Here is a 144,179-nt window from a genome sequence, read left to right on the forward strand (position 1 = left end):
CAGGGGACCGTGAAGAGACTGATGACTCCTTTTCCGAGGGATCAAGTGGGGAAGGGCCTTCTTCAGCTTCACAAGCTGAGAAATTGCTGGTGCATTCTCTTACTGAAATGGTCTGCTCCTCATTTAAGCTACCCTTAACTTAGTCGGTTGAAAAGCCTGCTTCTTGTTTGGGTTCACTAAAACCTCCTCAGTAGGGATGAGCTTCGAGTTCGAGTCGAACTCATGTTCGACTCGAACATCGGCTGTTTGCCAGTTCGCCGAACAGTGAACAATTTGGGGTGTTCGCGGCAAATCCTGCCCCAGGGGACATGGATCAAGGCAAAAAAAGTTTTAAAAACAGCCATTTTTTCAGGAGCAGTGATTTTAATAATGCTTAAATTGAAACAATATACGTGTAATATCCCTTTAAATTTTGTACCTGGGGGTTTCTATAGAATGCCTGTAAAGGGGCGAATTTTTCCCGTGTTTAGAACAGTCTGACAGCAAAATGACATTTCAAAGGAAAAAAAAGTAATTTAAAACTACTCGCTATTAATGAATTGCCGGTCCGACAATACACATAAAAGTTCATTGATAAAAATGGCATGGGAATTCCCCACAGGGGAACCCTGAACGTGAACCAAAATTTTTTAAAAAAATGACATGGGGGTCCCCCTAAATTCCATACCAGGCCCTTCAGGTCTGGTATGGATATTAAGGGGAACCCTGGCCAAAATTTAAAAAAAAAATAGCGTGGGGTCCCCCCTCAAAATATGGATTTTAAGGGGAACCCTGTGCCAAAATTAAAAAAAAAAGGCGTGGGGTCCCCCCAAAAAATCCATACCAGACCCTTATCCGAGCACGCAACCTGTCAGGCCGCAGGAAAAGTGGGGGGGACGAGAGACAGTTTTTGACTATTCCTTTATTTAAATACTTCTTCTTTCTTCTATCTTCTTTCTTCTATCTTCCTTCGGTTTCTTCCTCCATCTTCTTCTTCTTCTGGTTCTTCTGGTTCTTCCTCCAGTGTTCTCATCCGGCATCTTCCTCCGTGGCATCTTCTTCCCTTCTTCTCCTCAGGCCGCTCTGCATCCATGATGGCATGGAGGGAGGCCCCCGCTGTGTGACGCTTCTCTCTTCATCTTTTTCTCTTCATCTTCTTGTCATCTTCTTGTCTGGCATGGAGGGAGGCTCCCGCTGTGTGACGCTTCTCCTCTTCTGACGGTTCTTAAATAACGGGGGGCGGAGCCACCCGGTGACCCCACCTCCTCTGACGCACGGGGACTTGACAGGGACTTCCCTGTGGCATTCCCCGTGAGATCAGAAGGGGGCAGGGTTACGTAACGGGTGACCCCGCCCCCTCTGACATCACGGGGAATGCCACAGGGAAGAACCGTCAGAAGAGAACTGTCAGAAGAGGAGAAACGTCACACAGCAGGATCCTCCCTCCATGCCATCATGGATGCGGAGCGGCCCGAGGAGAAGAAGGGAAGAAGACGCCGACGGCGCGGAGGAAGATGCCGGACGAGAACACCGGAGGAAGAACCAGAAGAACCAGAAGAAGAAGAAGATGGAGGAAGAAACTGAAGGAAGATAGAAGAAAGAAGAAAGAAGAAAGAATAAAGAAGATAGAATAAAGAAGAAGCATTTAAATAAAGGAATTGTCAAAAATTGTCTCTTGTCATTTTTAACATTTTTGACAGTTTTTTGTGAAATGGTAGGGGTACTTTTGTACCCCCTTACCATTTCACACAGGGGGGAGGGCCGGGATCTGAGGGGTCCCCTTGTTAAAGGGGGCTTCCAGATTCTGATAAGCCCCTCACCCGCAGACCCCCACAACCACCGGCCAAGGGTTGTGGGGATGAGGCCCTTGTCCTCATCAACATGAGGACAAGGTGTTTTGGGGGCTACCCCAAAGCACCCTCCCAATGTTGAGGGCATGTGGCCTGGTACGGTTCAGGAGGGGGTGCGCTCTCTCATCCTCCCCTCTTTTCCTGTGGCCTGCCAGGCTGCGTGCTTGGATAAGGGTCTGGTATGGATTTTTAGGGGGACCCCATGCCATTTTTAAAAAAATTTTGGCACGGGGTTCCCCTTAAAATCCATACCAGACCTGGAGGGTCTGGTATAGATTTTGAGGGGGACCCCACGCCTTTTTTTTTTTTTTAATTTTGGCCGGGGTTCCCCTTAATATCCATACCAGACCTGAAGGGCCTGGTATGGAATTTAGGGGGACCCCCACGTCATTTTTTTAAAAATTTTGGTTCGGGGTTCCACTGTGGGGAATTCCCATGCCGTTTTTATAAATGAACTTTTATGTGTATTGTCGGAATTATCATTAATAGCCGCGAGTAGTTTTAAATGACTTTTTTTCCTTTGAAATGTCATTTTGCTGTCAGACTGTTCTAAACATGGGAAACATGCGCCCCTTTACAGGCATACTATAGACACCCCCCAGGTACAAAATTTAAAGGGATATTACACTTTTATTGTTTCACTTTAAGCATTATTAAAATCACTGCTCCCGAAAAAACGTCCGTTTTTAAAACTTTTTATTGCATTGATCCATGTCCCCTGGGGCAGGACCCAGGTCCCCAAACACTTTTTATGACAATAACTTGCATATAAGCCTTTAAAATTAGCACTTTTGATTATTCATGTTTGTGTCGTGTAGACTTTAACGGTGTTCGCGTGTTTGAACAAATTTTTTGCCTGTTCGCAAGTTCTGGTGCGAACAGAACAGGGGGGTGTTCGGCTCATCCCTACTCCTCAGGCTTTGCGTGCCTTTCCTGTACATTCTTTGCTGGAAAAGCTTATGTATTCTGAGTGGGATCACCCAGATAAAAAATTTTTCCCCCCTAAAAAGTTTTCAACACTTTATCCTATAGAGGAAAAATTTACTAAGATGTGGAGTATACCAACAATTGACGCTGCTATGTCCTCCGTGAATAAAAGTTTGACTTGTCCAGTTAACAATGCACAAGTGCTTAGGGATCCAATCTGATAAAAAATTGGAATTCCTGTTAAAAAACATTTTTTCCTTGGCAGGTTCAGTGGCTCAACCTGCAGTGGCGGCAATTGGGGTATGTCAATCCTTGAGAGACCATTTGAAACAGATGCTCAAGGTTTTTCCTGAACAGCAGGCCCAGGATTTAGCCAAGCTGCCAGCGGCTTTGTGTTTTGCAATTGATGCAAAAAGAGATTCTAATCTTCAAACCTCTCACCTTACACTTGGGTTGGTACATATGCGTAAAATCTTATGGTTGAAAAGTTGGTCAGTCGAAGCGCCATGCAAAAAGCTCCTGGCTGGTTTTCCTTTCCACGTTGAAAAGCTGTTTGGGGATGATTTGGACAAATATATCCAAAAGATATCAAGTGGGAAAAGTACCCTTTTGCCAGTTAAGAATTAGAATAAAAGTCACTCCAGTGCCAGGGGTATCAGCCTCCAGGCAGTCGCGACAGTCTCCACCATCAGGTTCAAGAGGTAAACCTCAGGGTCAACCCCAGGGACAAAAGAAGTTCTGGGGGAGGAAACCTACAAGACAGAATGCTAAAGCCTCTTTATGAAGGGGCGCCCCTGCTCGTTCGAGTGAGGGGAAGACTTCTGCAGTTCTCAAGGGTCTGGCAAAAGGAATTTCAAGACAGATGGGTGGTCTCTACAATAGCTCTAGATTACAAACTAGAGTTCCGAGAATTCCTGTCTCCTCGTTTCCTCAGGTCAAATGTCCCCAAAGATCCAGAGAGAAAGAAGTCTCTCTTTCAAGCGTTAGACTGAGTTTTGTCACAAAAAGTGATCATGGTGGTCCCCATGGAAGAGCAGGGGTTGGGGTTTTAGTCAAACCTTTTCACGGTGCCAAAACCAAATGGAGATGTCAGACCCATTCTAGATCTCAAAGATCTAAATCAGTATCTGCTCTTTTGGCATGGAATCAATCCGATCAGTAGCCCCAATCTTACAAGGAGGAGAACTTCTGGCATCAATCGACATCAAAGATGCATACCTGCATGTAACTATTTTCCCCGCCCACCAGAAATATCTGCGTTTCGAAGTACAAAAACTTCATTTTCAGTTTGTAGCCTTGTCTTTCGGTCTAGCTACTGCACCTCGGGTGTTTACAAAACTTCTGGCCCTTCCTCTGGCCAGATTAAGGACTCAAAGTATAACAATAATAGCATACCTAGATGACCTGCTGTTGATAGACCGGTCGGTAGCCCGCTTGGACCAAAACATGGAAGGGGAAATCCTTCTTACCAGTTGCCTGGAAGGTGGTAATAACAGATGCCAGCTTTTCGGGTTGAGGAGCAGTCCTGGAAGAAGCGTCCATCCAAGGGAAATGGTCCAGAACCGAAAGGACCTTGCCCATCAACATTCTAGAGATTCGGGCAGCGCACCTAGCTCTAAAGGCCTGGAGATTCAGGAATTCTCCTGTCAGGATTCAATCCGACAATGCCACAGCAGTGGCTTATATCAATCACCAAGGGGGCACCAAAAGTCAGGCAGCCCAGGGAGAGGTAAACCATATCCTAACCTGGGCAGAAAAGCATGTGCCGTGCATATCAGCAACCTTCATTCCAGGGGTAGAGAACTGGTAGGCAGACTACTTAAGTCGCCAGCAGATGTTCCCAGGGGAATGGTCCCTTCACCCCGACATCTTCCTGGTTATATGCCAAAGATGGAGGATCTCGGATGTAGATCTGTTTGCGTCCAGGTTCAACAACAAAGTCGACAACTTTGTGTCAAGAACAAGAGATCCACTCGCATGCGGAACAGATGTGTTGGTGACCCCGTGGGATCAGTTCTCACTGATTTATGCATTCCCTCCTATTCTACTGCTACCTCGACTTCTTCGCAGGATCAAGCGGGAAAGAAAGTCGGTAGTTCTTGTGGCCCCAGCATGGCCCAGATCTTGGTATGCAGAAATAGTAAAGATGGTGGTAGGGGCCCACGTCCAGACCTGCTATTGCAGTGTTCCATCCTACTTTACAAATGCTAAATTTAATGGTTTGGCTATTGAAACCCACATTCTGAAGAATCGTGGGCTTTCAGGCTCAGTGATATCTACCTTGATTAGTACAAGGAAGCCAGCTTCCACAATCATTTATTATAAAGTCTGGAAGGCATATGTTCCTGGTGTGAATCCAGGGGTTGGCATCCCAGAAAGTATGTCATAGGTAGAATTCTTACTTTTCTGCAAATGGGGTTAGAGATGAAGCTGACCTTGAGTACTATCAAGGGCCAGGTCTCGGCCTTATCGGTATTGTTTCACCATCTGCTTGCTTCGCATTCTTTGGTCTGAAGCTTTATACAGGGGGTAACGCAGCTTAATCCACCAGTTAGAACACCCCTGAACCCCTGGGACTTGAATTTAGTTCTGTCGGCATTACAGAAATAGCCTTTTGAGCCGATACGACATATTCCCTTGGTCCTTTTGACAAGAAAGCTAGTTTTTCTGGTAGCCATTTCTTCTGCAAGAACGGTATCAGAATTGGCGGCTCTTTCTTGTAAAGAGCCATATTTAATCATTCACAAGGATAGAAAGCGCATTCCACCAGGACTGTTAGTGCTTCATGGGCAGTACATCACCAAGCCTCCATGGCTCAAATCTGCAAGGCAGCAACTTGGTCTTCAGTCCATACATTCACCAGGTGGATGTAAGAAGGCATGAGGATATTGCCTTTGGGCGCAGTGTGCTGCAGGCAGTAGTATAGGTCCTCAGGTCTGATTGCCCCCTACATTTGTTTGTGTCTCTCTCCCATCAGATAGCATTGCTCTGGGACATCCCATACAGTAATTACTGTGGCTCTGTGTCCCGTGATGTACGATAAAGAAAATAGGATTTTTATAACAGCTTACCTGTAAAATCCTTTTCTTGGAGTACATCACAGGACACAGAGGTCCCTCCCCTCTTTCTGGTTACACATGTATTGCTTTGCTACAAAACTGAGGTACTCCCAGTAAGGGGAGGGGTTATATGGGGAGTTGAACTTCCTGTCTAGGGTCTGCCAGTGTCCATCACCTGAAGGTGCCATATAACCCATACAGTAATTACTGTTGCTCTGTGTCCCATGATATACTCCAAGAAAATGATTTTACAGGTAAGCTGTTATAAAAATCCTATTTTTTGTCCACAACCATAAACACTACATTTGGAGAGTAGTCAACAAGGCCTATGATGAAAGGTACACCATATCTACTGTGAAACACAGAGGTGGATCGCTGATGTTTTGGGGATGTGTGAGCCACAAAGACACAGGAAATTTGGTCAAAATTGATAGCGAGATTAAAGCAGTATGTTATCAAAAAATACATTGGAACATTTGCATTCATCAGCTAGGAAGCTGCGCATGGGACGCACTTGGACATTCCAACATGACAATGATCCAGAACACAAGGCCAAGTCGAGCTGTCATTTGCTATAGCAGAATAAAGTGAAGGTTCTGGAGTGGCCATCTCAGTCTCCTGACCTCAATATCATTGAGCCACTCTGGGGAGATGTCAAACGTGCAGTTCATGCAAGACAGCTCGAGAATTTAGGGGAACTGGAGGCTTTTTGCCAAGAGGAATGGGTAGCTTTATTATCTGAGAAGATAAACAGTCTTATTCACAAATACCACAAAAGACTTCAAGCTGTCATTGATGTTAAAGGGGGCAATACACAGTATTAAGAACTGGGATATGTAAACTTTTGATCAGGGTCATTTGGGTAGTTTCTGTTGTCATTATGATTTAAAAAGAGTAAACATTGTTGATTGATAATAAATGGCTTCAGCCAGACACTAACTATGAGTGTAAGAAAAGTTTTTGTGTTATCATTCATATTCTCTGAAAAATAGCCAAGAAATCATAAATTCTGCCAGGGTATGTAAACTTATTAGCACAACTGTATAGTATGTTCACTTCCAGAAAAGAAAGGCAGATGTGTCATGCCTCTCAAACCTGCCTGCCCTGTACTACCTGCACATGAATAGCTTTTGTCTTTCCCTTTAGGCCTTCGAGGCCTAATAACAATTGGGGATATCTTAATTGTATTAGAATGGTTTAAGGGTGTTTTGGTTTAGATATTTAGTTTTCAAAACATATAAAAAGCCAGTGGATAACACTGGCTCCACTTTTAATTAAAAGATCACTCTAGGGTGGCGTGTTTTAAAAAAATAAATAAATGAAGTCTATTTAAAAAAAAGTCAAACTAATGGTCTTTTGTTGGGTATGTATTGCACGTATGTTATTTAATTTCAAAGCAAAGTCAGACACTTAACAGGTTATAGAAGAGATGTATTAACTTGAAAGGCAGCTATTAAATATTTATTAGACACGGAAAAGATAGAAAGCATGGAGTAGTACATTGGTAGTGTATAGAATTAATAAAATGGTAAATAAGACAACAAAGGAGAGTAATCTAAATTGAGTGAAAGTGAATGCCCAGGCATCTACATAAATAAGTGATATATGTGTTAGTAAAGACCTTTAAAGTGGTTCTAAAGGTGAAAGGTTTTTTACCTTAAAACGTTTGTTAAAAAAAAATAAAATATGCTGCTCCTGTCCCTTTAATGTGCAAGCTGCAGCTTGGTGCTTTTGCTTTTTGCATTACTTCTCTGTATCTCTTACAATACTTGTTTGATCCTGCCAGCTCCTGTCTTCCCCCTGAGAACAGACCACAATTATCATGGCTGCTGAGCCACGACACTGTGGTCTAAATGCATGTCTATGTCATCCGCAGGTCTCCTCTCTCCCCTCTGTCTGTTTTCAGCTCCCCCTTCCTCCCCCTCCCTCTTCCCGTCAACATGTAGTCTGGAGTGAGAAAGCCAATCTCCTACACTCCCAGCAACTCCCCTCTCCGCCCCCCTCCTCTCCCCCCCCTCCCCTAGTATACAGTGCATTGACGGCCACAGGGAGGAAGATAAGAGATTCCTCTTCTGACGTATCTTGCATAAGTCAGAAGGAATCTGTGTCCCTCCTACTTCCTTGGATCTTATAAAGAGATGATATAGGACAATTGACAGAGCTTAAAAAAGGCTAATAAAAGGTATGCAATGCTTAGGGAACCATGTACTGTGTGCCTGATTAATTGGGGGCAATTGGGTTAACAACCACTTTAATGCATTTGGGTAAAAAACTTTATGGGTGCAGCTCCCCCCTTATACTTACTTACCTGAGCCTCATCTCGATCCAGCGGCTCTCCCGGGTCTCTCTCTCACCGCATTGGCTCACACAGCTCCTGCCACTGTCAATCACAGCCATTGAGCCAATGATGAGAGAGCAGGGGACGGGGCCGAGCTACGCTCTGTGCTTGAATAGACAATGTTCATTCACAGGAGAGCGGCTCAGGAACAAGTCTTCTCAAGTGCCCTCATAGCAAGAGGCTACAGGGGGAGAAGAGGAAGGGCTGCTTTGTACAAAACCATTGCAAAAAGCAAGTAAGTTTTTATTTAAAAAAAAAAAATACAACCCTTATATTTACTTTATTTTGGGTTTTATTATTTTTAGTTATTTTGCACATTGGGAAACCATACAACAAAAGCATCTCAGGTAAACATCAGATTTCTAATGTCTCAGTTCCAAAGTACTGCACACAACTATGTAAAAATATCTCTACCTAGTACTTTTGACACACTGCAACAGGCCACAAACTTCAAATATTCAGATTTCAGGCAATTGCTTTCTTATCTGCTTCTCATTACTTATTCCTCATAATAATATTGCATTTGCCTCAAAATTCATCTACCGTAATAACTGTCTTTGATGTTGGCTAATCTTTCCAGGCTTCTTCTGGGTTATGCGGCTACAATAATGAAACATCAGATGGTATGTAATGGCATTTTCTGCTGAGCTCTTGAATCACATTAAAAGTATTAAAAGTGCTCTTTATCAGGATTGTCTGTTTACTCCATGCTGGAGTAACAGGTTGACTTTTATAACTGACTTGAATATTTCTCCTCTACAACCCAACAGCCTTTTATGTCAAACATTCTGGTGCAGAGCAGCTAACAGCTAGTTCAATTTTTATGGACAAACATATTTTGTCTTTCATTTTATCACCTTGCTTATTCAATTTTCTCTTGGATCTTTTAGTGCAAGCAGTAATAATGGTACCTACCAGAATACATGTTTAAAAATAATAGCACAGTACAGCCATGATGAGCTCTACAATTACAAGTATGGAAACAGTCATACATATTTAAGAGATTACACATTTTCCTTGTGCATTTACACTGTGGTGTCCGTTTATGAAGCAGTGATCAGCGGTGATCCCAAGGATCGCCGCTGATCACAGTCCATAAACAGTTTATGAAAAAGAGATAATCGGGGGGAGAAGTGTTTGAACTTGTTCTCCCGCTGATGATCTCTGCACATGGAGAATCCTCATTGACTGTCACAGTAACGGCCAGGTTATGAAGCTGCGATCTCAGCGCTTCACTGGCGATCTGTGTCAGAATTCACACTCCCAGATTCACCAGCTCAGAGCTGGTGAATCAGGGAGTGAGGAGGAAATCTGGGGGGATCTGATGGGGAAGAGGAAGGAAGATTTTTAACTTCCTTATACCTCGTTCAGACCCCCCAACACTGTAACCATGTCCCCCTGTCATATTTATGTGTATAGATATATATACATATATATATATATAATGTGTATATGTATATATATATATATATATATATATATATATATATATAATGTGTGTGTATATACATGTATATATAATGTGTGTGTGTATATACATATGTATATAATGTAGGGGGACTCAATATTTTATTAAAATTAATCCACGCCATCTGTCAGTGTACTGAGCAGTAATAAATTATCCCTTCTTAATAAACTAACATCTCAGTGTTTCTGTGAATTTCTGGTGCTGTAATCTTGTAAAGTCTCACGAGATTCCAGTATCAGGGGCCGCTCTCCACTGTTTGAAGCGTTTGTAGATCACTTCACTCCTCCAAAGGTGAAGCAGTCTACACCGCTTCATAAACTGGCACACAGAGGAGAAAGATCTCCACTGTGAATGCCGGAGAATGAAGCAGTGAATAGATTTCACTGCTTCATATACAGACACCTATATAGTAAATCTGTTAAAAAAAAAATTTTTTCTGTGAAACAAATTATTTACAAGGGGAAACATGTATTGCTTTGTCTATACAGCTAGGATATGTTGTGTGTGAAGGGGTCCCTAAAGGGGAACTGTACATTTAGTTAACCCTATTTAACATTTTATGGATTTTTAAATTGTTAGCTTATGTTCTAAAATGTTTTATGAATACTTTGTTTTACAAATAACCGCTTAAAACATGGTGCACACCTCACTAAGGATTCACCAAACATATCAGAAGCTGTCTGACTTAAACTTGGTAATCTGTTCATAGCAATATGAAAGGGGAACTCTTCCTGCTGACTGAAAATAAAAAAATGAAATATGAAAGCATAACACAGGTTGGTTTTCAAACAGGTCTGCCTTTGTTCATCTCCATTACATGTTTACACAAGTAAAACAACATGGTTTTTGCTGTCTTCTCAGTTCACAGGAAGTGACAAGAAAGCTGCATTTCTGGCAAGATCAACAGGTATTTTCTGCACTTATTCAAAAAGTTTTTATCCTGAAAAAAAGAATGATAGGTCAGTTAAAAATCAGTTAACCCACCAATGAATGCAAGTATAATGCAAAATACCCCTATAAATAGGGGCTGCTGGTTATGGACCACTGACAGTTGCCAGAAGAAAGTGAAGAGGACAGCTCCCCACCCCAATCTCCCTTGTCGCCGCTTTTATGTGGTTCAGATCTTTTGTCTTTGGGGTAAGTTTGTTTTGATTACTCAGAAGAGAGAATATTATTAAGCCTGAGCCATAGTGGCTGGGGTTATTTATTTATTTATCTATACTTTTAAGTGATGTAATAAAATTATTTGTAAGTATTTTAGAAAATTTATTAAACCAATAAAAACAGCCACAGCCAAAATATTTATCCAATAAAATATTTTATTTCAAATTAATTGCTTGTCTGGTTTTGAATGTATTATATATACAATGTACAATGCCTGCTGCCTTCTATCCCATGCAGCCACCACATCTAAGAGCTGGTAAGTTGCACTAAAGTCATTTTTTCTTTTAGGTTTTAGTTACTCTATAATATGTGATATGAACTCCGGGGCACAACAAATCTGTAACACTGTTACTGACGAGGCCTTCTTTTTTTTATCAAATATCCCTGGCTTTAATAAAGTATCTTACTAAGTCTTAAAGCAGCCACCTATTTTATGTCTAATGGATTGGTCACTGCTTTCTATCTGCTGGTTGACTGATCAGTAGTTTAGTGACGGCAGGGTCGATGTCACCACATCAGTGCTATCTGCAATACAAAAAGATGAGCATTGGGTGCTGACAGTGTTTAAACTGCCTCTCCTTGCTGAACACCACACTGCCAACACAGTCCTTGCCTGCCTATTACTCACCTAGGCATATCTCTGCCTGGTTCTTTTCCGTGCTCAAGTGTACAGTTGTCTGTAGCTGCTTGTTGCCTAACAACCCATGCTGACAGCTATGAGCAATACAACAGAGTAAGCTGTCACTGTTGAGTTAACTTTAGAGCCATGCCAGCATGTACTTGCAGTGGTATAGTTCTGTATCAGAATACAGCTGTATTTGCAATAGGAGGGGAAAGCTCTGTCACAGCTCATGCAGCCACATCCACACCAGCTTCAGCACCTGTGCATGCAGGCTTCAGCAGCTCAGAAGAGACAGCTCACACATTGTATGCAGGGTCTGACAGTGTGCTCCTATGTGCCTAGGAAGAGATGTAGGGCACTCTACCGACCAATTCTGTAAACTGCTGCTAGTGAGAAGTCCAATGGAGACCCTGTGATGACATCACATAATATCTCTATAAAGGAGCAAGGTAAGTGGATTTTATTTCTGCTCTAATATATGTGGTTGGAGAAGAAGGCCTTGAGAATTTATTTATGATGCCCAAAGTTCAGCTTAACATAATTACCTAATTAAGACAGATTTACTATAATGCATATAACGCAAATGCAAATGTAAAGTAAAAGGGGCAACCTGTGTCTCCTTAGAGTAAGGGCATACTGCATAGTACAACTGCTCTGACCCCTACTCCTATGCCACTAAAGGCAATGATACAAATGCAGAGCATGTGACAAGTTTTCTCCTGCACAATTATTAAAATGCAAATTTCTGCATTAGACACAATGAGCTGATATTAAGTATAATTAGAAAATGCTATGGGCATTCTATATTCATATTAATAATATTCCTTAGCACAGCATTCTTAATTGTCCCCCCACCCCTTCAAGCTGTATCAGATCAGAAAAAACAGCAGTCTGGTCTGGCAAAGTAAGAATACCTCTTGAAGATTACCTTAAGAAACAGTGCTCTGTTTCATTACATGCTTATCAGGTTGTTGATGGTAAGGCTATTAATGTTGACAGGGGTTCAATAATGTGTTTGGAAATAGCTAAAGTTGTTAAATCACTCCTTTGAATAAATTATTCTTTCATTCCAAAAATGTGATTAAATAACATACTGTGCAACTCAGATAAAATCAATGCAGTTTTGAAAGTGTGATGATTTCAACCAAAATAGGCAGACACCCTTACTGCAAGAAAACATTCTGGCCATTCATAGTGGCATTCATATGACTCTATATAACCTCATAGCCTCTTATGCTTCTGTGAGGGCATACTATGACAGATTCATTGAAACAGTTGATCTACTGGATGTAAACCTGGTCCTCAGTGTTTATTTAGCTGTCCTTGGCTTTAACCTCTGCTGTTAGATCTTTTACTGCTACTCTCAAATGTGACCCTGCTTCTACCCTTTGACATGTGGTTTGCTCTCCTGGTTATCACTGACCCATTAATCACCTGAACTCCTACATACAGTATGTCTCTGCTTGCCAATAGTGTTGTATGAATTGTTCGGGCCGAGCAAAAGTTCGGCCCGAACATCGCATGTTCGTCCGTTCGGTGAACACCCAAATTTGCGGGGTGCTTGGCGGGATGCTGAGAGCCCCACAATGCACTGTATGCTTCACAGTGCATTCAAGGGCCCTAATTGGATGAAGCCTTGCACCTGATCTCTTGTCAGGTGCAAGGCTTTGCCAATTAGGGCACAGAGCACTGTCAGAGCCCTGATTGGACAAACTGATGATTATTTTGTCCAATCACAGCTCAGTGCTCATATTCCCACCCCACACTATAAACGGTTCCTTCCCAATGGAAGCTTTTGCAATGTGTTGTTGGAGTGGAGATAGATAGAGCAGGGCTCAGTTTGCTACGAGCGAGTAAGTTTAAATTATTGTGACTCTGGGTGTAGAGTGTTAGTTTAGTGTTAGTATAGTGCTGTATACCCATTTTTTTCAGTTGCTGCGTTGTTTTGTTTTTTTTTTTGTTTGGTTCTGAGATAAGGAAGGGAGTAACATGGGGGTGAAGGCACCACCAACACCTAATGACCATTTTTTCCGCAACTGTGTGACAGGGGCATCAAATTTAATTTTTTTACAGAAAGGCCAATTCTTGCTTTCGTCAAAAGTACCTCTAGAAGGTTATGGGGTGAAGGTACCACCGACACCCAAAGACCAATTTTTCTGCAACTGTGTAACATCAAATAAAAAATTTTAACAGCAAGGCCAAATTTTGCTTTCATCAAGAGTACATCTAGAAGGTTATGGTGTGAAGGCGCTACCGACACCCAAAGACCAATTTTTCCACACCTGTTACTTCTAGCCAAAGTCTGTGAAAGCGACACCAGACTTTATCTAAAAAAATAATTAATCTTGGCCTGAGTGTACTATAATGTGGCTTCTTCACATAAGGCTTGCTCACTGTGGTGCAAAAATGTATTACAGTATTTCCATCCAAAGTCTGCCAAAGAGATCTCTAATCTTGTTCCGAGTGCACTAAATTGTAGCCTCATCATATAGACTGGCTCCCCCAAGCTGTTGTGTACAAAATAAAGAAAGCTTGCAGGGAAAATCTATTTAAATGTAATTTTTTTTTCCTTTATAAAAGTCAGTTTTGACGCAGCAGGTTCTATACACTGTACAGATATGCCACTTTCCAGGCAGACTAAGGAGATTCCCCAGGCACTATATATAAAGAAATTGTTTGTTTTTATTGTTTCACTTTAAGGTCTGAATCTTGACTGTTTCAGCAGGGACTGGCCGAGATTTGAACCATCTATGGGCAGAATGATTGTACCCAAGACAATGCATCAATCAACCAGCATGTCAAATTTTTCATGCAATTTTTGGCAGCAGCTATAGCTGCTAGCAATTATCACTGTGGGTTCTCCTGGTAGGGATGGCTCTCTGTCCCCTCCCCCACCAGGAGAACACAATAAATTCGAGGGAGGCATTCCCCCATCAACACTGACTGTGTTGATGTGGTAATCAGGTGATTTTCTTTCCTACAACCCATGGTTGCAGAAAAGAAAATCACACCATCTATGACCTGCTTAAACCTTTATTAAAAGGATTGAAACATAAAAACATTGAAGGGTCCTAGGTTATAAAAGGCATATATGTTGATCTGGACACAAATTATACTAAATGTATTAATTTACCAGAAATACAGACAGCTTGATTTGAAGCCGTGAATGGAACACAGAGCCGAGTGGTACCTGGAGAATGCTGGAGCTGAAACAGGAGAGTGTTTCAAAACAACCTTGCTTCTTCTTCAGCCTTGAGGCTGAAGAAGGCTGTGTTCTGTCAACGGCTTTGACTCCTCAGTGACAGCACTTCACTGTCTCCATTTCATCTCCACTCCCTTGCCGGTGGCCACGGTAAGGCATCCTGGTTTCTTGTCTGTTCCCTGCCCCAGATGCTGGCTGACTGTCATGCTAAGCTCTGTTTTTAACTTTGTGAGTACAATTTACATTTTCTATAAAATGTATCTTTTACACACTAGATTATGGTTGCTGCGCTCATCTCTCCCTCCCCTTTTTACACCCCCCGCTCCTACTTGCTTACCAGGGCTTAAATTACATTTCCCTAGACCCCATCAGGTTAACAGTGGGGCCGAGGAGGTGGGAGCAAAGGAGGGACTTTTTTTCATTTTCGGGGTGTAGGTGTAGTTTTTCCGCTGCACCCCAGGCAGGTAGGCAGGGTGTAGGTTTGGTTGGGGTGGCTCCGTCAGGAGGGCTGTATAGGGCCCCATGATTTCTTATGCCGCATACACACGAGCAGACTTTTTGACCGGACTGGTCTGACTGACTACCTGACGGACTTTTGGCGGACTTCCAACGGACTTTCCCAACGAACGGACTTGCCTACACATGATCACACCGTACGACCAGACTAAAATAAGGAAGTTGATAGCCAGTAGCCAATAGCTGCCCTAGCGTCGGTTTTCATCCTTCGGACTAGCATACAGACGAGCGGACTTTTCGATAGGAATGGGTTCGGCGGAGTTCCGACGTAAAGATTTGAAACATGTTCCAAATCTAAAGTCCATCAGATTTTCAACCAAAAAAGTCAGCTGCAGGTCCAATGAAGCCCACACACGGTCAAATTGTCCGCCGAACTCGGTCTGTCGGACCAATCCAGGCGAAAATTCCACTCATGTGTACGCGGCATAACAGTGGCCCTGGTTGTATAGCACTCTGGGATACCGACATTATGTAGCTTTTTAAAAGCTTTATTTGGTACATTGTTTTACATTGTATCATGTTGTTTTACGTTGTTTCACAATGTGAATTTATATCTGGTTCATCAGGGCACTGATTTTAAACCAGCACACCTACATATATTCTGGTCATCTTTCCTACCAGATCACTGGGGTGGTTTCAGTTCATGGAGTTCTAGCAAGGGTTTAATTCCCCCATTGAATTAGACTATAAAGGCTCAAAGCAGTATTATCGTAATATGTGCACAAAATCATACAATACAATGGTCTGTTGCACTTATTTGTGATTAATATATGCAGAGAAAATATCCAATGCGTTTCAGGGTCAAAATTAGTGTAGTATGATCTATGATAGAAAATCACAACATCTTGGAACAGCAATGGCATATTAACAGATAACAATTGCAGAAACAAGTATAATGTACTTATTTGTAAAACTGAAAAAACAAGACGTAGCTTGATGCCATCGCCATCAACTGGTGTGAACAACTCCCAGGGAAAGAGGACTTACTTGCTATACTACATATATGTTAGTTTAGACTATAGAGAGACCAACCTTATGGGCACCGTATCAATGAGTAGATATATGTAAAAATTAAATATAGTAATTTATTAAAGAATAATGTTAAGAACATCATAAAAAATCAACAATAATAACTCCAATTTTAGATGATCATGCCCACCCCCTAAACATAGGTGAGGAGCCTCCAAAATGTAAACAGTGGTCAATATGTAACATAAGGACAAACAACACCAAACACTGGTAGTGAACACACGGAGCTATATTTGTAGAGGGGTGAGTAGCTTCACACTAGATGGAATGAACTGTGCTCAAACACAGTTCATTCCATCTAACTTGAAACTACTCATCCCTCTAAAGATATAGCTCCATATGTTCACTATGTCTACTCATTGATACGGTGTCCATAAAGTCCCATATTTGTGGTCTCTCTTGTTCTCTCACACGTTTTAGGGACGAGGCATAGCGTAGATGTCCATTGTAGCCATGCCATGTGGACATAACACAATTTGTTTTAGTTTAGACAATAAGCCATATTTCGAATTCTCGCCTCTGTGTCCATGCTAGGTGTTCTCAATGTGTACCTTTCAGCCTTGTAAGGTGACTGAAGACCTTCCACCTCCTTTTCAGCTCCCAGCTTTCATTCATCTTCCCTTCTCCTTCCCTGGGAGTTGTTCACACCAGTTGACTGCGATGGCATCAGGCTACGGCTTGGTTTTATTGAGTTTTACTAATTTGTTTTTTACCCTGAAGTACATCATACATGTTTCTGTAATTCTTGCCTGTTACTATGATTTCGTGCTCACTTTATTACTCCTAAATGTTATATGTACAGTATGACTTTCTTTTTTAATGGAATTGTAATAAAATGTACACATTTTACGATAATACTACTTTGAGCCTTTAAAGTCCCATTCAATGAGTGAATTCAACCCTTGCTAGAATTGTGTTTAGGGATGTTTGCTAATATCGCAGATTATTCTCAAAACCCCTTTTCTACAGTTCATGGGGTTGGTGTGCTGTGATTGTCTTGGGTGTTTACACCTTTGATCTTTTTTTCACTTGAGTACTATGTAATACCTGACACACCTCCTTGCTGTGGTTCATGGGTTCTACCACCCCTCCAGGGATCCCAGGACTATGGTAAATGGTGTCAATGAAGCGAATGGGAGCAAATCAGGGAACATCTGTTTCCCGATCTCCACCATAATTACTGAATTTAGGCGTGCTCAGCTCTGACCATTTCTGGGTTCATATCTGTCACAATCCCAGCTGAAATGCCGGGAAAACAGTCAATCAAGCACAGTCCTGTACTTGATTGGCTGGAGTGGAGAGCAAGTGAGACCCCTGATGTCTCCATAAAACCTTCCACATGCCAATGTTATCATGTAGGGGGCTTGTTTTAAGGATTGACATGTTTGGTATCTATTTACTTGATGCAACCATATATTTTATATTTTCCAAAACATGGGTAGTATGTTGTGTTTAACAGTTTTTTTTTTTTTTTTTAACAGTTGCTAAAATATCGTGCAACATAACAATATGAAACTACTACCAGTATATTCCAGAAAATATAGAATTGTGTGGGGTTTTAAGTAATTTTCCCAGTAAAAAAAAAATGCAGATTTTAAGTACCGTATTTATCGGCGTATAACATGCACCTTTTTCCACTGAAAATAGGGGGCAAATCACGGGTGCGTGTTATACGCTGATAGTGTACCTCGGAGGGGAAGGAGGGGAATTCACAGAGCCATCATCTCCTGTTTACTTGGCTCTCGCTCAGCTCTAACTCGGCTCTAACTCGGCTCTCACTCGGCTCTGATGTCACACACACAGTCCCGCCTCTGCCACCGGCATTGGACCAGTGTTCTGTCTATCACAGGAGATGGTCCCATGCTGATGGCAGAGGCGGGACTGTGTATGTGACTGCTGACTGAGAGACGAATAAACAGGAGATGACGGTTTGGTGATTTCCTGCACTGTATTGATGAGAGATGGTGAGGCTGCAGATGGGCATTAATCGGGCAGCTGCTTTGATGGGAGATTGGCTGCAGATAGGTGCAGATCAGGCTGCAGATGGGCGCAGATTAGGCTGCAGATGGGCACAGATCAGGCTGCAGATGGGCACAGATCAGGCTGCATTAAAGCTGCATATGGGCACAGATTAGACTGCATTGAAACTGCAGATGGGCACAGATCAGGCTGCATTGAAGCTGCAGATGAGCACAGATCAGGCTGCATTGAAGCTGCAGATGGGCACAGATCAGGCTGCATTGAGGCTGCAAATGGGCACTAATCAGGCTGCACTGAGACTGCAGATGGGCACTAATCAGGCTACATTGAGTCTGCAGGTGGGCATTAATCAGGCTACATTGAGTCTGCAGGTGGGCACTAATCAGGCTGCATTGAGGTTGCAGATGGGCACCACTAATCAGGCTGCATTGATGGACACTGACCATTATTTTGCTTCAAAGTGGTTTATTTAAAAAGAAAGTTTGAAGTTTTGAAACTTCCCTCTTAAATTGAAGGTGCATGTTATACGCCGATAAATACAGTAACTTACAGCAGAGAGTCTCATTTGGTAAAATCTGAGGCCTGTAGTTTTATTTTACAATTTGTTGTTGTGGGTGGTGAAATGTGAATTCCTATTTAAAAGTATATAAATCCTTTAAGTCTCTTTCAGTTAGATGACATGTGTTTTGTCTGTTGACACACAACTTTTTTTATTTTGTATAGGTAAAATTACTGAAATGCCATGGAGAGCCAAAGTTCATACATTTCAACTAAACTTTTTTTATTTTCTCTTATGAACAATATGTTTCAAGCAAATGTAACAGTTCTTGCAGCCTGACTGATAATCAGTTTAAAGTGCTCTGTAGACTGACATCTTGTCAAGTTACATCTATGAAAATGTTCCAGAGGCTTCAGGAACAGAAATTCATCCAAATACAAGTAAATTAAACTGTTCTTTCTTTGACAAATAAACCCTTGAAAAACTGCAATAGTTACATTGAAAAAAATTCTTTAAAAAAATGATAGCTTATGTGTTTGAAAAACAAGTAATTTTTCCCCCCTACAGTTATAGGGAATGGGCTCCCAGTTTCCTAAATTCTACTTTTTATGGTTGTCATACTGACCCTCTATCTTCAATACTTTGGGGTTGATTTAATAAAGGCAAATCCACTTTGCACTACAATTGCACTTGGAAGTGCAGTCACTTTAGATTTGAGGGGAAGTTGAGGGGAAGTTCTGAAATGAGGGGAAGCTCTGCTGATTTTATCATCCAATCATGTACAAGCAAAAATGCTGTTTTTTATTTTCCTTGCATGTCCCCCTCTATCTACATCTACAGATCTACAGCGACTGCACTTCCAAGTGCACTTGTAGTGCAAAGTGGATTTGCCTTTAGTAAATCAACCCGTTTGAGTCATTAACCCAGTACACAAGTAGCTAATAGATCCTGCCTTTTCGCCAACTTTCCAGATTAGTCAGGAAAAAAGCCAAACAACTAGCTTTTTCAGAAGGTCAACAGTGTCAGGCACCATATTTCTGTATGAGGAGTTGTGCTAACAGGCTTACCAATGTGCATGGTACTGCAACACACCATCCACATGTTAGTGCATTGCAATCCCACTCATTTTGAATGAATAAACTCTGATGTATTACAATGCATTGCAATACACAGTAATTTGGTGTTGTGTGTTGTGATGTGCTGCATCAGAAAAAATGGCCCATGTCCTTTTTTATGGGTGTTTTGGTACAAGTGTGTATTAATGCAAGGTACTAGAATGTGAAGGTTTTTAAATGGACCAGGGCCATTTTATCACATTGGCACCCCAGGGCACTGACCAGGAGCCCCAGGTGCATGGGGGTCCCCTGCAATCCCCCCCAGCATGTGTTTTGAGAGGATGATCAGTGCAGTGGTCTATTTTTTTGGTTTTCACTGCAGCAGCTGAAAGCTGACATCTCCTCCTCTGGGTGAACCACAAAAGATACAGTAGATTCCCGCTACTTCCCCCATCTGCCACATTGATCTCTATCAGATTCCCCTCATTGCTTTGGCCCCCCTGTGTGCCCCGCAGCGCTGCCAGCTTCCCGTCTATCTACTCCTGTGGCAGCAGCTGCAGGCACACAGGAGGATCTACAGGATAGAGGGCAGATAAAAGGGCAGGTAAATATGGAAATTACCGCCCCCTTCCTTTTCTAAGTGAACACAGTGAGTGATCGGTACCGATCACGCATTGTATTCATTCATAACTGAAGCATAGTAAACCGTGTTTGCTATGCTTCAGTGTATGAATGAACAGGAGTCTCTGTCTCCATTTCATTCATCTAAAGTGCAGCTGAGGCTGCAGAAAGGAATTGGGGAATGTGTTTCTTCAGTCCCTTTCTCTGCTTCAAAAGTGAGACTTCAAGAGTCTGTTCAGACCCCTTATATAAAAAAATCAGACAAAAATTTTGAATCAGATTAAAAAGTCACACCCAATATATAGCATAATTTAGCCACATCCACTGTTTGCCGTGGTGCACTGTTTGCTGTTGTGCGCGCCGCAGGTCACCATCTCTCTGATAGGGGCCCTGGTGGATTACTTTGCTCGGGACCCATGACGCTGTTAAGGTGGCACTGAAATGGGCTATGTACATATCAGCAATGGGATCTCACTGGGAATCCATGCATGAAACTCAGGTTGGGATCAATGGCTAATACAAATTGCTTTACCAATGCAAGTCCCTGCAGTGCAAAAGTCAGTATTAGGTCAAGCAACATGTGTAAAATGTTTAATGTAATGTGCGACTTATTATTATATTTTAAATGTTAGATGTTTCTTTTTTCTAATCTTTTGCAATTTGTAACTGAATAGTTCAAACATAGACAGAAACAGATCAGTGAATTTAAAAGAATTCAAACAGTAGTATTGCTACTAAAATCATTTCAAATGATTTGTTCAAATTTGCAAATACTGTATATTAATGTAACTAATTTGTAAGGTAAATTTATAATTAAATATATATTTATATATAATAGGTTCTTCTGTAATAAGGATTTTTTTTACCTGTATACTCTAAGACATGTGATATATGATATATATATATACGGCAACTGCAGTGCTATTAAGCCTTTGGTTGTTCAGCAAAGATAGATCATCATCATCATTATCATCATCATCAATCCTTTCTGTATACTTGCTTTATTCTGTATGTGGAGTGGGTCATCTCCTCTTATGTTGCAGATGTTGAAGTTTTAATTTTGTTGTCACTTTTTTTGGAAAATGAACAAATTATAAAGAAATGTTCAATTGTTTTTATTTTACATACTGTCACCAGTGCAGTACATTATTATCATATACTGGGTATGACGGTGATCAGGGACACTAACTGGAGATAGTAAGTAAAAAAAAAAAAAAAAAAATTTTTTGTAAACACACTATGACCAGAGCAATACAGTGTTACCATAATAACACTGTGCTACCATGGGGAAGTGATTTTTTTACACATTCTGAAAGTTTATACCAGTGAATTTCACTGTTATAAGCAACCATCTTTACTGAATGAAACTAATTCATGCAGTGTGTTTTGTTGTGATTACCTGTGATTGGTCACAGCTAATCACCTAGTACGGATGGGCTGTGATTGGCCCTGTCTGTACCATGTAATCACTCTGACCAATCACAGCTAGCAACACAATTATATACAGTGAATGGCATGAAAGAAAGTCATTAATTGTTTACAATTGTTTTGTAATGTGATGTGATTGGTCACAGCGATTGGCAGCGGACCGGTACACTTAGCAGTCATCGGTTGTGTCAGATGGACACAGCCATTGACAGACTGCATTGCAGCATTGGCTGATCCAGTAGGACGTCATATAGGCCAGGCGGGAACTGGTTAAGCACTTGACTACCGAAAGGTTTTACCCCCTTTACCCCCCCCTTGACATTTTTTTCCTCATTAATGTACACACAGCACCCCATATTGACAGAAAAACACAGAATTGTTGACATTTTTGCAGATTCATTAAAAAAGAAAAACTGAAATATCACATGGTCCTAAGTATTCAGACCCTTTGCTCAGTATTTAGTAGAAGCACCCTTTTGATCTAATACAGCCATGAGTCTTTTTGGGAAAGATGCAACAAGTTTTTCACACCTGGATTTGGGGATCCTCTACCATTCCTCCTTGCAGATCTTCTCCAGTTCTGTCAGGTTGGTTTGGTAAACGTTGGTGGACAGCCATTTTTAGGTCTCTCCGGAGATGCTCAATTGGGTTTAAGTCAGGGCTCTGGCTGAGGCATTCAAGAACAGTCACAGAGTTGTTGTGAAGCCACTCCTTCGTTATTTTAGCTGTGTGCTTAAGGTCATTGTCTTGTTGGAAGGTAAACCTTTGGCCTGAGGTCCTGAGCACTATGGAGAAGGTTTTCGTCCAGGATATCCCTGTACTTGGCCACATTCATCTTTCCCTCGATTGAAACCAGTCATCCTGTCCCTGCAGCTGAAAAACACCCCCACAGCATGATGCTGCCACCACCATGCTTCACTGTTGGGACTGTATTGGACAGGTGATAAGCAGTGCCTGGTTTTCTCCATACATACCACTTAGAATTGAGGCCAAAAAGTTCTATCTTGGTCTCATGAGACCAGAGAATCTTATTTCTCACCATCTTGGAGTCCTTCAAGTGTTTTTTAGCAAACTCCATGCGGGCTTTTATGTGTCTTGCACTGAAGAGAGGCTTCCGTCGGGCCACTCTGCCATAAAGCCCCGATGGTGGAGGGCTGCAGTGATGGTTGACTTCCTTCAACTTTCACCCGACTGCATCTCTGGAGCTCAGCCACAGTGATCTTTGGGTTCTTCTTTACCTCTCTCACCAAGGCTTTTCTCCCCCAATAGCTCAGTTTGGCCAGACGGCCAGCTCTAGGAAGGGTTCTGGTTATCCCAAACGTCTTCCATTTAAGGATTATGGAGGCCACTGTGCTCTTAGGATCCTTGAGTGCAGCAGAAATTTTTTTGTAACCTTGGCCAGATCTGTGCCTTGCCACAATTCTATCTGTAAGCTCCTCAGGCAGTTCCTTTGACCTCATGATTCGTATTTGCTCTGACATGCACTGTGAGCTGTAAGGTCTTATATAGACAGGTGTGTGGCTTTCCTAATCAAGTCCAATCAGTATAATCAAACACAGCTGGACTCAAATGAAGGTGTAGAACCATCTCAGGGATGATAAGAAGAAATGGACAGCACCTGAGTGTGAAATGTGATATTTCAGTTTTTCTTTTTTAATAAATCTGCAAAAATGTCAACAATTCTGTTTTTTTCTGTCAATATGGGGTGCTGTGTGTACATTAACGAGGGAAAAAAATGAACTTAAATGATTTTAGCAAATGGCTGCAATATACTTTCTGTCCCTACTGTACCCCCAAATGACACCTAGTATATTTTGCTATTTGGTGGGCACATGGTTTTTGAGGGGAGAGCTGGCCACTCTTTATTCCTCTCAGGTAATGAGCTATAATCTGGTCTATGTGGGAACTAAGCACTAGTGCAATTTGGGCAAAGACTGGGACTGTTGATGTACAGGGCTTCAGGAAGCTAGATAAGCCCTTTAATATTCACTGTACCCATGAGAATAAAGCCAAAGCCTGTCTGTACTACATGAAAGTTGAAATGTAAGCACCACACAACCGCTAAGAGGTCCAGATACAACTTTATTCCATTAAAGGTCAGAGATACAATTCAAGATATAGCCAACACATTTTGTGGGTCTAAGTGCCCCCTTTATCAGGGCTTGATTGGCAGCAAAGTGAACAAACCAGTGGTGAACTGGACCTACAATGGTATTTATTCTAGTGTGAGTTGAAAGAGCAGGCCCAATCAGCAGCTTATTTGGCAGCCTAACAAGCCTTTGGCTGCCAAACAAATAAATAAAAATCTTTTCTTCTGCACTCAGGGCAGTCATCAGAAATGTTTGGGCTCCACACACAGCTTTAGGCCTAACCCCCCCCCTCCAGACCTGACCACCAACATTCCCCAGGGCTCACCGAATCCACCAGTGCCCAATTCCATCTCCTCCATCCCACGTCCTTCTCCAGTCCCATCTCCTCCGTCTCATGTCCTCCTCCTTCTCCATCCCATGTTCTCTTCCTCCAGTCCCATCTCCCCCATCCAATAACCTCCTCCTCCATCCCATGTCCCATGTCCTCTTCCTCCTCCAGTCCCATCTCCTCCATCCCATGTCCTCCCCCAGACCCATTTCCTCCATTCCTCCTCCTCCTGCAGTCCCAACACTTCTATCCCACGTCCTTTTCCTTCAGTCACATCTCCTCCATCTCACATCCTCCTCCTCCAGTCCCATCTCCTACCGCCCCATGTCCTCCCCCAGTCCCATCTTCTCCATCCATCCTCCTCCTCCTCCTGCAGTCCCATATCCTCTATCCTGTGTCCTCCTGCAGTACCATCCCCTCCATCCCACATCCTCCTCCTCCAGTCCCATCCCCTCCATCCCATGTCCTCTCCTTCCACTCCCATCTCCTCCATCTCATGTCCTCCTCCTCCTACAGTCCTATCTCCTCCCTACCATGTCCTCCTCCTCCTTCAGTCCCATCTGCTCCATACCATGTCCTCCTCCTCCATTCCATTCACACCCCCGATGCCTGACGTCAGCACAGAGGTTCCCAAACTGTCAGATTTCTGACAGTTTGGCTCCAGTATTTGTGCTGCCTGTGTTTCCATCCCATGCCAGCGACTTTGTGTTTTGCAGGGGGAGCACAAGTGTCATCAGCAGCACATTGTATGGTAAAAGCATGTTTATACTGCCCAATTTAAGGATTTCGATTTAAATACTGCTTTAAGGACTGATATATGTCACTGGCCATGGGAGGACTTTCAGGCCTCACAAATTTATATTTTTCTATCAGTATGTATGTTTTTCGGTTCATATTTGCATACAGATCTGGGGAGGTATTTTGTATTTTACTATTTAAATATTGTCATATGTTTTTGTTTTGTGTTTATATTTTGTATGTCTACTCAGGGGTTTATAGTGGAATAGTTTATATAGTATATAGTTATTCCACTTGAGATTGAAAAGGAACATAGTTATATAATTTTCACCACAGGTATTTGTACTGAGGATAGGGGATTGGTGCAAAATACCACCACCATTGTAGGGGGAGGTGTTTTGTAGTAAAATCCACAGTTTCCACATTTTGGAAAGACATCTGCTAGTAGATTTTAACCACTTCCCACCCACCGTATGCAGAATGACGGCCTTGAAGTGGTTCTGTTATGCTGACTGGGCATCATATGATGTCCAGCATGATAACATGCTGGCGCGTGGCGATTCAGTCTGACACGCCGCATCTCCGATCGTGATAAGGAGCCTCTGTCAGAAGCTTCTTACCACGTGATCAGCTGTGACCGATCACAGCTGATCATCACGTGAATCAGGAAGTGCCGGTAAACAGCATTTCTCGGCTCGCGCTGACAGCGAGAGAGTGATCGGCAGCTCTCCCTGTCAGAGGGGGGGGTCTGTGCTGATAATCAGCACATTGATTATCAGCACAGCCCCCTCAGTTGTGCAAATCACCTGTAAATTAGTGCCCAGCAGTGTCCCAACATATCAGTGCCTCCTCATCAGTGCCCATCAGTGCCACTTTATCAGTGCCCCCTCATCAGTGTCGCCTCATCAGTGCCCATCAGTGTCGCCTCATCAGTGCCCGTCAGTGAAGGGAAAAACTAAATTTTATCACAAAAACTAAGAAAAACTTTTTTTTTTCCAAAATTTTGGTCTTTTTTAGAATGTTTAGCAAAAAATAAAAACCCCAGAGGTGATCAAATACCACCAAAAGAAAGCTCTATTTATGGGAAGAAAATGATAAAAAAAAATTTTGGGTACAGTGTTGCATGACCGCGTAGTTGTCATTTAAAGTGTGACAGCGCTGAAAGCTGAAAATTGTCCTGGGCAGGAAAGTGCCTGGTATTGAAGTGGTTAAAGAACATTTGTACAAACATTCATACAAAAAACCCATCAGTACATTCTAAGACTTGATCTTGATGAATGTCATTCAAAAATATCTAAAATACATTTGTTTTTAACAATCAATTTTGGAATGAAAAAAAACCACATTCAAAATTTATCATCCTGTTCCTTCAAATTCTTTCATCGCTGTGGTCAAGAATGAACACCAATTTGACCCCAATAAGTATTCATAAATCGAATAATTTTTTTTTAAACAAAAATGTTGAACAAAATTTTACAAGTGTATGGACAGCTTTAGTGAACTGCTAAACAGATTTGCATTACATTTTTATGGTCTTATTTAATCCGAGCTGGCAGAGACAAAAAGGGAGGGGGGGCATTTGAAGCTCATCTCACTCATTCAGATGTGTGTGCACATTTTAACTTTAGCTATTGAGCGCTATAAACAATATTTTTTTTGCAGTTTCAGTAAAGCAGCCAAAGACAAGTGTGAAAAGGAGCTATTCGTATGTACAGTAAATATTAAATAATAATGTGCAATATTTCATATTTCTCTGACTAAAAGAATACATTTTGTACATTTTAGTTCTGAACATATTTGAGGCAGAAAGCCTTTGCAGACAACCCTGTTTTCTGATTGAATCTATTAGCTTTTCTTAACATTTAAAAGTTTACTCAACAGTTCAGATACTTTCCACTGACCTCACTGACCATTATCTTGTCTGGTACCTAGTTAAGTAAGTTACCATGTACTCCACTTTAAGTAGTTTCATTTAAAAGTTCTACTTAAAGGCATACACCACCAAATGCTTGCTATTACCTTTTAGTCTGAGTTTCTGCTAAGCTTCAATGACTGACATTTTTCTTTCTGCAGAGAACCCTTTTACTGGCCATTGAGCCAGTCTCAAATAATTGTAGAATGGCAGTGCAGTTTGTTGTCTGCTGTTAGGCTTTTTTTTTTAGCTTCTCTGCAGAAGGACATACGGCAGGTATCAACATGACCCTCACACTTCCAGCCTTTAGCCATGGATATATAAGCTTGTATTTTGTTTTCTGGATTATGTTTTTGGGAGGAATACATGTCATTTTTTAAAGAGTAGAAAAGTAATAAATACATAAATGTCAGAAAAAAATAACTACCTTGACTTTACCTTATTAAATAGTCCTTGAACAAATCAAAGTTGTGCAAACATATAGCAATGTTATCAGTAGATAAGAAAAAGTTTAAGACCAGTGAATAATGATTTCAACAAATGCAGCAGGTAACACAAGTATTGTTCTCCTTTTCTAGAGGCTGAATTGTAGAAAGAGACATGCAATGAAAGAAAGAACTGCATCACACTGGGATTATTGTGATACCTTTGGTTACAACATAAGACATGGGAGCTTTCTTGGAATGCTCGTGTCTTGTGTTGCAGCCAGAGGTGACCAAACTGTACTATAATTCAGAATCACCATGAACACATTATACTGGATAACTGCTGCATCAAGAATGAAGACTGTTAAGTATAAAAACTGTTGACAATTTAAGTATTTGCAATCTTTAATGTAATAGTTGCATTCTAGATGTTTTTATATACTGCTTATAGGTATTGCATGTAAAACTTTACTACATATTGCATATATGTTTGAAGAAATCTGAATGGTCTCATCTAACAAGTCCTTTGCAATGAACACATACACATTTTTTTTTTTATACTTGTCACGGAAAGCCTTGTTGTTGTATAGATATATACGATGCTGATGTTGCCGTTTATTTTTAGATTGCTGCACTGTAAAAGCAAAAGAAAGTTTTTTGCAATGTGTTGCCTGGTACCCAGTGCACATGTGAACATGTATTTTACATGTATTTTATTGCATATCATTTTGCATTGAGATAAGGCAGCTCATTTGTTTTTAATGGTCTGCCAATGCTGCATAACATAGGACTTATTGTACCTGTACATCAGTGCTAAAACACATTTACCTTATGTCATGGTCCACTGTCTGTGTGTTTTGGATTGCCATTTGACTTGCACTGCAATGCACCTCACTTAATGTTATTGCAATATGATGTGTCTAAAAACTGGTCTTGAAAGTACATTTATCTAATAATTAATATTTCTTGTGACATATTTGTTATAATATGTGGACCTTTCTAACATTTACAAGAATGTGAATCTGGTATTTATTTACTATTTTATACAGTATATATTATTTTGTAGAAGGAGTTCTGCTACTAGTTTAAATTCTATTTAAGTTTAGAATACTGTTTAGCTAATTCATCCTAAATTTTACACAAGAAAGTTCAATACATTATAGTTTTGGTACAATATTTAATTTCTTCTGATAAAAATACACAAGTTGAACTTTCTTATTCCTTATATAATTAAATGTTTCTCTTGTTCTAGTGATGGATCTAGTCGGTCCTGAGACTTAGTTGCCTAAAGTTTTTAGGGTTAGCTAGTGATACCAGCATGTGTAAAATATGTGTCACCGGCACAAAAAAAATATGAATAATAATAAGTGATATATATGTGTCTTTGGATAGCGGATCTGCTGCGGTCATAGGATCCCCACCAAGAGTATAGGATAAGCAATGCCACAGTATAAAAGATAACTGCGCTGACCATAAAAAATACATGTCTTACCACATATCTGAAACAGTGAATATACATTCTTCAATGATCCACCAATAATTAATATTAACCATATATTATAACAGGTGCATTGTGTACTGATATAGGGAAAATTGCATAAGTGAAACAAATAGTAGTGTGTGTTTAAGCAAAGAAAAGTCCCAGTATTTCTCTTCAGAAAATTTACATAAGTGAAACAAATAATAGTAGTGTATTAAACAAAGAAAAGTCCCAGTATTTCTCTTCAGAAAATGGGTATCCAAATCCCACGTGCACAGATCTGCATCCGTAATTGAAGAAATCTCCACCAATCCATGAATTCTACACCACCACCTTCTAGAATGAACACTCACCAAAAACAAATGAAAAAAGCGCCTTGGTTTATGCCTGGGTTAACCACTCCACTCGTGAGACTATAACTGAGGGTTTCCAAATGATATGCCAGTAATCACTCTTTACATCTCCACATTACGCATTCTCAGGATCTCATAAAAAGCAAACGGCCATCATTGCGCAACATGTATAAATTTCATTTCATCAATAAAACTAGCATAAGAATTTTGCACTCACAAGTAAGGTGCCTTTAGATCGGCACTGGGTCTTTCCAGCAACATTCTTAGGGTTTGTTCAGCGCCGCTCTGTCTATAGATGCCGGCATGCGCTCCAAGCCTCGGTATGGTGCGGGTTGGTACAGGAAGTGACGTTGGCATTACCCAGAAGCCTCTACACATGTCGCATCCAATCATGCGTCTTCAGCACACCAGCACACTTGTGAGTCTGATTTAGCTTAATGTATTTTCTCTTCTCTAGATCTCATACCGCATTAGTAGGGAACTTCTTGGTTGAGTTGAGTTGCATCTTGATATAGCGCGGTCCTTTACCCAGCAGGGTCCTGACGCGCTTACAAACACATACACAAATACACAAACTAGGGCCAATTTATAGACAGGTTCTGATTAACCTACCAGCATGTCTTTGGAGTGTGGGAGGAAACCAGAGTACCCGGAGGAAACCCACGCAGGCACAGGGAGAACATGCAAATTCTTTATTATGCTCATACTGAATCTGTCATCTTAAATAATTAAGGCTCCAGATGAAGTAGCTGACTAGTACTTTAAAACAAGATGGCTACAGGCATACCCCACTTTTAAGTACTCAATGGGGTTTATTTACTAAAGCTGGAAAGTGCAAAATCAGGCTCACTTCTGCATAGAAACCAATGAGCTTCCAGGTTTTATTACCAAACCTTAATTGAACAAGCTGGGGTTAGAAGCTCATTGGTCTCTATGCAGAAGTGAGCCTGATTTTGCACTTTCCAGTTTTAGTAAATAAACCCAATTGTGTACTTAAATGTGGGGTATGCCTGTATTTAATTAAAGGAGTTGAGTTTGTTCAGTCAATAAATTGTGTGAATATTCACTCCAGTTATCCAATTATGTACAGATGAAAAAAGTAATTGGGAATTTGCCTTTCACATAACTGGATAATTAAAGTGAATACTCATAAAATGCATTGAATGAGCATTCCCAGCTCCTTTAATAAATTAATGCAAATATTTTTCTAAGTCAGAGCCCAGGTAATACTATTTTTTTTTTTTTTTTTTGGGACAGCAGTGTGCAATTTAAACATGACAAAAATCAAATCTGGGCTTCTGGTAAATGCTGGTTTGTGAATCACATAGAATAACCTATACAAAAGAGAAAAAGTGATATTGGACACATTTAAAGAAAAAATCAAACCCCCAAAAAATATTTATTTTAAAGTTCAAATTAAAGAAAGAGTTTAAGGTGTAACACATTTCAAATATTTTCACAAAATTATTTAGTTCTTTTATCCTGAATATAGGAACCCCTATGCATATGATTTGATAAATATATCAGCGCTCTATAGTCAATAAACATTTGTGCTGCAGTTCCTATAATTTTTTTTTTTTTTTTTTCATAAAAGGCTAATGTTTTCCCTTCTTTAGCTTTACTTACATTGTTTGCCAGTAGTGGTGGGTGGGCTTCTTTCTTGCTACTTCCACTGCCTGATAGTAGTAGTTATAGTAGTGCTTAGTGGTGATTAGGGATGAGCTTCGTGTTCGAGTCGAACCCATGTTCGACTCGAACATCGGCTGTTCGATCGTTCGTCGAATTGCGAACGATATGAGGCGTTCGCACCAAATTCGTGTGGCGCGTCACGGCCCATAATTCACTGCGGCATCGCAGTGCATTGCTGGCTGATGATTGGCCAAGCATGCACTATGACCCGCATGCTTGGCCAATCACAGCGCCGCCTGAACAGAGAGCCGTAATTGGCCAAAGCCAAGGAGGCTTTGGCCAATTATGGCTCAGGGGATTTAGTACACGCCCCACACTATATAAGGCCGCCTGCACGGCGGCCCTGTGTAGTGTGTGTTCCGGCGTTCATTCAGAGAGAGAGAGAGAGACAGACAGTGACATTTGATTTGAGTTAGATAGATTAGGCAGAACAGTCAGTCAGTTAGCTGCACTTACAGTGTATTGTGTATATATATGCATCCCAGGTGTTGCATATATATATATACACTGTATTCAGTTTAGCTAGATCCGTTCTTGTTATCTTCCTACTGACAGGCAGGCTTGTCTTGTTACAGTATTTACAGCTACCTGAAGAAAATTACTGGTGTTCCTTTGATCCTATTAGTACCACAGTCAGGCAGCTAGACTATTTACAGTTAGTGCAGTGCGTCCTGCTCACAGTGTTCAGCTAGATCCGTTCCTGTTATCTTCTTACTGACAGGTAGGCTTGTCTTGTTACAGTATATACAGCTACCTGAAGAAAATTACTGGTGTTCTTTTGATCCTATTAGTACCACAGTCAGGCAGCTAGACTATTTACAGTTAGTGCAGTGCGTCCTGCTCACAGTGTTCAGCTAAACCTACAAGTTAGTGTGGTGCGTCCACCTCACAGTGTTCAGCTAGATCCGTTCCTGTTATCTTCTTACTGACAGGCAGGCTTGTCTTGTTACAGTATATACAGCTACCTGAAGAAAATTACTGGTGTTCTTTTGATCCTATTAGTACCACAGTCAGGCAGCTAGACTATTTACAGTTAGTGCAGTGTGTCCTGCTCACAGTGTTCAGCTAAACCTACAAGTTAGTGGGGTGCGTCCTGCTCACAGTGTTCAGCTAAACCTACAAGTTAGTGTGGTGCGTCCACCTCACAGTGTTCAGCTAAACCTACAAGTTAGTGCAGTGCATCCTGCTCACAGTGTTCAGCTAGATCCGTTCCTGTTATCTTCCTACTGACAGGCAGTCAGTTTTGTCTTGTTACAGTATATACAGCTACCTGAAGAAAATTACTGGTGTTCTTTTGATCCTATTAGTACCACAGTCAGGCAGCTAGACTATTTACAGTTAGTGCAGTGCATCCTGCTCACAGTGTTCAGCTAAACCTACAAAAGTTAGTGGGGTGCGTCCTGCTCAGTGTTCAGCTAAACCTTCAAGTTAGTGCGGTGCGTCCTGCTCACAGTGTTCAGCTAGATCCGTTCCTGTTATCTTCTTACTGACAGGCAGGCTTGTCTTGTTACAGTATATACAGCTACCTGAAGAAAATTACTGGTGTTCTTTTGATCCTATTAGTACCACAGTCAGGCAGCTAGACTATTTACAGTTAGTACAGTGCGTCCTGCTCACAGTGTTCAGCTAAACCTACAAAAGTTAGTGGGGTGCGTCCTGCTCAGTGTTCAGCTAAACCTTCAAGTTAGTGCGGTGCGTCCTGCTCACAGTGTTCAGCTAAACCTACAAGTTAGTGGGGTGCGTCCTGCTCACAGTGTTCAGCTAAACCTACAAGTTAGTGTGGTGCGTCCACCTCAAAGTGTTCAGCTAAACCTACAAGTTAGTGCAATGCGTCCTGCTCACAGTGTTCAGCTAGATCCGTTCCTGTTATCTTCTTACTGACAGGCAGGCTTGTCTTGTTACAGTATATACAGCTACCTGAAGAAAATTACTGGTGTTCTTTTGATCCTATTAGTACCACAGTCAGGCAGCTAGACTATTTACAGTTAGTGCAGTGCGTCCTGCTCACAGTGTTCAGCTAAACCTACAAGTTAGTGGGGTGCGTCCTGCTCACAGTGTTCAGCTAAACCTACAAGTTAGTGTGGTGCGTCCACCTCACAGTGTTCAGCTAAACCTACAAGTTAGTGCAGTGCGTCCTGCTCACAGTGTTCAGCTAGATACGTTCCTGTTATCTTCCTACTGACAGGCAGGCTTGTCTTGTTACAGTATATACAGCTACCTGAAGAAAATTACTGGTGTTCTTTTGATCCTATTAGTACCACAGTCAGGCAGCTAGACTATTTACAGTTAGTGCAGTGCGTCCTGCTCACAGTGTTCAGCTAAACCTACAAGTTAGTGGGGTGCGTCCTGCTCACAGTGTTCAGCTAAACCTACAAGTTAGTGTGGTGCGTCCACCTCACAGTGTTCAGCTAAACCTACAAGCTAGTGTGGTGCGTCCACCTCACAGTGTTCAGCTAAACCTACAAGTTAGTGGGGTGCGTCCTGCTCACAGTGTTTAGCTAAACCTACAAGTTAGTGGGGTGCGTCCACCTCACAGTGTTCAGCTAAAGCTACCTGTAGAAGGTTGGTGGTGTTCTCATACTACAGGCAGGCAGTTGATTTTGCTAGCTGCAGTATCAGTATATATATATATATATATATATATATATATATATATATATATATATATATATATATCCCAGCTTAGTGCAGCTACAGGCCATTAGTATGTCTGGAAGGCCAAGAAGGAGAGGCAGACAGTCACAAGCCAATAAGAGAGGGCAAGCAGGCTCTGTGTCTAGTGCTGGTCATGGAGACGGTGCATCCTCATCAGCATGTGGCCTTGGGACACGCTTGGGCTTTTTTTCGGCAGCTGGCCGTGTTGAGCCACAACATGCGGAAGACTTGGTTGAGTGGATGACCAAGCCGTCCTCATCCTCCTCATCCTCTCTCACCCATGCCCAGGGTACTTTGTCTGGCAAAGCAGCGGCCTCTTCCCTCGGCTCAATGTCATCAGTGACTCCTTCCCTAGCCCCACCATGTCCTCCTGAGGAGTCCCTTGAACTGTTTGACCACAGTGTTGGGCACATGCTCCAGGAGGATGCCCAGCGTTTGGAAGGCTCTGATGATGATACTGAGCTCGATGAAGGCAGTAACATGAGCGCAGACAGAGGGGGTGCCCAAGAAGGACAGCAATCTGGCAGTCATGCTCCCCCTGCTGCAGCATACTGCCAGGTTTGCTCCAGTGATGAGGAGGGAGGGGATGATGAGGTCACTGACTCAACATGGGTGCCTGATAGGAGAGAGGAGGAGGAGGCGGCACATCACCAACGAGGCAGGATGCCCTCCAGGGGCCAGCCTAAGGGCAGCACATTGACTGCATCACACCCCAAAGCTCCACATGTGCAGGGCGCTGCAGTCTCGCGTTATTCAAAAAGTTCTTTGTTGTGGGCCTTTTTTGAGACGAGTGCATCAGATCACACCGCTGCTATTTGCAACATATGTCTCAAGCGTATCTCGCGTGGCCAAAACATCTTCCGCTTGGGTACCACATGCTTGACCGGACATATGTTGACCTGCCATGCAGTTCGTTGGCAAGCGTATCTAAAAGACCCACACCAAAGAACAAAGAGGACCTCTCCTTGCTCCTCATCAGCTGAGATCTCCAACCCCACTATACCTTCAGTCCTCTCTGAGACCTGCACTGAGAGGAATGAAGGTGTAGAATTAGGTGTGTCACAGCCAAGTACTTGTGGGCAATCTGCTTTTGGTACACCGACGTCAGATTGTACCAGGCAAATTTCCCTGCCCCAGCTGCTGCACCGGCGAAAGAAGTTTGCTCCCAGCCATCCACATGCCCAGCGGTTGAATGCTAGCTTGGCAAAATTGCTAGCACTTCAACTGCTGCCTTTTCAGTTGGTAGACTCTGCCCCTTCCGTGAGTTTGTGGAATGTGCGGTTCCTCAGTGGCAGGTACCTAAACGCCACTTTTTCTCACGGAAGGTGATTCCGGCTCTCTACCGGCATGTGGAAGGCCTCGCTGGACAGGGCGGTCAGCGGTAAGGTGCATATTACCGCTGACTCATGGTCCAGCAGGCATGGACAGGGACGTTACTTAAGTTTCACGGCGCATTGGGTGACTCTGCTGGCAGCTGGGAAGGATGCAGGACAAGGTGCAGTAGTGTTGGAGGTTGTTCCGCCACCACGCCTCCAAAATGCTAATGATTGTGACACACCTCTCTCCTCCACCCCCTCCTCTTCTTCTTCCTCCATGGCCTCTTCCTGTGCTTTGTCCTCGGAACCAGTGGTGCTTCGTAGCCATTCAAGGGGCTACGCAAGTACGCAGGCCAAAAGATGCCTACGGTGCTTGAGCTGGTGTGCTTGGGGGACAGGAGCCACACTGGGGCAGAGGTTCTGTCAGCTCTGCAGGGGCAGGTTCAGAGGTGGTTGACGCCACGCCAACTTAAGGCAGGAATGGTGGTTTGCGACAATGGCACCAACCTCCTCTCTGCCCTCCGACAGGGACAAATGACCCATGTGCCCTGTTTGGCTCACGTCCTTAACTTGGTGGTGCAGCGGTTCTTGGGCAGGTACCCGGGCTTACAGGATGTCCTGAGGCAGGCCAGGAAAGTCTGTGTGCATTTCCGCCGGTCATATAATGCCAGTGCTCGGCTGACGGACCTCCAAAAGGAGTTTAACTTGCCCAAGAACCGCCTAATCTGTGACATGCCCACCAGGTGGAACTCAACGTTGGCCATGCTGCAGCGGCTGCACACGCAGCAGAGGGCCATCAATGAGTACTGTGCGACTATGGCACCAGGACAGGGTCAGGGGAGCTTGTTTTTTTTTCCCCACGCCAGTGGGCCATGATCAGGGATGCATGCACTGTCCTGTCACCATTTGAGGAGGCCACGAGGATGGTGAGCAGTGACAGTGCATGCATCAGTGACACTGTCCCCCTTGTCCACCTGTTGGAGCACACGCTGCGTGGAATAATGGACAGGGCACTTGAGGCAGAACAGAGGCAGGAAGAGGAGGACTTCCTTAGCTCTCAAAGCCCCCTTTATCCAGACAGTGTTTCTGCATGCCCGCCGATCACACAGGAAGAGGAGGAGGAGGAGGAGGAGGAGGAGGAGGAGGAGGAGGAAGATTGTGTCAGTATGTAGGTGGAGCCTGGCACTCAGCATCAGCAGCTGTCTTTAAGGGATCAGTCCCAAGAAAGACATGGACTTGTACGTGGCTGGAAGGAGGTGGCTTCGGACCATGTCGTCCTTAGTGACCCAGAGGATTCCGGACCGAATGCCTCAGCAAACCTACGCTGCATGGCCTCCCTGATCCTGCAAAGCCTGCGTAAGGATCCTCGTATTCGTGGTATCAAGGAGAAGGACCAATACTGGCTGGCAACCCTCCTTGATCCACGTTACAAGGGTAAGGTTGTGGACCTTATCTTGCCATCGCAAGGGAGCAGAGGATGAAACATCTTCGGGAGGCCTTGCAGAAAGGTCTGTGCAACGCGTTCCCAGAGACTGGGAGGTTACAAACTCCTGTTTCTGGACAACGTGTTGCTGAGGCTTCGGTCAGTCAAAGAAGGAGCGGTAGAGAAGGTGGCCGTCTGACCGATGCGTTCAGACAATTTTTTGGTCCGCAGCCCCAAGGTATGATCGGTTCCAGCAACCATTGCCAGCGTCTGTTTTACATGGTGCAGGAATACCTAGGGGCAAGATCAGACTTGGACACCTTTCCCACCGAAAATCCTCTGGGTTACTGGGTCTTGAGGATGGATCACTGGCCAGAGCTTGCACAGTATGCAATTGAGCTACTGGCCTGTCCTGCATCCAGCGTTCTTTCAGAACGCACATTCAGTGCTGCTGGAGGCTTTGTAACCGATCACAGGGTGCGTCTGTCCACCGACTCGGTCGATCGACTGACCTTCATAAAAATGAATCAGTCTTGGATCACCACCAGCTACCAAGCACCTGATGCTGATGTAACCGAATAATTTTTTTTTAAATCTCAGATCCCTTCAAAGACTGCCTATGCTGATGCTGAGTGACTATCCCTGAGTAATTATCCTCTTCCTCCTCAATCATCACGCTGATAGCTTAAAAGAACATTTTTGGTTCTGGGCGCCACCACCAATGCCTAAGGCACAATTTTTCAGCCCCTGTTTAACAGGGGCGTGTGATTACAATTTTTGATGCAATACTTTGCAGCAGGGCTCGTTCCTGCGTTCCAACTAGAGTGTCTGTGAGGGGTTGCAGTGTTGTAGCACCAGCACCAGTGCCTAAGGCCCAATTTTTCTGCCCCTGTTTAACAGGGGCGTGTAATTACAATTTTTGATGCAATACTTTGCAGCAGGGCTCGTTCCTGCGTTCCAACTAGAGTGTCTGTGAGGGGTTGCAGTGTTGTGGCACCAGAACCAGTGCCTAAGGCCCAATTTTTCTGCCCCTGTTTAACAGGGGCGTGTAATTACAATTTTTGATGCAATACTTTGCAGCAGGGCTCGTTCCTGCGTTCCAACTAGAGTGTCTGTGAGGTGTTGCAGTGTTGTAGCACCAGCACCAGTGCCTAAGGCCCAATTTTTCTGCCCCTGTTTAACAGAGGCGTGTAATTACAATTTTTGATGCAATACTTTGCAGCAGGGCTCGTTCCTGCGTTCCAACTAGAGTGTCTGTGAGGGGTTGCAGTGTTGTAGCACCAGCACCAGTGCCTAAGGCCCAATTTTTCTGCCACTGTTTAACAGGGGCGTGTAATTACAATTTTTGATGCAATACTTTGCAGCAGGGCTCGTTCCTGCGTTCCAACTAGAGTGTCTGTGAGGGGTTGCAGTGTTGTGGCACCAGCACCACCACCACCACCACCAAAGGCCCAATTTTTCTGCCCCAACAGGGGCATGTAATTACAATTCTTGATCTAATATTTCACAGCAGGGCCCATTTCTGCACCCACCAAGAGCGAGTGAGGACTTACAGTGTTGTGGCACCAGCACCACCACCACCACCACCAAAGGCCCAGTTTTTCTGCCCCTGTTCAACAGGGGCATGTAATTACAATTCTTGATCTAATATTTCACAGCAGGGCCCTGTGAGGGCTTACGTTGTTGTGGCCACAACAACACGTAAGGGCCAAATTTATGCTGAGTATATAGGGCAGGCCCCTACTTTCAAACATCTAACTTACAAACGACTCCTACTTGCAAACGGAAGGAGACAACAGGAAGTGAGATGAAATCTACCCCTAGGAAGGGAAATTCTCTCCTGTAAGAATTAATATGGGAAAAACATTTCTCCTTTCCACTGATGCTTTCCAATCCTTGTTCCACAAAAAAACCCAAATTTTCAAAAATCATTTGTCATTGGGACAAAAAGTGAGGTGAAATCTTCTAAAGAGGAGGAAAGACAGCAAAACAAATGTCACAGGGGTGATAACCCTTCCCTATGTTTTCCAAAAAGCTTAAAAAAGATTTTTTGGCTGGAGCTAAACACGTTAAAAATGTACCCGTTCAAAATGCCAAACAGATTCTACTTAACAACAAACCTACAGTCCCTGTCTTGTTTGCACCGCCTGTATACTGCTGTTCAGAGTATATAGAGCCTTGTGGCCCCACACCTTTCCTTATTTTAATTTGGGTGCGGGGTTCCCCTTAATATCCATACAAGACCCAAAGGGCCTGGTAATGGACTGGGGGGTACCCATGCCGTTTGTCTCACTGATTTTCATCTATATTGCCAGGACCCGACATTACATTAAACCCGCAAGCAGTTTTAAATGAGATTTTTTCCTTTAAAATTGACATTTGGTGCAGGGACTGTTCTAAACACGGGAAACACGCGCCACTTTACAGGCATACTATAGACACCCCCCAGGTACGATATTTAAAGGAATATTTTACTTTTTTTTTTTTTACTTTAACCATCATTAAAATCACCGCTCCCGAAAAAACGGCCGTTTTTAAAAGTTTTTTTTGCATTGATACATGTCCCCTGGGGTAGGACCCGGGTCCCCAAATCCTTTTTAGGACAATACCATGGAAATTAGCCTTTAAAATGAGCACTTTTGATTTTGAACGTTCGAGTCCCATAGACGTCAATGGGGTTCTAACGTTCGTGCGAATTTTCGGTCCGTTCGCAGGTTCTGGTGCGAACCGAACCGGGGGGTGTTCGGCTCATCACTAGTGGTGATAGATGGGCTGCTGTGGCTCACTACCAGTGAATGGGCTGTTGTGGCTTCATGGCTGTGCCTAAAGACTGGCTGCTGTTGAGCTGACAGTGGTGCACACATACCAAAAGTATGCTGGTTCCTGCTAAACTGGCTGACTTTTGGTATGTGTATACCCAACCTACAGTATTGGCTCTGGAGGCTTTTTGGCGGCCCATGCTGACTGGTGCTTGTAGGTGGGCTGCCCAACCTACAGCCTGTAAGCTGGAAATACATGGGCTTCCTTGCTGATTTCCTTATGGAAATGCTTGGTAACCGACTTGAAGTCAGAAATAAGCACGATGGCAAGGCATCTAGCATTTTCACTGGTCATCGACATCAGCTCATATACAGTATTTCTCATATATTTCTCTAATTTCAGGTTTTATTAAATGGAACTTATCCAAGCTCATCTACAAAGAATAATAAGGGCCACAGAAAACATAGCCATGGATCCCCAAACATCTATCCTTGTCTATAACATAACATAATATAAATGCATGTTACAACATATTTGATATAATTTTCTTGGTATTACAATACAAGTCTATTCCTATGGTCTTGGAATACCTTTTCTCAGTATTTTCATTCACAGTTCCAAGCAATCGGCTGCTATGGCAGGTGAGAATGTTACTTCTTCTGTGGTTCACAAATGGTTCTTTAACAACTTGGTGGGTCTGTACTTACCTACATTAGGGTTTTTGGCAAATATGTGCTTTTGTACTGGGATCTGCTTCTCATTACATTTTTAAAACATCACAAGCATTGCTTCTGAATATACAACCATCAGTGTGGGCTCCTAATATATACATTTTTGAAGGCAATATGAAAAATCTGGAGGCATTCCAGCTATTGTTTTCTTTTCAATACGTTTATTTGTTTTTCAAGAAGATAAATAATAATGGAAACAGTAGGAACGACCTACAGGGCCTCATGAAATGATTGTATAAGAACAAAGAACATGGAAATTGAAACTTAAGCTTAATAAACATCATAATCACTTTTGAGTAATAGACATCAATATGCTATCCATTGGGTTCAATCAAGAATCTGCGCTTCTCCTTGTGGGATTTATGCTGAGAGTGGTTAAAGACAAAGCGCAGGTATACAAGGAGACAATTAGGGCAGGGGTCATCCACACAACCTCTATGGGTTCACGTTGCGGAATAGAAGACTCCGCCAAGAATAGTCTGAGCTTGTCTCAGTAGAAGCTTGCGTTTTTTTGTCTCAAGAGCTTACTATCAGACCAGAATGTTTTACCTCCTGGTCATTATCTGTAAATATACAGTAAACAGTAGAAATCTAAGACTGTTTGCCAGTATGACAAATGAGCAGTGCAGGAAAGAAGGGAAAGAGAGAAGCGAAGAAATTAGAGTTGATGGACCCCAAGAAGGGGTAGGGGAGGGAAAAGGTCATCCAGGAGGATCTATTTAAAGTAGTACTTGACCTGGAAAAAGAGGCACTTTTATATAGCATACCCATGGTTCCCAGATAGTTTCAAATAGCTGGACTCTATCCAGGAGCTTGGCTACAATTTGTTCCTGGGACATGATCCAGGAGATCTTCCGCTTTGTTGCTAAGATAAAGACTGAGGTTTTCCTCCAGGCTCCTGCAATCGTGATTTTAGCACCCAAAACAAAAAAAAGGATCAGAGTTTGAGTGTGTTTAGGGACTTTGCTCACTCTGTGGTTCAGAAGGGCAATCATAGGGTCTTGGGGAACAGCTACTCCCGTAACTCTCCGTACTATTTGGAAGAACTTGTTCCAATAGCTTCTGATATGGGGAGCAACTCCACCAAGTATGGTACATGAAGCCCATCAGATTACACCCTCTGTAACACAAGGGGGAGACCTCAAGGTAGATCTTGACCAGTCTAGTAGGAACATAGTACCATCTAGTAAGGATTTTAACATTTGCTTTGATTAAAGAGATATTCATGGCACCTTTAAAGGAGTGTTGGGATTAGTTAGTCCACTTGTCTGGATCTAAGTGTAGTTCTAACTCAGATTCCCAGGATCTCACATAAGAAGCTTTGTCCAACTTGTCCGCCAGGGAAGAATATATAATAGAAATGCCTCTCCTCTGATCCATGATATTGGAACACCATGTTTCATAAACAGTAGGTTTAAGGGGATCGGGTTTATTCAGCCAAACAGAAAGTAGGAAATGTGTGATTTGGGAGAGTCTGAATTTTTCATCATTCGGCATTTCGAGTTTACTATTCTGAATAATCCCTTATTCAGCCACCATTGGAAGGCTAAAATATTCATGCCCGGGGGGGAACACTGGGTTATGAAATAAGTGAGAGAGGGGTCTCATGTTGGATACCAACGAGCCCTGTTTGTGGAGCGTATTACAATGTGCCAGGGAGTGGGAAAGGGTAGGTATCAATACAGTAGGTCTTAATTTAGGGGGGCACCATAAAAGGTAATTGATTGTGTGAAGAGTAACTGCTTGTCTTTATATATAAACTCAATCAGGTTTAGGACCTCTGGAGTATACTATGGAGATTTTTAAGACGAAAGAGATCCTCTTTAGCACAACGATAGCCCTTTTTTTCCCCAGATGAAGCTAATTATTTTAGATTGAACTTTAGCTAGTAGCATTTTCTTTATAGGTATGGGAGGGAGCAAAAAAGGTATGGTAGATGCGGCAGCAATGTCATCTTAATAGCATTTAAACTACCCAACCAGATCAGACCATACTTTGACCACATTTTAAGTTTCTCTTCTAGCTTCCTAAACATGGAAGGGTAGTTAGCTGCAAACAAATTGTCAATCCTGATAGTTTGATTCATAAATATGGGATAGAATCCGCGGCCCAAGTAAATGGGAAATGGCATTTGAGCTGATCCGCTAGCTTAGGGGGGATTGAAATGTTTAAAGCATCAGATGATATTTATTGGTGATATTTACTTTGAGTCCTGAGATAGAGCCAAAGTCTCAAAGAAGTTGAAATACTGTACATTGGGGGTAGATATCAGTGGAGAGGTAATAAAAAGCAGCAGGTCATCTGCAAACAGCACGCATTTGTGTTCCTGAGATCTGCAGGAAACCCCTTTAATATGGGGCGGGATCTAATGGCGATAGCTAATGTTTCGTTTTTGATGGCAAAAGTGTCTGAGTAGTGACCCAATAAGCAGATTTGTGCACTAGGATTAGAGTATAATGAATGGATAATTCCTAAGAATTTAGGGCCAAAACCCCACCTCTACAGTATTTCAAATGGGTAAGTCCGGGAGATGGAATCAAAGGCCTTCTAAAGGGCAATTTAAAATAGAAAGCCTTCTTGCAGAAACCCTTGTCCCATTGAGAATGAAGTAAGGAAATTATATCTATGGCTCTTCTAATTTGGTCTGGACCCTGGGATGAAGCCAACCTGATCTTTATGAATATATTTAGCAATAAAGCTGGATAATCGCATTGTGAAAATTTTCTTGATAATTTTGAGATCATTGTTTATAAGGGAAATTGGACGCTAGTTACTGACCTCATTCACATCTTTCCCTGGGTTGGGAATGACAGAAACAAAGGCTGTGTTTAAATCGTTATCCAGTGTACAACCCCTGGCAAAAATTATGGAATCACCAGTCCCTGAGGATGTTCCTTCAGTTGTTTATTGTTGTAGAAAAAAAGCAGATCACAGACATGGCCAAAAACTAAAGGCATTTCAAATGGCAACTTTCTGGCTTTAAGAAACACTAAAAGAAATCAAGAAAAATAATTGTGGTGGCCAGAAACAGTTAGATTTATAGAACAAGCACAGGGAATAAATTATGGAATCACTCAATTCTGAGGAAAAAAAATATGGAATCACCCTGTAAATTTTCATTACAAACACTAACACCTGCATCAGATTAAATCTGCTGGTTAGTATGTAGGTAAAGAGGGTAAATCATCACGCAGTGTTGCACACGATGTTGGTTGTTCACAGTTGGCTGTGTCTAAAACATGGACCAAATACAAACAACATGGGAAGGTGGTTAAAGGCAAGCATACTGGTAGACCAAGGAAGACATCAAAGTGTCAAGAAAGAAAACTTAAAGCAATATGCCTTGAAAATGTACAACAAAACAAATGAGGAACAAATGGGAGGAAACTGGAGTCAACATCTGTGACCGAACTGTAAGAAACCGCCCAAAGGAAATGGGATTTACATACAGAAAAGCTAAAAGAAAGCCATCTCTAACACCTAAACACAAAAAAACAAGGTTACAATGGGCTAAGGAAAGGCAATCGTGGACTGTGGATGATTGGATGAAAGTCATATTCAGTGATGAATCTCGAATCTGCATTGGGCAAGGTGATGATGCTGGAACTTTTGTTTGGTGCCGTTCCAATGAGATTTATGCAGATGACTGTCAGGGGTTGTAGCTCCATCACGAAGAGAGTTGAAGAACCGTGCTATATAAGACACCAGGGAAGGACCAAACTTCTTATAGTAACAAACCGAAAAACCATCAGGACCTGGGGATGTGTTTGTTTTAAGCAATTTAGCGACCTCTAAAATCTCCTCCGGTGGAATAGGTTTTTCTAACAGTTCCATATTGCTTACGTGTTAATCTAGGGAGGGGTAAATCCCAAAGCAAAGTCTCCAATTTGTGGGGAGAGGGGGGAAGACATCATTATAGAATTTTTCGTAAAAATTTTGAAAGGTTTCCAAAATCCTAGTGGGATTTTGGGTTAGGTCAACTGACGGCATGCAAATTTTGGGGAATTATAGAGTGCATGGTTTGGGGCTAAGTTTAGCTGCCAATTTAGAGCCAATTATATCTTTTTGTGAATAGAATTTTTCACGTGTCCATCTAAGATGTTTTTCTGCTGCTGTGGTTAAGGCCAGATTAAGTTGTACTCACGCATCATCTAGCTGGGCCAGTGTGTCAGGGGTAGGGTTATGTTTGTGACATTTGCTTAGTAAGAGGAATTCCCCAGTCAGTTTCTGGATTTCCACTTTGCGTTCACGTTTCATCTGGGAGGAAATCTGGATTAGTTTCCCTCTCATCACAGCCTTGTGGGCTGCCCACAATGTAGTTGTTGAAACTGAATCATTATCATTGTCAACAAAGCACTCTCTCAGGGCTTTATCTAGTAAGGTACAATGCACGGGATTACTCAGAAGGCCTTCGTTAAGATGCCATCTATATGGACCCTCTACCCCTTGGGGGCGTCAAAGAGTTCACAACATTATTGAGTGATCAGAAAGGGGTGTGTCTCAAATTTTGGAGGCAGTAGCTAGGGGAATAGCAGTGGCTTGAAGAAATATATGGTCTATCCTGGCATAGGTGTGGTGTGGTGTGGAGTGGTGTATAATCCTTGACATGGGAATTAAATTCCCTCCAGATATCTATCAGCCCAAGTGAGTTCAGCAGTCGTGCTATTTTTAAACTCTGTCTGGGGGGACGTCTAGATTTCGAGGTCCCCTGGTTTGATATATCCAGGGAGAGGTCAAATGGTATGTTCTAATCACCCCCTATGATAACAGTTCCCTTGAAGTGGGGCCTCAAGACATTTATCATAGATTTAAAAAATTTCCTTTGGCCCTTGTTTGGCAGTATAGTATGACACAAATGTATAAGTCCCTCCGTCTATAGTGCCTATGATCAATAAAAAAAAACAACCTTCAGGGTCTTTAAGGATTTTTGATTGGGAAAAATGTAGTTTGGAGAAGCTTAATGCTACACCCCTTGTTTTTTTCTGCATTAGCTAGGAAGAATTGCTGATAACTTTGGTGGACGAATAAAGGATTTTACTAACTAGGGAAGTGGGTCTCTATTAGTAATATTACATCTGCCTATGAAGCGGCGTGATAGTGTTGGAATAGTTTTCATTGTTTTACTGGGGAATTAACTCCCTGCGCGTTATGAGATACAATCTGTAGTTTCAGATTGTTAAACTTGGATTTAGACATGGATCAGAGAGTTAGGCAACTCAGGAGAGGCATATATCTCACCCCATTAAAGAGAGTCCCCTGAGTCCCCCTGAGTGGATCCTTCGTATTTTGGTTAGGGTCCTGGTCCTTGTGTTGCTGAAGGATGAGCTCTCGGAAGACCTTAAGTTGAAGGGGAGTTGTAAGGAAGGGGAAGGGGTAGACAGAAAAAAGAAAGAAAGAAGGGGTTTAAGAGAGATAGTCATTAATAGAAAAATATGAGCGAAAATTCTAAAACCCACCCAGGAGCAGAAGAGCCCAGCCACTTCCTGTGCCATGCCCTGAGAAGGGGCGATGTCCCTGAAGTTGGGGGTCATCAATTTGACTCTGAGAGGTAAACATGGTCCTCTCAGTTGCAGATGGAGGCACACTGAAACCGCTACGGTCACCCCCGCCTTGTGAAAATGTATCAAATACCTACATAAATTTACATCCCTAAGTGTTAAATATAGATGGAGCTTGGGCAGAAGTCCTCAAGCTTCTCCCCAACACCGTCGGGCAGCCCTATAATAGTCAGGGCAATCCATTGTCACCTGGGGTGAACTGTGAGGGCCCATCCAGAATTATTTGTTTATTGTAGGGATCCGCTCTAGCTTCAGCTAAGGAAATGGATCTCTAGATACTACTGTGAGGAAGAACTTAGTTAAATTGAAGCTATTAGTAAGCTGATAGCGGATAGCGGATAGTGGGGAGACCACAAGCTCCAGTTACCGCAACATACACAATATAAACACTGTATAACATTGGGTCCAAATTCTTTCCCACTCCCCAGAGGTGCCCCTCAGAGAACCTGTGAAACAACTCGGAAGAAAAAAATAAAAGAAAAAGGTAACTTGGGTAACTTGTGAAGAGGGAGATATCACCCTAAAGCTCAGTTACAAAGAGAGCGAAACAGGATGACTTGACCACAGCCTGTGAGTCTACATCAGGGAGGTTGAGAGTCTCTTGACTTTTTGGATCGTTGTTTTTAAAAAAACAGGAGTGAATGGGCTTGGCAGAGAGGGCCTTCTCATAGATGATGAGCTTCTGTTGGTGGGTGGGATAGAGATTTCTTGGGAGATCAGCCCTAGGTGTAGAAGCAAATGCTTGCCGTCTGAAAAGGATGAAAATCCATGGGTTTTATTCTGGTAATATGGAAAGGACCATCTGTATGTAGTTTCTTTTTGTGTCAAAACCTGGAGGAGGGGCTTCAAAGAGCACCGTTTTTGGACTTTTTTGGACTCTGAAGTGTAAGTCTATCAAAATTGTGGGACTTTTTCATCACCTCTTCTTTGACAGCATAGAAATGGGGTTTGACTATGATATCCCGTGGTAGGCCACCTGTGCATGGTGGTTGCAGAGCCCTATGGGCCATATTTAGCTCCAAACGGTGCTCTGGGATGTCAAGGATCAGTTCTTTATTAAAAGAGCATACTGCTGGCTAGACAAATTTCACCGACTCTGGAAGGCCCCTAGTTCTAAAGTTATAGCGCCTAGATATTTTTTCCAGATCATCAATTTTGGACATGGCACTCTCTAGATGGTCCTGGAGTTCCTGTATTCTGGCTGAGTTTTGGTTAATTCTGGCAACCGATTGGTCAGTTTTCTTTTCCATTATGTCCATCTGTGCCCCTATTTGTTGGAGATCAGTACCCTCAAATGTCCTCCCAATTAAGGATTCAGTGGATGCAGGGGATAAAGCAACCTGCTGTGGGGTACTCACTGTGGCTTTCCCCTGTAGAAGTGCTTGAGTGTTTGTCTCGTTCTGATCAGCGTCCTGATCTGCTATGGACTTGTTTGGCTCAGTGTATGGGCCTCGTGGAGTTGTGGCCGCCATTTTGGATAGGCCGGGTTACAGCAGAGCGGAATCCAGGTGACAGGAGAGGACCCTCAGTGCAGAGCTTGTGGACAGTGGGTAACTCCGGGGGTGTTCCCCTGATGATCAGCGGTGGAGCAGGGCTGGAATGAGGGCTATGATGGCTGTGGCTGGGATCAAAGGACCGGAGCGGTGCGGAGCTGGAAGGCTAATCTTGGATGCATCCACGCATGCTCCTCTCAGCCATTATTTTTAACCTCATAATACATTAGAGGTTTTTTTAGTTGTTAACTGGAGAATGTTGATTTTTCCACTATTTTAAGTCCTACAGGACACATTTCACATGTACTTGTCAGCTGTGACAACGAGCTGTGACAGCATGTTACTTAAAGGAGATAGGTAATTTTGTTTAGCTGAATGATAAACCATGGTTATTAAGCACTTCTCACCCGTGCATGGGGAACTCATTGTGACCATTGTGTACCTTGGACACAGCGCATCACAGAAAGGGCCAATTACAGCAGTGTCCAATTACAAGGGATCACTGATGTAAAAACAGGCCTTTGCCTGCTAACGGCTCTCCTTAGAGCTTATTAGTTCTCATCAGTGCAGCTTATCAGAGCTCATCAGTGCTGCCTCGGCAATGCAGCCTGATTAATACAGTAGTGATTAAATTCCACCAAATGAAAGCTCTATCTGTCTAAGAAAAAGAAAAAAAAAAGATAAAAATTTCCCGTGGGTACAGTGTCATTCAAAGTGTGACAGCGTTGAAATATAAAAATTGGCCTGGGCAGGAAGGGGGTGTAAGTGTCTTGTATTGAAGTTAATTGGTTAAAGTGGACCTTGCAATCCATGAAAGGTCCAATTTTTTAAAACTTCACAATGTGAATATTTCTCCAAAAAAAGGATGTGTTTTCTCTTTAAACAACCAATTCAAAAGTGTCTAAGTGCTCAATTATAAATAAGTAATAATCATAAATTCATATATGAAAAATGTGTTTTCTGGTGGTCTTAATTTCTGTGACCCTTAGGATGGAGCCTGATATAGAGTGCCCTTTTTTTCAATTATATTTTTTTACGATAACTCATTTAGGTGTTCTAAATCAGTTTTGATAAAAATTGCACTTAAGTATTTTTAATTGAGCATCTTGTAGTGTGGGCAGCACAAAAAAGCCCACTTCCTGTCCTGAAGACGTGACATATGATGAAACGCTTGCTCGTGACATCACTGCGCATGCTGAACCTTTGACGGCAGCATGATATGAAATCTCCTGTTGTTGTAACAAGCCTCTGAGTTCATATTATATTGAATAAATACTGCAATTTTTGAATGATATTTGGCCATTGATTGTTTTTATTTTCTTTGAGTGGAATATGAAAAGCAGCATCTATATCTATTAGAGCCATTCTAGAGAGCCATATAGTGGGGGACCCTGTTGTGGCAGCCATGGAGTTTGATGATTGTCTCTGTGACTGCGGAATGTCTCTCATCTCATGCTTTTAACCTCTTATGATCTGGAGGTTCATTTCCCTCAGTAAGGAGTGAGCAGTGGTGGTGGTGGTTTCCCACTTACAAGTTATTTTGTAGCACTTGAAGTGCCGGTGGTGCACACATTATATTCAAGTATATAAGAAGCTTATGGATTATATGAACTTTCATAAGCTGATGCACATAAGAATTACATAATTTTGTACCTTCTTTATGCACAGGAGTGCTTTTGTTTGTAATTATGTGATTCAAAATTTTGTATATATTTACTTGTTCATTTTAATTGTACATATATGAATTTATGACTATTACTTATTTATAATTTAGCACTTAGACACTTTTTGAATTGGTTGTTTAAAGAGACAGCACAATTGTTTGGGGGGAGAAATTTTTGTACATAATGTATATTCTGGTATGTGGGTTGCAGCAGCCTTTCAGCAGTTTATTATTTTTGGTACACATTTTTTTGTTAATAATTATTGGTGACACAGAGCGTAGTTTTTTTTTTGTTTAAACACAGTGTGAGCAAACAAAGTTAACTTCAGAACCACAATGTAAACAAACAGAACGTGAACTTCAGAATCACATAGAATGATAGACATTCGCTTTTTGTTTGACCAGCGAACAGGGGCCCCATGACTAAGCCCCGAGGGGGTGGAGTGAAATGAGTTGGGGGCGTGGCCTGCCCGGAGTGCAGGCTGAAGTTGCCACTCCATGTGTTGGACAATCACTTTTTGTTCAGCCGGCGAACACAGATTTTTCAATGCAAAAATCGAGGCTGTTTAACCTGCTAATTTATAAACCATGGACAATCGTCCTTCTCTGATACTGAATACACTATAAAGCAGTTTATTACGTGTTGAACAGAGTTTGTGATATATGTTTTAAAGTGTCTGTGTAACCTTCTGTATGTAGGTCATACAAAATGCACCCTCTGGAGAAGAATAGATGAACAATACAGATTTATTGAGGATCAGTGGGGTTAGTTTACTGGAACTGGAAAGTGCAAAATCTAGTGCAGCTAGAAACCAAACAGCTTCTAGTTTTTTTTGTCAAAGCTTAATTGAACAAGCTGAAGTTTGAAGCGGATTGGCTACCATGTACAGTTGCACCAGATTTAGCACTTTCAAGTTTTAGTAAATCAGCCCATAGTGTTCAGTAACACTTAAATATCACAAAAAGAAAGATACATCTGGACTGGTGGTGTTGGGGATAGAACACATATTTAAAGATAATCTTACTATGAAAGAAATATTTTTAAGCCTGTGCAAGCATGAGACCATAGGCGTGTGCACAGGGTGTGACAGGTGTGCCCAGGCACACCCTAATCACCCTGTGCAGAACAGCTTCCCCCTACTAACCTGACTCCCCCACATTTCCCCCCAAGCCCAGCGCTGCCAGCTTCCCTCTTCTCCTATCCCCCCCAGCTGTTGCTGCAGAATGTTTTAGAGTGAGTGCGTGAAGGGCCAGTAAATATTTAATTTACCACCCTATCCCTTTCTGAATGAACATCGTGAGTGATTGGTAGTGTGTGTTTGAGCTTTGGGGTGCACACCCTAAATTCCATAGGCTGCGCACCCCTATGCATGAGACGTTCTTGATTTATAAACTAGACAGTCTGTACAGTTTGCAGTTTGTAGTTAAGTACATTGCACCCTTGAATTTTGTGTTTTCATACTGATTCAGTTTTCATACTGATTACATTTTATATTTCCTCTGTAGAAATACATATACAATGGTATTTGGTTTTGAAATATAGGTTATATATATAATACTAATAACATAAAAAAACTGGTTATACATTCTAGCCCATTTTCTTTGGTTTGCAGACATCTAATGTATTTTTGGGAGCTGTTGTATAATCAGTCTTACTTCCGGTATTAAACAACATGGAATTAGATTCATTTTGATGTCCTAATTTGTTTGTAATGTTCTAATTTATAGGCAGTTTTATATTTTTACATACTTTTTTTATATTTTCTGTTTTATGGATATGTATCATTGTTTACATGTGATTCTGTAATTGGTGTTATATTGCATGATTGCCAGTCAATTGTGCTTCAGTAATATAGTGGATGTGGTATGCAGTAAACAATTAGGCCACTCCTACACCACCCCCCCTCACCCAATCAGTTGTGACTATTTATTCTTGCCCCTGGTCTCCCGCTTCAAGATTTGATAGAGGCTACACTTTAAAACAAGTAATCTTGGAGACCAGAGACGCTGTTGGCTTTCGGGGACCCCATGATGTTGGTCAGGTCATTTCTGGTGCCATAGTGACGCACTTCTGGTCGACTCTCTAAGCATGACAGTTCTGGTGTCTCAGCTGGCAGGATTTTCTGCTGCTTCCATCTCTCATCTGGATTGTGGACCACAGTACACCTGCAGGTCAGGTGTTTGGGACCAGTGTCCCTTCATTAATCTTTCCCATCCTGGTCAAACTTATGTTCAGTCTTCACTGAACACCACGGATGCCACTGTAAGTATTCACCTACTTTTCATTTATAAAGTGTGGATTCTTTTCATGATGTATACTGTGGAATTGATTTGACTTTGTTTAGTTCACAATAAAGTTTTTCTATGGACCTGCCAGTGGAGTTGGACGATTTGTTTACAATCCCATGAATGTAATTCATTACATCCAATACTACATGGTTTGATAAGACCTTTGCTAGTACCCTTCAGGTCTTTGCACTGAGAAATTGTGTGTCATTTGTCCTTGCCTATTCTCAAGTGGAACCTTGCAGCAGCGGGACAGTTGAGACAATCTTTGGTAAAAATCGGCAACAGGGGTTCAGCGTCTTGGTTCTTTTTTTTTTTCAGTTTTTTTAAATGTGCCCCCCCTTGCAAATGCTGAGAAAGTAAAAAACCTGTGTAAGAGAAAAAAATGTTAGATAATATATTACCCATCCCCTGGCTTCTGTAGTGCAGGGGGTGACATCATCAGCCTACCATTGAGATTCTGAGAAATGGTGAGTCCAAATCACAAAAGAAGATACTACATCCCAGTGCTGGGAGTATTGTCCCAGTGAAATCTGGCCCACTCTCCATTTTTCCAGAGTTCACCGAAGGAGCATAACTTCACCCTTGTGTAGGTGCCACAGACTCAGCAGGTGGAAGGGGGCACATTTAAAAAAAAAGTTGACTTCACTTTTTAGGTTCAATGTCCACTTTAAATAGATTAGAGGTTATTTTAAATATTATTAATCATTAATGTTAAACCATATGTCTTTTTATAAACATTTTTTAATGTCACTCGCTTATCTTACACATGAATATGTGTAAGAAAGCCAAATGGCAATTCACACTATGATACTAGCTTGCACTATTGGGACTTACACTATATTGTCAAAAGTATTGGGCCGCCTGCCTTTACACGCACATGAACTTTAATGGCATTGCAGTCTTATGCCCCGTACACACGGTCGGATTTTCTGATGGACATTGTCCGATCGGAACGTGTTGTCGGAAATTCCGACCGTGTGTGGGCTCCATCGGACATTTTCCATCGGATTTTCCGACATACAAAGTTGGACAGCAGGAGATAAAATTTTCCGACAACAAAATCCGATCGCGTCAATTCCGACCGTGTGTGGCCTGTTCCGACGCACAAAGTGCCACGCATGCTCAGAAGAAATTCCGACACGGGACAGCTCGTTCTGGTAAACTTAGCGTTCGTAATGGATGCAGCACTTTCGTCACGCTGCAATGTTCAAAATGGTTTAATACAGCGCACTCTCTTCTTCTTTATAATGTGACAAGAATTAAGTAGTTTTGCTGCTCATATTCACACACACTTCTCACAAACTTCTTTCGTTACTATTTATCGGGATTCCCTCAATATATTTTGATTTCTCACATCTGACAACATATTTTTTTTATTTTTTTGACTTTAATGTAGAACCTTTTTTTGTGTTTCTCTTTTTTAATTTTTTTTTTTGGTGATTTTGATTTGTACTCCCGAAAATGTTTGTGTGTTTTTTGTGACAAATTCCCACAACACCATTGATATGTTGTTCTATTTAATCTGTAGGAGATTGTTTATTGTTGTTGTCTCTTGTTAATTTCACATTTTATGTTAGAAATGTACCTGAATCCTCACGAACAAACTGTCCTTTTTGAATGAAAACACACACAGGAGAGTAGAATTTACCTAAAAATATTTTATTAAGGGGTCACAACTATAAACAAAGAGGGAGGCAACGCTGGAGAAACTGCAGAAGTGGGCGAAGCCTTGGACCCCCAGGGCAGACATCAATTATTTAAAAGCAAAATTGGTGGCCTGAGGAGTCCATATCTAAGGGAGGGCAGTCTGGTCCAGAAGTCCCAGAGATCCGGAAAGCAGCAGATGACATCTGTGTCCCCAGGCTGTGGTCATACGAGAGACTGCAGCTTTTGTCAGACCAGACTGAACCCAGGGCAATCACTCTTTGGTCTTCCTTCCACGCTTCCTTCCAGCCTTTGGCTGTGGTGGTGGAGTTGTGGCAGCAGGAGGAGGAGGAGCATCGTCGATCTCAATGACATCCGTCTTGTGTGTCAGTTCCCCACTCTCCCCCTTACGTAGGACTTTATAAATCAGGTCCTCAGAGATCTTGCGTTGGCCCTCCTGCATGCCCTGCAATTTGGTGGCAGCCATGCAGGCAAAGGCCTCTTCAGGACTGGGGAAGGCTCTGAGGGACGTAGAAGCCTCCTGGATCAGCCTGTATGCTGAATCCTGCACAGGACTGGGAGTGGCCTTCCTGGCCCTTTTGTATGGCAGGTGGAGGGGAGGAACCTGAGACTCAGTCAGGCTGCGACTTGTCCCAGGCTTCTCTTGGCTGACACTTAGCCCCACCTCCTCCTGGCTGCCACTAATCCCCGCCTCCTCCTGGCTGACACTAATCCCCGCCTCCTCCTGACTGCCACATTCCACAGCCTCCTCCTGGCTGAGGTCTTCCTGTGTATGAAAAAGGGACATAGTTTTAGTTTTTTTTACATCAATCACACACAATTTTCACCTCCTGACTGCTGCAAATTAAATGTTAACAAATATAACAGACTATCCTTCTGAGCCCAGCATTTTTCATTCTTGTCCCAATTTTGGGTGCCCACTACTGTCTATTGATATGTAAAACACTTTTTTTAATCAGCAATTAATGATCAATAATAACATCTATAGTAAACATCATTTCTTTATTGCCCAGAAATCTGTAGAAGAATGCTATACCTGACTCCAGCTGGGCTCCTCCACTTCTTCCTGGCTGGAAGGCCCAGGTTGGACATCAGAAGCCTCAGCTGGGATGGAAGGAAGAGTGGAAAGAAGAGTAGAGAGGGATTCCCTGACTTCAGTGTGGTCTGACAGAAATCGCAGTCTCTCGTAGTACCACAGCCCGGGGACATAAATGTCATCTGCTGCAGCTCCGGACCTCTGGGAATCTGTGACCTTCTTGCGCTCCCTAAGATATGTGCTCCTCAGGCCACCAATTTTAGCTTTTGAATAAGGGATGGTTGCTGTGGGGACCACCGGCTTCACCAACTCCAGCAGTTTCTCCAGCGCTGCCTGCCTCTTTTGTTTGTGATTATAGTGGGGGTGTCTCACCTGCCACAGACAGGGCAGCTCCCTGTACTTGTCTATGAACAGGGGCAGGAAATTGTGGTCGTTGAACCCATCCATTTTCTCTGCAAGGCACAACAAAGACAAACCCTAATGTCAGGCCAAACTCCCCTAAACTTGTTACAATATAGGCTTCAATTTCGAAGCAGTATAGGCCCAAGTTTAGATCCTACCTTCGTTAGCACGATCGGCGTCTCCGATGCTCCTTCCTCCGCTCACAGATCGTACGTAAGACGCGCGCGTTACGATTTATACACACTGCGCATGCGTATAACTCCGCCCGCCCCTGACGTTCTTTCTATTCTATTCCCCGCCCCTTTTCGTTCGGCGCAGTGGAAGAAGAGCACATGGCGGATAGACAGCAGGATAGTGCTAAGTACAGCAACGAGGAGGAGGAGGAGGAAAGGCCGGAGCCTGAAACGTTCCAATCCAGAAGGAGATTAAAGGACTCAAATATGTCCTTTGGGGAGATGTTGGAGATGGTGGACATCCTGAAGAAGGCCGACTATGATGGAAAGTATGGGCCTTACCCCAACCCCAATGTCCGCAAGGCCAAGATCATGGCGAAAGTGGTCAGGAGTCTGCACCGGAAATTCAGGGTACGACGATCGAAAGATCAGCTCAGGAAGCGGTGGTCGGACCTGAAATTACGAGAACATGAGCAGTACAGAAAGATCCGGAGAGTGCTGCAAAAAAGTAAGTAGTTGTGCTGTGTTCCTATTGTTCTTGTGTTTATTACGTTCGTGCTGCTCCATGTGCTTTTAGGAACTGTTGTACAGTTTAAAATGGCAACTTTCATGTTCATGGGCACATTATTCGTTCGGATCACACATTTTTATTTCGGACTATAAAATACCATTGTTTAGGCCATATGCATTTGGCCACCATTTTGAGGCCCCATACTTGTCTTCAAAGAATTGGGTTGTGTAGATGGCTTTGTTACTAGAATGAAATGCAAACTAGATTCTGTGTAAGGAGAGGACACTGAGCAGCTGTTTTCACATCTGGACACTGGAGCACTAGTGTGGGACCCCAGAACACCATTTTTATTAGGGGGGCCACACAGGTGCTCCAGTGTATACTATAGGGGGGATACATCTGTGAAGCTTGTACTAAACAGGTAAAGTATCGCAGATTGACAAAGGACACTAAAAATGCTACATCTTGGAACTCTGCTAAAATAGATCATTGTACCCCACTTCCAAGCAATGTTTCATCTTTATAGTTCTGCCATCAAATATCTGTGTGCTAATTATACCATTTTTGTTTTACATAGGGGAGAAAAGACTCGGAGGACACCCCTCATCCGAGGAGACCAGAGACCCCCCCCTCTGGAAGAAGGGGAAATCCACCCAACACAAGATGAGCAGGAGGAAGAAGACGTGGTGGAACTAGTCACCACAACAGGTGAGTGTCTGCAACCACAGGCTCAGATAAGAGATGGATGGCGGCATATTTTTTAGACCTAATTTATTTTGGGTTCCTCTCTTTTTAGGTAATCGTGAGGTTGTGGATGAAGATCCTTTCACATCAGAAAGTGCCCAGATCGTGATCGGGGAGATCATGGGGTGTAATTTACAATTGGAAATCATCAAGCAAAACATCAATGATGTTATTCCAAAATATAAAAACATCATTGATGTTTTGGGGCGAGTTTAAAGCCCCTCCAAATCACTTTCTTCTTTTGTCTGCTACAATGTGCGAAATGTTTTTGTGATTTTTCCCAAAGCCAAATTTGAAGGATGCACACAGTGTGTCAACATGTGCTATCTGCCATCACGGGAGATCAATGGACGCGTTTTGGGGGTGCAACCCCTTCCTCAATAATAAAGTAGCGGTGAGGAAGGGCTTTCTCCCCCAAAACACGTCCCTTGATCCCCCGTGATGGCAGGTCGCACATGTTGACATTGTGAAATTTGTGTGCATCTTCCAAATTTGGCTTTTCCAGGGGTGATTTCCCCCCATCTGAACGCAATATCAAACACAGTTCCTAAATACTCATGTCTGATATTGCCTTCAAGTTCTACCAAATGTGAACTTTGTAAGATCAAGATTTGTGTCTTTCTTGTGGGTTTTACACAGGCCTGTTTTCTATAAAATGCACATTTTGATTTTGGATAATGCCACCACAAAAATTGTTATACAACAAACATGTTGGTTTGTCAGAAAAACCTTTGGTAAATGCACATGTGATTGTACAGGTATTAAAAAGATTGCTCATCAAGAATGTGTGGATTATTGTCTCAACGCTACAACACTTTTGGGGTGATGTAATTGTTGTTTTATGAGAAAATGGGGGTTATTTCCTAAGGGCAAATCCTCTTTGCACTACAAGTGCAGTTTCAGTGCAGTTGCAAGTGCACTTGTAGTGAAAAGTGTCTTTGCATTTAGTAAATAACAGCCAACAGTGCTTTGTATAAGGTTACACAATCATGACATTTTCTGGACTCCACACATTTCTGTCAGGGTCAGCTAAAACAAACACAAGCAGTAAATGTCCACAAAGAAGAGCCTGGGGGGAGATGCCTGTCGAGAACTTGAGGTCCTGCAGGCTTCTCCCTGTGGCCAAATACCACAGGGTAGCGACCAACCTCTGCTCCGGAGTGATGGCTTGCCTCATGCAGGTATCCTGCCTGCTAATATAAGGGGTCAGCGAAGCCAACAAACGGTGAAATACGGGGTCCGTCATCCTGAGAAAGTTCCTGAAATCATCAGGATTATTCTCACGGATCTCACGGAGCAAAGGCATATGAGAGAACTGGTCACACTGAAGCAACCAATTCTTGGTCCATGAACTCCTCCCCACCCTGTTCATGGACTGGACTTGTGTCAAGGTCAGGACTCCAACACCGAGCCCCCGCACAGCACGAACTCTACGAGGAGTACGCATACGAAACATGGCTAGAAAACGGTCGGCTGCTCAGAACAAAGTAACAGAACGCACTGAAGAACAGCAAGGCCTGTGAAGAGCGACCTGAAAAACAGCAACGAGCGGGCAAGATCGCACAGAAAACTCCGATACGAACTGACTGCACGCACTGAAGAGCAGATACAAACCCACAAGCACAAACTGAACGGCAGAAAACGATCTGAAAGCCACGAGTCTGAAAAAGCGCGAATCGTCTCTCACCAAACTTTTACTAACACGAGATTAGCAAAAGGAGCCCAAAGGGTGCCGCGCTTGGTTCTGAACCGGCCTTTTCTAGTCTCGTCGTACATGGTGTACGTCACCGCGTTGTTGGCGATCGGAAATTCCGACAACTTTGTGCGACCGTGTGTAGGCAAAACAAGTTTGAGCCAACATCCGTCGGAAAAAATCCTAGGATTTTGTTGTCGGAATGTCCGAACAAAGTCCGACCGTGTGTACGGGGCATTAGTCCGTAGGGTTCAGTATTGGGTTGGCCCACCCTTTGCAGCTATAACAGCTTCAACTCTTCTGGAAAGGCTGTCCACAAGGTTTAGGATAGGGATCAGTCAAACACCCCTGGTTCGGTTCGCACCAGAACTTGCGAACAGGCAAAAAATTTGTGTGGATACCGTTAAAGTCTGGGACACGAACATGAAAAATCAAAAGTACAAAGGCTTATATGCAAGTTATTGCCCTAAAAAAGTGTTTGGGGACCCAGGTCCTGCCCCAGGGGACATGTATTAATGCAAAAAAAAGTTTTAAAAACGTCAATTTTTCAGGAGCAGTGATTTTAATAATGCTTAAAGTAAACAATAAAAATGAAATATTCCTTTAGATATCATGGCTGGGGGGTGTCCTTAGTGTGCCTGTAAAGTAGCCCATCTTTCCTGTGTTTAGAACAGTACCACAGCAAAATGACATTTCTAAAGGAAAAATGTCATTTAAACTGCCCGCAGCTGTAATGAATGGTCAGATCCTGGATATATAGCTTAAAATCATTGAAAAAACTGGAATGGGTTCCCCCCCAGTCCATTACCAGGCCCTTTGGATCTGGTATGATTATTAAGGGGAACCCCACTCCAAAATGTAAAAAATAAATTACGTGGGGATCCCCCAAAATCCATATGAGGCCCTTCAGGTCTGGCTTAGATATTAAAGGGAACCCTGCGCCAAAAATGAAAAAAAAATGGCATAGGGATCCCCCCCAAAATCCATACCAGACCCTTATCTGAGCACACAACCTGGCAGGCTGCAGAAGAAGAGGGGGGACAAGAGAGTGCCCCCCTGCTGAACCATACCAGGCCACATGCCCTCAACATGGGGAGGGTGTTTTGGGGTCAAGGGCCTCGTCCCCACAACCCTTGCCCGGTGGCTGTGGGGGTCTGTGGGCGGGGGGGCTTATCGGAATCTGGAAGCCCCCTTTAACAAGAGGACCCCCAGATCCCGGACCCTACCTATGTGAATGGGTATTGGGTACATCAACATGGGGACAAGGTGTTTTGGGGGGGACCCCAAAGCACCCCCCATGTTGAGGACATGTTGCCTGGTACGATTCAAGAGGGGGCACTCTCCCCCCCTTTTCCTGTGGCCTGCCAGGCTGCATGCTCGGATAAGGGTCTGGTATGGATTTTGGGGGGACCCAATGCCATTTTTAAAACAAATATTGGCGTAGGGTTCCCCTTAAAATCCATACCTGGCCCTTAATTTAAGAAAAAAAAAATTGGCACAGGGTTCCCCTTATTATCCATACCAGACCTGAAGGGCCTGGTATGGATTTTGGGGGGACCCCACACAATTTTTTTTACATTTTGGTGCAGGGTTCCCCTTAATATTCATACCAGACCCAAAGGGCCTGATAATGGACTGGGGGGGAAACTCACGCCATTTTTTTCAATTATTTTTATCTATATTGGGCGGCACAGTGGTGTAGTGGGTAGCACTTTCGCCTAGCATTAAGAAGGGTCGCTGGTTTGAATCCCAACCACGATACTACCTGCATGGAGTTTGCATGTTCTCCCTGTGCCTGCGTGGGTTTCCTCCAGGTACTCCGGTTTCCTCCCACACTCCAAAGACATGCTGGTAGGTTAATTGGATCCTGTCTAAAATTGTTCCTAGTATGTATGAATGTAAGTTAGGGACCTTATGCCCCGTACACACGGTCGGATTTTCCGATGGAAAATGTGTGATAGGACCTTGTTGTCGGAAATTCCGACCGTGTGTAGGCTCCATCACACATTTTCCATTGGATTTTCCGACACACAAAGTTTGAGAGCAGGCTATAAAATTTTCCGACAACAAAATCTGTTGTCGGAATTTCCGATGGTGTGTACACAAATCCGACGCACAAAGTGCCACGCATGCTCAGACTAAATAAAGAGATGAAAGCTATTGGCTACTGCCCCGTTTAGAGTCCCGACATACGTGTTTTATGTCACCGCGTTCAGAACGATCGGATTTTCCGACAACTTTGTGTGACCGCGTGTATGCAAGACAAGTTTGAGCCAACATCCGTCAGAAAAAATCCTAGGATTTTGTTGTCGGAATGTCCGATCAATGTCCGACCGTGTGTACGGGGCATTAGATTGTAAGCTCCTTGAGGGTAAGGACTGATGTGAATGTACAATGTATATGTAAAGTGCTGCATAAATTGACGGCGCTATATAAGTACCTGAAATAAATAAATTAAATAAAATAATAAATATTGCTGGGATCCGACAATACATTACAGCCGCAAACAGTTTTAAATGACATCTTTTCCTTTAGAAATGTAATTTTTCTGTTGTGCTGTTATAAACACAGGAAAGATGCGCTACTTTACAGGCAAACTAAGGATACCTCACAGGCACGATATTTAAAGGAATATTTTCATTTTTATTGTTTCACTTTAAGCATTATTAAAATCACTGCTTTTTTGCATTGATATATGTCCCCAGGTCCCCAAACACTTTTTATGGCAATAACTTGCATATAAGCCTTTAAAATTAGCACTTTTGATTTTTCATGTTTGTGTTCCATAGACTTTAACTGTGTTTGCATGTTCGTACACATATTTTGCCTATTCGCAAGTTCTGGTGCGAATCGAACAGGGGAGTGTTTGGCTTATCCCTCTGCAGCAGTCCCTGTGTTTATTAGAATATGAAATGTTGATCTTTTTGCAAATTTCAATGTCAATTTAGAATGCAAAACATGATTTAAATGGATTTAACATATAAAATGATTTTAATTACTAAACTTTGGTTTACAACTGTGCATTTTACATTATGCATGTCGAAGAAAGTGAAACACCCACCAAATGAATACAAAAATACCCCAGAAAGGGGATAGCCCAGTCACCTGTCAAAGTCATCTGAATGGCCTTTTCCGCAATCTAAAAGCAGCACTAAGCAGAGTGGACTCCGTGGGACACTGCAAGCTTCACTGTGCAGCCTGTCTTTTATTCATCTCACATAAAATGTAGGCCGAGGTGTTTAGTAAAAACTGCTGTGTCTAGTGAAGTTTGGATCATGGTATCTACTCTCCCCTATGCATAGGCTCTTCAATGTTTTTGGAGGTTAAATTACTTTAGCAATCACTGGAATACAGGATGACTAAAAAACTGAATCCCAAGTCCTTGCTGGCTGGTTCATTCAAAATACCAGGAGACCAGGTTTCCCTTGCATCCCATCATTTTTAAATGGGTCATGCTTGTCCACTTCAGCCACTTGATGATGCTGATGATGCAGCAACACTAATATTATAATATATATTTATACCATTTTCATGCAAATGTATTATTGAATAGCATTAGTCTGACATTGAATGATATAATGTATTTTTGCACTGAATAATAGTTAGTTAGACTTAACCTGGAATAATGGTTTGACTTTCTTTATTTAGATAAGCTTGTTCCCTTAAGACAATTTTATTTACCTACTTCTTGTGCAGCCAGGAAATTTGTTATATTGTAATCTTTTCTGACTTTGAAATGTGTGTTTTTTAATCTGCTATCAAGTTCAAGTCAAGTTATGCTGCACACCTTTATTTCACCTTGGCATCATAATTAAGACATTCCAGAACAAATTGATATCAGTTATTTCTTTTTACATATGAAATGATTAAGAAACTAAAATCATAAGGTATGTTAATAATTGTTTTGTCACTTGTTCATTCAGTTGAATAACATTGGATCTGAATATTTTATGTCAATTTTAATACTAAAGTAACATGTTTATCATAAACTAATTTAATTTCAAATGTCTAACATTAGGCTAGTTTAAAATGAAAATTCATATGAGACTGAGGCTAAACATGCTGCTTTGCAAAAGGCAAATTCTAATGATTTACTAGTGACGTGCCTTATTGCACTTTTTGCTATGTTGTTGTCAGGCCTGTGTCTATTGTCTGCATTAACACACGATCGGATATTCGGACAACCAAACTGTGAATTTTTTTCTGATGGATGTTGGCTCAAACTTGTCTTGCATACACACGGTCGCACAAAGTTGGTCAGAAATTCCGAACGTCAAGAACACGGTGACGTACAACACGTATAACGAGCCGAGAAAAATGCAGTTCAATAGCCAGTGCGACTCTTCTGCTTGATTCTGAGCATGCGTGGACTTTTGTGCATCGGAATTGTGTACACATGCTCGGAATTTCCGACAACAAGTCTTGTTGTCGAAAAATTTGAGAACCTGCTCTCAAACAGTTCTTGTCGGAAATTTCTGAAGCAAATGTCCGATGGAGCATACACACAGTCGGAATTTCCGACAACAAGCTGACATCGAACATTTGTTGTCGGAAATTCCGATTGTGTGTACGTGGCATAAGAGTGAGTTAGAAAACCCACTCTAATGTAGAAAATAGAGAATACAGGCAATCCAACATCAATTACACCCTAAGCTGGCTATAGATCTCTTTTTTTAATGGATTTTCTTTTAGGGATTTTTATGGATGGAGATTCGAGGTGGATGAAGGAATTCTCCCCACTGCACTATTGTATTCTCACACTGGGGATTTTCTCCTGTCAGAATACACTGATCAGTGCTAAAGCGCTGATCAAATGAAAAATTTCCAACATTCCCATCCAAAAGAAATCAATCATTAGATTAACTTCTCTGTAGTGGGACTGGCCATAGATGGATCAAAACTTGGCCAGTACCTGCTGAATTTTGATCCCTCTGTGGACAGCTTAAGTGGAGGGGAAAAAGGTGCTGCTGTATTACTGTACTGCATTTTTTTCTTTTTTTTTTTATCACTGACACTCATACAAGTACCCAATGTCAGTGCATTTGCCAAATGGCTAATTGAGGAACCTAACAGGCTACATTTTTAAAGGTTGGCCTCAAAGCTTCCACCTGTTAAAGATGAATAAATTATTGTTGACCATTTTCACTAAAAAAAAATTGTGAAAGGCATTTATTGTAGTATTAGGTCAAACAGTTCTTCCATTTGGCAATTTGCGAACATATTATTCTGTCAGAAACATTTTTTGTACATGCTATAAAGCTAATGCTTGTTAAAAACTGTTTATCTTGCTTACATTGGGACAAAATGACAGAGGTATTAGCTCATGCTCCTCGTGCATTTGAACAATTGCAAACAAACTAATCTGTTCTTGCCAAAAAAAGTAATGCTGGTTAAAAATACTTGTAGATCCTTTCACTCTAAAAACTAGGGCATTCTGTGTAAAACTAGGCCATGACAAGTGTATTTGCTAGTGTGGTAAAAGCTGATTAACCACTTGACCTCCTGAAGGTTTCACTCCCTATCCTAACCAGAGCACTTTTTTGCAATTTGGCAATGTGCTGTTTTAACTGGTAATTGCGTGGTCATGCAACGCTATATCCAAACAAAATTTACGTCCTTTTTTTCCCCACAAATAGAGCTTTCTTTTGGTGGTATTTGATCACCACTGGGATTTTTATTTTTTGCGATATAAACAGAAAAATAAAAAATGATATTTTCTACTCTAGACTCTACTCTTCCTAGAATGGCAGGGCAGTACAACCCCCCCCCCCCCTCCAAATTATTCCTTTTTGGAAAATAGACACGCCAAGGAATTTGATTTTTTTGTGATAAGTGATTGAAAAATTACAAAAATGTTTTTACCCAAAGTTGTCACTGAAATTATATATCGCACACACCTTGCATTGGTATATGTGGAATAACACCCCAAAATGCATTCTGCTGCTTCTCTTGAGTATGCAAATGAAGAAAAAGATCTGGTGTCAGCAGTGACACACCTCCATCCTTAATATACCACAAATACACAGAGAATCACCCTGGGACTTTAAATGAGGTGAGCACAGTTTGCCACTAAATGACAAAGGGTAAACACAGTTAATACATTTATTTAAAGAATAATTATACATACATGAGTAGCATAAACAGTTGCTAAGCCAATAAAATATTGCACATGATAGAAATTACATAGGTACATAAAGTCATACAGTATGCACAGACATCTGAGAGACCAGACACATTTCGCAAGACTTAGCTTGCTTCTTCAGGGGTAGATGCAGGTGTGATGTATCTAAAATGAATAAAAAGATGTATAACACAGTGACGGATATTGAAGAAAATGGTAAGAGGGGCCTTAAGGTAGAGGACCCCATACTCACCAATAGGCAAAGCCAAAGTACCAATTGCTGAATTCCCAGAGGGCGGCAGCGACAAATGCATGGCATGGGAGCTGAGGGGAAGAAACCGACCACAAACACCTCCAAGGGACAAACGGAAGGCAGACATGGCATGGATGGGAATGTGTAATCTTTTGTGTCTCCCATTGTCCATTGTAGATGTCAACTATAACACAAATATGTATAACAATAATTGCTAAAATAGCAGAGTAAGTGTAAAAATGTATCGTTGTATGTATGATTACATATATTAACCGACCTGGTCCAAATGGTAGAATGGACATGGAGGCCAGAGGTAAGTGTGAGGGAAGGAAACAATTAAAAAATAAATGAAAAAAGTGTAAATGGAAAACCAATCCCAAGCACAAAATGAGTGCTGGAGTGTAGAGTATAAGTGTACCTTTATATGATAAACGTCTGCAAGCAGTAGAGTGAGCAGTCACAATTGAAGTGAAACCAGTTGAAGAGGGAATCCCAGCCATGTCCACCCTCCGAATTGTATCCCCGGAGGGGACTAGCCCACTCCGCCCCCAATGCCATATAAGGATAGCAAGACATGATCACGCTGGATGTGTCAGCCGCCGTATGGGGGGTGTGCATGCTCAGTCACCCCCTGGCCATCCATGACGACACACTACCCCCAGATGTGATGAAGCCGCGGCCATAGACATCATACAAAGGGTGTAGAAACATGGCGCCAATATGCAGGTGGCCCCAGCCATCCAAAGAGCAGGGAGGGACAGCAGGAAATATGAAACTGCCCTTATTGCAGCTCCCAAGCCAAACAAAAAAACACTACCACCAAAAGGGACCAGCATGAGGAACTAAGGCGAAAGTCATCACTTGGTTAGACAATATTGTGGGCTAAAGCATGTATGTGAATTAATTTATATGTTGAGTAATGTGGCTAGGAGTGCTAACAGACCAGGTTGGGCTAAATGGGTGTCTTCCACCTGCGTTTAAATGCATTCTCTTGAGTACAGGGATACCACATGTGTGAGACTTTTTGGGAGCCTAGCTGCACACAGGACCCCGAAAATCAATCACCGCATTCAGGCTTTCAAAGACCGTAAATTGCTAATTTCACTTCCTCACTACCTATCACAGTTTCAGAGCCCCTGCAATGTAAAGAAAGCACCAAACCCCCCTAAATGACCCCCTTTTCGGAAAGTAGATACCCCAAGCTATTTGCTGAGAGGCATGTTGAGTCCACAGAATATTTTCTATTTTGCCACAAGTTTTGGGAAAATTACAATTTTTTTTTTTTTTTTTACACAAAGTTGTCACTTAAATGATATATTGCTAACACATGGCATGGGTATATGTGAAATTACATCCCAAAATACATTCTGCTACTTCTCCTGAGTACGGGGACACCATGTGTGAGAGACGTTTTGGCAGTCTAGCTGCGTATAGAATCCCGAAAACCAGTCACCGCCTTCAGGCTTTCTAAGGGCGTAAATTGCTCATTTTACTTCCTCACTACCTATCACAGTTTCGGAGGCCAGAAATGTCAAGATAGCACAACCCCCCCTCCCATCACCCATTTTCAGAAAGTAGACACCCCACGCTGTTTGCTGAGAGGCATGTTGAGTATTTTGCAGATCTCACTTTTTGTCACAAAGCTTTGAAAATTGAAAAAAGAAAAGAAAACATTTTCCTTTTATTTCTTCATTTTCCAAGAAATTGTGGCAACAAATGAGATCTGCAAAATGCTCACTATGCCTATTAACAAATACCTTGGGGTGTCTACTTTCCAAAAAGGGGTCATTTGGGGGGGGGGGGGTTATGTGCTATCTTGACATTTCAGGGCCTCCAAAACTGTGATAGGTATGTTTAATGTGATGTTTGAGCAATGGACGGAGCTACGCGCTACCGTCATCGCACGTGATCCCAGAAGTGCGAAGTGCAAGTGTTTTACTTGTTTGCTGGCAAAAGACCAGTTTTAAACCAAAGGTATTATTTTGCATGCAGAATGTAAGTGTATTTACATATTCAACCTTCACGGCTGTTATCACGGTTCTCCTGGAGATGATTAGCGGGAGCTTGAAAACATGGGAAGACCCCTCCACCATTAGAGGGAACCGGGAACTGCAGGAGGACCCCTCCATCCATATCACCCCTTAGAGGGTTACTATTAAAGTGATAGAAAACCCCCAAAATCCCTCCCCCCCAAAAAAAAACTCACCCAAAAAAACCTGCAAGACAATAGCATAATGTGTTAGTATGCATCGGCTCCAACGCTGTGAGTGGCCGGAGCCACAGTGATGTCACTCCTGCACATTAGTCCTTTGTTCCGACACAAGCTGCCGGACCTTCAACGCACATGCGCCGCTGACATCAGCGGCTGCATGAAGGGTGGATATCTCCTAAACTGTGCAGGTTTAGGAGATATTCATTTTACCTACAGGTAAGCCTTATTATAGGCTTACCTGTAGGTAAAAATGTCCAAGCGGGCAATACAACCACTTTAAGCTAGTTTGACCTTTCTAGCAATAGAAGGTACACATCATCTGGTAAGCTCCCCTATTAGTATAAGGCTGACCGCAGGTCAGCCTGTGTTTGTGGGAGGAGTTGGGTTGCATAAAGCCACCCCTATGTCCCTCCTTCCCGGTCGATGGTGGCTCACGTATGTGCGTCATTTCCGGGCGACGATTGCTTCACTTCTGGTTTTCGGGGTCCGCACGGTCTCATCCTCTCTCTCTCTCACAAAGGGCAAGTTTGTAACCAACCTTTTTTGTGCTGACAGTTACCATTGTTGAAAACCACCTCTTCTTCAGCACTGGTCTTTACGGTAGCAGATACTTTTAACACAAATATCCAGCTTCTACTGCATGGGTGGGCAAGGAATATGTTAGACCTGTTGTACTTTGCAACAGAGGCCAGGGCAGGTGTCACAGTATGGTGCAGCACACAATGCTTCAAACCTTCACAGATTTCATACGGGCATGGTTCCTACTACATACTGGTGATTTATGTCATTTCTACCACGGTTTTGTTGTCGTATTTCTATGTCATTTCCATTGCTGTTTTATGTCACTATTATGTTCATTCCGTCATACTTGGGCTTATGGGTGGCACCATTTTTTATCACTATCACAGGTACTGTTTCCATGTTAAACGCAAAAGGAATTACGTAGCTTTGTCCAGGCGAAGCTACGTAATTCCTTTTGCTAAACGCGTTGACGTCACCAGCATCTTGTGACGCCGTCTCTCTGCTGTGTCCCGGAAGCAAGCCCAAGGCGAGTCGGTGAGCCTGGGAGACTTGAGTTGGCAGTACCGAAAAGCCATAGTATAACAAGAAGATTGCAAGACGGTGGAGAAAATCTTTAGCATTGTTTAGTGCCAACATCAAAAAGGGACTGCTGAATATCTTTTGTTTGGATTAAATAGATGAAGCTGTTGCTGTAGGACCATCACCCCTTGGAGAAAGCACCACCTCAGGAAGGGTATAATATGGCTGGTCTTTTTCATTAAGTTACTAATACTAGCGTGATACATAGACATCATCAAAGCATAGTACCCCGACCCATACCAGTGCTATTAAGAAACAATGGGACTGCAATCTGGACCATGAAATCACTGTTGGACCAATAACCTAAACGTAAATAAAACATAAGCCTGCTCCGGACTCCTATACAACTGTATGATGTCCTAAAATACTGGGCCAGCGATATAAGTTGAGTATAAGGTAGTTTGTCATCTTATCACAGAGGTTTTACCTTCAAAAGATCGCTCCCCAAGTTTGCTCTCCCTCTCCTGTGATGGACCATGGCTAGTTTACCCAAAGTAGTATGCTTTTCTACCCCCTGGGGTAGAAAAGATAACAAACTACCTTATACTACCTTATACTCAACTTATAACGTTGGCCAATATACTATATTGTTTATATTTTTTTGCTGCTCAATCCAGGTACTTCTTCTGGGTGGTTTTGTTTGGGGCCTGACTCAAAATCTTTTCTGGCTTTCCTCTCCACTCAAAGTAAAGGGAGACAATTGTTTGGATGTCCTAGTATTTAAAATATACAGGATTGACTGCTGTCTGCTGTTTTTGTAGGTAGTCAGCATCATTTAATTTACCCCATAAATCCCTTGTCCACATTTATTGTGCATACTAATCTTTATATCATCTTCCCCATAGATGGACCTATAGGTGGCGACTTTCTGCTTCCTCTTTGGTTTCACCAAATGATCCATTTTTATTCTTCCCTGTGTTCTTTGGAGCCTTAGATTCAATACCCTTTCATCAACCTACAGGTAATTTGAGACTAAGGAATGTTTTGCCTTTTTTATGCATACCCAAGACAACTGATTAAATATTTGTGATGTGTTTTGATTTGATATATATATGAGGGTTTATGAGTCTAATACTATGTTATTTTTTTATAGTGACCATATATACAGTGCCTGATATAAAGTTTTCCTGAAGAAGCCATCGCTATGGAGAAATATGTAGAGATGCAATCAGTTGCACCTGTCTATGTATTGTATGGCCTTACTTTGACATCAATATGTTGAATTGTAAGATGTTTTTCTTCATAAAATTTTTTTATTTTTATATATCCTTTGTTTAGTTGTGTTGTCAGCACCTTAAAAATCCAATTTCTCTTGATTTGTGATATTATGTTTAAACAAGGGATGCCGTGCTAATGTCTATTCAGATAATCAGTGAACCTTCTTTTTATTAAAACATGAATGTTAGTAGGGCAGTGGATGTGTCAGTAGGGCAGAAGTTGGTGTCAGTGGGGCAGTGGATTGTGTCAGTAAAGCAGTGGATGGTGTAAGTAGGGCAGTTGACTTTGTCAGTAGAGCAGTTGACTGTGTCAGTTAAGCAGTGGACAGTGTCAGGAGTGTAGTGGACAGTGTCAGTAGAGCAGTGGACAGTGTCAGTAGGGCAGAGATTGCTTTCAGTAGAGCAGTGGACAGTGCAAGGCTGGTAGTGGACAGTATCATTAGGGCAGAAGGTGGTGTCAGTAGGACAGTGGATGGTGTCAGTAGGGCAGAGGTTGGTGTCAGTGGGGCAGTGGACAGTGTCAGTGGGTAAAGCAGTGGACTGTGTAAGTATGGCAATGGACTTTGTCAGTAGATGAGTTCACGATGTCAGTAGAGCAGTGGACAGTGTCAGTAGAACAGTGGACAGTGTCATTAGGGTAGTGAACGGTGTCAGTGGGGCATAGATTGATGTCAGTAGAGCAGTGAACAATGTCAGTAGGACAGAGATTGGTATCAGTAGAGCAGTGGACAGTGTCAGTAGGGTAGTGGGCGGTGTCAGTAAGGTAGCGGATGGTGTCAGAAGGGCAGTGGACGGTGTCATTAAAGCAGTTTACAGTGTCAGTAGAGCAGTGGACAGTGTCAGTAGGGCAGAGATTGGTGTCAGTAGAGCCATGGAAGGTGTCAGTAGAGCAGTGGACTGTGTCAGTAGGGTAGAGGGCAGTGTCAGTAGGGCAGAGATTGATGTCAGTAGAGCAGTGGATAGTGTCAGTAGGGCAGTGAACTTTGTCAGTAGAGAAAAGAAAAATATGCTGCGCTAAAATGTAAAAAATACCAATTGTATAAATTGTATGTATCAAATAATAATCTAAACAGAGAATATTTTAAACCATAAATATATAGTGTGCTGAAAATGATACAAAATAGTGTTATTGCAGCAGTGCAATATAAAAATTTGCAAAACTATAGCATCAAATATGCATAATGAATATAATATATAGTGCAACGTGCATTAATCTACCACAGCAGATATGTATTAAGTGCAATATTCAAAAAAGTGCCCAGTGCCACACAGTAGTTGTTGTCCAAAGCGTGTTTAGACTTGGTTTCACAGCTGAGTCACACACTCTGAGGGGAGCGGCTTTCCTGGGGGGTCACTGGATGACACTGGACCATGGATTTATAAGCACTGAGATTATTTGGAGCATGCTGGATTTTCATTTATGGACATTTTCATACACCCATGTTATTGATTATTGGACTCACAGATCACTTTTCATATTGTTTATTGGTTATTGTTTTTTGGATCATATATCACACTACTGTGTGGCACTGGGCACTTTTTTGAATATTGCACATAATACATATCTGCTGTGGTAGATTAATGCATGTTGCACTTCATATTATATTCATTATGTATATTTGTATATTTGTATTTGATGCTATAGTTTAGCAAATTTTTATATTTCATTGATGCAATAACACTATTTTGTATCATTTTCAGCACACTATATAGTGCGTATTACAGCGTATACAGCATATACAGCGTATTTTTCTTTTTTTAAGTGGTGCACGGTATATGAGACGTGTTCTACGCAGGCAGCTAGGTGTGTTTTTTACTCTTGAAGGCATTAGATCATTGTGGCTCACAAGGTTTTCTTTTATTGTACACTTTGTCAGTAGAGCAGTTGACTGTGTCAGTAGAGCAGTGGACAGTATCAGGGGTGTACTGGACAGTGTCAGTAGAGCAGTGGAAGGTGTCAGTAGGCTAGTAGACAGTGTCAGTAGGGCAGAAGGTGGTGTCAGTAGGACAGTGGATGCTGTCAGTACAGCAGTGGACGATGTCAGTAGGACAGGGGTTGGTGTCAGTGGGGCAGTGGATGGTGTCAGTAAGTAAAGTAGTGGACAGTGTAAGTAGGGCAGTGGACTTTGTCAGTAGAGCAGTTGACAGTGTTAGTAGAGTAGTGGACAGTGTCAGGGGTGTAGTGGACAGTGTCAGTAGAGCAGTGGATGGTGTCAGGAGGATAGTGGACAGTGTCAGTAGAACAGTGGATAGTGTCATTAGGGTAGTAGACGGTGTCAGTAGGGCATAGACTGATGTCAGTAGAGCAGTGAACAGTGTCAGTAGGGCAGAGATTGGTATCAGTAGAGCAGTGGACAGTATCAGTAAGGTAGCAGAAGGTGTCAGAATAGCAGTAAATGGTGTCAGTAAAGCAGTGGACAGTGTCAGTAGAGAAGTGGACAGTGTAAACAGGGCAGAGATTGGTGTCAGTAGAGCCATGGACGGTGTCAGTAGAGCAGTGGACTGTGTCAGTGGGGTAGAAGACAGTGTCAGTAGGGCAGAGACTGATGTCAGTAGAGCAGTGGATGGTGTCAGTAGGGCAGAGGATGGTGTCAGTAAGGTAGCAGAAGGTGTCAGAATAGCAGTAAACAGTGTCAGTAAAGCAGTGGACAGTGTCAGTAGAGAAGTGGACAGTGTCAGTAGGGCAGAGATTGGTGTCAGTAGAGCCATGGACGGTGTCAGTAGAGCAGTGGACTGTGTCAGTGGGGTAGAGGACAGTGTCAGTAGGGCAGAGATTGATGTCAGTAGAGCAGTGGATGGTGTCAGTAGGGCAGAGGATGGTGCCAGTAGGGCAGAGCATGGTGTCAGCAGGGCAGAGATTGGTGTCAGGAGGGCAGTGGACGGTGTCAGTAAAACAAAGATAGTTGTTAGTAGAGCAGTGGACAGTGTTAGTAGATTTTTATTATTTTACTTTTTTATAATTTTTTACAATTTTTTTTTTTTTAATAACTTTTTACAATTTTTAACAGCCCTGTTTGGGGGAGGGGCTTTGGTGAAATATCAGGGGTGAAAACAGACCCCTAATGTCTCACTTTTGAGACAGAGTAAAAGACTGAGGACAGATATTCCCCAACCCCTTTCTCTGCAGCCTGAACAGTAAATGAATGGGAAGTGCTCTGTGCTGAGCAGCTTACTTCATTCACAAGCTGAAGCGGAGTAAGCATAGTAAACCTCCCCTTCATTTCCCCTACAGCAGCCGGCAGGAAATGAGAGAGGGAAGCCATCAGTGTTGTAGGGAGCCATCACGGGTTGAATCAAGACAGGTGGCAACCCTGTCTCCCTCCGCACCTGGTCCGGTTGACTTCTCCTACTTGAGGCCCAGGAACTGGGCGCAGTGCTTCTCCTGCAGGATCCTCCTAAGCTGAGAGCCTGGGACTGGTGGTGTCCCTTCCTTTTGGGAACCGAGCTGGGCAACGTGGCCTGGGGCATAAACGGTACTATTTAACCACTTTTGGGACTGGTGGAGTAATCTTCCACAACTTTTTCCTACAATTAAATTAAAGCCTGCCTCGGCAGATTAATATAGAAGAGACCGGTCTTTAATTTAATTGTCGGGAGAGACAGTGTGGTAGATCAGCCTGTACCCAAAAGTGGTTACATGGTCCCTTTTTCTGCCCCAGGTCCTTAGCTGAACAATGGGATCTGAAAAAATGTATTTTTAAATATCTGCAGAGCGGCAGTTGAAGTGGCAGGGCTGGGCAGAGCAATGCGCAGGGGGTGATTAGGATGTGCCCAGGCACAGGGGGCACACCATGTGCTCACACATATGGTAATGCTCATGAATTCACTATGTATGCAAAGAATTGCCATTCTTTATTAACCACGGCACACTGTGCTATAGCATACCACAAAGAACAGATGAAAATAATTTGTGCTTAGCATTGCACTTTAGACATATAGAGCAGCACCTATTCTTTTGTGAAGTGAAGTGAATTTATGTTAATTTACAACCAATTAAGAATAAATGTCTAACACAACACTACTCAACATAAAACATGTGTTGTGGCCCAAATGGGCCCTAACTAGTGATAGACTTGATAATGTCAACATTTCCAGCAATAAGATCAGAAGTATAATATAACCCCATCATTTCAATGCTATTGTATGGTTTATTGTTTGGTTTTGTATACATCTACATAATTAAAGATAATACTGTAGTAGCTGAAAAGCCAGTGGAAAAAAAAACTGCTTTTTACTTTAGCCAAGCATTCCATCCAAATCCAAATCTGTCGGTTATGAAGTAGGTGAAGGAAAGTTATTACTCAGATATATACTCTTTTGTACAGTTTTGCATTTTTATATGTGTCTGTTCTTTTGTTATTGGCAGAGATTTTTGAAAGCATAGGAATCCATGGACAAAGGTCTCTTGAAGGTCTAGCTATCTACACAGTAAATGTATATTCGCAGAAATAATTCACATTTTGATAAAGCTTTTTGGAAATCCCTATGCTATCTGATTGTCCTTCTGCACTTCAGTAGCCAAGCAAATAAAAGTATTTAATCTGTGGAAACTGAGCAAATCTCCAGTAGAGAACAGTTGTCATGAGACAGAAAAGCAAAGCAGAACAGATAAAGTGCTCAGCTGCCATCATTTTGACTTTCAGCAACTGCCTCCTACTTTTAACTCTTAATGTTCAGACATTAAAAGCAATAATAATAATAATAATAATAATAATAATAATAATGACAGCATTTTTCTTTAAGATTTTTTTTTTAAACAAAGCATCTATAAATCAAATGCAAGGTGAAAATGTTGCAAATTCTGCATTTTGAGTAAAGACAATAATATGAAAAATATACTGTCCAGCTTTCAGACTGCCAAAATTGTAAAAACTTGCACCTATATGCGGTAAACAGTGTATTTGTGCCTCATATTTGCGCTATTAAGTAAAAGTTGCAATAATAAAAAAACTATTTGGAGATTAGCGGCAATAGGTCCCTAGTGCATGGTATGTAAGCCTTTCCACTAGGCTACAATTTAACCCCTTTCATACCCGTACTATAGCCGAATGACGGATACAGCGAGGGCTTACTTCAACGGGAGGGTGTCTATTGTCGTCCTGCCATGATTGCGCTCCCCAGGAGGCGCACTCTGTGATCATTGAGTCCTTCGGACTCAGCTGATCAAAGATCAGGGTAAAGGGCCAATCACAGTGGCCCTTTACCATGTGATCAGCTATCTCCAATGACAGCTGATCACAATGACAGCGTGAGGAGAGATGAAGAGAGCCGAAAACTGGACTGAGTTAAAGGGACATCGGCACTGATAATCAGGGCACTGATTATCAGTGTCCTGATTGTCAGTGCAGTCCAAACAGTGTCCACCAGTGCTCCAATCAGTGCCCACCAGTGCTCCAATCAGTGGCAACCACTGCTTCCAATCAGTGCCCACCAGTGCTGCCAATCAGTGCCTCCTCATCATTGTCACCTATCAGTGCCCATCAGTGCCACCTGCCAGTGCCCATCGGTGCCACCTATCAGTGCTGCCTATCACTGCCACCTATTGGTGCCACCTATCAGTGCGGCCTCATCAGTGCCTCTTCATCAGTGCCCACTAGTGCTCCCCCATCAGTGCCCACCAGTGCTGCCTCATCAGTGCCCACCAGTGCTGCCTCATCAGTGCCACCTATCTGTGCCCATCAGTACCACCTATCAGTGCCGCCTCATTAGTGCCCATCAGTGCAGCCTATCAATCAGCTCATCAGTGAAGGATAAAACTGATCTGTTTGCAAACTTTTATAACAAACTATGAAATTCTTATTTATTAAGACTTTTTTCATATGTTTAGCAAAAAATAAAAAGCCCAGTGGTGATTAAATACCACCAAAAGAAAAAAACTCTACTTGTGTGGAAAAAAATGATAAAAATTTAATTTAGGTATAGTTTTGCATGACCACGCAATTGTCTTTCATATTGATGCAGCGCCGAAAGCTGAAAATTTGCCTGGGCAGGAAGAGAGTGAAAGTGCCCAGTAGGCAAGTGACTAGGTGGGCAGGTTTTGTTGTGAAGTAAACATTAATGCCCCGTACACACGGTCGGACTTTGTTCGGACATTCCGAGAACAAAATCCTAGGATTTTTTCCGACGGATGTTGGCTCAAACTTGTCTTGCATACACACAGTCACACAAAGTTGTCGGAAAATCCGATCGTTCTAAATGTGGTGACGTAAAACACGTACGTCGGGACTATAAACGGGGCAGTGGCCAATAGCTTTCATCTCTTTATTTATTCTGAGCATGCGTGCCACTTTGTCCGTCGGATTTGTGTACACACGATCGGAATTTCCGACAACGGATTTTGTTGTCGGAAAATTTTATCTCCTGCTCTCCAACTTTGTGTGTCGGAAAATCCGATGGAAAATGTCCGATGGAGCCCACACATGGTCGGAATTTCCGACAACACGTTCCGATCGGACATTTTCCATTGGAAAATCCGACCGTGTGTACGGGGCATAAGTGTATTATTTCAAAGCCAAAAACAATTAAAAAATATTGTACAGACAAGATTCACACTGTGTCACCAGCTTTAGCAGGCCTAGTTTAAAAGGGAGAGACTGGGCAGGTTTTATTGCAAAAATAAAAAAATAGAGTACTATTTCAGTGACAGAATTTAGAATTTTTTTTTTACAGACCTGATGCACAATATGTAAGCCTTTTAACAAGGCCACGATTTTAGATGAAAAGACCAGGCATGTTTATGATGAAATAAAATTTTGAGTGTAATAAGTCAGAGACAAAAGCCAAACATTTTTTTCCAGAAAGAATGTACACTATGTAAGCAACTTTAGAATGCCTAGAATAAAAGGGACAGATCAGGCAGGTTTAATAAAAAACAATGTGTATTATTTCAGGGACAAAATGTAAATATCTTGCAGACCTGGTACAGAATATGAACACCTTTTACAAGGCCACAGTTTTACTAGGCCACCGATTAAGTGGGAAAGACAAGATGGGTTTTATCATGAAATAAAAATAAGATTGTATTAACTCAAAGACAAAACACATAAATATTGTACAAACTAGATGTACACCATGTAAGCAGATTTAGTAGGCCTGGTGTCAGGGCTGGGCTCAGCCTTCCCTCAGTTAAGGCTGCTTAGCTGTTGGTTAATTGCCAGTACTCATCATTACACAGTGACTCACCTGGTGATCATATCCTTCTCGTTAACAAGCCCTGCTGGCTAATTAAGCTGCCTGGATTAGATCTCCTGTGCCTTTACCTTGGTCAACATATCTAGAGACTCTCTGATGTGTTCCTGTTGAAGACTTGCCTGGCTGACATCCCTTCTAGTTCCTGATCCTGTCTGCTGCTCTGACTACACTAATCTCTGGCTCCCTGATTTCCTGGCTTGTTCTGACTACCCGATTTGGTTACCATACCCTGGCTATGTTTTGACTACGTTTACTATTTGTACCATTCTTACCACTATTTTAAATGGTGTGATTTTTACTGCATTTTCTGTCTCAGTCTGATTCATGGTTCCTGACAGTATGCGAAGTGTCGTAGACTATCCCTGCTGCTGCTCTGACCTCTATGCAGGCACCCGCCTCGAGTATTACCTCTATAAGAGGTATGTCTAGTTCCTCTGCTTCCCCAGCGATTTGGGGGCGATCAAGTTCAATACAGAGGGTTTCTCAACCAGATTGAGGTATACTTTGAGATGCTGACCCAGGCATTTCCCATGGACAGAAGCAATGTCCTGATTTACCCAGAGTTTGTGGTTTCCTTTAAAAGGGTATTTGACATTCACACATGCTCCACTTCTGCTGCCAAGAGCCTCATGTGCATCAAACAGAGTACGAGAACTGTTGCAGATTGCACCATTGAATTCCATACTCTGGCAGCAGAGGTTGCTTGGAACAATGAGGCCCTCGTGGCTGCTTTTTCTCATGGTCTCTTGAATAACATCAAAGATGAGATAGCAGCTCGAGACATACCCACTGAGCTGGAGAGGTTGATCACGTTTGCCATTCTCATTGACTCCAGACTCCGAGAGAGACCTTCCTTTAAAGAGCACTTGCGGAAGTCTCCTGTACGTTTTTCTCCGAGCTTTGTAGTCCCACCCTTGCCTCCCTCACCTCCCATAACCACTGATACCGAGTCTGCCAGTGAGGTAGAACCCATGCAGTTGGGCTTCACACGTCTCTCTGTGGATGAGAGGGCCTCTAGGAGGAGGGAGAGATTGTGCCTTTATTGTGGCCAGGCAGGTCCCTTTTTGAAGTCTTGGTTCGGGGAAACGCTTGCACCTGAGGTTCTGTTATCCAGAAGGATAAGCCCCTGGTTCCGGTTAGCCTTTCTTAGTCTGGGTCATCCATCGGGATACAGGCTCTAATCGACTCTGGGGCTGCAAGCCTGTTTATAGATGGTACCTTTGTGTCTAAGCACTGGATTCCGCTGCAGCTTCATGCCACTCCACTTGCTATTGAGGCTATTGATGGGAGACCTCTACAGCCTGCCCATGTGACTCATGAGACTGCTTCATCTACCATGGCCATAGGTGCTCTTCACCATGAGACAATCCAAATCCAAGTAATTTCCTCTCCTCATTTTCCAGTGGTTATTGGTTATTCTTGGTTATAACCCCTCTTGATTGGCTTCATGCTGAGGTTCTTTCCTGGTCGCCTCAATGCAGTAAGACATGTTTTCAGAAAGTGTTTAAAGTCTTGTGCACCTCTTCACTCTCCTCCCTGCTGGAGGAGAACCACGATTCTAGCGATGTCTTTGACAAAGGTCAAGCTGGTAGTTTGCCTCCACACTGGTCGTATGATTGCACAATTGACACAATTGACCTTCAACCTGGTGCCATACCCCCTCATGGCCGGGGTTTACCCTTTGTCTGTCTCGGAGGACAAAGCCATGGAGGAGTATGTTGCAGACGCACTTTCTCAAGGATTCATTCACAAATCCTCATCTCCTGCTGATGCTGGCTTCTTCTTTGTGAAGAAGAAGAGTGGTGAACTGAGATCTTGTATTTATTAGGGATGAGCCGATGTTCCGTTCGACTCGAAAATAGGGTGTTTGCCCATTCGCCGAATACCGAACATTATGGGGCGTTCATGGGAAATTTGAGTTTGCAGTGCATTGATGGCTGCTGATTGGCCATAGCATGCACCTGACCTGTATGCTTTGGCCAATCACAGAGCGCTCTGCTGTGAGAGCCATGATTGGCCAAAGGCAGGGTGCTTTTAGCCAGTCATGGCTCAGGAGTCCACGCCCCACACTATGTAAGGCTGCTTACACGATATCCGTACATAGTTTTAAGAATGAGAGCAGCAAAATGACTTTTGTAAAGGAAAAAATGTCATTTGAAACTGCTTGTGGCTCTAATGTATTCCCGGATCCTGGCAATATACACAAAAATCATTGAAAAAAATGGCATGAGTCCCCCCAGTCCATTACCAGGCCCTTTGGGTCTGGTATGGATATTAAGGGGAACTCTCCGCCAAAATTTAAAAAAATAATTGCACGGGCCCCCCCCAAATCCATACCAGGATCTTCAGGTCTGGTATGGATTTTAAGGGGAATCCCGAGCCAAAATTTAAAAAAAAAAGGCGTGGGGGTCCCACCAAAATCCATACCAGGCCCTTCAGGTCTGGTATGTATTTTAAGGGAACCCCACGCAAAAATAAAAAAATGGTGTGGGGGCCCCCCAAAATCCATACCAGACCTTTATCCGAGTATGCAACCTGGTAGGCCGCAGGCAAAGGGGGGTTGATGGGGACAAGGGCCTCTTCTTCTACCAGTAAATCTGCTATAAGGCGGTCATTGAGTGGTTAAAGGCAATTTCTTTTTCATTAAAAGAACAAACATCTTAAACTCAAGCACAGAGCAGCCCTGAACCCCCTCTTCTGGGGTTCCCCGCTGATGCTTTGGCTTCTTCTTTTTCAGTGTCTGCCACCATATCAAGTGATTGCTATGAGGGCAGACAGGCAAGCTCAATCCCGAGCTGAGCTGTGTGTGTCCATTAACACACACAGTGCGGCTCAGCCCCACCTCCAGCTCTCTGCTCACAGGATTTGCTCTAGGCTTTCATTATGGACCTATGCACCAACATCTCTCTGTGGAAAAGTCCGCAGACCATGAGGTTACCCTATAACAGGTTCAAATGGTCACTAAGGCACATGTAACCCAGATCATGGAACTGCATAGACATATCTAGGATCTAGATAACTTGGGCTGATACAATCTCTGGTTTTTCAGTTTTCTGGAAACCATTGAGCTGCCTCAACTGGAGCAAGCTATCCTTCATATCTGCAATGATCTCCTGGATAGACTGCAGAAATCCCTGATTCAGATGGAATGGTCTTCCAGGGCTTTGAGGCTCAGGGGCTGAGACACTAACCCAACTTGGGACATGATATTCTGTTTGGTCAGCGAAGGCCAGAGATCGGGAGCATATTGCCTATCGAAGGACTGGTATTAAAATCATCCAAGACCTCTCAAACATCACCCTACAACATAAGTGGGCTTTATGCCCTCTCCTTCAGGTCCTTCGATCCAGTGGGATTTAATACTGGTTTAGGTTCCTGTTTTGCCTCTCAGCCACCCAAGCTGCTGTACGGCCAATCTCTATGTACCAGATGACCTGCATTCCTTTTTTGGCACCTTAGGAAATTCTCAGAAGGAACGACTGGTACAGCACTTTCATAATTCAAGAGCCTTGAATAACCCTGTGCAAATTGAATTATCTGAAACCCCAGAGGCATAGCTCTCAGAGATTCAGATTAGCTTTAATGTCCCTAGCACAACACCCGAAGTAGATGTAGCCCAGACCCTTCTCCTGCCACCTCGAGGAGTCACATGGACAACTGACCCCCACAATGGGCTGTATTCATTGATCTCTGGGGGGCCTTGCTGTGGCCTTGCTTCTATATCAGGTTAGCTGGGTACGGGGAGAGGGGGTTCATGTTTGATAGCCACAACAGCCCCCTACCTGTTGGCTTTCACTCCCTCTCTTTCCTCTGTTGTGAGCGGTGCCTTGCAGACTTTCTGTTTTTGCTGCACTTAGGGCTTGTTCACACGTTGATTTTGAAGAATGAAGCAATGCTCATTAAATGACTGATGTTAATTTGAATTTTTGGTGAATGTCGCATCCACTAATTTATAAATATGTCCTCAAGTGGTTTATCACCTAAAGATCTCTGTAGAATGAATGAATTTGTGTCATTTTCACTGTGGGTTACTTTTCAAACAGAATTCAACTGCTTCATGGTTTTATTTTGTTTTAGTGGCAGTTTTCTTATGTAATTTTCAATAAAGTTTATGAATAGGTTAGAATGACAAGTATTGAAAACATGTAATTTTTGTACTCACATAATAGCCAAGTTATGCTTTTGTTGTCCCTTAAAGCTTGTTACATCATAAAGAAGAACTAAAGCTGTTTTTAAACAATTGCTAGAAGGCACGTACAACATATAATAGCTGAAGAGAATATTGTTTGTCAAATGGTACACTGATAGCTATTAGGGATGAGCTGAACACCCCCGGTTCAGTTTGCAGCAGAATATGCGAACAGGCAAAACATTTGTGCAAACATGCGAACACCGTTAAAGTCTATGGAATGCGACCGTGAAAATACAAAAGTGCTCATTTTAAAGGCTTATATGCAAGTTATTGCCATAAAAAGTGTTTGGGGGCCCGGGTCCTGCCCCAGGGGACATGTATCAATGCAAAAAAAAGTTTTAAAAATGGTTGTTTTTTTCGGGAGCAGTGATTTTAATAATGTTTAAAGTGAAACAATAAAAATTAAATATTCCTCTAAATATCATACCTGGGGGGTCTCCTTAGTCTGCCTGTAAAGTAGTGAATCTTTCCCATGTTTATAACAGTACCACAGCAAAATTACAGGAAAAAATGTCAGTTAAAACTGCTTGTGGCTGTAATGTATTGTTGGATCCTGACAATATAGATTAAAATCATTGAAAAAAAACAGCGTGAGTTCCCCCCCAGTCCATTACCAGGCCCTTTGGGTCTGGTATGAATATTAAGGGCAATGAGAGAAGGGGTGAGGGGGGTTGTGGAGGCGCCAACTCTGCTGACACTGTCATATGGTAAAGGTGTAATGCATACACTTACTGGTAAGTCGGTTCAGATGGGGTGGCGATGTCCATCAAGGGTTGTGGTGTCCTTGGATATGCTGGTGTGCAGGTATCAGTGACGGTCCTTCGTGTCCAGTGTGTGGAAGCTCCACGCTAACCACCCTGGAACGCAGAAGCGGAAGTGTCGTCAGGGGTGCACAGGAAACGCCCAGGCACAGATAGGAAATAGTACAGGCTTAGCGTGGAGCTTCCACACACTGGACACTACTGCAAAGCCTTTTCCAACCAGGAACCAACATCTCCTGAGCCGAAAGACCGCCACTGATACCTGCACACCAGCACATCCCAGGACACCACAACCCCTGATGGACATCTCCACCCCATCTGAACTGACTTACCAGTAAGTGTATGCATTACACCTACACCATATGACAGTGTCAGCAGAGTTGGTGCCTCCACAACCCCCCCCTCATTGCTATGCTTACAGAGGCTATGGACACCCTCTGAGGATGACTGCCTCCTCTTTCTCCCCCCTTTTGTTCTAACATTAAATGTACTACTAGAAGCATCATTATATGATTCCAAATCCTGACATCACAAAATCTGGAGCGCCGGAAAACCCTTCTTCTTTCAAAATGAATATTAAGGGGAACCCCGTGCCAAAAATACAAAAAAAAAAACGTTGTGGATGCCCCCCTCCCACCCAAAATCCATAGCAGGCCCTTGAGGTCTGGTATGGATATTAATGAGAACTCTGAACAGCAGTATATATACTATACGGCCTGCCCTATATACTCTGCTGAAAAAATTGGACCTTAGGTGTTGGTGGTGCCCAGAACACTGTAACCCCTCACCGTTACTCTTGTTGGGAGCAGGAACAGGCCCTCCTCTGAAATTTTATATCAAAAATTGTAATTACATTGCCCTGTTAAACAGGTGCAGAAAAATTGGGCCTTTGGTTTTGGTGGCGCCAGAACACTCTAACCCCTCAAAGTTACTCTTGTTGGGCACAGGAACTGGCCCTCCTGTTAAATATTATATCAAAAATTGTAATTACAGGGCCCTGTTAAACAGGGGCAGGAAAATTGGGCCTTTGGTTTTGGTGGCGCCAGAACACTCTAACCCCTCATAGTTACTCTTGTTGGGCACAGGAACTGGCCCTGCTGTTAAATATTATATCAAAAATTGTAATTACGTGGCCCTGTTAAACAGGGGCAGGAAAATTGGGCCTTTGGTTTTGGTGGCATCAGAACACTGTAAACCCTCACAGTTACTCTTGTTTGACGCAGGAACAGGCCCTGCGTTGAAATATTACATCAAAAATTGTAATTACATGCCCCTGTTGAACAGGGGCAGAAAAATAGGGCCTAGGGTGGTGGTGGTGCCACAACACTGTAACCCCTCACAGATACTCTTGTTGGGTGCAGGAACGGACCCTGCTTTGAAATATTATATCAAAATTTGTAATTACATGCAGAAAAATTGGGCCTTGGGTGGTGGTGCTCTAAATCAAAAATATTGTTGGAATCTAGCATCATCAAGATTGAGGAGGAATAGGATAGTCAGCATAGGCAGTGCAACCTCTGCACAGTGTTCAGCTAAAGCTACAAGTTAGTGTAGTGCGACCTCTGCACAGTGTTCAGCTAAAGCTACAAGTAGGGATGAGCCGAACACCCCCCAGTTCGGTTCGCACCAGAACCTGCGAACAGACCGAAAATTTGCACGAACGTTAGAACCCCATTGACGTCTATGGGACTCGAACGTTCGAAATCAAGAGTGCTCATTTTAAAGGCTAATTTGCATGGTATTGTCCTAAAAAGGTTCTGGGGACCCAGGTCCTGCCCCAGGGGACATGTATCAATGCAAAAAAACTTTTAAAAAACTGCAGTTTTTTCGGGAGCAGTGATTTTAATGATGCTTAAAGTAAAAAAAAAAAAAGTGAAATATTCCTTTAAATATCGTACCTGGGGGGGTGTCTATAGTATGCCTGTAAAGTGGCGCGTGTTTCCCGTGCTTAGAACAGTCCCTGCACAAAATGACATTTTTAAAGGAAAAAAGTCATTTAAAACTGCTTGCGGCTTTAATGTAATGTCGGGTCCCGGCAATATGGATGAAAATCAGTGAGACAAATAGCATGGGTACCCTCCAGTCCATTACCAGGCCCTTTGGGTCCTGTATGGATATTAAGGGGAACCCCGCACCCAAATTAAAAAAAGGAAAGGCGTGGGGCCCCCAGGCCCTATATACTCTGAACATCAGTATACAGGCGGTGCAAACAAGACAGGGACTGTAGGTTTGTTGTTAAGTAGAATCTGTTTGTAATTTTGAACTGGTACATTTTTAAAGTGTAGCTCCAGCCAAAAAATCTGTTTTTAAGCTTTTTGGAAAACATGGGGAAGGGTTATCACCCCTGTGACATTTGTTTTGCTGTCTGTGCTCCTCTTCAGAAGATTTCACCTCACTTTTTGTCCCAATAACAAATGTTTTTTGAAAATTTTGGGTTTTTAGTGTTTTTTTGGTGATAAAGCATCAGTAGAAAGGAGAAAAGTTTTTCCCATATTAACTCTTACAGGAGAGAATTTCTCTTCCTATGGGGTAGATTTCATCTCACTTCCTGTTGTCTCCTTCCGTTTGCAAGTAGGAGTCGTTTGTAAGTTGGATGTTTGAAAGTAGGGGCCTGCCCTATATACTCAGCAGAAATGTGGGCCTTAGGTGTTGTTGTGGCCTCAACACTGTAAGCCCTCACAGGGCCCTGCTGTGAAATATTAGATCAAGAATTGTAATTACATGCCCCTGTTGAACAGGGCAAGAAAAATTGGGCCTTTGGTGATGGTGGTGGTGGTGCTGGTGCCACAACACTGTAAGTCCTCACAGTTACTCTTGGTGGGTGCTGGAACGGGCCCTTCTGTGAAATATTAGATCAATAATTGTAATTACCTGCCCCTGTTGAACAGGGGCTGAAAAATTGGGCCTTTGGTGGTGGTGTTGGTGCTGGTGCCACAACACTGTAAGTCCTCACAGGTAATCTTGGTGGGCGCAGAAACATGCCCTGCTGTGAAATATTCAATCAAGAATTGTAATTACATGCCCCTGTTGAACAGGGCCAGAAAAATTGGGCCTTTGGTGGTGGTGGTGGTGGTGCTGGTGGCACCACACTGTAAGTCCTCACAGTTAATCTTGGTGTGCGTAGAAACGGGGCCTGCTGTGAAATATTCGATCAAGAATTGTAATTACATGCCCCTGTTGAACAGGGGCTGAAAAATTGGGCCTTTGGTGGTGGTGGTTGTGGTGTTGGTGCCACAACACTGTAAGTCCTCATAGTTAATCTTGGTGGGCACAGAAACGGGCCCTGCTGTGAAATAATAGATCAAGAATTCTAATTACATGTCCCTGTTGAACAGGGGCTGAAAAATTGGGCCTTAGGCACTGGTGCTGGTGCCACAACACTGCAACCCCTCACAGATACTCTAGTTGGAACGCAGGAACGAGCCCTGCTGCAAAGTATTGCATCAAAAATTGTAATTACACGCCCCTGTTAAACAGGGGCTGAAAAATTGGGCCTTAGGCACTGGTGCCACAACACTGCAACCCCTCACAGATACTCTAGTTGGAGCACAGGAACTAGCCCTGCTGCAAAGAATTGCATCAAAAATTGTCATTACTTGCCCTAAACAAGGGCTTAAAAATTGGGCCTTAGGCACTGGTGGCAGCGCCCAGAACCAAAAATGTTCTTACAAGCTATCAGCATGATCATTGAGGAGGAAGAGGATAAATACTTAGCATAACAGGATAGTCACTCAGCATCAGCATAGGTAGTCTTTGAAGGGATCTAAAAAAAAAAAAAAATTATTCGGTTATATCAGCATCAGGTGCTTGGTAGCTGGTGGTGATCCAAGATTGATTCATTTTTATGAACCCTGTGATCGGACCCTGTGATCGGTTACAAAACCTCCAGCAGCACTGAATGTGCGTTCCGAAAGAACGCTGGATGCAGGACAGGCCAGTAGCTCAATTGCATACTGTGCAAGCTCTGGCCAGTGATCCATCCTCAAGACCCAGTAACCCAGAGGATTTTTGGTGGGAAAGGTATCCAAGTCAGATCTTGCCCCTAGGTATTCCTGCACCATGTAAAACAGACGCTGGCGATGGTTGCTGTAACCGAACATACCTTGGGGCTGTGGACTAAAAAATTGTCTGAACGCATTAGTCAGACGGCCACCTTCTCCACCGCTCCTTCTTTGACTGACCGAAGCCTCAGCAACACGTTGTCCAGAAACAGGAGTTTGTAACCTCCCAGTCTCTGTGAACGCGTTGCACAGACCTTTCTGCAAGGCCTCCCGAAGATGTTTCATCCTCTGCTCCCTCTGCGACGGCAAGATAAGGTCCGTAACCTTACCCTTGTAACGTGGATCAAGGAGGGTTGCCAGCCAGTAACGATCCCCCTCCTTGATACCACGAATACGAGGATCCTTCCGCAGGCTTTGCAGGATCAGGGAGGCCATGCAGTGTAGGTTTGCTGAGGCATTCGGTCCGGAGTCCTCTGGGTCACTAAAGAAAACATGGTCCGCAGGCACCTCCTCCCAGCCATGTACAAGTCCATGTGTTTCTTGGGACTGATCCCTTAAAGACTGCTGCTGATGCTGAGTGCCAGGCTCCACCTCCATACTGACACAATCCTCCTCCTCTTCCTCCTCTTCCTCCTCCTCCTCCTCCTCCTCGTCCTCTTCTTGTGTGATCGGCGGGCATGCAGGAACACTGTGTGGATAAAGGGGGCCTTGAGAGCTAAGGAAGTCCTCCTCTTCCTGCCTCTGTTCTGCCTCAAGTGCCCTGTCCATTATTCCATGCAGCGTGTGCTCCAACAGGTGGACAATGGGGACAGTGTCACTGATGTATGCACTGTCACTGCTCACCATCCTCGTGGCCTCCTCAAATGGTGACAGGACAGTGCATGCATCCCTGATCATGGCCCACTGGCGTGGGGAAAAAAAAACAAGCTCCCCTCACCCTGTCCTGGTGCCATAGTCGAACAGGTACTCATTGATGGCCCTCTGCTGTGTGTGCAGCTGCTGCAGCTTGGCCAACGTTGAGTTCCACCTGGTGGGCATGTCACAAATTAGGCGGTTCTTGGGCAGGTTAAACTCCTATTGGAGGTCTGCCAGCCGAGCACTGGCATTATATGACCAGCGGAAATGCACACAGACTTGCCTAGCCTGCCTCAGGACATCCTGTAAGCCCGGGTACCTGCCCAAGAACCGCTGCACCATCAAGTTAAGGACGTGAGACAAACAGGGCACATGGGTCAGTTGTCCCTGTCGGAGGGCGAAGAGGAGGTTGGTGCCATTGTCGCAAACCACCATTCCTGCCTTAAGTTGGCATGGCGTCAACCACCTCTGAACCTGCCCCTGCAGAGCTGACAGAACCTCTGCCCCAGTGTGGCTCCTGTCCCCCAAGCATACCAGCTCAAGCACCGCATGGCATCTTTTGGCCTGCGTACTTGTGTAGCCCCTTGAATGCCTACGGAGCACCGCTGGATCCGAGGACAAAACACAGGAAGAGGCCATGGAGGAAGAAGAAGAGGAGGGGGTGGAGGAGAGAGGTGTGTCACAATCATTAGTAGTGGCATTTTGGAGGCGTGATGGCGGAACAACCTCCAACACTACTGCACCTTGTCCTGCATCCTTCCCAGCTGCCAGCAGAGTGACCCATAGCGCCGTGAAACTTAGGTAACGTCCCTGTCCATGCCTGCTGGACAATGAGTCAGCGGTAATATGCACCTTACCGCTGACCGCCCTGTCCAGCGAGGCCAAGACATTGCCTTCCACATGCCGGTACAGAGCCGGAATCGCCTTCCGTGAGAAAAAGTAGTGTTTGGGTACCTGCCACTGAGGAACCGCACATTCCACTAACTCACGGAAGGGGGCAGAGTCTACCAACTGAAAAGGTAGCAGTTGAAGTGCTAGCAATTTTGCCAAGCTAGCATTCAACCGCTGGGCATGTGGATGGCTGGGAGCGAACTTCTTTCGGCGGTGCAGCAGCTGGGGCAGGGAAATTTGCCTGGTACAATCTGACATTGGTGTACCGAAAGCAGATTGCCCACAAGTACTTGGCTGTGGCACACCTAATTCTACACCTTCATTCCTCTCAGTGCAGGTCTCAGAGAGGACTGAAGGTATAGTGGGGTTGGAGATCTCAGCTGATGAGGTGCAATGAGAGGTCCTCTTTGTTCTTTGCTGTGGGTCTTTTAGATACGCTTGCCAACGAACTGCGTGGCAGGTCAACATATGTCTGGTCAAGCATGTGGTGCCCAAGCGGGAGATGTTTTGGCCACACGAGATACGCTTGAGACATATGTTGCAAATAGCAGTGGTGCGATCTGATGCACTCGTCTCAAAAAAGGCCCACACCAAAGAACTTTTAGAATAACGCGCAGAGACAGCAGCGCCCTGCACATGTGGAGCTTTGCAGTGTGATGCAGTCAGTGTGCTGCCCTTAGGCTGGCCCCTGGAGGGCATCTTGCCTCATTGGTGATGTACCTCCTCCTCCTCTCTCCTATTAGGCACCCACGTTGAGTCAGTGACCTCATCATCCCCCTCCTCATCACTGGAGCAAACCTGGCAGTATGCTGCAGCAGGGGGAGCATGACTGCCAGATTGCTGTCCTTCTTGGGCACCCCCTCTGTCCGTTCTCACGTTACTGCCTTAATATAGCTGAGTATCATCATCAGAGCCTTCTAAATGCTGGGCATCCTCCTGGAGCATGTACCCAACACTGTGGTCAAACAGTTCGAGGGACTCCTCAGGAGGACATGGTGGGTCTAGGGAAGGAGTAACTGATGCCATTGAGCCGCGGGAAGAGGCAGCAGTGGCAGCTGCTTTTCCGAGACAAAGTACCCTGAGGATTAGTGAGAGAGGATGAGGAGGATGAGCACTGTTGCCTCTAGACACAGAGCCTGCTTGACCTATTTTATTGGCTTGTGACTGTCTGCCTCTCCTTGTTGGCCTTCCAGACATACTAATGGCCTGTAGCTGCACTAAGCTTAGATATATATATATATATATATATATATATATATATATATATATATATATATATATATATATACATATATATATTGATATTGCAGCTAGCAAAATTAACTACCTGCCTGTAGTATGAGAACACCACCAACCTTCTACAGGTAGCTTTAGCTGAACACTGTGCAGAGCTCAGAAAAAAACTAACTTGTAACTTATTTAGCTGCCTGCGGTAGAGATAGGATCAGGAAAACACCACCAACCTTCTACAGGTAGCTTTAGCTGAACACTGTGCAGAGGTCGCACTACACTAACTTGTAGTTTTAGCTGAACACTGTGCAGAGGTCGCACTACACTAACTTGTAGCTTATTTAGCTTCCTGCAGTAGTGATAGGATCAGGAAAACACCACCAACCTTCTACTTGTTGCTTTAGATGAACACTGTGCAGAGCTTGGAAAAAACGAACTTGTAGCTTATTTAGCTGCCTGCGATAGTGATAGGATCAGGAAAACACCACCAACCTTCTACAGGTAGCTTTAGCTGAACACTATGCAGAGCTCGCAAAAAACTAACTTGTAACTTATTTAGCTGCCTGCGGTAGTGATAGGATCAGGAAAACACCACCAACCTTCTACAGGTAGCTTTAGCTGAACACTGTGCAGAGGTCGCACTACACTAACTTGTAGTTATAGCTGAACACTGTGAGGAGGACACACTACACTAACTTGTAGCTTTAGCTGAACACTGTGCAGAGGTCGCACTACACTAACTTGTAGTTTTAGCTGAACACTGTGAGGAGGACACGCTACACTAACTTGTAGCTTTAGCTGAACACTGTGCAGAGGTCGCACTACACTAACTTGTAGTTTTAGCTGAACACTGTGAGGAGGATGCACTACACTAACTTGTAGCTTTAGCTGAACACTGTGCAGAGGTCGCACTACACTAACTTGTAGTTTTAGCTGAACACTGTGAGGAGGACGCACTACACTAACTTGTAGCTTTAGCTGAACACTGTGAGGAGGACGCACTACCCTAACTTGTAGCTTTAGCTCAACACTGTGCACAACACTAACTTGTAGGTTTAGCTGAACACTGTTCAAAGGACGCACTACACTAACTTGTAGCTTTAGCTGAACACTGTGCAGAGGTCTCACTAAACTAACTTGTAGCTTTAACTGAACACTGTGAGGAGGACGCACTACACTAACTGTAAATAGTCTAGCTGCCTGACTGTGGTACTAATAGGATCAAAAGAACACCAGCAATTTTCTTCAGGTAGCTGTAAATACTGTAAGAACACAAGCCTGCCTGTCAGTAGCAAGATAACAGGAACGGATCTAGCTAAACTGAATGCAGTGTATATATATACTCAATACACTGTAAGTGCAGTTAACTCACTGACTGTCCCGCCTAATCTATCTAACTTAAATCAAATGACACTGTCTCTCTGTCTATCTCTCTCTCAATGCCGAAACACACACTACACAGGGCCGCCGCGCAGGCGGCCTTATATAGTGTGGGGCGTGTACTAAATTCCCTGAGACATAATTGGCCAAAGCCTCGTTGGCTTTGGCCAATTACGGCTCTCTGTTCAGACGGCGCTATGATTGGCCAAGTATGCAGGTCATAGTAAATGCTTGGCCAATCATCAGCCAGCAATGCACTGCGATTCCGCAGTGAATTATGGGCACCACACGAATTTGGCGTGAACGGCCAATATCTTCGCAATTCGGCGAATGGGCGAACAGACGATTTTTGAGTCGAACATGGGTTTGATTCAAACACGAAGCTCATCCCTAGCTACAAGTTAGTGTACTGTGACCTCTAAACAGTGTTCAGCTAAAGCTACAAGTTAGTGCAGTGCGACCTCTGCACAGTGTTCAGCTAAAGCGACAAGTTAGTGTAGTGCGACCTCTGCACAGTGTTAAGCTAAAGCTACAAGTTAGTGTAGTGCGACCTCTGCACCCTGTTCAGCTAAAGCTACCTGTAGAAGATTGGTGGTGTTTTTCTGATCCTATCACTATCTCAGTCAGCTACATTATTTACACGTTAATGTAGTGGGACCTCTGCATAGTGTTCAGATAAAGCTACCTGTAGAAGGTTGGTGGTGTTTTCCTGATCCTTTCACTACCGCAGGCAGCTACATCATTCACAAGTTAGTGTAGTGCGACCTCTGCACAGTGTTCAGCTAAAGCTACAAGTTAGTGTAGTGTGACCTCTGCACAGTGTTCAAGCTAAAGCTACCTGTAGAAGGTTGGTGGTGTTTTCCTGATCCTATCCCTACCGCAGGCAGCTACATTATTTAAACGTTAGTGTAGTGTGTCCTCTGCACAGTGTCCAGCTAAAGCTACGAGTTAGTGTAGTGCGACCTCTGCACAGTGTTCAGCTAAAGCTACAAGTTAGTGTAGTGCGACCTCTGCACAGTGTTCAGCTAAAGCTACAAGTTAGTGTAGTGCGACCTCTGCACAGTGTTCAGCAAAAGCTACAAATTAGTGTAGTGCGACCTCTGCAAAGTGATCAGCTAAAGATACAAGTTAGTGTAGTGCGACCTCTGCAGAGTGTTCAGCTAAAGCTACAAGTTAGTGTAGTGTGACCTCTGCACAGTGTCTAAGCTAAAGCTACCTGTAGAAGGTTGGTGGTGTTTTCCTGATCCTATCACAACCGCAGGCAGCTACATTATTTAAACGTTAGTGTAGTGCATCCTTTGCACAGTGTTCAGCTAAAGCTACGAGTTAGTGTAGTGCGACCTCTGCACAGTGTTCAGCTAAAGCTACAAGTTAGTGTAGTGCGACCTCTGCACAGTGTTCAGCTAAAGCTACAAGTTAGTGTAGTGCGACCTCTGCACAGTGTTCAGCTAAAGCTACAAGTTAGTGTAGTGCGACCTCTGCACAGTGTTCAGCTAAAGCTACAAGTTAGTGTAGTACGACCTCTGCACAGTGTTCAGCTAAAGCTACGAAATAGTGTAGTGTAGCCTCTGCACAGTGTTCAGCTAAAGCTACAAGATAGTGTAGTGTGACCTCTGCACAGTGTTCAGCTAAAGCTACAAGTTAGTGTAGTGCAACCTCTGCACAGTGTTCAGCTAAAGCTACCTGAAGAAGGTTGGTGGTGTTTTCCTGATCCTATCACTACCGCAGGCAGCTATATTATTTACAAGTTAGTGTGGTGCGTCCTCTGCACAATGTTCAGCTAAAGCTACCTGTAGAAGGTTGGTGGTGTTTTCCTGATCCTATCACTACCGCAGGCAGCTACATTATTTAAACGTTAGTGTAGTGCGTTCTCTGCATAGTCTCCAGCTAAAGCTACGAGTTAGTGTAGTGCGACCTCTGCACAGTGTTCAGCTAAAGCTACAAGTTAGTGTATTGCGACCTCTGCACAGTGTTCAAGCTAATGCTACCTATAGAAGGTTGGTGGTGTTTTCCTGATCCTATCACCACCGCAGGCAGCTACATTATTTAAACGTTAGTGTAGTGCATCCTCTGCACAGTGTTCAGCTAAAGCTACGAGTTAGTGTAGTGCAAACTCTGCACAGTGTTCAGCTAAAGCTATAAGTTAGTGTAGTGCGACCTCTGCACAGTGCTCAGCTAAAGCTACAAGTTAGTGTAATGCGACCTCTGCACAGTGTTCAGCTAAAGCTACCTGTAGAAGATTGGTGGTGTTTTTCTAATCCTATCACTACTGCAGGCAGCTACATTATTTACACGTTAGTGTAGTGCGAACTCTGCATAGTGTTCAGCTAAAGCTACCTGTAGAAGGTTGGTGGTTTTCTGATCCTATCACTACCGCAGGCAGCTACATTATTTACAAGTTAGTGTAGTGTGTCCTCTGCACAGTGTTCAGCTAAAGCTATCTGTAGAAGGTTGGTGGTGTTTTCCTGATCCTATCACTACCGCAGGCAGCTACATTAATTAAACGTTAGTGTAGTGCGTCCTCTGCACAGTGTTCAGCTAAAGCTACCTGTAGAAGGTTGGTGGTGTTTACCTGATCCTATCACTACCACAGGCAGCTACATTATTTAAACGTTAGTGTAGTGCGTCCTCTGCACAGTGTTCAGCTAAAGCTACCTGTAGAAGGTTGGTGGTGTTTACCTGATCCTATCACTACCACAGGCAGCTACATTATTTAAACGTTAGTGTAGTGCGTCCTCTGCACAGTGTTCAGCTAAAGCTACCTGTAGAAGGTTGGTGGTGTTTTCCTGACCCTGTCACTACCGCAGGCAGCTACATTATTCTACAGTGTTCAGCTAAAGCTACCTGTAGAAGACTGGTGGTGTTTTTCTGATCCTATCACTACCACAGGCAGCTACATTATTTACACGTTAGTGTAGTGCGAACTCTGCACAGTGTTCAGCTAAAGCTACCTGTAGAAGGTTGGTGGTTTCCTGATCCTATCACTACCGCAGTCAGCTACATTATTTACAAGATAGTGTAGTGCATCCTCTGCACAGTGTTCAGTTAAAGCTACCTGTAGAAGGTTGGTGGTTTTTTCCTGATCCTATCACTACCGCAGGCAGCTACATTATATAAACGTTAGTGTAGTGCGTCCTCTGCACAGTGTTCAGCTAAAGCTACAAGTTAGTGTAGTGCGACCTCTGCACAGTGTTCAGCTAAAGCTACAAGTTAGTGTACTGCGACCTCTGCACAGTGTTCAGCTAAAGCTACAAGTTAGTGTAGTGCGACATCTGCACACTGTTCAGCTAAAGCTACCTGTTGAAGATTGGTGGTGTTTTTCTGATAATATCGCTACTGCAGGCAGCTACATTATTTACACGTTAGTGCAGTGCGACCTCTGCACAGTGTTCAGCTAAAGCTACGTGTAGAAGGTTGGTGGTGTTTTCCTGATCCTATGACTACCACAGGCAGCTACATTATTTACAAGTTAGTGTAGTGCGACCTCTGCACAGTGTTCAGCTAAAGCTACAAGTTAGTGTAGTGCGACCTCTGCACAGTGTTCAGCTAAAGCTACAAGATAGTGTAGTGTGAGCTCTGCACAGTGTTCAGCTAAAGCTACCTGTAGAAGGTTGGTGTTTTCCTGATCCTATCACTACCGCAGGCAGCTACATTATTTAAACGTTAGTGTAGTGCAACCTCTGCACAGTGGTCAGCTAAAACTACAAATTAGTGTAGTGTGACCTCTGCACAGTGTTCAAACCAAAGCTACCTGTAGAAGGTTGGTGGTGTTTTCCTGATCTTATCACTACCGCAGGCAGCTACATTATTTAAACGTTAGTGTAGTGTGTCCTCTGCACAGTGTTCAGCTAATGCTACGAGTTATTGTAGTGCGACCTCTGCACAGTGTTGAGCTAAAGCTACAAGTTAGTGTACTGCGACCTTTGCACAGTGTTCAGCTAAAGCTACAAGTTAGTCTAGTGCAACCTCTGCACAGTGTTCAGCTAAAGCTACCTGTAGAAGATTGGTGGTGTTTTTCTGATCCAATCACTACCGCAGGCAGTTACATTATTTACACATTAGTGTAGTGCGACCTCTGCACAGTGTTTAGCTAAAGCTACCTGTAGAAGGTTGGTGGTGTTTTCCTGATCCTATCACTACCGCAGGCAGCTACATTATTTAAACGTTAGTGTAGTGTGTCCTTTGCACAGTGTCCAGCTAAAGCTACAAGTTAGTGTAGTGTGACCTCTGCACAGTGTTCAGCTAAAGCTACCTATAGAAGGTTGGTGGTGTTTTTCTGATCCTTTCTCTACCGCAGGCAGATAAATTATTTACAAATTAGTGTAGAGTATCCTCTGCACAGTGTTCAGCTAAAGCTACAAGTTAGTGTCATGTGACCTCTGCACAGTGTTCAAACTAAAGCTACCTGTAGAAGGTTGGCGGTGTTTTCCTGATCCTATCACTATCGCAGTCAGCTACATTATTTACACATTAGTGTAGTGCGACCTCTGCACAGTGTTCAGATAAAGCTACCTGTAGAAGGTTGGTGGTGTTTTCCTAATCCTTTCACTACCGAGTCGAACATGGGTTTGACTCAAACATGAAGCTCATCCCTAGCTACAAGTTAGTGTAGTGCGACCTCTGCACAGTGTTCAGCTAAAGCTACAAGTTAGTGTAGTGCGACCTCTGCACAGTGTTAAGCTAAAGCTACAAGTTAGTGTAGTGCGACCTCTGCACAGTGTTCAGCTAAAGCTACCTGTAGAAGATTGGTGGTGTTTTTCTGATCCTATCACTATCGCAGTGAGCTACATTATTTACACGTTAGTGTAGTGCGTCCTCTGCACAGTCTCCAGCTAAAGCTACGAGTTAGTGTAGTGCGACCTCTGCACAGTGTTCAGCTAAAACTACAAGTTAGTGTATTGCGACCTCTGCACAGTGTTCAAGCTAATGCTACCTATAGAAGGTTGGTGGTGTTTTCCTGATCCTATCACCACCGCAGGCAGCTACATTATTTAAACGTTAGTGTAGTGCATCCTCTGCACAGTGTTCAGCTAAAGCTATGAGTTAGTGTAGTGCAAACTCTGCACAGTGTTCAGCTAAAGCTATAAGTTAGTGTAATGCGACCTCTGCACAGTGCTCAGCTAAAGCTACAAGTTAGTGTACTGCGACCTCTGCACAGTGTTCAGCTAAAGCTACCTGTAGAAGATTGGTGGTGTTTTTCTAATCCTATAACTACTGCAGGCAGCTACATTATTTACACGTTAGTGTAGTGCGAACTCTGCACAGTGTTCAGCTAAAGCTACCTGTAGAAGGTTGGTGGTTTCCTGATCCTATCACTACCGCAGGCAGCTACATTATTTACAAGTTAGTGTAGTGTGTCCTCTGCACAGTGTTCAGCTAAAGCTATCTGTAGAAGGTTGGTGGTGTTTTCCTGATCCTATCACTACCGCAGGCAGCTACATTAATTAAACGTTAGTGTAGTGCGTCCTCTGCACAGTGTTCAGCTAAAGCTACCTGTAGAAGGTTGGTGGTGTTTACCTGATCCTATCACTACCGCAGGCAGCTACATTATTTAAACGTTAGTGTAGTGCGTCCTCTGCACAGTGTTCAGCTAAAGCTACCTGTAGAAGGTTGGTGGTGTTTTCCTGACCCTATCACTACCGCAGGCAGCTACATTATTCTACAGTGTTCAGCTAAAGCTACCTGTAGAAGACTGGTGGTGTTTTTCTGATCCTATCACTACCACAGGCAGCTACATTATTTACACGTTAGTGTAGTGCGAACTCTGCACAGTGTTCAGCTAAAGCTACCTGTAGAAGGTTGGTGGTTTCCTGATCCTATCACTACCGCAGTCAGCTACATTATTTACAAGATAGTGTAGTGCATCCTCTGCACAGTGTTCAGTTAAAGCTACCTGTAGAAGGTTGGTGGTGTTTTCCTGATCCTATCACTACCGCAGGCAGCTACATTATATAAACGTTAGTGTAGTACGTCCTCTGCACAGTGTTCAGCTAAAGCTACAAGTTAGTGTAGTGCGACCTCTGCACAGTGTTCAGCTAAAGCTACAAGTTAGTGTACTGCGACCTCTGCACAGTGTTCAGCTAAAGCTACAAGTTAGTGTAGTGCGACCTCTGCACACTGTTCAGCTAAAGCTACCTGTTGAAGATTGGTGGTGTTTTTCTGATAATATCGCTACTGCAGGCAGCTACATTATTTACACGTTAGTGCAGTGCGACCTCTGCACAGTGTTCAGCTAAAGCTACAAGTTAGTGTAGTGCGACCTCTGCACACTGTTCAGCTAAAGCTACCTGTTGAAGATTGGTGGTGTTTTTCTGATAATATCACTACTGCAGGCAGCTACATTATTTACACGTTAGTGCAGTGCGACCTCTGCACAGTGTTCAGCTAAAGCTACGTGTAGAAGGTTGGTGGTGTTTTCCTGATCCTATGACTACCGCAGGCAGCTACATTATTTACAAGTTAGTGTAGTGCGACCTCTGCACAGTGTTCAGCTAAAGCTACAAGTTAGTGTAGTGCGACCTCTGCACAGTGTTCAGCTAAAGCTACAAGTTAGTGTAGTGTGAGCTCTGCACAGTGTTCAGCTAAAGCTACCTGTAGAAGGTTGGTGTTTTCCTGATCCTATCACTACCGCAGGCAGCTACATTATTTAAACGTTAGTGTAGTGCAACCTCTGCACAGTTTTCAGCTAAAACTACAAATTAGTGTAGTGTGACCTCTGCACAGTGTTCAAACCAAAGCTACCTGTAGAAGGTTGGTGGTGTTTTCCGGATCTTATCACTACCGCAGGCAGCTACCTCATTTAAACGTTAGTGTAGTGTGTCCTCTGCACAGTGTTCAGCTAATGCTACGAGTTAGTGTAGTGCAACCTCTGCACAGTGTTGAGCTAAAGCTACAAGTTAGTGTACTGCGACCTCTGCACAGTGTTCAGCTAAAGCTACAAGTTAGTCTAGTGCAACCTCTGCACAGTGTTCAGCTAAAGCTACCTGTAGAAGATTGGTGGTTGTTTTTCTGATCCAATCACTACCGCAGGCAGCTACATTATTTACACATTAGTGTAGTGCGACCTCTGCACAGTGTTTAGCGAAAGCTACCTGTAGAAGGTTGGTGGTGTTTTCCTGATCCTATCACTACCGCAGGCAGCTACATTATTTAAACGTTAGTGTAGTGTGTCCTTTGCACAGTGTCCAGTTAAAGCTACAAGTTAGTGTAGTGTGACCTCTGCACAGTGTTCAGCTAAAGCTACCTGTAGAAGGTTGGTGGTGTTTTTCTGATCCTTTCTCTACCGCAGGCAGATACATTATTTACAAGTTAGTGTAGTGCGTCCTCTGCACAGTGTTCAGCTAAAGCTACAAGTTAGTGTAGTGTGACCTCTGCACAGTGTTCAAGCTAAAGCTACCTGTAGAAGGTTGGCGGTGTTTTCCTGATCCTATCACTATCGCAGTCAGCTACATTATTTACACGTTAGTGTAGTGCGACCTCTGCACAGTGTTCAGATAAAGCTACCTGTAGAAGGTTGGTGGTGTTTTCCTGATCCTTTCACTACCGAATCGAACATGGGTTTGACTCAAACATGAAGCTCATCCCTAGCTACAAGTGTACTGCGACCTCTAAACAGTGTTCAGCTAAAGCTACAAGTTAGTGTAGTGCGACCTCTGCACAGTGTTCAGCTAAAGCTACAAGTTAGTGTAGTGCGACCTCTGCACAGTGTTAAGCTAAAGCTACAAGTTAGTGTAGTGCGACCTCTGCACAGTGTTCAGCTAAAGCTACCTGTAGAAGATTGGTGGTGTTTTTCTGATCCTATCACTATCGCAGTGAGCTACATTATTTACACGTTAGTGTAGTGCGACCTCTGCACAGTGTTCAGATAAAGCTACCTGTAGAAGGTTGGTGGTGTTTTCCTGATCCTTTCACTACCGCATGCAGCTACATAATTTACAAGTTAGTGTAGTGCGACCTCTGCACAGTGTTCAGCTAAAGCTACAAGTTAGTGTAGTGTGACCTCTGCACAGTGTTCAAGCTAAAGCTACCTGTAGAAGGTTGGTGGTGTTTTCCTGATCCTATCACTATCGCAGGCAGCTACATTAGTTAAACATTAGTGTAGTGTGTCCCCTGCACAGTGTTCAGCTAAAGCTACAAGTTAGTGTAGTGTGACCTCTGCACAGTGTTCAGCTAAAGCTACAAGTTAGTGTAGTGCGACCACTGCACAGTGTTCAGCTAAAGCTACAAGTTAGTGTAGTGTGACCTCTGCACAGTGTTCAGCAAAAGCTATAAGTTAGTGTAGTGCGACCTCTGCACAGTGGTCAGCTAAAGATACAAGTTAGTGTAGTGCGACCTCTGCACAGTGTTCAGCTAAAGCTACAAGTTAGTGTAGTGTGACCTCTTCACAGTGTTTAAGCTAAAGCTACCTGTAGAAGGTTGGTGGTGTTTTCCTGATCCTATTACAACTGCAGGCAGCTACATTATTTAAACGTTAGTGTAGTCTGTCCTTTGCACAGTGTTCAGCTAAAGCTACGAGTTAGTGTAGTGTGACTTCTGCACAGTATTCAGCTAAAGCTACAAGTTAGTGTAGTGCGACCTCTGCACAGTGTTCAGCTAAAGCTACAAGTTAGTGTAGTGCGACCTCTGCACAGTGTTCAGCTAAAGCTACCTGTAGAACATAGGTGGTGTTTTTCTGATCCTATCACTACCGCAGGCAGCTACATTATTTACATGTTAGTGTAGTGCGACCTCTGCACAGTGTTCAGCTAAAGCTACCTGTAGAAGGTTGGTGGTGTTTTCCTGATCCTATCACTACCGCACGCAGCTACATTAATTAAACGTTAGTGTAGTGTGTCCTCTGCACAGTGTTCAGCTAAAGCTACTAATTAGTTTAGTACGACCTCTGCACAGTGTTCAGCTAAAGCTACGAGTTAGTGTAGTGCAACCTCTGCACAGTGTTCAGCTAAAGCTACTAGATAGTGTAGTGCGACCTCTGCACAGTGTTCAGCTAAAGCTGCAAGTAAGTGTAGTGCGACCTCTGCACAGTGTTCAGCTAAAGCTACCTGAAGAAGGTTGGTGGTGTTTACCTGATCCTATCACTACCGCAGGCAGCTACATTATTTAAACGTTAGTGTAGTGCGCCCTCTGCACAGTGTTCAGCTAAAGCTACCTGTAGAAGGTTGGTGGTGTTTTCCTGATCCTATCACTACCGCAGGCAGCTACATTATTCTACAGTGTTCAGCTAAAGCTACCTGTAGAAGACTGGTGGTGTTTTTCTGATCCTATCACTACCACAGGCAGCTACATTATTTACACGTTATTGTAGTGCGAACTCTGCACAGTGTTCAGCTAAAGCTACCTGTAGAAGGTTGGTGGTTTCCTGATCCTATCACTACCGCAGTCAGCTACATTATTTACAAGATAGTGTAGTGCATCCTCTTCACAGTGTTCAGCTAAAGCTTGCTGTAGAAGGTTGGTGGTATTTTCCTCATCCTATCACTACCGCAGGCAGCTACATTATATAAACGTTAGTGTAGTGCGTCCTCTGCACAGTGTTCAGCTAAAGCTACAAGTTAGTGTAGTGCGATCTCTGCACACTGTTTAGCTAAAGCTACAAGTTAGTGTACTGCAACCTCTGCACAGTGTTCAGCTAAAGCTACCTGTAGAAGATTGGTGGTGTTTTTCTGATTCTATCACTACTGCAGGCAGCTACATTATTTACACGTTAGTGTAGTGTGACCTCTGCACAGTGTTCAGCTAAAGCTACGTGTAGAAGGTTGGTGGTGTTTTCCTGATCCTATGACTACCGCAGGCAGCTACATTATTTACAAGTTAGTGTAGTGCGACCTCTGCACAGTGTTCAGCTAAAGCTACAAGTTAGTGTAGTGCGACCTCTGCACAGTGTTCAGCTAAAGCTACGAGTTAGTGTAGTGCAACCTCTGCACAGTGTTCAGCTAAAACTACAAGTTAGTATAGTGTGACCTCTGCACAGTGTTCAGCTAAAGCTACCTGTAGAAGGTTGTTGGTGTTTTTCTGATCCTATCACTACCGCAGGCAGCTACATTTTTTACAAGTTAGTGTAGTGCATCCTCTGCACAGTGTTCAGCTAAAGCTACCTGTAGAAGGTTGGTGGTGTTTTCCTGATCCTATCACTACCGCAGGCAGCTACATTATTTAAACGTTAGTGTAGTGCGTCCTTTGCACAGTGTCCTGCTAAAGCTACAGGTTAGTGTAGTGCGATCTCTGCACAGTGTTCAGCTAAAGCTACAAGTTAGTGTAGTGTGACCTCTGCACAGTGTTCAGCTAAAGCTACAAGTTAGTGTAGTGCGACCTCTGCACAGTGTTCGAGCTAAAGCTACCTGTAGAAGGTTGGTGGTGTTTTCCTGATCCTATCACAACCGTAGGCAGCTACATTATTTAAACATTAGTGTAGTGCGTCCTTTGCACAATGCTCAGCTAAAGCTACAAGTTAGTGTAGTGCGACCTCTGCACAGTGTTCAGCAAAAGCTACAAGTTAGTGTAGTGCGACCTCTGCACAGTGGTCAGCTAAAGCTACAAGTTAGTGTAGTGCGACCTCTGCACAGTGTTCAGCTAAAGCTACTAGTTAATGTAGTGCGACCTCTGCACAGTGTTCGAGCTAAAGCTACCTGTAGAAGGTTGGTGATTTCCTGATCCTATCACTACCGCAGTCAGCTACATTATTTACAAGATAGTGTAGTGCATCCTCTTCACAGTGTTCAGCTAAAGCTATCTGTAGAAGGTTGGTGGTGTTTTCCTGATCCTATCACTACCGCAGGCAGCTACATTATTTAAATGTTAGTGTAGTGCGTCCTCTGCACAGTGTTAAGCTAAAGCTACAAGTTAGTGTAGTGCGATCTCTGCACAGTGTTTAGCTAAAGCTACAAGTTAGTGTACTGCAACCTCTGCACAGTGTTCAGCTAAAGCTACAAGTTAGTTTAGTGTGACCTCTGCACACTGTTCAGCTAAAGCTACCTGTTGAAGATTGGTGGTGTTTTTCTGATCCTATCACTACTGCAGGCAGCTACATTATTTACACATTAGTGTAGTTTGACCTCTGCACAGTGTTCAGCTAAAGCTACGTGTAGAAGGTTGGTGGTGTTTTCCTGATCCTATGACTACCGCAGGCAGCTACATTATTTACAAGTTAGTGTACTGCGAACTCTGCACAGTGTTCAGCTAAAGCTACGAGTTAGTGTAGTGCGACCTCTGCACAGTGTTCAGCTAAAGCTACAAGTTAGTATAGTGTGACCTCTGCACAGTGTTCAGCTAAAGCTACCTGTAGAAGGTTGGTGGCGTTTTTCTGATCCTATCACTACCGCAGGCAGCTACATTGTTTACAAGTTAGTGTAGTGCATCCCCTGCACAGTGTTCAGCTAAAGCTACCTGTAGAAGGTTGGTGGTGTTTTCCTGATCTTATCACTACCGCAGGCAGCTACATTATTTAAACGTTAGTGTAATGCGTCCTTTGCACAGTGTCCTGCTAAAGCTACAAGTTACTGTAGTGCGACCTCTGCACAGTGTTCAGCTAAAGCTACAAGTTAGTGTATTGTGACCTCTGCACAGTGTTCAGCTAAAGCTGCAAGTTAGTGTAGTGCAACCTTTGCACAGTGTTCAGCTAAAGCTACAAGTTAGTGTAGTGCGACCTCTGCACAGTGTTCAGATAAAGCTAACTGTAGAAGGTTGATGGTGTTTTCCTGATCCTTTCACTACCGCAGGCAGCTACATAATTTACAAGTTAGTGTAGTGCGACCTCTGCACAGTGTTCAGCTAAAGCTACAAGTTAGTGTAGTGCGACCTCTGCACAGTTTTCAGCTAAAGCTACAAGTTAGTGTAATGCAACCTCTGCACAGTGTTCAGCAAAAACTACAAGTTAGTGTAGTGCGACCTCTGCACAGTGGTCAGCTAAAGCTACAAGTTAGTGTAGTGCGACCTCTGCACAGTGTTCAGCTAAAGCTACAAGTTAGTGTAGTGCGACCTCTGCACAGTGTTCGAGCTAAAGCTACCTTTAGAAGGTTGGTGGTGTTTTCCTGATCCTATCACAACCGCAGGCAGCTACATTATTTAAACATTAGTGTAGTGCGTCCTTTGCACAGTGTTAAGCTAAAGCTACAATTTAGTGTAATGCGACCTCTGCACAGTGTTCAGCTAAAGCTACAAGTTAGTGTAGAACGACCTCTTCAAAGTGTTCAGCTAAAGCTACAAGTTAGTGTAGTGCGACCTCTGCACAGTGTTCAAGCTAAAGCTATCTGTAGGAGGTTAGTGGTGTTTTCCTGATCCGATCACTACCGCAGGCAGCTACATTATTTAAACATTAGTGTAGTGTGTCCTCTACACAGTGTTCAGCTAAAGCTATGAGTTAGTGTAGTGCGACCTCTGCACAGTGTTCAGCTAAAGCTACAAGTTAGTGTAGTGCGACCTCTGCACAGTGTTCAGCTAAAGCTACAAGTTAGTGTAGTGCGACCTCTGCACAGTGTTCAGCTAAAGCTACGAGTTAGTGTAGTGCAACCTCTGCACAGTGTTCAGCTAAAGCTACAAGTTAGTATAGTGTGACCTCTGCACAGTGTTCAGCTAAAGCTACCTGTAGAAGGTTGTTGGTGTTTTTCTGATCCTATCACTACCGCAGGCAGCTACATTTTTTACAAGTTAGTGTAGTGCATCCTCTGCACAGTGTTCAGCTAAAGCTACCTGTAGAAGGTTGGTGGTGTTTTCCTGATCCTATCACTACCGCAGGCAGCTACATTATTTAAACGTTAGTGTAGTGCGTCCTTTGCACAGTGTCCTGCTAAAGCTACAGGTTAGTGTAGTGCGATCTCTGCACAGTGTTCAGCTAAAGCTACAAGTTAGTGTAGTGTGACCTCTGCACAGTGTTCAGCTAAAGCTACAAGTTAGTGTAGTGCGACCTCTGCACAGTGTTCGAGCTAAAGCTACCTGTAGAAGGTTGGTGGTGTTTTCCTGATCCTATCACAACCGTAGGCAGCTACATTATTTAAACATTAGTGTAGTGCGTCCTTTGCACAATGTTCAGCTAAAGCTACAAGTTAGTGTAGTGCGACCTCTGCACAGTGTTCAGCAAAAGCTACAAGTTAGTGTAGTGCGACCTCTGCACAGTGGTCAGCTAAAGCTACAAGTTAGTGTAGTGCGACCTCTGCACAGTGTTCAGCTAAAGCTACTAGTTAATGTAGTGCGACCTCTGCACAGTGTTCGAGCTAAAGCTACCTGTAGAAGGTTGGTGATTTCCTGATCCTATCACTACCGCAGTCAGCTACATTATTTACAAGATAGTGTAGTGCATCCTCTTCACAGTGTTCAGCTAAAGCTATCTGTAGAAGGTTGGTGGTGTTTTCCTGATCCTATCACTACCGCAGGCAGCTACATTATTTAAACGTTAGTGTAGTGCGTCCTCTGCACAGTGTTAAGCTAAAGCTACAAGTTAGTGTAGTGCGATCTCTGCACAGTGTTTAGCTAAAGCTACAAGTTAGTGTACTGCAACCTCTGCACAGTGTTCAGCTAAAGCTACAAGTTAGTTTAGTGTGACCTCTGCACACTGTTCAGCTAAAGCTACCTGTTGAAGATTGGTGGTGTTTTTCTGATCCTATCACTACTGCAGGCAGCTACATTATTTACACATTAGTGTAGTTTGACCTCTGTACAGTGTTCAGCTAAAGCTACGTGTAGAAGGTTGGTGGTGTTTTCCTGATCCTATGACTACCGCAGGCAGCTACATTATTTACAAGTTAGTGTACTGCGAACTCTGCACAGTGTTCAGCTAAAGCTACGAGTTAGTGTAGTGCGACCTCTGCACAGTGTTCAGCTAAAGCTACAAGTTAGTATAGTGTGACCTCTGCACAGTGTTCAGCTAAAGCTACCTGTAGAAGGTTGGTGGCGTTTTTCTGATCCTATCACTACCGCAGGCAGCTACATTGTTTACAAGTTAGTGTAGTGCATCCCCTGCACAGTGTTCAGCTAAAGCTACCTGTAGAAGGTTGGTGGTGTTTTCCTGATCTTATCACTACCGCAGGCAGCTAAATTATTTAAACGTTAGTGTAGTGCGTCCTTTGCACAGTGTCCTGCTAAAGCTACAAGTTACTGTAGTGCGACCTCTGCACAGTGTTCAGCTAAAGCTACAAGTTAGTGTATTGTGACCTCTGCACAGTGTTCAGCTAAAGCTGCAAGTTAGTGTAGTGCAACCTTTGCACAGTGTTCAGCTAAAGCTACAAGTTAGTGTAGTGCGACCTCTGCACAGTGTTCAGATAAAGCTAACTGTAGAAGGTTGGTGGTGTTTTCCTGATCCTTTCACTACCGCAGGCAGCTACATAATTTACAAGTTAGTGTAGTGCGACCTCTGCACAGTGTTCAGCTAAAGCTACAAGTTAGTGTAGTGCGACCTCTGCACAGTTTTCAGCTAAAGCTACAAGTTAGTGTAATGCAACCTCTGCACAGTGTTCAGCAAAAACTACAAGTTAGTGTAGTGCGACCTCTGCACAGTGGTCAGCTAAAGCTACAAGTTAGTGTAGTGCGACCTCTGCACAGTGTTCAGCTAAAGCTACAAGTTAGTGTAGTGCGACCTCTGCACAGTGTTCGAGCTAAAGCTACCTTTAGAAGGTTGGTGGTGTTTTCCTGATCCTATCACAACCGCAGGCAGCTACATTATTTAAACATTAGTGTAGTGCGTCCTTTGCACAGTGTTAAGCTAAAGCTACAATTTAGTGTAATGCGACCTCTGCACAGTGTTCAGCTAAAGCTACAAGTTAGTGTAGAACGACCTCTTCAAAGTGTTCAGCTAAAGCTACAAGTTAGTGTAGTGCGACCTCTGCACAGTGTTCAAGCTAAAGCTATCTGTAGGAGGTTAGTAGTGTTTTCCTGATCCGATCACTACCGCAGGCAGCTACATTATTTTAACATTAGTGTAGTGTGTCCTCTACACAGTGTTCAGCTAAAGCTATGAGTTAGTGTAGTGCAACCTCTGCACAGTGTTCAGCTAAAGCTACAAGTTAGTGTAGTGCGACCTCTGCACAGTGTTCAGTTAAAGCTACAAGTTAGTGTAGTGCGACCTCTGCACAGTGTTCAGCTAAAGCTACCTGTAGAAGGTTGGTGGTGTTTTTCTGATCCTATCACTACCGCAGGCAGCTACATAATTTACACGTTAGTGTAGTGCGATCTCTGCACAGTGTTCAGCTAAAGCTACCTGTAGAAGAATGGTGGTGTTTTTCTGATCCTATCACTACTGCATTAAGCTACATTATTTACAAGTAAGTGTAGTGCGACCTCTGCACAGTGTTCAGCTAAAGCTACACGTTAGTGTAGTGCGACCTCTGCACAGTGTTCAGCTAAAGCTACCTGTAGAAGGTTGGTGGTGTTTTTCTGATCCTATCACTACCACAGGGAGCTACATTTTTTTCAAGTTAGTGTAGTGCTTCCTCTGCACAGTGTTCAGCTAAAGATACCTGTAGAAGGTTGGTGGTGTTTTCCTGATCCTATCACTACCGCAGGCAGCTACATTATTTAAATGTTAGTGTAGTGCGTCCTTTGCACAGTGTCCAGCTAAAGCTATGAGTTAGTGTAGTGTGACCTCTGCACAGTGTTCAGCGAAAGCTACCTTTAGAAGGTTGGTGGTGTTTTCCTGATCCTATCACAACCGCAGGCAGCTACATTATTTAAACATTAGTGTAGTGCGTCCTTTGCACAGTGTTCAGCTAAAGCTACCTGTAGAAGGTTGGTGGTGTTTTTCTGATCCTATCACTACCGCAGGCAGCTACATAATTTACACGTTAGTGTAGTGCGATCTCTGCACAGTGTTCAGCTAAAGCTACCTGTGGAAGAATGGTGGTGTTTTTCTGATCCTATCACTACTGCAGGCAGCTACATTATTTACACGTTAGTTTAGTGCGACCTCTGCACTGTGTTCAGCTAAAGCTACAAGTTAGTGTAGTGCGACCTCTGCACAGTGTTCAGCTAAAGCTACAAGTTAGTGTAGTGCGACCTCTGCACAGTGTTCGAGCTAAAGCTACCTTTAGAAGGTTGGTGGTGTTTTCCTGATCCTATAACAACCGCAGGCAGCTACATTATTTAAGCATTAGTGTAGTGCGTCCTTTGCACAGTGTTAAGCTAAAGCTACAATTTAGTGTAGTGCGACCTCTGCAAAGTGTTCAGCTAAAGCTACAAGTTAGTGTAGTGCGACCTCTGCACAGTGTTCAGCTAAAGCTACCTGTAGAAGATTGGTGGTGTTTTTCTGATCCTATCACTACCGCAGGCAGCTACATTATTTACACGTTAGTTTAGTGCGACCTCTGCACTGTGTTCAGCTAAAGCTACAAGTTAGTGTAGTGCGACCTCTGCACAGTGTTCAAGCTAAAGCTACCTGTAGGAGGTTAGTGGTGTTTTCCTGATCCTATCACTACCGCAGGCAGCTACATTATTTAAACATTAGTGTAGTGTGTCCTCTGCACAGTGTTCAGCTAAAGCTACGAGTAAGTGTAATGCGGCCTCTGCACAGTGTTCAGCTAAAGCTATGAGTTAGTGTAGTGCGACCTCTGCACAATGTTCAGCTAAAGCTACAAGTTAGTGTAGTGCGACCTCTGCACAGTGTTCAGCTAAAGCTACAAGTTAATGAACAGAAACTAAAGGCTGTTTAGCCTAGAGACAAAGGGGAGGGGAAAAAACTTCCCCAGGGACTTTTAAGGTGCTATTTAATAAACAGTATACTCAAAGAATTCTGTACAATCATATTGAATAAAATTAATATTTATTGATATGAATCACATTAAAATATTTATGCCATACTTCAGGAGTAAGACATGTTAATAAGAACACTATGACATAAACAATGTCACCCAAGAAAAATTTTTTTGTTATATCACAATTAGACAGTGCAACAAGAAGCAACTACTTAAAGGTGCCAAGACAATCTGCCGCTCTCGACATGTTTCGCTCTAATACGAGCTTCTTCAGGAGTTTAAAGGCAATGATTGTGGCGGACTCTAAATGATGGGAAAATAAGCAAAAATCAATACATACATTTAAACATAAATAGAAAGCATCTAATGAATTTTTTCTTCGAATATGCACAAATTCCATTATCAGGGCAAAGGTTGACACAGAGAATTTAAATACATGCATATAGATTTCGATATTGAACACTTTGATCAAATATAAGTAAACAATCAAAATTTATACATCTTACCAGGCTGTAGCACATTAATCCGACATAAATATTTCAATAGATCGACAGTACTGCTGCTAGTTTCAAACCGGAAAGTTCACATATATGAGGGATATCACTGCCATGCTATGACCACAGGGGAATATAAAGTTTACGAAGCGGCCCTTTAAAAAGGAAGATACATTCAAAGATTAGAAAAGATAGAAAAAAAAAGGGGGGGGGGGGGATCGCAACCAAGCTCTTTCATGATATAATTTTTATAATTTTAGAGGGATATGTACCCTAAAGGTAGAACCAATTTAAGATATATTACCTGGAACATAAAAGTATACCGGCAAATAATATCATATAGGTGGAGATGACATCATAAACGAGTGAAAAAATTGGTGAAAAAATTTCACTGATGGCTGCAAGAAGGAGCGATCGCCAGCAGAAATATTTTCTAAATATGGAAGAGGAAAAACAATAAAGGGTCAATGGAGAATTCAAAGTGTAACTAACTGTCAACTACTGACAGTGTCACACAGGGAAAACTTACTTCACAAGTAGTGGTCCGGCATGCAGACTGAGGGGAGCATCACGCTGCCTCTGTAGGATCGCACCGGTGACAGAGCTGTGGGCGGTGTGTAACCGCCTTTATATACCCCCATCACGGCGGCGTCTGTTCTCGCCGCCGGGATGCGGACGCTCAATGAGGCCGGTCACGTCAGGACGTGGGGGAGCGCGGTGACGTCAACTCTGGCGTCATCAACGTGTGTGGAAGTTACTGCGCATGTCTGCGCGGTTCAGAAGCCCATGGGGCATGAAGGCGCCGGAGGCGCCATTTTAGTTAAGGGAAAAAGAAAGGTAAAAGCAGAATAGATATAAATTGAGGCATAATGCCAGCTTTTATTTTACAAAATGATAGAAAAATATGTATATGTATTCCCAATAAATTCATTAATAAAGGCTCATGTTAATATCAATAATTCGGTATCCAAAACCCATACCAGACGTGATCCGGCTCAAATTAAAGGGCCACCAGCCATAGGGGCGATTGGTTCAACATCCCAATGGTGGGTGCCCAGGGCGTCCGTGTGGTCCAAATTGACAAAGATAGTCCCAATATGAGAATACTTCCGGCGAGCAATTAAAAATAAAAAATAAAAAATAAAAAATATACATGAAATATATAGAGCCAAAGAAACTTCATAAGTGAAGTTTGCAGCCACAGCCTGCAAGATGTAGTACAGATAAAACAGTGGAAATTCAATGACAAAAAATGTAACATACATAAAAATATATATGGTCATATTATAGCTATTACTGAGTATCATCTATGGCTCAAACATACAAGTGATGCCATAGCACAGCATAAAAATACTGGGTATAATAAACGACCAAAAATAATAAAAAAATATAAAGAAAAAGGACAAAGGAGAAAAGAAAAAGGGGGGAAGAAACATCGCAAGGGTAATACAAGGCAGAAGATGCGAGCCTCATCAAGGTTAGGAGTATTGTGATTATTCAAATAAATGGCTTGAAACTGAACGCATCGTTCATGCCTGGGTGTTGGAGAGCTGACAGTTTGTGTATCCAGCGTGCCTCCTTTTGTAGGAGGAGCTTGTCATAGTCTCCTCCTCTAACACCGGGGGGAATATGTTCTAGAGCAAAAAAGTGTAAGCAGTTAGCGTCAAAATTATGTTGTAGGCCTACATGTCGGCTGATAGGGGTCTCCATTCTTTTTTTCTGTATAAGGGAAACATGATCCCTAATTCGACAGAAAAAGGGCCTCTTAGTTTTCCCGATGTAAAACATTTTACATTCGCATAGCATAATGTACACTATACCAATGGATTGACAAGTTACTGCAAATTTTGGTTTGAACAAATCCCCGTTAGGCAACAAAAGGCTACGAGTAGCTAAAATATATCTGCAGTAGGAACAACAGTGGCAGGGTCTGCTGCCTTTATCAGCATCTTTGATTTTAACAACACGATTTTCATAGTGGCTCTGTACCAATGAATCCCTCAGGGATCGACTTCGTCTGAAAGTGATCTCTGGGTATGAATTAAGGTGTTTTGCCACTTTTTCGTCTCCCATCAACAAATACCAATATTTGTTGAGAATATCACGTATTTGTTTATGTTGACTAGAATAAGTAGTGATGAGTCTGACGCCAGGATTGGCTTTTTTAGGTCTAATGTTGTGTAAGAGAGAAACTCTATTTTGATTTTTAGCTCTAAGGTAGGCTTTTTTAAGGCACTTTTTGCTGTATCCCCGGTTCAAGAAACGGAGACGTAAACATTTAGCTTCCTTTTCAAAGTCAGACTCATCACTACAATTGCGTTTAGCACGTAAGTATTGCCCATAGGGCACACTTGTAATCAAGGGGGCTGGATGAGAACTGCTGGCATGCAGCAGGGAATTACCTGCTGACGGTTTACGGTATAAGGTTGTTGTGATACTGCCGTCAAATTTAACTGTGATTTGGGTATCCAAAAAAGTCAGACTGGATTGACTAAGCTCCACCGTGAATCTAAGGTTGTACCTGTTAGTTTTTAGACTTTCCAAAAAGGACAAAAGAAGATCTTTGGGGCCTATCCATATGAAAAAAATGTCGTCAATAAACCTCCTCCATAAGGGGATTAGTTCCATATATTGTTGCATGTCATCTCGGGAAAATAATTCCCGTTCCCACCCCCCCAGATACAGGTTGGCATAAGAGGGGGCGCATTTGGTCCCCATAGCCACCCCCTGTATCTGGAGGTAGTGGGATCCCCCAAACAAGAAGATATTGTTGGAGAGGATGAACATTAACAAATTCAAAATGAATTCGTTATATTGAGATGATGTCTCATGGTTTTGAAAGAGAAAATCTTTGACGATCTCTACCCCCTGCTGATGGGGGATAGAGTTATATAAGGCCTCCACGTCGAGGGCTACCAGCCATGCGCCCGCGGGGAGGGAAATCCCATCGAGGGCGCGTAGCAGGTCATTGGTGTCCTGAAGATAGGACACCAAACCCTCGACATGGGGCCTAAGAGAGTCATCGATTAATTGGCTGGCTGTTTCGGTGAGACTGCCGTTACCAGAAACAATCGGGCGGCCTGGGGGTTTAGTCTGACTTTTATGAATTTTAGGGAGAGCGTATAGTGTGGGTGTTCGTGGAGATGTAACGTTTAAAAACTCCCAAGTAGACTTATTAATGAGACCACTTCGGTAGGCCGAGCCTATTAGATGTTGGTAACGGTTAATAGTCAAAGTAACATGAGTTGGTGATACTTTGCGGTACCACTCACGATTCTGAACAATAGCTAATACCATGGACTCATATTGTCCCCTGTCCATCACCACTAGGTTGCCGCCCTTATCGGCAGGCTTAATTATAATGCTTTGATTTAATTGTAAAGATTTTAAAGCCTTGGTTTGGGAAGAAGTCAGGTTGGCTTCGGAGATGTTTCTCCATTTAGTTTCCATAATTTCTTTGGTGACTTGGTTAGTGAATGCCCATACGTTCGGATTACCTTGAAGGGCAGGAAATTTGGAGGATTTAGGTTTATAATTACGAGGTATGGCACTAGACAGAGGATGAGGATGGGCCAATGGAGGTGGGGGAGGAGGAGAGGGGTCAACAGCCGTTTCGAGGCTGTTGAGCCTCGAGCAGGTCTGTTTCACTAATCCCTCCCTCCTCCCACAGCTCCATTAGGTCCTCCATGGCCTTGATGTCATTGATGGACATATCCCTCCAAAGGGGATTATCCAGAGACAAACTCTGGATTGATGGAGGTGGTCTGTCATAAAGAATTTTAAACATGAGTTTTCTCGAAAATAAATTGAGATCTTTGATCAATTCAAAAGGATCTACCCTTTGCGTAGGGCAAAAGGTAAGGCCCAATTTTAACACAGAAATTTGTTCTGCCGAGAGAGGACAGGAGGAAATATTGATCACCTCGAGTTGAGTTTCTGGGGTTTGGAATTCCCCGAATCTAGATTCGTGGTTCTTTTGGCATCGGGCATCAATTGTGCAAAAATTGGGGCTGGACGAAAATCCTGCTGCGAAGAAAAAGTGTTAACATTACTTACTGAAGTGCTCGGGCCGATAGTGAGTGCACAGGTGGTTGTGCAAGTGTTAGAAAGAGATTCAGAATGTGTCGGTGCGCTGGTGAGTAAGCTTTTATTCGCACCCGCTCGAGTGACCATGGGTGTCTTAGGGTTAGGCGTGCGTCTAACTGTGCCCGTGAGTACATTTTCTCTAAGATGTTTGGAATTCAGTGGATCCTGAGTTCTAGTGAGCCGCGTGAATTCTTGTGCCTGTAGTGAGGAAATAGAAGAGACGGATGAATCAGAATCACTGGGTTCACTGTTCGCCTGTCTGGTTTGACGTGTTTGGTTATTACGTTTTTTTCTTTTGTAATTATTTTGAGACCAATTATATGCTTGTTTATTGTCATAAGCTAGTTTGTCTCTGATATATTTTTTTTCCTTCGTTTTTAAAATCTCTGTTACATAGGTTTCTAAATTACTTTTAAGTTCATTTTCACGTGTAGGATCCTTGAAAAAGTCACGTGACTGTGATGTAACGCGTGGGAGGAGCCAAGGAAGCTCTGTGCAGATCAGCAGTTTCACACAGTGTACTGCACTGAATCTGCTCCTGTCTAAGGCGTGGGACTGCTATAGTAAAACCTGCATATGCCTTATCATTATAAGGCACACGTGAGTGGATTGAAGTTTGCCTGTGTACCTTGGTATCCTAACTATTGCACAATGATTGGTTTTTTTCTCTTATCTGCCTGTTTATGATTCCCACATTGGTTGTGAATAGAAGCAAAAAACACATTGGTACTATCAATGAGCACCTTAATTAAGCAAGTGTTTTTAAACAGCTTTGCTAGTGATCAAAAGCTCTATACCAATCAGGATTCTACACCTGTATAATTGAACCTTCTGAATACATCCCTATATATTTATTTTTATGTGGATTTTTTATGTGAATTTTTTACACATTTGGTGTCACTAATTTTTAATAATTTTACACTATTTTGATTGCTGGATTTTATAGGAATTTTTACTCACCGCTGGATTTATTTGACTATTTATATTTATTCTTATATATTCATTTTCATGCACATTGTGAAGCGCTTCAAATATCATTATTTATTCTTTTTAAGTGACTCTGAAAACACTCTCTTTTGATAGCAGCCTCACTTGGTTTTATGTGTAATTATCAGCTATTTAGCATCACAGCGCTTTGTGTTTTATATATAAATTTTGATTGTTTACTTATATTTGATCAAAGTGTTCAATATCGAAATCTATATGCATGTATTTAAATTCTCTGTGTCAACCTTTGCCCTGATAATGGAATTTGTGCATATTCGAAGAAAAAATTCATTAGATGCTTTCTATTTATGTTTAAATGTATGTATTGATTTTTGCTTATTTTCCCATCATTTAGAGTCCGCCACAATCATTGCCTTTAAACTCCTGAAGAAGCTCGTATTAGAGCGAAACATGTCGAGAGCGGCAGATTGTCTTGGCACCTTTAAGTAGTTGCTTCTTGTTGCACTGTCTAATTGTGATATAACAAAAAAATTTTTCTTGGGTGACATTGTTTATGTCATAGTGTTCTTATTAACATGTCTTACTCCTGAAGTATGGCATAAATATTTTAATGTGATTCATATCAATAAATATTAATTTTATTCAACATGATTGTACAGAATTCTTTGAGTATACTGTTTATTAAATAGCACCTTAAAAGTCCCTGGGGAAGTTTTTTCCCCTCCCCCTTTGTCTCTAGGCTAAACAGCCTTTAGTTTCTGTTCATTACCTAATCATGGGATGTGGTGCTTACAGTTGACTATCTCTGTCCTCCCTATACTCTACTATTATAATTTGGGGTGTTACCCACCCTTCATCTCTTTGGACAGATATAGTCACTGGACTATCCAAATTTTGGATCCATTAACAGATATTCAGTGGAATTCTTGACTCAATGATAAATCCCCCTTCTTTTCTTATCTAAAACCCTTTCCTCCTCCCCACTCTCTTAAGTTTCTGCCTTTTCCCAATCATACCTATTTTTGTTCATCATTGATAGACAATATTTAACCTAGTGTTTGTTTATAAGCTTAGTTTCTCTCTACTTGTTACATTGGGGTTGATCTTTTCTAGACTTATTAGTTTTACACAATGGCTAACTTTTGTGGACAGGCCTTTGATGGCTTGATGGATCACATCCATAAATCACAAAATACCTCCAGTGGAGGCTTGTCTATGAAACGCTTTTTTTCGAGACTGCAACGCATGCTCGAGAAAAAATCAAGGCTGTTTTGGAATAGATGGTACTTTCTCAAATACACTGAAGAGAATATCACTCCATGGGGTTTAAGAATTCAGATCTTTCCCACCATCACCCAGTTGGAGCCAGAATTTAAATCTGAATGGGAGGAGAATTTGCAGAGTTGCTCCAGTAAAATGATGGAGCTCCTATGCAAATATTATTCTGCCGAGTTGTCCCTTGTGGATAAGGAAATTGAGAAACTACACCATGACAATCCAGTAATTATTTCAGATAGTCTTTTTCCTACACGTGAAAATGAACTTAAAAGTAATTTAGAAACCTATGTAACAGAGATTTTAAAAACGAAGGAAAAAAAATATATCAGAGACAAACTAGCTTATGACAATAAACAAGCATATAATTGGTCTCAAAATAATTACAAAAGAAAAAAACGTAATAACCAAACACGTCAAACCAGACAGGCGAACAGTGAACCCAGTGATTCTGATTCATCCGTCTCTTCTATTTCCTCACTACAGGCACAAGAATTCACGCGGCTCACTAGAACTCAGGATCCACTGAATTCCAAACATCTTAGAGAAAATGTACTCACGGGCACAGTTAGACGCACGCCTAACCCTAAGACACCCATGGTCACTCGAGCGGGTGCGAATAAAAGCTTACTCACCAGCGCACCGACACATTCTGAATCTCTTTCTAACACTTGCACAACCACCTGTGCACTCACTATCGGCCCGAGCACTTCGGTAAGTAATGTTAACACTTTTTCTTCGCAGCAGGATTTTCGTCCAGCCCCAATTTTTGCACAATTGATGCCCGATGCCAAAAGAACCACGAATCTAGATTCGGGGAATTCCAAACCCCAGAAACTCAACTCGAGGTGATCAATATTTCCTCCTGTCCTCTCTCGGCAGAACAAATTTCTGTGTTAAAATTGGGCCTTACCTTTTGCCCTACGCAAAGGGTAGATCCTTTTGAATTGATCAAAGATCTCAATTTATTTTCGAGAAAACTCATGTTTAAAATTCTTTATGACAGACCACCTCCATCAATCCAGAGTTCATCTCTGGATAATCCCCTTTGGAGGGATATGTCCATCAATGACATCAAGGCCATGGAGGACCTAATGGAGCTGTGGGAGGAGGGAGGGATTAGTGAAACAGACCTGCTCGAGGCTCATGCCCTCGAAACGGCTGTTGACCCCTCTCCTCCTCCCCCACCTCCATTGGCCCATCCTCATCCTCTGTCTAGTGCCATACCTCGTAATTATAAACCTAAATCCTCCAAATTTCCTGCCCTTCAAGGTAATCCGAACGTATGGGCATTCACTAACCAAGTCACCAAAGAAATTATGGAAACTAAATGGAGAAACATCTCCGAAGCCAACCTGACTTCTTCCCAAACCAAGGCTTTAAAATCTTTACAATTAAATCAAAGCATTATAATTAAGCCTGCCGATAAGGGCGGCAACCTAGTGGTGATGGACAGGGGACAATATGAGTCCATGGTATTAGCTATTGTTCAGAATCGTGAGTGGTACCGCAAAGTATCACCAACTCATGTTACTTTGACTATTAACCGTTACCAACATCTAATAGGCTCGGCCTACCGAAGTGGTCTCATTAATAAGTCTACTTGGGAGTTTTTAAACGTTACATCTCCACGAACACCCACACTATACGCTCTCCCTAAAATTCATAAAAGTCAGACTAAACCCCCAGGCCGCCCGATTGTTTCTGGTAACGGCAGTCTCACCGAAACAGCCAGCCAATTAATCGATGACTCTCTTAGGCCCCACGTCGAGGGTTTGGTGTCCTATCTTCAGGACACCAATGACCTGCTACGCGCCCTCGATGGGATTTCCCTCCCCGCGGGCGCATGGCTGGTAGCCCTCGACGTGGAGGCCTTATATAACTCTATCCCCCATCAGCAGGGGGTAGAGATCGTCAAAGATTTTCTCTTTCAAAACCATGAGACATCATCTCAATATAACGAATTCATTTTGAATTTGTTAATGTTCATCCTCTCCAACAATATCTTCTTGTTTGGGGGATCCCACTACCTCCAGATACAGGGGGTGGCTATGGGGACCAAATGCGCCCCCTCTTATGCCAACCTGTATCTGGGGGGGTGGGAACGGGAATTATTTTCCCGAGATGACATGCAACAATATATGGAACTAATCCCCTTATGGAGGAGGTTTATTGACGACATTTTTTTCATATGGATAGGCCCCAAAGATCTTCTTTTGTCCTTTTTGGAAAGTCTAAAAACTAACAGGTACAACCTTAGATTCACGGTGGAGCTTAGTCAATCCAGTCTGACTTTTTTGGATACCCAAATCACAGTTAAATTTGACGGCAGTATCACAACAACCTTATACCGTAAACCGTCAGCAGGTAATTCCCTGCTGCATGCCAGCAGTTCTCATCCAGCCCCCTTGATTACAAGTGTGCCCTATGGGCAATACTTACGTGCTAAACGCAATTGTAGTGATGAGTCTGACTTTGAAAAGGAAGCTAAATGTTTACGTCTCCGTTTCTTGAACCGGGGATACAGCAAAAAGTGCCTTAAAAAAGCCTACCTTAGAGCTAAAAATCAAAATAGAGTTTCTCTCTTACACAACATTAGACCTAAAAAAGCCAATCCTGGCGTCAGACTCATCACTACTTATTCTAGTCAACATAAACAAATACGTGATATTCTCAACAAATATTGGTATTTGTTGATGGGAGATGAAAAAGTGGCAAAACACCTTAATTCATACCCAGAGATCACTTTCAGACGAAGTCGATCCCTGAGGGATTCATTGGTACAGAGCCACTATGAAAATCGTGTTGTTAAAATCAAAGATGCTGATAAAGGCAGCAGACCCTGCCACTGTTGTTCCTACTGCAGATATATTTTAGCTACTCGTAGCCTTTTGTTGCCTAACGGGGATTTGTTCAAACCAAAATTTGCAGTAACTTGTCAATCCATTGGTATAGTGTACATTATGCTATGCGAATGTAAAATGTTTTACATCGGGAAAACTAAGAGGCCCTTTTTCTGTCGAATTAGGGATCATGTTTCCCTTATACAGAAAAAAAGAATGGAGACCCCTATCAGCCGACATGTAGGCCTACAACATAATTTTGACGCTAACTGCTTACACTTTTTTGCTCTAGAACATATTCCCCCCGGTGTTAGAGGAGGAGACTATGACAAGCTCCTCCTACAAAAGGAGGCACGCTGGATACACAAACTGTCAGCTCTCCAACACCCAGGCATGAACGATGCGTTCAGTTTCAAGCCATTTATTTGAATAATCACAATACTCCTAACCTTGATGAGGCTCGCATCTTCTGCCTTGTATTACCCTTGCGATGTTTCTTCCCCCCTTTTTCTTTTCTCCTTTGTCCTTTTTCTTTATATTTTTTTATTATTTTTGGTCGTTTATTATACCCAGTATTTTTATGCTGTGCTATGGCATCACTTGTATGTTTGAGCCATAGATGATACTCAGTAATAGCTATAATATGACCATATATATTTTTATGTATGTTACATTTTTTGTCATTGAATTTCCACTGTTTTATCTGTACTACATCTTGCAGGCTGTGGCTGCAAACTTCACTTATGAAGTTTCTTTGGCTCTATATATTTCATGTATATTTTTTATTTTTTATTTTTTATTTTTAATTGCTCGCCGGAAGTATTCTCATATTGGGACTATCTTTGTCAATTTGGACCACACGGACGCCCCGGGCACCCACCATTGGGATGTTGAACCAATCGCCCCTATGGCTGGTGGCCCTTTAATTTGAGCCGGATCACGTCTGGTATGGGTTTTGGATACCGAATTATTGATATTAACATGAGCCTTTATTAATGAATTTATTGGGAATACATATACATATTTTTCTATCATTTTGTAAAATAAAAGCTGGCATTATGCCTCAATTTATATCTATTCCGCTTTTACCTTTCTTTTTCCCTTAACTAAAATGGCGCCTCCGGCGCCTTCATGCCCCATGGGCTTCTGAACCGCGCAGACATGCGCAGTAACTTCCACACACGTTGATGACGCCAGAGTTGACGTCACCGCGCTCCCCCACGTCCTGACGTGACCGGCCTCATTGAGCGTCCGCATCCCGGCGGCGAGAACAGACGCCGCCGTGATGGGGGTATATAAAGGCGGTTACACACCGCCCACAGCTCTGTCACCGGTGCGATCCTACAGAGGCAGCGTGATGCTCCCCTCAGTCTGCATGCCGGACCACTACTTGTGAAGTAAGTTTTCCCTGTGTGACACTGTCAGTAGTTGACAGTTAGTTACACTTTGAATTCTCCATTGACCCTTTATTGTTTTTCCTCTTCCATATTTAGAAAATATTTCTGCTGGCGATCGCTCCTTCTTGCAGCCATCAGTGAAATTTTTTCACCAATTTTTTCACTCGTTTATGATGTCATCTCCACCTATATGATATTATTTGCCGGTATACTTTTATGTTCCAGGTAATATATCTTAAATTGGTTCTACCTTTAGGGTACATATCCCTCTAAAATTATAAAAATTATATCATGAAAGAGCTTGGTTGCGATCCCCTCCCCCCCCCCTTTTTTTTCTATCTTTTCTAATCTTTGAATGTATCTTCCTTTTTAAAGGGCCGCTTCGTAAACTTTATATTCCCCTGTGGTCATAGCATGGCAGTGATATCCCTCATATATGTGAACTTTCCGGTTTGAAACTAGCAGCAGTACTGTCGATCTATTGAAATATTTATGTCGGATTAATGTGCTACAGCCTGGTAAGATGTATAAATTTTGATTGTTTACTTATATTTGATCAAAGTGTTCAATATCGAAATCTATATGCATGTATTTAAATTCTCTGTGTCAACCTTTGCCCTGATAATGGAATTTGTGCATATTCGAAGAAAAAATTCATTAGATGCTTTCTATTTATGTTTAAATGTATGTATTGATTTTTGCTTATTTTCCCATCATTTAGAGTCCGCCACAATCATTGCCTTTAAACTCCTGAAGAAGCTCGTATTAGAGCGAAACATGTCGAGAGCGGCAGATTGTCTTGGCACCTTTAAGTAGTTGCTTCTTGTTGCACTGTCTAATTGTGATATAACAAAAAAATTTTTCTTGGGTGACATTGTTTATGTCATAGTGTTCTTATTAACATGTCTTACTCCTGAAGTATGGCATAAATATTTTAATGTGATTCATATCAATAAATATTAATTTTATTCAATATGATTGTACAGAATTCTTTGAGTATACTGTTTATTAAATAGCACCTTAAAAGTCCCTGGGGAAGTTTTTTCCCCTCCCCCTTTGTCTCTAGGCTAAACAGCCTTTAGTTTCTGTTCATTACCTAATCATGGGATGTGGTGCTTACAGTTGACTATCTCTGTCCTCCCTATACTCTACTAAAGCTACAAGTTAGTGTAGTGCGACCTCTGCACAGTGTTCAGCTAAAGCTACCTGTAGAAGGTTGGTGGTGTTTTTCTGATCAAATCACTACCGCAGGCAGCTACATTATTTACACGTTAGTGTAGTGCGACCTCTGCACAGTGTTCAGCTAAAGCTACCTGTAGAAGGTTGGTGGTGTTTTTCTGATCCTATCACTACTGCAGGAAGCTACATTATTTACAAGTTAGTGTAGTGCGACCTCTGCACAGTGTTCAGCTAAAGCTACACATTAGTGTAGTGCGACCTCTGCACAGTGTTCAGCTAAAGCTACCTGTAGATGGTTGGTGGTGTTTTCCTGATCCTATCACTACCGCAGGCAGCTACATTATTTAAATGTTAGTGTAGTGTGTCCTTTGCACAGTGTCCAGCTAAAGCTACAAGTTAGTGTAGTGCGACCTCTGCACAGTGTTCAGCTAAAGCTACAAGTTATTGTAGTGTGACCTCTGCACAGTGTTCAGCTAAAGCTACAAGTTAGTGTAGTGCAACCTTTGCACAGTGTTCAGCTAAAGCTACAAGTTTGTGTAGTGCGACCTCTGCACCGTGTTCAGATAAAGTAACCTGTAGAAGGTTGGTGGTCTTTTCCTGATCCTTTCACTACCGCAGGCAGCTACATAATTTACAAGTTAGTATAGTGCGACCTCTGCACAGTGTTCAAGCTAAAGCTACCTGTAGAAGTTTGGTGGTGTTTTCCTGATCCTATCACTACCGCAGGCAGCTTCATTAGTTAAACATTAGTGTAGTGTATCCTCTGCACAGTGTTCAGCTAAAGCTACAAGTTAGTGTAGTGCGACATCTGCACAGTGGTCAGCTAAAGCTACAAGTTAGTGTAGTGCGACCTCTGCACAGTGGTCAGCTAAAGCTACAAGTTAGTGTAGTGCGACCTCTGCACAGTGTTCGAGCTAAAGCTACCTGTAGAATGTTGATGGTGTTTTCCTGATCCTATCACAACTGCAGGCAGCTACATTATTTAAACGTTAGTGTAGTGCGTCCTCTGCACAGTGTTCAGCTAAAGCTACCTGTAGAAGGTTGGTGGTGTTTTCCTGATCCTATCACTACTGCAGGCAGCTACATTATTTAAATGTTAGTGTAGTGTGTCCTCTGCACAGTGTTCAGCTAAAGCTAAAAAACAAATACTCCGCTTACACTGATTAACATGAGCTGCGACTAAAAAGTAGTAAACCGTAAATCTAATAAAAATCAAAAAGTCGCGCTAAGAACTGAGGGTGGCAACAGACAAGTGCCTAGAAAGCCTCATAAAAATATGAGGATGGGTAGTGGTCACTGAGTGAATTCATTTTTAAAAAGTACTAGTCGGTGTATAAATGCACTATGAAAATAAACAAAACAAAAAATAGCAATTGGTTGATGGGACACAGATATTGCTTACTATGTCCGTGAGGAATAATCAATATTGCGTGACTATATAAATGACAGGTGAATATCTCAAATACCAAAGAGAATATAATAATGTGACAGATCTGTGGCTATGGAAGCTATACCATAGCATATATGAATAAACAGTGTAAAAACAAAGGAAATTAAACCCAAAAAATATCCATGGCTAAACAAAAACAATATTAGTTAAAGTCCATCCATGCTAAGTAACATGCATGCAAAACGCAATAAAAAATGTCTCCAAGTGCTCAGTGAATACTGGAACAAAAACTTGCTATAGTGAAATAGGGTGCGTAGACAGACCTCCACCTCTCGGAAAAATGCTGCCTCTTACCAGATAAAATTGGTCTCTTAATTATAGGAGACCTGAAGGACGGATGGCTACAACCCCAGCCAGGGATCTGTAAAACATTCACTGAGCGTTCGAATCCAGGAACTATCTCCAACACTCACATCAGCATAGATAGGATGTATCCCCATGGAAAAAATAAAGTGCTCCACATAGCATAAAATCCAGCGTTTTATTGAGTATAAAAGTAAAGATTGCACTTACAGAATCGTTGTCATTAAAAAGCATATAGGAAAAGCCGGCCGGCTCCAAGGTAACCCGTGTCTTCCGGGTATGCGAATCGCGGTGTCGTCGGGACGTAGCTCCTCCTCCCTACGTCGTTTGGTCACAACAGGACGTGGTCACGGGATGCGAGCAACGTCCCGACGCACCGCTTAAATAGACACATTAACAGCATCTCATTGCTAAGGACGAAATGAAAACGCCATCTTGTTTAAGGGAAACGGTATGGGCAAATACAAAGCATTACCTTTATAATACATGTTCGGGGCAAAATGAAGGTATACACAAAGTCCCTATCAAGACTGTCAAAACCCAAACATACATAGCCAAAAATTACAAGACTGTTACTGTAACAGATTCGTTGATAAAAGAAAAAAAGAAAGAAAAAAAAAAGAGGGAAAATCCATGCAATCCCCATATATTTAAAGGGTTGTATGTATAAATAGATGTGTATCTATTGCATACACATGATATTTTTTCTCAAATTTTTCTTAAACATCTTATATATGTATTTATTTTCTATTGTTTATTTTGACCCATTTATTTAATCTTTTATTATTATAATTTTTTAATTTTTTTTTTTTTTTTCTCATATATGATGTCAAAATCATGAATTTTTTCTTTTTGCACACTTGATTCTGTTACAGAATCATGTGTATGCAATAGATACACATCTATTTATACATACAACCCTTTAAATATATGGGGACTGCATGGATATTCCCTTTTTTTTTCTTTCTTTTTTTCTTTTATCAACGAATCTGTTACAGTAACAGTCTTGTAATTTTTGGCTATGTATGTTTGGGTTTTGACAGTCTTGATAGGGACTTTGTGCATACCTTCATTTTGCCCCGAACATCTATTATAAAGGTAATGCTTTGTATTTGCCCATATCGTTTCCCTTAAACAAGATGGCGCTTTCATTTCGTCCTTAGCAATGAGATGCTGTTAATGTGTCTATTTAAGCGGTGCGTCGGGACGTTGCTCGCATCCCGTGACCACGTCCTGTTGTGACGAAATGACGTAGGGAGGAGGAGCTACGTCCCGACGACACCGCGATTCGCATACCCGGAAGACATGGGTTACCTTGGAGCCGGCCGGCTTTTCCTATATGCTTTTTAATGACAACGATTCTGTAAGTGCAATCTTTACTGTAATGCCGCGTACACACGGTCGGACTTTCCGGCATACTTGGTCCGGCGGACCAGAGTGTGCCGGACAATCCGCCCGTGTGTAGGCGCCGGCGGACTTTTCCGGCGGACTTTTTCCCAAAAGCCCGCCGGACCTAGATTTGAAGAAAGTTTTAAATCTTTCCGCCGGACTCAGTTTCGGGCGGAAAGTCCGCTCGTGTGTGTGCTGGTCCGACGGAAAGCCCGCTCGTGTGTATGCTGGTCCGACGGACCAGATACGACACGAGGGCAGGGTATTGCATCTCGCGCTCGCTGCAATAGGAAAAACACATTTTCCTATTGCGGCGAGCGCGGGGCATACCAGGCCCTTAGGTCTGGTATGGATTATAAAGGGAACCCCCTACGCCGAAAAAACGGCGTGGGGTCCCCCCTAAAATCCATACCAGACCCCGATCCGAGCACGCAGCCTGGCCGGTCAGGAAAGGGGGTGGGGACGAGCGAGCGCCCCCCCCCTCCTGAACCGTACCAGGCCGCATGCCCTCAACATGGGGGGTGGGTGCTTTGGGGGAGGGGGGCGCCCTGCGGGGCCCCCCACCCCAAAGCACCTTGTCCCCATGTTGATGAGGACAAGGGCCTCTTCCCGACAACCCTGGCCGTTGGTTGTCGGGGTCTGCGGGTGGGGGCTTATCGGAATCCCGGCCCCCCACCCTATGTGAATGAGTATGGGGTACATGGTACCCCTACCCATTCACCTAGGGAAAAAGTGTAAGTAATAAAACACACTACACAGGTTTTTAAAATATTTTATTAAACAGCTCCGGGGGGGATCTTCCTCCGGCTTCGGGGGTCCCTCCGCTTCATCTTCTCCCGGCGTCCGGTTGGTTCTTCTCCCGGTGTTCCAGTTCTTCGGCCGGCTCCTCTGCTGTCTTCAGGTAGCTCTCTTGCCAGCAGAGGTACGGACTCCTGGGCTTCTGGGCTTCTGGGCTTCTTCTCTTCTCTTCTCTTCTCCAGATGTTGACACGACGCTCTCTCCAGCTGGACTGCTCTCCGAGGGCTGCGTTGTGACTTATATAGGCGGAGACCCCGCCCCCTTTTGATGTCACAGTCCCTGGGCATGCTGGGACTGTGACGTTTTAGGGGGCGTGGTCAACATCACCCATCTCCCGCCGGGAGAAGATGAAGCGGAGGGACCCCCGAAGCCGGAGGAAGATCCCCCCCGGAGCTGTTTAATAAAATATTTTAAAAACCTGTGTAGTGTGTTTTATTACTTACACTTTTTCCCTAGGTGAATGGGTAGGGGTACCATGTACCCCATACTCATTCACATAGGGTGGGGGGCCGGGATCTGGGGGCCCCCTTATTAAAGGGGCTCCCAGATTCCGATAAGCCCCCGCCCGCAGACCCCGACAACCAACGGCCAGGGTTGTCGGGAAGAGGCCCTTGTCCTCATCAACATGGGGACAAGGTGCTTTGGGGCGGGGGGCCCCGCAGGGCGCCCCCCTCCCCCAAAGCACCCACCCCCCATGTTGAGGGCATGCGGCCTGGTATGGTTCAGGAGGGGGGGCGCTCGCTCGTCCCCACCCCCTTTCCTGACCGGCCAGGCTGCGTGCTCGGATCGGGGTCTGGTATGGATTTTAGGGGGGACCCCACGCCGTTTTTTTGGCGTAGGGGGTTCCCTTTATAATCCATACCAGACCTAAGGGCCTGGTATTCCCCCGCGACGGGGCTCGCAAGGTGTCAATCTCGCCGATAAAAGCGGCAAGATTGACATCCTTTTCTAGTCCCGTCGCACCTGAGTCACGTTCAAAATGAACGGACTTGTCCGTGTGTGGGCAAGTCCGTTCATTCTGAAAGTCCGCCGTAACTCCGGCGAAAGTCCGTCGGAAAGACGGGCGGACTTAGCCCGCCGGAAAGTCCGGTCGTGTGTGGGCAAGTCCGTCCGTTTTAAAGTCCGGCGCACCTGGCGGACAAAGTCCATCGGAAAGTGTGCCGGACCAAGTAGGATAGAAAGTCCGACCGTGTGTACGCGGCATTATACTCAATAAAACGCTGGATTTTATGCTATGTGGAGCACTTTATTTTTTCCATGGGGATACATCCTATCTATGCTGATATGAGTGTTGGAGAGAGTTCCTGGATTCGGACGCTCAGTGCCTGTTTTACAGATCCCTGGCTGGGGTTGTAGCCATCCGCCCTTCAGGTCTCCTATAATTAAGAGACCAATTTTATCTGGTAAGAGGCAGCATTTTTCCGAGAGGTGGAGGTCTGTCTACGCACCCTATTTCACTACAGCAAGTTTTTGTTCCAGTATTCATTCAGCTAAAGCTACCTGTAGAAGGTTGGTGGTGTTTTCCTGATCCTATCTCTATCGCAGGCAGCTACATTATTTAACGTTAGTATAGTGCGTCCTCTGCACAGTGTTCACCTAAAGCTACGAGTTAGTGTAGTGCGTCCTCTGCACAGTGTTCAGCTAAAACTACAAGTTAGTGTAGTGCAACCTCTGCACAGTGTTCAGCTAAAGCTACCTGTAGAAGATTGGTGGTGTTCTCATACTAATAATACTACAGGCAGGCAGTTGATTTTGCTAGCTGCAGTATCAGTATATATATATATATATATATATATATATATATATATATATATATCCCAGCTTAGTGCAGCTACATCTCACTGCAGGCCATTAGTATGTCTGGAAGGCCAACAAGGAGAGGCAGACAGTCACAAGCCAATAAAAGAGGGCAAGCAGGCTCTGTGTCTAGAGGCAACAGTGCTGGCTTTGGACATGGTGCATCCTCATCAGCACGTGGCCGTGGGACATGCTTGGCCTTTTTTTCGGCAGCTGGCCGTGTTGAGCCGCAACATGCGGAAGACTTGGTCGAGTAGATGACCAAGCCGTCCTCATCCTCCTCATCCTCTCTCACCCATGCTCAGGGTACTTTGTCTGGCAAAGCAGCTGCCAACCCGACCTCTTCCCACGGCTCAATGGAATCAGTCACTCCTTCCCTAGCCCCACCATGTCTTCCTGAGGAGTCCCCCGAACTGTTTGACCACAGTGTTGGGTACATGCTCCAAGAGGATGCCCGGTGTTTTGAAGGCTCCGATGATGGTACTCAGCTAGAGGAAGGCAGTAATATGAGCCCAGACAGAGGGGGTGCCCAAGAAGGACAGCAATCTGGCAGTCATGTTGCCCCTGCTGCACCATACTGCCAGGTTTGCTCCAGTGATGAGGAGGGAGGGTATGATGAGGTCACTGACTCCACGTGGGTGCCTGATAGGAGAGAGGAGGAGGAGGAGGCACATCACCAACGAGGCAGGATGCCCTCCAGGGGCCAGCTTAAGGGTAGCACACTGACTGCATCACACCGCAAAGCTCCGCATGTGTAGGGCGCTGCTGTCTCTGCATGTTATTCCAAAAGTTCTTTGGTGTGGGCCTTTTTTGAGATGAGTGCATCAGATCGCACCGCTGCTATTTGCAACATATGTCTCAAGCGTGTCTCGCGTGGCCAAAACATCTCTCACTTGGGCACCACATGCTTGACCAGACATATGTTGACCTGCCATGCAGTTCATTGGCAAGCGTACCTAAAAGACCCACACCAAAGAACAAAGAGGACCTCTCATTGCTCCTCATCAGCTGAGATCTCCAACTCCACTATACCTTCAGTCCTCTCTGAGACCTGCACTGAGAGGAATGAAGGTGTAGAATTAGGTGTGTTACAGCCAAGTACTTGTGGGCAATCTGCTATCGGTAAACCGACGTCAGATTGTACCAGGCAAATTTCCCTGCCCCAGCTGCTGCATTACCGAAAGAAGTTCGCTCCCAGCGATCCACATGCCCCGCGGTTGAATGCTAGCTTGGCAAAATTGCTAGCACTTCAACTGCTACCTTTTCAGTTGGTAGACTCTGCCCCCTTCCGTGAGTTTGTGGAATGTGCAGTTCCTCAGGCAGGTACCCAAATGCCACTTATTCTCACGGAAAGCGATTCCGACTCTCTACCGGCATGTGAAAGGCAATGTCCATGCCTCGCTGGACAGGGCGGTCAGTGGTAAGGTGCATATTACCGCTGACTCATGGTCCAGCAGGCATGGACAGGGACGTTACCTAAGTTTCACAGCGCATTGGGTGACTCTGCTGGCAGCTGGGAAGGATGCAGGACAAGGTGCAGTAGTGTTGGAGGTTGTTCTGCCACCACACCTCCAAAATGCTACTACTGGTGATTCTGACACACCTCTCTCCTCCACCCCCTCCTCTTCTTCTTCCTTCATGGCCTCTTCCTGTGCTTTGTCCTCGGAACCAGCGGTGCTCCGTAGGTGTTCAAGGGGCTACGCAACTACGCAGGCCAAAAGATGCCATGCGGTGCTTGAGCTGGTATGCTTGGGGGATAGGTGCCACACTGGGGCAGAGGTTCTGTCAGCTCTGCAGGGGCAGGTTCAGAGGTGGTTGACGCCACACCAACTTAAGACAGGAATGGTGGTTTGCGACAATGGCACCAACCTCCTCTCCGCCCTCCGACAGGGACAAATGACCCAGGTGCCCTGTTTGGCTCACATCCTTAACTTGGTGGTGCAGCGGTTCTTGGGCAGGTACTTGGGCTTACAGGATGTCCTGAGGCAGGCCAGGAAAGTCTGTGTGCATTTCCGCCGGTCATATAATGCCAGTGCTCGGCTGGCTGACCTCCAAAAGGAATTTAACCTGCCCAAGAACCGCCTAATCTGTGACATGCCCACCAGGTGGAACTCAATGTTGGCCATGCTGTAGCAGCTGCACATGCAGCAGAGGGCCATCAATGAGTACCTGTGCGACTATGGCACAAGGACAGGGTCAGGAGAGCTTGTTTTTTTTCCCCCATGCCAGTGGGCCATGATCAGGGATGCATGCACTGTCCTGTCACCATTTGAGGAGGCCACGAGGATGGTGAGCAGTGACAGTGCATCCATCATTGGCACTGTCCCCCTTGTCCACCTGTTGGAGCACACACTGCATGGAATAATGGACAGGGCACTTGAGGCAGAACAGAGACAGGAAGCAGAGGACTTCCTTAGCTCTCAAGGCCCCTTTTATCCAGACAGTGTTCCTGCGTGCCCGCCAATCACATAGGAAGAGGACGAGGAGGAGGAGGAGGAGGAGGAAGAGGAGGATTGTGTCAGCATGTAGGTGGAGCCTGGCACGCAGCATAAGCATCAGTCTTTAAGGGATCATTTACAGTCCCAAGAAACCCATGGACTTGTACGTGGCTGGGAGGAGGTGGCTACGGATTAGGGATGAGCCGAACACCCCCTGTTCGGTTCGCACTAGAACATGCGAACAGTTAAAAAGTTTGTTCGAACACGCGAACACCGTTAAAGTCTACGGGACACGAACATGAATAATCAAAAGTGCTAATTTTAAAGGCTTATATGCAAGTTATTGTCACAAAAAGTGTCTGGGGACCTGGGTCCTGCCCCAGGGGACATGGATCAATGCAAAAAAAACTTTTAAAAACGGCCGTTTTTTCAGGAGCAGTGATTTTAATAATGCTTAAAGTCAAACAATAAAAGTGTAATATCCCTTTAAATTTTGTAGCTGGGGGTGTCTATAGTATGCCTGTAAATGGGCGCATGTTTCCTGTGTTTAGAACAGTCTGACAGCAAAATGACGTTTCAAAGGAAAAAAGTCATTTAAAACTACTCGCGGCTATTGCATTGCCAGTCCGACAATACACATAGAAGTTCATTGATAAAAACGGCATGGGAATTCCCCACAGGGGAACCCCGAACCAAAATTTAAAAAAAAAATGACGTGGGGGTCCCCCTAAATTCCATACCAGGCCCTTCAGGTCTAGTATGGATATAAAGGGAACCCCCGGCCAAACTAAAAAAAAATGACGTGGGGGTCCCCCTAAATTCCATACTAGGCCCTTCAGGTCTGGCATGGATATTAAGGGGAACCCCGGCCAAAATAAAAAAAAAATGATGTGGGGGTCCCCCTAAATTCCATACCAGACCCTTCAGGTCTGGTATCGATTGTAAGGGGAACCCCGCGCCAAAATTTAAAAAAAAAACCGTCGTGGGGTCCCCCCAAAAATCCATACCAGACCCTTATCTGAGCACGCAACCTGGCAGACCGCAGGAAAAAAGGGGGGGACGAGAGAGCGCCCCCCTCCTGAACCATACCAGGCCACATGCCCTCAACATTGGGAGGGTGCTTTGACGGGACTTCCCTGTGATGTCACGGGGAATGCCACAGGGAAGTCCCGTCAGAGGGGGGTGGGGTCACCGGGATTGGCCCCGCCCCCTGTTATTTAAGAACTGTCAGAAGAGGAGACGCCGTCACACAGCGGGAGCCTCCCTCCATGCCAGCATGGATGCGGAGCGGCCCGGAGAAGAAAATGAAGAAGAGAAGAAGAGATGAAGAGAAGAAGATGAAGAAGAAGAAGATGAAGAAGAGAAGAAGATGAAGAGAAGAGCAGGAGCCTCCCCCCATGCCATGGGTGCGGAGCGGCCCGAGGAGAAGAAGATAGAAGACGCCATGGAGGAGATGCTGGACAAGAACGCCGGAGGAAGAACCAGAAGAGCCAGAAGAACCAGAAGAAGAAGAAGAAGATGAAGGAAGATAGAAGAAAGAAGAAAGAAGAAGCATTTAAATAAAGGAATTGTCAAAAACTGTCTCTTGTCATTTTTAACATTTTTGACAGTTTTTTTAGGAAATGGTAGGGGTACTTTTGTACCCCCTTACCATTTCACACAGGGGGGCCAGGATCTGGGGGTCCCCTTGTTAAAGGGGGCTTCCAGATTCCGATAAGCCCCCCACCCGCAGACCCCCACAACCACCGGCCAGGGTTGTGGGGATGAGGCCCTTGTCCTCATCAACATGGGGACAAGGTGTTTTGGGGGGCTACCCCAAAGCACCCTCCCAATGTTGAGGGCATGTGGCCTGGTACAGTTCAGGAGGGGGGGTGCTCTCTCATCCCCTCCCTCTTTTCCTGCGGCCTGCTAGGTTGCGTGCTCGGAAAAGGGTCTGGTATGGATTTTTGGGGGTACCCCACGACGTTTTTTTTTTTCAATTTTGGCGCGGGGTTCCCCTTAAAATCCATACCAGACCTGAAGGGTCTGGTATGGAATTTAGGGGGACCCCCACGTCATTTTTTAAAAAATTTTGGCTGGGGTTCCCCTTAATATTCATACCAGACCTGAAGGGCCTGGTATGGAATTTTTGGGGAGGACCCCCACGTGATTTTTTTTTTATTTTGGTTCGGGGTTCCCCCGTGGGGAATTTCCATGCCGTTTTTATCAATGAACTTTTATGTGTATTGTTGGACCGGCAATGCAATAGCCGCGAGTAGTTTTAAATGTCTTTTTTCCTTTGAAATGTCATTTTGCTGTCAGACTGTTCTAAACACGGGAAACATGCGCCCCTTTACAGGCATACTATAGACACCCCCCAGCTACGAAATTTAAAGGGATATTACACTTTTATTGTTTGACTTTAAGCATTATCAAAATCACTGCTCCTGAAAAAACGTCCATTTTTAAAACTTTTTTTGCATTGATCCATGTCCCCTGGGGCAGGACCCAGGTCCCCAAACACTTTTTATGACAATAACTTGCATATAAGTCTTTAAAATTAGCACTTTTGATTTCTCCCATAGACTTTTAAAGGGTGTTCCGCGGCATTCGAATTTGCCGCGAACACCCCAAATTGTTCGCTGTTCGGCGAACTTGCGAACAGCCAATGTTCGAGTCGAACATGAGTTCGACTCGAACTCGAAGCTCATCCCTACTGCGGATCATGTCGTCCTTAGTGACCCAGAGGACTCCGGACCGAATACCACAGTAAACCTATGCTGCAAAGCCTGCGGAAGGATCCTGGTATTTGTGGTATCAAGGAGAGGGATCAATACTGGCTGGCAACCCTCCTTGATCCACGTTACAAGGGTAAGGTTGTGGACCTTATCTTGCCATCGCAGAGAGAGCAGAGGATGAAACTTCTTCAGGAGGCCTTGCAGAAAGGTCTGTGCAATGCGTTCCCAGAGACTGGGAGGTTACAAACTCCTGTTCCTGGACAACGTGTTGCTGAGGCTTCGGTCAGTCAAAGAAGGAGCGGTGGAGAAGGTGGCCGTCTGACCGATGCGTTCAGACAATTTTTTAGTCCACAGCCCCAAGGTATGATCGGTTCCAGCAACCATCGCCAGCATCTGTTTTACATGGTGCAGGAATACCTAGGGGCAAGATTTGACTTGGACACCTTTCCCACCGAAATTCTCTGGGGTTACTGGGTCTTGAGGATGGATCACTGGCCAGAGCTTGCACAGTATGCAATTGAGCTACTGGCCTGTCCTGCATCCAGCGTTCTTTCGGAACGCACATTCAGTGCTGCTGGAGGTTTTGTAACCGATCACAGGGTCCGATCACAGGGTTCATAAAAATGAATCAGTCTTGGATCACCACCAGCTACCAAGCACCTGATGCTGATGTGCCGAATAATTTTTTTTGAAATGTCAGATCCCTTCAAGACTGCCTATACTGATGCTGAGTGACTATCCTGTTATGCTGAGTGACTATCCTCTTCCTCCTCAATGATCATGCTGATAGCTTGTAAGAATATTTTTGGTTCTGGGCGCAGCCACCAGTGGCTAAGGCCCACTTTTTCAGCCCCTGTTTAACAGGGGCGTGTAATTACAATTTTTGTTGCAATATTTTGCAGGAGGGTTCGTTGCTGCACTCAACTAGAGTATTTGTGAGGGGTTGCAGTGTTGTGGCACCAGCACCAGTGCCTAAGGCCCAATTTTCCAGCCCCTGTTTAACAGGGGCGTGTAATTACAATTTTTGATGCAATATTTTCAGGAGGGCTCATTCCTGTGCTCCAACTAGAGTATCTGTGAGGGGTTGCAGTGTTGTGGCACCAGTGCCTAAGGCCCAATTTTTCTGCCCCTGTTCAACAGGGATATGTAATTACAATTCTTGATCTAATATTTCACAGCAGGGCCCGTTTCTGCACCCACCAAGAGTAACTGTGAGGACTTACAGTTTTGTGGCACCAGCACCACCACCACCAAAGGTCCAATTTTTCTGCCCCTGTTCAACAGGTGCATGTAATTACAATTCTTGATCTAATATTTCACAGCACAGCCTGTTCCTGCGCCCACCAAGAGTAACTGTGAGGGCTTACAGTGTTGTGGCAACACCAACACCTAAGGCCCCAATTTCTGCAGAGTATATAGGGCAGGCCCCTACTTTCAAACATCCAACTTACAAACGACTCCTACTTGCAAACGGAAGGAGACAACAGGAAGTGAGATGAAATCTACCCATAGGAAGGTAAATTCTCTTCTGTAAGAGTTAATATGGGAAAAACGTGTCTCCTTTCCACTCATGCTTTATCACCAATCCTTGTTTCACTAAAAACCCCAAATTCTCAAAAAACATTTGTCATTGGGACAGAAAGTGAGGTAAAATCTTCTGAAGAGGTGCACAGACAGCAAAGCAAATGTCACAGGGGTGATAACCCTTCCCTATGTTTTCCAAAAAGCTTAAAAATAGATTTTTTGGCTGGAGCTACACTTTAAAAATGTACCAGTTCAAAATTACAAACAGATTCTACTTAACAACAAACCTACAGTCCCTGTCTTGTTTGCACTGCCTGTATACTGCTGTTCAGAGGGCCTGGGGCCCCACGCCTTTCCTTTTTTAAATTTGGGTGCGGGATTCCCCTTAATATCCATACAAGACCCAAAGGGCCTGGTAATGGACTGGGGGGGTACCCATGCCATTTTCTCACTGATTTTCATCCATATTACCGGGACCGGACATTACATTAAAGCCGTAAGCAGTTTTAAATTACTTTTATTCCTTTAAAAATGTCATTTTGTGCAGGGACTGTTCTAAGCACGGGAAACACGCTCCACTTTACAGGCATACTATAGCCACCCCCCAGGTATGATATTTAAAGGAATATTTCACTTTTTCTTCACTTTAAGCATCATTAAAATCACTGCTCCTGAAAAAACGGCCGTTTTTAAAACTTTTTTTTGCATTGATACATGTCCCCTGGGGCAGGACCGGGTCCCCAAACCCTTTTTAGGACAATACCATGCAAATTAACCTTTAAAATTAGCACTTTTGATTTCGAACGTTCGAGTCCCATAGACTTCAGTGGGGTTCTAAAGTTTGCGCAAATTTTCGATCCGTTCGCAGGTTTTGGTGCGAACTGAACCGGGGGTGTTCGGCTCATCCCTAATGAGGAGGAGGAGGATGGCTTTGTTATCCACTCCACCATCTCTTCTGCATGTTGTGGCTCAATAACACGGCCAGCAGAAGCAAAAAAGGACAAGCATGCCCCGCAGCCACCTGCAGAGGATGCACCATGTCCATGACCACCACTGTTGACTATAGGCATAGTCCTTGCCCTTTTTAGTGGCCTGTGAGTGTCTGCCTCTCCTTGGTGGCCTTCTGGACATAATGTATTTTTTGTTTTGCAACACCACGCTACACTATATTATATACTGTATACACCGTCTGAAGTGTATTAGAAACTATACACCACTGAATGCACTGTAGATATAGGCTACACTGAATGCAGAGTATATATATATATATATATATATATATATATACAGTATATATATATATATATATATATATATATATATATATATATATATATATATATATATATATATATATACAGTATATATATATATATATATATATATATATATATATATATATATATATATATATATATATATATATATATATACAGTATCTCACAAAAGTGAGTACACCCCTCACATTTTTGTAAATATTTTATATCTTTTCATGTGACAACACTGAAGAATTGCCACTTTGCTACAATGTAAAGTAGTGAGTGTACAGCTTGCATAACAGTGTAAATTTGCTGTCCCCTCAAAATAACTCAACACATAGCCATTAATGTCTAAACCGCTGGCAACAAAAGTGAGTACTCCCCTAAGTGAAAATGTCCAAATTGGGCCCAATTAGCCATTTTCCCTCCCTGGTGTCAGGTGACTCTTTAGTATTACAAGGTCTCAGGTGTGAATGGGGAGCAGGTGTGTTAAATTTGGTGTTATCGCTCTCACTCTCTCATACTGGTCACTGGAAGTTTAACATGGCACCTCATGACAAAGAACTCTCTGAGGATCTGAAAAAAGAATTGTTGCTCTACATAAAGATGCCTAGGCTATAAGAAGATTGCCAAGACCCTGAAACTGAGCTGCAGCATGGCGGCCAAGACCATACAGTGGTTAACAGGACAGGTTTCACTCAGAACAGGCCTCATCATGGTTGACCAAAGAAGTTGAATGCACGTGCTTAGCGTCATATCCAGAGGTTGTCTTTGGGAAATAGATGTATGAGTGCTGCCAGCATTGCTGCAGAGGTTGAAAGGGTGTGGGGGTCAGCCTGTAAGTGCTCAGACAATACACCGCACACTGCATCAAATAGGTCATCCCAGAAGGAAGCCTCTTCTAAAGATGATGCACAAGAAAGCCCACAGTTTGCTGAAGACAAGCAGACTAAAGATATGGATTACTGGAACTATGTCCTGTGGTCTGATGAGACCACGATAAACTTATTTAGTTCAGATGGTGTCAAAAGTGTGTGGCGGCAACCAGGTGAGGAGTACAAAGACAAGTGTGTCTTGCCTACAGGCAAGCATGGTGGTGGGAGTTTTATTGTCTGGGGCTGCATGAGTGCTGCCGACACTGGGGAGCTACAGTCCATTGAGGGAACCATGAATGCCAACATGTACTGTGACATACTGAAGCAGAGCGTGATCCCCTCCCTTCGGAGACTGGGCCGCAGGGCAGTATTCCAACATAATGACCCCAAACACACCTCCAAGATGACCACTGCCTTGCTAAAGAAGCTGGGGGTAAAGGTGATGACAAGCACGTCTCCAGACCTAAACCCTAATTTGCGTCTGTTGGGCATCCTCAAACGGAAGGTGGAGGAGCGCAAGGTCTCTAACATCCACCAGCTCCGTGATGTCATCATGGAAAAGTGAAAGAGGACTCCAGTGGCAACCTAAGAAGCTCTGGTGAACTCCATGCCCATGAGGGTTAAGGCAGTGTTGGAAAATAATGGTGGCCACTCAAAATATTGACACTTTGGGCCCAATTTGGATACGTTCACTTAGGGATGTACTCACTTTTGTTGCCAGCGGTTTAGACATTAATGGCTGTGTGTTGAGTTATTTTAAGGGGACAGCAAATTTACACTATTATACAAGCTGTACACTTATTACTACTACATTGTAGCAAAGTGTAATTTCTTCAGTGTTGTCACATGAAAAGATATAATAAAATATTTCCAAAAATGTGAGGGAGGGGTGTACTCACTTTTGTGAGATACTGTATATATATACTAGACACTATATATATATACTGCCTGAAGTGTATTAGAAACAGTACACCACCAAATGCACTTTAGATATAGGCTACACTGGATGCAGAGTATATATATATATATAAGTCCAACAACCTGAAAAAAACGTGTGTATGTTCCATTGAACATTTGTTGTCGGACTCTCCGCCAACAAATGTTGGCTAGCAGGTTCTAAAATTTTACGCTAACAAAACTTTGTTGTTGGACTTTCCGATCTTGTGTACACAAGCCCGTTGCACAAAAGTTCATGCATGCTCAGAATCAAGTACGAGCCGGATGCGCTCGGTCTTGTAAAACTAGCGATCGTAATGGAGATATCACATTCGTCATGCGGCAAACTATGAAATCTAGAAATGCAACGCATTCTCTTCTTCTTTATAATGCTATAATTATGACGCTGCTTTGCTGCTGATATTCACAGAGTTCTGACAAACGTATTTTTTATTATTTATTTCTAGTGATCTCCCAAATAATATTTGTTTTTATTGTTTTTTTTTCTCATGATCTCCAGAATACTCTTTTTTTTTCTACTGATCTCCATAATTTTATTTTTTATTTTTTCTCGTGATCTCCAGAATACTTTTTTTTTTTTTTGTGATCTCCATAATTTTATTTTTCATTTGGTGTGTCAAGTTACCACAACAACATTATTATCTTGTATTTTTTAACCTTGAAGATACAACTATGTTGGTGTCCCTTATGAATTTGACATTGTATTTTTGAAATGTACCTACCTACTCACAAACAAACTGTCTTTTTGAACTAAAACACATAGCCAAGTATTTGTCCAAACAAAAATTTGAAATTTAATAGGGAGCACAAGGTCATAACAAAATAAAGAGGAAGGCAACGCTGGAGAAACAGTTGGAATTGGTGATGCCTTTGTACCAAAGGGCAGACATCAATTATTTGCCTGTCAAAATTGGTAACCTGAGGAGTCCATGTAATAGGGAGCACAATACAGTCCAGGACTCTGAGAGATGACATATATGTCCCGAGGCTGTGGTCTTACAACAGCCTGTGTTTTTTGCCAGACCACACTAAACCCAGGCCATCACTCTCAACACTTCCTTCCACGCTGCTGTGGTGTTGGTGGTGTTGCTGGAGGTGGTGGAGGAATATGGTCCAACTCACAGAGGTGGGTTTGAGTTGTGAGTTTGCCCCTCGTCCCCTTGTTTAGGGCCTTCAGAATAATTTCTTCACAGATCGTGCGTTGGCCCTCCTCCATGTGTTCTAGTTTGCTTGCAGTGACACATCCAAATGCCTCGCGGCTACCAGGGGTCGTGTTAAGTGCCGCATTAGCCTGTTTTAAGAAAGCAGCCGCGGACTCCTCAAGATTCCTTGCCTTCCTGGTCCTTTTAGTTGTAGGGCGGAGGGGAGAAACCTGGGATTCCTTTAGGCTGCTTGCCACAGCCTCCTCCTGGCTGAGACTTTCCTGTGTATGAAAATGGTACATAGTTTTCGGTTTTTGGTCATCAATCACACACAATTTTGAGCTCATGACTGTTGCCAATTGAATGTTAACAAATAGAAAAGACTATCATTCTGACCTCAGCATTTTTCATTCTTGTCCCAATCATTTTTGGCTACTACTGTCTGTTGATATGTAAACCACTTTGTTAAATCAGAAATTTGTTATCAATAACATCTAGTTAACATCATTCAATTTTTGACCAAAATATGTTAAACAATAGTATACCTGGGTCAAACTGGGCTCCTCCACATCTTCTTCCTGGGTGGAAGGCCCAGGTTGGACTTCAGGAGCCTCTGCTGATGTGGAAGGAAGTGTTGAAGGAAGTGTTGATAGTGATGGCCTGGGTTCCGTCTGGTCAGACAAAAAATGTCCACAGCCTGGGGACACATACGTCATCTGCTGCTGCTCCGGATCTCATGGAATCCTGGACCTTCTTGCGCTCCCTGTTATATGTGCTCGTCATGCTACCAATTTTGGCCTTCAAATAGTTGATGTCTGCGGATACACAGGCTTCACCAATTCCAACAGTTTATCCAGCGCTGCCTTCCTCTTTTGCTTGTTCGAAAAGTCCCTGCATTGGACTTGCCAGAGACATGACAGCTCCCTGTACTTGTCTATGAAGTTGAGCAGGAAGTCAGGGGCTGTAAATTTGTCAACCATTTTATCTGCATGACACAACACAAGACAAACCCTAATGTCAGACTAAACTCTTCTAATCTTGTCCCAATATAGGCCTCAAACTATAAGCAGTATAGGCCACTAACTACTGCCCCAAGTCACAATTGTACCTTCGTTTGAACGATCAGCGCTAATGACCCCCTGAAACACATCCATTGATCCCCCATGATGGGAGCTAGCACATGTTGACACACTGTGACTTATTTTAAAAAAAACAAAACCACTTTGTCCTACAAATGCACTTGAAAGTGCACTTGTAGGGCAAAGTGGATTGTCCTTTCTGTATTAAGGTCCAGTGTGTCAACATGTGCTAGCTCCCATCATGGGGGATCAATGGACGTGCAACTCCTTCCTCTCACCTACTGTAGTTTGGAGGAAGGGGTTGCACCCACAAAACGCGTACATTGATATCCCATGATGGCAGATAGCCATCACACTGTGTGTTTTGTGGCTTTAGAAAAATAGATGTAGGGAAAATACACACATTTTAGGCATGGGACCATGAGAAAAATCCAAATTTTGAGTCACAATTTGTGTGCATCTTCACAATTTGGCTTTTACAGGGGTGAGATCACCTCATCTGATGAAGGCAAAATCAACACAGTTTTGACATACTAATGTCTCATATGGCCTTCACTTTAGCAAAGTTGAACTTTGTAAGTTCCTGAGTTGAGGATGTGTATGTTATGGTTTTAAACATGCCTGTTTAGCCACAAAAAAGGCTATATACTGTCAAACATACATGTTATACACCAAGATTTTGGTTTGTTAAAAAACCCTTTTATAACGCACATGTGAATGTGCTTGGAGTAAAATGTTTTATACTCAACAATGTGTGGCTTCTTCTTTCAATGCTCAATACCAGTTTTTTATTAAGTTGGTGTAGTTACACTGACAATGGGGGGTATTTACTAAAGGCAAATACACTTTGCACTACAAGTGCCATTATGTCAAGGGTGTTCTCGACCACTCTTCTGGCACGGGCCAGCCGGTAATTAAAAACCCACTGCTCCAGGGTCAGGGACCTCATGGGGAATGGCCTCATCAGATGGTCCCCCAGGGCAAAGGCCTCATCCGCCACAAAAACAAACTGGGGGCCCGCCATGTTATCCGCTGGAGGTGGCAACGCCAAGCTGCCATTCTAGAGACACCTGTAAAATTCTGTCTGTGCAATCACTCCTCCATCAGAAATACGGCCATTCTTCCCTACGTCCAGATATAAGAACTCATAATTCGCCGTCACCGCCGCCAACAACACAATACTACTGTACCCCTTATAATTAAAGTAGTATGACCCCGAGTTGGGTGGTTGGTGCTTCCCACCTATCGCACCTCCGCAGTTGGTAAAGTCCCACTGCTGGTGGAATTGGGAGGCCACAGTCTGCCATTCCTGTGGGTTGGAAGGAAACGGTGGAGTCAAACAGGAAAAAAAAAATTGTACTTTTGCACATAACATTGCAAGCAGATTAGACACAAATATTCTTGGCCAGGTAACCCTCTCCATTTTATTGAGAGCTGAATGCTTAAATAATGTGTGTTACTTTAGCCAGCCTCTCCTTACTTACACTATTGGCAGCCCACTGGACAGGTAAGAAGTGTCATAATCCAAAAATATATATGCACACTGTACAAATCGAAGCACATTTTGACATTCTGCAATGGCTTGCTTGTTGTAGCGCGGCACTTGTTATTATGGGCATACTTGAAGGGGGGGGGGCGACTGACGCCCTCATAAAGTGTCCTGTGACTGGCCAGACCAGCTGCACATAATTCAGCTAGCAGAGGCAGAACCCAATGCTCCACCTACCCTCCTCCACGTCGGATCCTTACATTCCATCTTCTCCCTGGGGCAGGGTCTGTCTATGACGATAGGAGGAGAGAGAGTGCGAGAGAGAGAGAGAGAGAGAGAGAGAGAGAGAGAGAGGAGGATGAGGGGAACCCCCAGGTGTCGACCAGGACAGCAGGTACAATTAATAAGTTACTGTTTCTTTTTGCAAGTTGATGTGCCAAGCAATATATAAAGTGCTCAATATGGATTAAATTAATATACAGATCATATTGCAATAGTGATCTGTGCTACAAACTCATTAAACAGTCCACATTCAGTGAAAATTCATGTACTGCAAAGTGCTCTGTGCTATAATCAATATGCAATACATACAGTGGGGACAGAAAGCTTTCCTCCTTAAATTTTTCACCTTTAGTTATATTGCAACCATCTGCTAAAATCATTTAAGTTAATTTTTTTCCCTAATTAATTAATGTACACACAGCACCCCATATTGACAGAAAAACACAGAATTGTTGACTTTTTTGCTGATTTATTAAAAAAGAAAAACTGAAATATCACATGGTCCTAAGTATTCAGACCCTTTGCTCAGTATTTAGTAGAAGCACCCTTTTGATCTAATACAGCCATGAGTCTTTTTGGGAAAGATGCAACAAAATTTTCACACCTGGATTTGGGGATCCTCTGCCATTCCTCCTTGCAGATCCTCTCCAGTGCTGTCAGGTTGGATGGTAAACATTGGTGGACAGCCATTTTTAGGTCTCTCCAGAGATGCTCAATTGGGTTTAAGTCAGGGCTCTGGCTGGGCCATTCAAGAACAGTCACAGAGTTGTGAAGCCACTCCTTCATTATTTTAGCTGTGTGCTTAGGGTCATTGTCTTGTTGGAAGGTAAACCTTCGGTCCAGTCTGAGGTCCTGAGCACTCTGGAGAAGATTTTCATCCAGGATATCCCTGTACTTGGCTGCATTTATCTTTCCTTCCATTGCAACCAGTTGTCCTGTCCCTGCACCTGAAAAACACCCTCACAGCATGATGCTGCCACCACCATGCTTCACTGTTGGGACTGTATTGCACAGGTGATGAGCAGTGCCTGGTTTTCTCCACACATACCACTTAGAATTAAGGCCAAAAAGTTCTATCTTGGTCTCATCAGACCAGAGAATGTTATTTCTCACCATCTTGGAGTCCTTCAGGTGTTTTGTTAGCAAACTCCATGTGGGCTTTCATGTGTGGATAGGCTTCTGTTAGGCCACTCTGCTATAAAGCCCCAATTGGTGGAGGGCTGCAGTGACTGTTGACTTTCTACAACTTTCTCCCAACTGCATCTCTGGAGCTCAGCCACAGTGATCTTTGGGTTCTTTACCTCTCTCACCAAGGCACTTCTCCCCCAATAGCTCAGTTTGGCCAGGCGGCCAGCTCTAGGAAGGGTCCTGGTCGTCCCAAACGTCTTCCATTTAGGGATTATGGAGGCCACTGTGCTCTTAGGAACCTTAAGTGCAGCAGAAATTTTTTTGTAACCTTGGCCAGATCTGTGCTTCGCCACAATTCTGTCTCTGAGCTCTTCAGGCAGTTCCTTTGACCTCATGATTCTCATTTGCTCTGACATGCACTGTGAGCTGTAAGGTCTTATATAGACAGGTGTGTGGCTTTCCCAATCAAGTCCATCAGTATAATCAAACACAGCTGGACTTAAATGAAGGTTTAGAACCATCTCAAGGATGAATTGAAGAAATGGACAGCACCTGAGTTAAATATATGAGTGTTACAGCAAAGGGTCTGAATACTTAGGACCATGTGATATTTCAGTTTTTATTTTTTAATAAATCTGCAAAAATGTCAACAATTCTGTGTTTTTCTGTCAATATGGTGTGCTGTGTGTACATTAATGAGGAAAAAAATGAACTTAAATGATTTTAGCAAATGGCTGCAATGTAACAAGGAGTGAAAAATTTAAGGGGGTCTGAACACTTTTCGCTCCCACTATAGATGAAGAGAGGGAAGATATCCTTTCAGCATCCTCAGCCAGCTAGCCGAAGGCTTCTGGGTACAGAGGAGGAGCGGGCATGATGTCATGGTACGCAGTGAACAAGTGGCAACACTTTTGGGGAGCATGCATGCTCCTTCCTCAGGCCCAGCTGAGCCTCCTGAGGACGCCAAAGGGAGATCTTCCCTCTCTCTATCCACATACAGTGGGACATTGGGGCTTCTGATGCCTCGGCAGTGGTACTTGATGAGCATTTTTACATTGTCTCTCTTGTAAGTTACCTCTATTCTAGCGCATTAAATGTGTTTTTAACATAATACTACAAGAGGGCGCTTGTTCTTGCATTTTGTCTGTTTTAACCTGAATGGCAGGAACCACGTTAGAAGAGGAAACAGGTCCATAATCTTCCAGGCTCACCAACTGCAGGAACAAACAGACAGGACAATCCAGTGTATTTGTGTGCACTATTATACTGGGTACAAATACCTGGACTTATTTAAATTGACCTATCTTCTTTCTGTGATATGCCATTTTTCAGCAAGTCATGATGTTAGATTTCTCCTTTCATTTCATACAATAGAGTACTATGCTCACCCTTCAAATTTAGCAGGGTTTGGAGGGAATTATATACTCCTAAGCCTCAAATTTTGATGCTCCAAGACACCCACTTTACTTCTGGGTTGATACCTAAACTCTCTGCCTATCTCTTTCATCAATGGATTCAGAGTATGTCTCCCATCAAAAGGGCGAAGGTGTAGCCCAGTAAAGTTGGGTGAACGGTTCGGGTCAAGCAAAAATATTGCCTGTTCACCCATTCGCCAAACAGCCAAGTTTGCAAGGGCCTCTTCGCCACACCCCTGGGCTGTGGTTGTGTGGGTCTGTGAGTGGGGGGCTTATCAGAATCTGGAGGCCCCCTTTAAACAAGGGTGCCCCCAGATCCCAGCCCCCCCCCATGTGAATGAGTATGGGGTACATAGTACCCCTACCCATTCAGCAAAAAAGTGTCTAAAAGTAATAAAAACACAAACATTTTTTGACAACTTCTTTATTAAAAAATAAAAAAAAGTCCCCTGATGTAGATTTATCACCAGTCATGATGCCGACTCCACCTCTGACCCCCAAAAAAAATGCTCCGCTGTAAACTAAGGCAAACAGTGAATGCCTTGCTTGCTGTTTGACAGTTCTTATATAGGTAAGGGGCGGAACAACCTGGCGATGTCACCTGGTGGCACAGCCCGCTTGTGACATCACTGACCAGTGCATGCTAGGTCGTGATGTCACAAGGGGGCGGTGCCACCAGGGCTGTCGGGAAGAGACCCTTGTCTACATCAATATAGAGACAAGGTACTTTAGGACAGGCGGTCTGGTATGTTTCAGGGGTGGCACTCTATCCCCCTTTCCTGATCTCCGGGATGCATGCTCGGATAAGGGTGTGATATTAATTTTGACTTTAGAAATGTCAGTTTTGCTGCAGTAGGCTCTATACATAGTACAGAGTAAAGATGTGCCACTTTACTGGCAGACTAAGGCCCCCCCCCCCCCCATGCACTATAAAAAAAAATTTTTGCATTGATACATGTCCCCCAGGGCAGTACCCGGACCCCCATACCCTTTTTATGGCCAATAACTTGCATTTAAGCCTTCAAAATGGGGACTTTTGATTTTTCAAGTTCGGGTCCCATAGACTTTAATAGGGTTCATTGTTCAGGTCAGAACTTTTTATCTGTTCAGGAGTTCTGGTGCGAACCAAACAGGGGGGTGTTCAGCCCATCTCTACTGAGGAGCATATAACAGATCCTGATGGCTGATATACCATGGTCAAAGGTACACTGTACTGTAGTCCACTAACACTTGTTAATGAATATGCTCCTAACCCTGCATAGGTTACCTTTGTGGATGGTGCCCTCTGCACGACAAGACTTCTCCTCTGGGTTCTTGATATTTGGAGGGGGCTTTAAGGTCACAGGCCACCCTGTCCGCAGTGGTGAGGAAGCACCTCTACAAATCATTCCAAAATGTACTGCTGGTGGACAGTTGATGAATGCTGCATGCTAATACAAAGATTATACCTATTTTTAGTCTGTCCACCAATCATATTCCTGCTTGAAAATGTGTTTAATTGACCAAGGTTATTTTGATAGAGTACCTTCTCCTACAATAAATCCCATCACTCTCTCTGATAATGCTACTGTTGAACTTAACATCATGCCACTCTGCAGGGCACATCAGACTTAGATGTGGTACTTCAACAAAAATTTCTTAGATGATGTAGCAGTCACAAGCCTAGGGGTGACCCACAAGATGGCAAACAGCTAGGCACTCTTAGCCCGGGTTCACACTATAGCGAACACAGACATTGCATGTGATTCGCACCCGCACTGTGGTGCTGATCACATTTGATGTCTGTACAATATGAGTTCAGCCATACAGTTTGTATGTCTGGACTTGCATTGGATTTGTACAAAAAAGGGACTTTTTTTTTCCCTCACTGGAATCGGATCACATGGGTGTTCTCACCCATGTTATCCAATTCCTGTCCAAATCCACAGTTCACACTGCAATCTGTGAACCATTCTGGGGGTGTCATTAACATTGTATTGACACCTGCAGCAGTTCACAGAGGGCAGAGATGCAAAAGAGATGCGATGCGGGAACCAGCACTGAATCGCACTGGTTCCCACATCGCTACAGTGAAAATAGGCTAAAACTGCAGTTAAAACAATTGTTAGATTTGCAGGCACAATGCAAACTTGTTGCCCACAACAACAACAGATAGAGGTAGACACTTGGGCTTTCCAGACGATGTCTATGGAGATGAAACGCATCTGTAAGGACTCTACTGCCACCATTTGTTTTTAAAAGCACTTGTTTTATCTACTAAATGTAAGTGTTCCAGCTTCATTAAAACTTTTTTGCAATTTTAAATGGAATTATGCTATGTGGCCCTTAATTACCCTCGCCACATCCATGGAAGTTTGACCAACGCCTCCCATGAAACCTTCCTGCAAGGATTGCCTCTATCTGGCGGATAGTCGGTTGTTTCCGGTCTAACGATTTGGAAAGCCTAAGTGTCTACCTCTATCTGTCGTTTGCACAACACAGCTTTTTTGACTCATTGAACGTATGTTCATTTGGGTTCAAACATCTTGGTAAGCCTTTTGTTTATCGGTGGTGGTTCCCCTGACTATAGCCACTTGTTTCCGTCACTGTTTGGATACCAATAGGAAGCTTTGAACTTTCCCTGATCATCGTTTTGAATTTTTTTTGAATATTGTCATATTGTTTTTTTGACCTTTGTGGACTTTTAGTCACTTACCCACACAGTCAGATCATCTTTTATGTCTTTATTGCACTATTTAGAACATTTGGGTTTATTGTTTAATATTTGATCTGATTTGTATTCGTTTCAATTTTCACATCATACACAGCGCTACACATTTTGTTTTTCCAATATCTCTAGGACTGTGTCTGAGAAAATGATACTTAAAGCGGAGTTCCACCCAAAAATTGAACTTCCGCTTTACGAACTCGGGACCCCCTGAAATGCCACATTTGGCATGTCCTTTTTTTGGGGGGGTACCTAGTTTTCACAGATACCCAGCTCCCGCTTCCTCTCCTGGTGCCGTGACGCAGGAAGGAAGTTCACCTCTCCCCCTCCCTCTCTGCAATCTTCTGGGACACGTCACAGGTCCCAGAAGATTGCCCGGCCATTCATAATGTGCAGCACGGCTCGTGCATGCGCAGTGTGCACCTGGCTGTGAAGCCACAGCCGGGCGTCCACACTTGCGATGCCGGCGCTGCAGAGAGAAGGGGGAGAGAAGCGAGGCTTTTTGTAGCTGCTGACTTTTAAATGGGTGGAACTCTGCTTTAACCTTCACCTGTATTTTAAAAGGAGAGTTACTGTGTCTTCTGCTTTGCTATGATTAAGGCCCACATATGGCTGAAACGTGTGCATGGTTGGTACTTTTATCCTTTTAACTTTAGTTATAGATAGAATAGGGAAAAGATAGTCCCTCTGCTGAGTTTTTATTGCTGTCTGTGTCCCAGTTTAGGAGACTCAACAGTCCGTTTGAGCAGATTACCATTGTCATAAAGACATGTGAGAGTGAATCCACATTTTTTGAGTTTTCACCAGAACAAGAGTTGAGGGTTATATTGCAGTGGGGATACCTGATCCTCATCACTTTAGCAGATTTTCTCTAACCAGGGACATCAACAATACATAGTAGATGCCTATAGTGCTGAGATTCCGCAGCAGACACAGGAAGACAATATTTCCCACATAACCCTGCAAGAATGGGTGTGACTACCACCTCTACAGTAGCAAAATCTAGACAATGGCTGTAGTTACTGTGACCCTTCTTCGTCTGCCATAACATTTGGAAGTTTCATGTACATTGTAGGAATTTACTTACGATACTTTTAAGAGCTAAGTTCACTTTTTGGAACATGTTACATGTTCCACCCATATTTAGGGTGTAACATGTAACATGTTCCAGCACATGTTCCCCCTACCCCCCTAACTTACCTGTGACAGTGGACAGTTGGTCCTCTCCCCCGCAGCCACTGCCACATTTAAAATTGGCAAGGCTGTGCGGACCCCACCCACACAGCCCCATCAGTCTATGCTCTGTGGATGAATAAAAATGATCTGCTGAGTGCACTCATACAGTAGTCTATTCACAGGACTTGTCTGCAGGAGCCTGACATGCTATACATGCTATAAATGCACATTTTTTTCCTACAAAATATGTGCCTTTATTATTTTCCTCAAAGATGAAGTCTTTAAGTCAAACCGCTCAATAAAAATGAAAATATTTCCTTTCAATGAGATCCTTATCCAAAAAAAATTGATATTGGACAAACCTGCCTGAAATTGTTTCAAAAACAAAAGACAGACTCTCCAATGATAATGGGTATTTATTGCAGATAGAAGAGCTGTCTATTGTGGATAAAAATAATCAAAGGATGTAATGCAAAATATTAATTAATTGCATAGTATGGTACTATTTCTTGTAGAATTTAAGTAAGAATAACTCCCAAATATTTAAAGTATTAACACTTAAAAAGTTTTATGGTTTTACTTTTTGACTTTTGCAGAAGAGGTACTTTTTAACCTTCAATCTGAAAAGTGCAAGGTCACAGTAGCAGTATTTGCATTGTGAACAGAAATCTAATCACAAAAAAGCTTGCATTTATTTCTATTTTAAGCAACATCAAAAAACATGACACAAGCAGCATGTCACAAAGTAAAAAAATGACACGTTGCTAAAGAAAATTGCTTTGACCATTGCATACCGAATGTTCAAACAACCAAACTGAGAAGTAAGTTATGAAAGACTTAAGGGTTTATGTGTTACAAGAAAACTTAGTAAAATCATTTAAAATGTTGTTTGATTTATCAGCATTGCTGAAAATAAGTATGAATTCTTCAAGTTTGCAAAGTAAATCCATCTCCTTTACCCATTGTGACAAGGTCATTTGCAGAGTGGTGCTAGGTGTGGAAAAGACCAGACCAGTCCAAGCCTGGCGGCGGGGGATTACACTGATCCCCCTGACACCTACATTGATCCCCCTGACACATACACTGATCC

General features: G+C 43.3%; 1 long non-coding RNA gene across 1 annotated transcript; it reads left to right on the forward strand.

Annotated features, from left to right (window-relative positions):
• Nucleotides 1–27,350: 27,350 nt before the first annotated feature.
• LOC141144778 (uncharacterized) lies at nt 27,351–116,857 on the forward strand. The gene is made up of 5 exons (XR_012244466.1): nt 27,351–27,593; nt 67,397–67,512; nt 67,645–67,776; nt 112,232–112,459; nt 116,707–116,857. It is a non-coding gene; the product is annotated as an uncharacterized lncRNA (long non-coding RNA).
• Nucleotides 116,858–144,179: the final 27,322 nt, after the last annotated feature.

The sequence above is a fragment of the Aquarana catesbeiana genome, linkage group LG05 (assembly GCF_042186555.1).
Source record: "Aquarana catesbeiana isolate 2022-GZ linkage group LG05, ASM4218655v1, whole genome shotgun sequence".
NCBI lineage: Eukaryota > Metazoa > Chordata > Amphibia > Anura > Ranidae > Aquarana > Aquarana catesbeiana.